Here is a 112,223-nt window from a genome sequence, read left to right as displayed (position 1 = left end):
TTCCCTTGGGTTTGTAGCAGAAGAGTGAAAACACTATGGCTGTATGAAAATACACTGAAAGTACCAAAAGGTGGGACATGGAGCTCGCGGGCTTGTGTGGGGCACTGCTGCAGAGCCGAGCAACCCGCCCCATGTAAAACGGGCGGTGATGGAGCTGGTGGCAGACGGGTGAAATGTGCCAAACTGGAGCCTCCTGTGGCACCTGCAGCAGAGGACGAGTTTCTACTCCAGCATCACATCTCGGTAACATATCAGTTATTAGAGAACAGAGTAGCCAGTGTTGGCAAAACCACTGAGACAGCCTGGGGAGGGAGGATCCCTTCAGTACCTCCAGGCTCATGAGTGCATCCACTTGGTTCAGCCTCTACTGTGCCCTTTCCTTGATGCATTTTGGATCAATGGGGCAGGAGTTTCGTCATGAACAAGGCACCAAACAGCAACTGGGAGGAGTCGGCGCGATGCAGTGCCACAGAGAGAAGGTCCAAGCTGTCCACAGGTGAGGTGCTGGCTGCTCCGTGCTCCCACACATCTCTCACACCTTGCATTTGGACAAACGTGTGCCCTCTTTGCTTGGAGGAGCAAACACGCAGGTGAGGAGTGAACGAGGCAGCGGTGTCTGTGACTCATTTCAGAAAACACTGCTGAGGGTTTGATTCTGTGCATCTGGGGAATTTTTTTTTTCTTTTTGAACTTCTGCGTAAGTCATAGCAAGGAACTGTGGGGCTTTTAACTTTAAAAAGAACCCTGGCTGTCTTTCCAGGGTTCTTTTCTGGGTATGCTCCTCAGGGCATACCAAGCCGCATTCACTGGGAGGGAAGGGGGCAGAAGGCAAACGGACTGTTGCAGCTGCTGTACGTAACGCAGTTCCTGGAAAAAAGATTAAAAGTCAGCCTTCTCCTTTGAGACCTGTTTCCATTCAGTTTCCTCTGTACCCACCCAAGAGTAATTTAATGCTTTTGCATTTGAGGACACTGACTGTCCTGAGTTAGTCCACATAGAAGCTGAGAATGGACTTGGTGACATAGGAAATCTTGCATTTGTATGTTTTTTGGGTAAAACTGGTTGCAGCAAGGAGCACAGCTGTGCAAACGGCCCTTCCTCCTCCTGAAACGGTGCCACTGCAGTCAGCGGGGACGGCGTGGTTCAGCTTGCTGGCTTTGGAAACAGCAGCTGTAGGTAGAAATCCACCTGGGCACAGTATTTTGAAAATATTTCTCTCCACTTGCACTTCCATGAGTGAGTGTGGTCTGAAGCCAATGGCCTGCTCCAAACCCCCTGGGGATGGGCAGTCCCGGCAGCAGATGTAAATGTGCTTCTAATGCCATTAGCACTGGGCAGAGTGTTTTTGCTCCGTCTTTGGATGTGCAGATAACATGGGGCTTGTTTAACAGGGATGGCAGAAGGATGCGCTTAACATCTGATCCTCTCTTGGACATGCTCCCCGGAGCTGATGTTTGCTGACATGAGCCTTGATGTCTTCTTTTGGTCCAGAGAGATGGGTTTGTTAATGGCTTGATGGCAGAAACGGTACTGAGAGTGCAGGAAACGTCTCTCTGACGCGCTAAAAGCATTTCAGCTCCTGCTCATGGCCCCATCTGTACATCTTGTCCATTGCAGGAGGCACAGAACCAGGGCTGGGCACTGCAGGCAGAATCAGAGGAGGGGCACAGAGGCTTTTCAGCCCTGCCAGATGGTTTCCAGCTCTTCCCTGCGGGGACTTTTAACGGCAGGCTTCCTGCCACCACTCGGCCTTCCTGAGCCGCGCTACGAGGCCGGCAGGTCCTCCTGGCTCTTAAGGACTCGGTGAATCTAAACGTGCCTCTAAACAGCCAGAAAGGCCGCTTTTTGGTTCGTGCTTCTTAAATTGGCAGGGCCCAGAGGTTTTCTTCGGGTGCTCCTGAGGGGCAGTGCTTCTTACTCGGAGGGTCGGTGGGGCGCTGACACCCCAGGAGATGGCGGCTGGGCTATCCTCCGCCGAGGGCCCTGCCGGGAGGGCAGCGCTATTTAGCTGCCGCTGCCCATAAACCCTCAGCCCCGGGGCCTCGGCACTGTCCGTAGCGGCCTCGGCTGGGGGCGGGGGGCTGGGACCGACGCTGGCAGCACCCGGCCCCGGGGCCGCCGCGGGCCCTGTGGAGGCGGCCCCGCGGGACTTCGGCCCGGGCGCGTGCCCGGCCCCGCCGCGCGTGCCCGCTGCCGCCCCCCCCCCTCCGCAGAGGCGGGGCGGGGCCTCCGCCGCCGCAGCGCCCCCTGCCGGCCGCGCGCCCTGCCGCCGGGTGACGTCATCGCCGGCCGCGCAAGCCCCAGCCCGAGTCGGCGGGGCCCCGCCTCCCCGGCTCGCTGCGTGGTGACGTCAGCGGCGGCGTGCCCCTGTGCCTGAGCCGAGGAGACCCCGCAGCGAGCTGCCAACGCCCGGCGGAGACGCGGAGGTGAGCGGGGCGCCGGCACGGGCCGGGCCCCTCCGCCCCTCTCAGCCCCCGGCCGGGGGGCGCCGCGCCGCGAGGGGGGAAGGAGGAGGGCAGCGCTCGGGGCCGGCCGGGCGGGAGCCGCCCTCCCGGGGCCGCGCTGTGCGTGTGGGGCCTTCTCAGCCGGGGCTCTTCCCGTAGGGGTGCGCCGAGGGGGGGGGGCCCTGCGGCGGTGCCCGGGGCGGCGGCGGCCGGGACGGTGGCGGCGCCCGCCCGCCGCTTCCGCCTCCTCCGCCCGTTCCGGCGGGGCCTCGGCGCTGGGGAGCGGCGGCAGGAAGTGCCGGGCCCAGCGGCCCTCTCGGGCCCGAGCGGGGCGGGGGGGGGGGGGCCCGGTGCCTCGGCACCCGGCGGGGAGCGGCGGCCGGGCTGCGGGGGGGCCCCGGGGGTCGATGCTGGCGGGGCTCCGGCCTCCCGCTTCTTCCGAGCGCTGCGCGGGGCCCCACTGCGGGCCCCTGGGTCGGAGGGGGGGGGGGGGGCGCTCCGTGCCGCTGCCCTGCCCCGGGGCCTGCTCCCGGTGCGGTGCTGCCTGGTGTCGGCGAGCGCAGGAGACGGTGGCGGTGCTCCGAGGGCTGCCGCCGCCGCCACGCGTTTTTCCCTTTCGCTTTTGGAGCAGCGCTTGTAGTAAGGCGAAGGGGCCGTGGAGCTGCCTCGGTGAGGGGCGTGAAGGCGGTGGGAGCTGGCGGCAGCGGTGGGGTGCCCTCTGCAGCCAGGTGGCTGCGGGCAGAGCCTCTGGGGTTGTGAAAGCCGCCCTTAAGGAAGAGTTGCAAAATGGGGCTGTTCGCCCTGTCCATGCGGGTACTGCAAGCCCCAGAGCCGCTCTGCTGCCATCCTTTGACAAAGCGCCGTGAAGGCGAGGCCTTAACGAGGAGACCGGTGACGACCGCGTAGTCAAAAGTAGTTCAGTCTGACCATCTGCGGTCGTCTTTGTCTCCTGTTCGTCTGTCTATGTTTCTTCTCCCCTAGAAAAAGAGGTGCTAACTGTCCTTGTTCAAAGCGTTAAACAGAAATGCCCCAAATTTCCTTTCTTTAGAAGAGTATTTAAAGCCTGCGTCAAACTTGCGCTAAGTATTACTGATTGGAATAGTTCAGTAAAGCGCTTAAGAATTGTCTCTTCTGGTTAGCAAAAGGTTCAATTGCAAAAGCAACTCTAGATAGAAAGTCTTCATATTTGGATAACTATACGTGGAAAATCTGTTGTTCTTCTTTGCAAACTGCTCCTGGTTAGTGTAAGCATTATGGGGAAGGCAATTACATGCCTGAAACAGGTCACACGGATGACCATAAGGCTTGAATCAATATATTGTTAATTGTGAAATCATTCTTTGTTCAAAGTGTTTACTCCTTATGTGCCTCAGTAATTAGGAGGAAAAGCATTTTTAAGTCTTGGCAAGGAATAAAAACTACTGTAATGCAAGATGAAACTTGCTTGCAATTTGCTAACATGTTTCAGGCAGAAATTTTAATCATTAGATTTGCGTACTTTGAACTTAGTTATTCATGACCTGTACCTGATGCTTTTGATTCATTACATATGCTGGTTTGGGTTATTTGCTTACCTAAAACTGATGGCCAGTTTTGGAACGTTTGTTTTTGTTGTTAAATAGATGGGTTGTGAAATCCCTGGAGTATCTAAAATAAAACTGTAGGTCTTCTACTAAAAGATTACTTGTAAAGAGAAATGGAGCCATCTGAAACTTGTAGGGATTTCCCTGGTGAGTGTGCCTCTATCTTTTTCTTACTTTCCCAGGAAACATGTAAAAGGCTGGTGCTGAGTGCAGTGTGAAGCTGGCTGCTAATCCTGATATAACAGCTCCTTCCAGTTAAAATGGAATTCTTGTACTGAAGTAAATTTCCAAGTCTTATGAGCATAGACAGCTGGGACATCTTAATTAAAATCTTTTCATCAGTTATCTGTTGCCCTACAGGCTTCAAAGCTAATACAACGTATTGGTATAGTAGGTTCCAGCTCTGCTTCAGGCTTCTGAGAACCTGTACGATGTACTGAACACACATCACTGCAGTTTCGGTAATCTGCTTTATACCACTGTGAGTGCTTGCAGCTTTCAGTCGTCTGTGGTCCTGCACCCTTCAGTCCTGCTAGTCCATCTGCCTGCCTTCAGGGGTTGGCCCAGCTTTCGCTTTGCCTTTAGGCTCAATCATACGAATTTCAGCCATCCCAGCTTCTACAGTGATACCCTGTAAAGAGGGGTTGTAGGGGGATGTAGTTATCCTCAGGCTTGAGGCTTGGTTTCTGAGGAAAGAACGCCTCTTTTTCTGGAAGATGAGGGCGCTGTCAAAGTAAATGGAAGTGAAATTGTTTTTTAGTACTCTATCTAGCAAGCAGCTCTCTTTATCCACTTAGTGTATTTTAGGCTTCTGCCATGGCTCCTGTCACCCCGTTATGCTAAATGCATATGAAAAACTATTTTTAGTATTTAATATACAACAAATAAAATGACATAATGACTAGATAAGCTTTTATACTGAAACTTTTAAAGGAACGTAAAGCAGCTATACTTCTGCATCCTATCGTCAGTTAATTAGCTGGCTTCCTTCAAAGCCATGTTTAAAATAGCTTATACCATACGTGCTAAGGGTATCCGTCAGAAGGGATAACCCCTAGAAGTGGTGGGTAAGACTTTTGCCAGGGTACTTCCTAGGGCCTAAACCTTCTTGAGTATCTGCGGACACCCTGTTGCAGCAGCTGCCTTGGGAAGTTCTTGCAACCCCTTCTGTACCTTTCTGATGGTACCTGGGTTACTGGCCAAAATCAGTGGCCAGAAAGCAAAAAAGTGACAGAATGTGCATTAAGGCGAGGTATTCCCAGGTTCTGCTGGTGGGTCCTTTAGATGGATGTTGGATGGAAGAATTGAGTTTGTTTACTTAGTCCTGGGTACGCAATAAACTTAAAATAATGAATGTGAGAAGCAGAGTTTCAACTGTGTTGTCATGTAATTGACCTTTGTGCTCTTCCTTTTGAGTTTCAGGTTATGATTTCTGCTTTAAAGAAGTTGTTAAAAGCTCCAAAATACCATTTAACCCGTTTCCTCATCAGTAAAGTGACTTTGTTTTTCATGAGGCGTCACTGACTCTTCTAAAAAAAAAAAATGGCTTTATAAAGAGAAAATGAGCTAGATGTGCAAAAGCTTTTCAGAAGCATTGTTCTATTTTTAAGCTGTTGTGTTGCTAATTTACCCCCATTTCTTTTGAATGGTAAGGCATAATTCCCAGCATAAGTTATTCTGAACTCTGTTCTCGTCTCATGAAAAAAGACAAATGCTTTTTTGTGCATTTTCTGCGCGCACAGGGCCTTCCCTTGAGCCTTTCTCTTTGGAAGCAGTGTGCAGATACCACGTTCGTCTGTATTGAGTCTTCTGTGCCCGTGGTCAGATTGCAGGTTTCGAAGTGTAGACCAAACTGTGGCTGGGTGGAGGCTTTCACTGGGCTGAATCAGGGTCAGGGCCAAGCTCCAGCGGTGGTGGTGTGGGCCTGGTGGAGGCTCGGAGGCAGTCGGCCGTGGTTCCTCGTGGTGCGGCACTGGCTGCGGGTGCCACAACGGGCACCTCCTGTAATGGGCTGTCTTGAACCGCTCGGATCGTGGGCTGAAAGGTGCCGCGGCTTTGTCCAACGATGTGTTCCGTTTTGGAGGAAAACGACGGAACTGCTCTTGCAGTTTTTGGATGTAAGGGAGGAAGGCACCCACCACTTCGTGGTGTCGTGGAGCTTGTGTAGCTCTTTGCAGTAGACCTGCTGCAGCTGGTGAACGGCAAACACCAAGGGGAGAAGCCTGGCTGTGGCGGTGCTGGGCTTTGTCACGCCAGCGGGCATCCTCTGGCTGTGGTTCGCTCCCGTGCGTTCGGTCAGTCGGCTCAAGTTCAGTGACTTCACTGCTTGTGTTGTTCAGCCTAGGCTCTGAGTATCTGCAGAGGGGCTCTCGGGGATCCTCTTCTTCCATGCCCTGGAGCAGGAGGTGCTGTGTCTGCGTGTGCCAGCTGTTGAGGGCTGTCGTGCTGGGAGGCAGGGCTGGTGCCAGCCACACTGCTTCCTCCCGCGGCTGCCGGGTGCCAGGCACCCTCCGCTGCTCTGGCTTTGGCTGTTCTCTAGTTCTCCAGCTGCTTCGTTAGCTTTAATAGAAATGCCGAGGTGGGTTGATGAAAAGTCTCTTCTGGAATGCTGTTGAAGCTTCATCTCTTCAGGCCTTGGCAGTGTTGCTGATAGGCCTGAGCTGCCCCCCGGTGCGCTGCTTCCTCCAGACACCGGGCGGTTTGTGTGTGCGGAGCCCCAGCAGCTGCACCGCTCCCCGGACGTAACAGCAATGCTGATGTGCACGCAGGGTGCCTGCCACTGGGAACAAGTGGGCATCAAAATAGCAGCTCTGCCAATGTCAGCTCGTCCACTGGCAGGGAAACATCGAGGTGAGCGTGCATCGTGATCAGTCAGTAGTGCAGACAGCAGCACAGGGCTGCTCTGCATCATCTTTGTCACTTAGCGGCATGAACCCGAGGGCATTCAGCTAGGGCTGCTTCACGCAGAACGAGGATACCGCACAGGATTTTGTTACACGGTAGAGTAAAACAGCTTCCTGTGGGGAAGTTAGCGAAGAGTAAAATCTCGAGATGTCCTTGACAAAAATAAGAACTTAATGCAAGCATGTGTGCTTCTTGGTGCTTAATAAGGGCGGGGTTTTCCCAGCGCTGCCGGCTGGTTTTGGCGGTGCAGCCATCTCGCGCTCTTGCCTTTTCCTGTTGAGTTGATGTTAAGGGGAAGGTTACTGTTGTCAACTTAGCATCTGCTCTAAGCCACTCGGAGGTACGAAGCGGGACGAACTGGCAGTGAAGCACGTGAGCTGATGTCAGCCCTGCAGCACGGGATCACTGCGACTGCTGTGGCAGCACAGGGCCCATGGAGTCACGGTCACTGTTTGACCGGGCTTCACGGGTAGCTCTTCTGTGGAACATCAGACTGAAATGCAATGGTGTGGCTATCAACTGCCTTTTTTTTTTAATTGTGGAACTTGAAAGACGGTATAATGCTGCTAGTAGTTCAGGTTCGGGTTTTTAAAATTCCCCCAGCCAGCTGCCTTTAATTCCTGTCCTGTGCACATCTCTGCTCGTCTGGTTTGTTGTGAGGAGCCTTTGAGAAGTAGCTCACAGTAGCTGTCACTCAGTGCTTAACCAGGAAAGTTGCGTTAAGTGTATAAAAGCAGCTCATCTCGGGCACTTGTCTTTTAAGAACACCTTGGACTTCTCCTTTGGTAACTCATAGTAACTTGTCCAGAAAAAAAAGTTGCTTGAAAACCACATAGATGCCGGGATAGTCAAGTTTTGTCAAGTGGCAGGCTTTGACTATGTGCCTGGGAACTTGGCGCGCCCCTATGTTGAGCTGGTGCCCCTGTACTGAGGGCAGCCTTTGTGGTCCCGAGACCAACATCAGACTGCGGTGTGTCACGGAGCCCGTCCTGCCCTCGTGGTGGCAGGGACCGTGGGTCCCTGCTGCTGTCAGTTTTTTCTGCTGCACACCGAGACCGGGGCTGTGGGTGATGGCAAAGGCTGGGTCTTCACCAGAAGTCTTGTGGTTGTCTCGAGAGCACCTTGTAGCACCAGCTTTTTGGCTGTATGTCTCAGGATTAGATAACTTGTCTATAAACCGAACGGCAGCACCTCTTTGGAGATGTCCCTATGTTGCAGAGTGTACATTTTGAGGTAGGATTTAAAGGAACGTCTGAATTTTTATTGGCAGGTCAAAAAATCCTCAAAAAGAAGGATCTTTTTTCAGGACCCTTAATTGATTTGGTACCAGATTGTTTAAGCAAGTCTCCTGCTCTTTGCAGATTTTGCCTTAGACTTCATCCTTTGCTTTGCTCTGAGGGAGTGCTGCTGCCGTGCTGTTTGTAGCTTGACAACGTTTTTTTTTTGGCTCTCTTTAAGAAATTGAACCCCCAGGCCGTCAGCCTGACTTGAGCCTGTGTGCGTGCAGCAGTCGGTGCTACAGACGAGTGGGCAGGTACTGTCGGGCACCGAGTGGTTTGTGTGTTCTACATTTTATGTTGCACATCTGCTGCTTCTGTGCTGGCATACTTGTGGGGTGAGGTCTCCTCCACGAAGAAGACGACTCCTAGCAAGCTGAAAGGTGGGCCTGAGAAGTGTTGGGTAACTTCTGGAAACGGCTGTTGTATGCTTGCAGAGGGAAGTACTGCCCGTGGTAACACTGCTCCTCAAACCAGATTTGACTTCGGTTTCTGTTTGCTGTTCTTCCTGGAGTCCATCTCAGAGAGCTGCTTCTGTTGGTGTTTTGTGCCATGTGTGGCAACGGAGGGGTCACCAAGAGGTCCAGCCTCGTGCTGACAGCTGAACTTGTGTGCTTTGGGGTCTTAGGAGAGCTGGTTGTGTGCAGGGATCTCGGAGCCGCGGCGTCTGCCGCTCTGCTGGCTTTGCAGTGCAGGCATGCAACTTTCTCTGTATGATATTGGTAGGTGTCTCTGGTGGGGCACACCTGGCTGCTTGGGTGCTACTAACTGATGATAGCACTGCGGTGCACACGGTGTGGGAGACTTCTCAGTTTGAAAAGCAAAAGTGGTGCTCTCTGGTGGGGGCCGAGGAGGTGGTGCAGGGGAGGAGCAGCGCTTTGGGGTGCGGTGCCTTGAAATGGGTGGGATTTTGTCCGAGAACGTGCTCCTGGATCAGTCACATGCTTTAGAAATGTTTCTTTTATAAGATATGAAATGAAAGGTAGTGTGGAAGGATGAAAGTGTTTAACAGATCGGCGTGGATAAAATCCTCTGGATAGCGTTGTTCTGACTGCTTTGACCCCAGAGGAGTTAGATGAATGCCCTGTTTACTGTAAAGCCATTGTTTGGAAAAAAGTCTTCGTGGTCTTTTCAGTCTCCAGAAATGGCTGTGCTTGTTTTGTTGCAGTGCGGAGCAGGCTCTGAAGCTGTGACAGGCTGCTCAAGCTTCGGCTTGCGCGTTAATGTTGTGCGTGCTGAAGAGCGTCGTGAAATGGTTCTCGATCGCCAGCTTGCAGCGAGCGGGGCTCAGCCACCGTGTGCTGAAATGGCAGCAGCCGCAGCACTGCGTGAAGGGGAAGTCACGGTGCTGCCGTGGCTCGGCAGGAAGCTAGTACAGGATGTGTGGACAGATTTGACAGCTTGGTTTCCTTTGGCTAGAGGAAGGTACACATTTTTAACATGAAAACAGAAATTAGTAGCTCAAAAATGAACAGAATCTTAAGCTTGAAGCGGTTGAGCTGCTCGTGTGGCAGGAGTGATGGTGGGATTGCGGAGGTTTGTGCTCCGTGCTGTAGTAGAGAGCACTCAGGTATGAAGATGGACACCATTTCACTAACCCTTCAGTTAGTACTTCATATTGCTACTGGAATATATCGTAACTACCGTGAAGTACGTGCTGTTTTTCAAACCTAAGCAGCTCCTGTAGCAACGCCGCGCTTTGTGTGTTTGCCTTTGTGATGGGAAGATGGCTTGCGTGAGGGGGGCTGCGGCTCTTCGGGCAAGCGTTTCTCCCAGTTGCGCTGGGAAGCGGTAGCCCGCCGTGGGCTGCTTCAGGTTTTTGTGGTCTGGCGACGTCGTCTGGAGTGTGTTCAGGCCTGTGCTGGGAAGGGGTGCAATTCCAAGCTTTCCTTGGTGCAGATGTGTGGTGTGACGCCTCTTAGTGCAATACTGCGTGGGGCACTTCGGTTAAGTGTCCGGCCGAACGCTTGGATTTGTCGGTTGCAACTTTCGAGGATTAATCCTAAAGGTAGAAATCCTGAAGGTGAGAAGCATAACCAAGCTTTAAAGCAAAATTCTGAAAAATGGACCTGCTGGTCCTGGAATAGGAGGACCATGGGATGAATTTGTAGGCTACCAGGCACTGTAACCCACAGGTTCCAGAAAGCTAGATCCTGTTTTTCTGGGGTGCTTCTGAGTTCTGTGAAATCACACGCTGAACAGGTGAAAATTTAACAAATGTTAGAAGTATGATCAGTTAACATTTTTTACTGAAGCACTGTTTTCTTTTTTTTTCATGATTATAATACAAAGAGGTTTGGAAAATTAAATGAATTTAGGTTTAAAAAAAGCCTTGTTGAGCAGAACTAAGTTAAATTGCGTTACATTCAGCCTTCATCAGCCTTCTTCTCTGGGCTTGACCGAAAGGCTCACAGCTACATGGCTCAGTCTACTTCCTGCACTCACACTGGGTGCTTTCCAGTCTATCTCAAGTCTCTCAGACATTTAAAAGAAACAAAATTGAGTGCTTTCTGGTCCTCCTGGGTGTCCTCTAAGTAGACTTGCTTCTGTTAGGCGCTTTGTGGGGAGGAGACAAAAACTTGAAACTCTTTCTCCCTTCCCCAGCATTCGCTTTGGGGATGAATTAGCCTCCAGTTGTATCTCGTATTGGACTATTCATGTCACAACTTGATATATGTGTCTCTAAATGTTTTTTTTTTCCCCCTATGGAGGAATAGGTGCTCAGATAGTACATGTAAGCTCCCTAACAATTTGTTTTCAGCTGTGTTTTGTGGACCTGCTAGAAGTGGAGAACATCAGGTAGCTCATCCAGGAAATATGGAAAGCCTTCTAATCCAAGTAAAATAACTTATTCAACAACTCTGCTTTCCCACCAGTAAAACTTCGGAGGCCTATGCTTAACAGTCTAAATCTGCTTAAAACTTAGGTCGCCTTATTTCAGTGTTTAGAGGTGAACTTATGTATCTGTTTATCAAAATGTGGGGAGGATCCCTTTACGTAGCGGATGTGCTCGAATGCAGTTTGGCCCTTTAACGCAGCAATCCTAAAGAGCAGAATGGCTTTCACTTGGACGTGGGGTGAATTAAATCTCTGTGGAGGAGCAGCAGTCAGCCCGCTAGAATTTCAGTGTTTCGTGGTCAATCTTTTTTTTTCTTTTCTTCCTTTAAGAAAACCCACCCTGACTTCTCCGGACCCCTGCTGTGCAGTTCAGGTCCTGCTTTGTGCTGCAGCGTTTGCAGCCTGGTCTGACCTGCTGGCAGGAGGTGCGTGGTGAGGGCGAGCAGCGCTTCTGTATGAGATCCTCTGGGACTGCTGGTGGTGCCCTGTGGTGCACGGGCTATGTTGATGCACGAGCCTGACCTGACGGCTTCAGGCATATTGCTGCCGGCATGCATGGTGCATGCCCAGCTTGTCTTTTCGGTCACAGGGGAAGGAAGGGTCTGAGCTGAGCCCCGGTAAGAGCAGAGCATCGTCTCACCTGGAGCCGCTGTGGGGACCTGGCTGTGGCCAAGGGCAGACAAATGCGGGGTTTGCGGTGCAGTTGTGATCTGATGCGCCTTGTAATGCTGGTGTCGCTTCATTACTGCTTGGCTGAGGTCCTCTGGAGCAATGAGGCTTAGTGAATAACATCAGTTACACCCTTTTTTATGAAGGCATACGTGAGCTTTTCCTGTACGAGTGCACACGCAGCACTTTGTAGTTAATTGGGTTGGGATGTTGCAATGCACAGGATGTGCTTCAGAGTGCTGGGTTCTTCCGTTAGGTAGCGTGCTGTGGGCTTATGGAAAGGCTACCTTGGAGATGTACCTGCAGATTACAGGGGGAGTAGAAGAGGAGGAGGATTGGGAAGGAGGGAGGAGGGCAGGACAGAGGGGTGGGTGTCTGCCAGAGGGGTGGCAAGTGAGCTGGGCTCCCTCCGAAGGGGTGGCAGCAGCTGGCAGTGTAACCCGGAGGTGGGTGCGCTCCTCTGCTTGTCCCAGTGCCTGGGATGAGCGAGGCCAGCTGGAGCAGAGATTTCTTGAATTTGGGTGAGCAGCGTAATGGATTCCACTTGGAACTGAAAAAGCAAGCAAGAAATGGCTGGAAAACCCCATTTGGGGTGTTTCTTTGTACTTGATCTACTAGTGCTGAAAAGAACTCAAAGGTTGCTACCTGGGCCGTGCAGTGGCACCGCTGAATGGTTGTCTTCGGGCAGCTTTTGAGATTGTTCATTTGAAGATAGCTGGCTCTGTCTGAATCTTGGAGCATCCCTGCAGCATGTGAAGAAAAGCTGCTGATGCTGTTTGTCCTGAGTCCTTAGCAATTACCTTCCCATGGAAGCTGTGCTGTATCCAGTTGTATTGCTTACTGTGACCAGAGCGCTCAAAATCTGGAACTGTGTCTTTCTTTCTCCTAGATCATCCAGAAAAGGGAGATCCCCAGGAAGGTCCCGGTGGCACGGTTCTGTAGGGATCAGCTCGATTTTTTTTTTTTTATGCAGTTACCCAGAAATGAGAGCCACGGTGACATCCTTGCTAGCCTAAAGCATTGCCACCATTTTGGGGGGCAACTTGTAGTGGGTATCTTGTCCTGTCCTCTCCCCATGCACCCTAGCTGAGGATAATTCAGTTAGCAAATCTTTGCTGCTGTAGATTCCGGAATACGGAAATGTTTGAAACTTGGTGGCAACTTTGACACTTAGGCTTGCTGGAGTCAGGATTTCATACCTGTATGTGGAAAAGAAATGACTGAAGGCCTTGTATTTTTCTAATTAAAATGACATTGTAATGAAGGGCGGCTGTGTCTGGCACTGGAGGAAGCAAGCTAAGGTTTAGAAGTATTGATAGGCCAATATTGATTGAGGTGGCAAGGTAAATATTGATTTAGTTCCAATACTAAATCCTGTAGTGGGGCGGCACTGCAGCAGCTGGCTGCTTCCAGATCTTGTGTCTGGGGAGTAATGAGATTGTTTGGGGTCTGGTGCTGCCGAGTTCCTCAGCTTGGTCGCCACTTCCAAGCGGGGATCAAAGTACTTGCGAAGTAGCAACTGTAACCCAGGGATTTTAGAACTGTACTTAAACCTTCAAAAAAAAAAAAGGGGGGGGGGTGGGGGGGAGGATTAATCCTGTCATGTTTACTTCTGTCTATACCTGCTTATTTTTACACCATAAATTAGTTTCAAAACTCATACTGCTGTATTTTCTTGGGAGATGTGTTTTACTTAGCAGCTATTGAGACCCAAGCTCACACTTCTACCTTTCAGTGCATCTAAGGCTGGAGATTTTTATGCGTTAGAAACGCTCTGGGAAGGCAAAGATTGTTTTTCCTCCCAGCTCTAGGTAACTAAGCAAAAACCACCCTGTGTCCAGGAGTGATGTAATTTACCTGGTTCTTCTGCCCAGCATGAAAAGTGACTGTGCCAAATAGAATCTTGGCAGGTATTTGGCAGTTGTATGCAGTGGGGAGGCTGGCTATATGGAGGAATTTGCGTATATGGAAATCCTCTGGGGTGTGTGTGTGGTGGAGAGACTGTATCACTCCACCATCTAGGAATGTCTTGTGTTCAGATCCCATGTGGCCTGTTAGGGGGCTTGGGCTCCGGCTGAAGCTTACTAGTGACAACCTGCTATCCAGTGAGAATGAAAACCTCTAAATACTTCTCTTGTTTTCTTTCAGGTTCACATTGGAGTTGATACTATAGCAGACGTCAGCTATGCAGACGATTAAGTGTGTAGTCGTGGGCGATGGCGCTGTTGGTAAAACCTGTCTCTTAATTTCCTACACAACAAATAAATTCCCATCGGAATATGTACCAACGGTGAGTGCTGAGAACGGCTCCAGTTGTCCTTTGGGCCTGATGGGGTTGGGCAGCATGAGTTTCCTTCCTAACTAACCATCATGGCATGAACGCCTTAACGCTTGTTCTTACAGCATGTTGGAGACTAACACATCATGGAAAAGTAACGATCAGCTTGGTACGCCGCTGCTACTGAGCTTTGCTGTTACCTGGTAGTGCTGGGATTCTTCTTGTGCATGTAGTCTGTATGCTGTTTGACTGCTTTGTAGAATCTGGGTTCTGTTTGGTGGCCATCAGCTGGGTTCTGTGAATAAGATCACTTGCAGTTGCTGGAACTGGTAAGTGGAGAGTGAGCAGCAGGAACTGCTGTCCAGCTTGCTGAGCTCAGTTGTAGCTGCACCTTCACCTTTAGGCCTTCACTTCTAGGGAAACTAGTGCTTCATGCTGCTAGAACAGCCAGTGACCACAGTTACTGTTTCTGATGCTGATTTTTTTGCTTTGCAACTCCAAGAGGTCCATAGGTCTTGCGGTGAACTGTGGAGCATGTCTAGTTATTTCTGTCGTGTTTGGCTGAAGTCATGTTTGCATCTAGACGGCACAATCTCTTTCCGGTTGTACATCCGGATACTTAACTTTGTGTAGTCCTTTGCTATTTCTGTCTCCATGAAACACTCTTCAGTAACCTCTGAGTATTACAAGGTCAGATTTCTGAGATACTGAATCCTTTGGCTTATCTAAAAATCAAGTTTAGAGCAGTTTGGCTGAGGCACATGTGTTATTTTTCTAGTAGGGAAGTGTCGCTGCTGTTAATATTGGATATGCAAGATTGGTGTGCTGACAGTGAGATAGTTCAGTTTGGTTTTGGGGTCAATGATCTTTTCTGCTATTGTAAAGCAACTTAAAAGAGCAGATAACTCCTCTTGAGTTACTGGGTAGCTCCTTCCTGATGCCTCTTTCAAAATAGCAGCTAGTTTAAAAAAAAATCCTGCCTTTGTGGAAGAGAAGTTGCAGTGAGCTTCCATGCCTCTTTTTTTAACTGTTGTCTTTCTATACTCCCTAAAGATCTTCAGCTCGCTAAATTTGAGGTTTCCTAGGAATCGGATGGACTTCCATGGGTTTGATATTTCTTTTGTTTTAGTTATAGATCTGGAGCTGAAGAGGAAGCTGATAAAAGTACCCTCAAACCTGAGCGTATTCAGCTTGGATGCAGTGACCAACCTGAGGGTTGTGTTGTGGGCACGGAGACCTAAGTTCAGCTTGTCATGGAGATCCTCTTGTTATGAGCTAGTGGGGGCACTTCACCATTCTCAAGCTTTTCAGAGTGGTACTGAGTATCTTGCTGTGGTCCTTCTAGGACAGGCATGTTGCATACCGAGCCTATGGAATTCTGCTTGCCCTATTTAAGCTAGTCTTTATGGTCATAGCAAAATGAAAGTGATCAGTGAGGTTGGGCAGGCAGCCAGCAGCTTCTATACTTATCCCTAGTGAAATTACCCTTAATTACGTTGAAAAGTTTTAATCTTAAACTCAAGAGGCTTCAAAATATACTCTTTGAATTTGCTGTCCTGCAGATGGTAGCACTGTCTATAAATCCCTGGTAAGAAACGATGTGGAAAAGCTACTCCAAGAAATTAAGTTACTTGCCAGAGAAGTGTTTTCAAGGTGTGCCGAGGCTTAATTCTGGTGCCTTTTAAAACTGTCTAATGCTTCTGAAATAGTATTTACCTCTGAACCTCATGGCTCAAGAAACACGTTGTTCTGGGAATATCACAGGTTTATTTCTAACCCTGCTTATTTCAAACTCTGGAAACTGGTAAGTAACCTCTGATATTCAGGCTAATGCTTCTAGTAATAAACAGGAAAAGAAATGTAACGGCATTGTTCCCAAATGAAAGCAAGCGGAGAGTCAGCAAACCTGAATGTCCGTGAAATGTTTGTGGCTGAAGAAGGAGACAATGTAAGAAGGTCCCTAGAATAAAGTCAGACTGCGCAACAGAAATGGTTAAGCAGGAAAACCTGGAGATAAAGTTCTGCTCTGGAGCATGGTAAATACGGGTGGCAGCTCAAGGCCAGTGAGCCAGCCAGCACTGGGAGTCCTGCTGTAGCTACGCTGCTGATCTAACAGCAGATCCTGCTGCATGCTACTGTGAGGTGTCTGAGAGAGGAAGATGGCAGGCACCCTTCGTCGAGTGCGTCCCGTGGTACGTGGAGTGCTGCAGTGAAGAAATCAGCCTGCTTTTGGCTGAGTCCTTCCGTGTATGCAATACTGAAGGTGCTGAGATAAAGCACATGTGGTCGTTGCACTTAGCAGTACTTGTGAACAAGAATAGGAGCAAAACGCTGATGTTTGCAGCAGTTCAGACTGCTAGATAAGTTTTACTTGTTTTGCGGTTCTTTCTCTTTCTTGGGGGTGTTTCCTGGTGGGAGATGAATTTCATGCTGGTACTGAGTTAGTCCATGCATGGTTTTCATTCCCATTTTCAGAAAAGGTAGCAAGGAACTTGTCTGGGGAATGGTAGGGCAGGTGTGAGCCCTGTACCACGAAAGCTCAGGCTTCCTGCTGTAAAGGGCTGTCTGGTACTGGCAGGAATTGAAACTTTTTGTCTGGCTAATGGCTGCTCTGGGTTTTAGCCTGTTTGGCTCAACTGAAAATAAAATTATGGGTTGTGCTGGGTCTGTAGCTTCCAGGTTTGTCTGAAGGCCAGTCTCGTAACCTTGGCCTCTCCTTAGTGCTGAACCCCAGACCTTTTCAATAGTGGCTGTACCTTTAAAAACAAACAAACCCCAAACAGATAGGGAACATAAAAACAAAACAAATATGTTAATGCTCCTAAAAATGGGCAGCTCCAAATAGTATTTTCAACTTGCTGTTCGCTGGGCAAAATAAAAGGGGATAGTAGAGGGCCAGAGTCGAGCAGGAGTGCTGGTTGAGTGTCTTTGGGGGATTAAACTTCTCACCGCCTGCTGAGGTCTCAAAGAAGAAATGTTCTGACCTTCGGTGGGGGCATACCAGTCTCCTGGTCTGTACCTAGCAGGGGAGTTCTCATCCTGAGCTGTACTTTGCAGTCTTGGAGCAGCGGTCGTCATACGTTGAATATGCCCAGTGAAATGCCCGCTGCCCTCCTCCAGGCTGAAGGTCTTGTTTGTAACTGGATGCTTTCTGGGCTGTTAGTGTGGGAGGGATTGGGCTGCAGATAATGGACCTGCATGTCGAAATCTAGTACAGTACTGAACATCTTGAAGGCTAATCCAAAGAAGTCTGGAAAGTGGACTTCCAGCTGGGGATGTGCAGCTTCCTGCATACAGCTTCTCAGTCACAGTAGGTTGTGCCAAGTTGAAAAAAATGTGTGGTGTCGGGTATTGCTTTAACCAGGACAGTTGCCTGGAAAGGAGACTGATCTGATGAGCTCTTGAAAGTTCAGATTCGAAGCGCTGTCTTGCTGGTCTTAGCTTCAAACTTCAGTGGGATTTTTTCAAGGACCTGGGCTCTTAATGAAGCCCTTATTATAAGTGCATGTGACAGCTCATTTCTCCATGTTCCTCCTTCTCTCACTTCCATGAAAAGCTTTCAAGTTGAGTGTGACCTGCTTTAATGCTGCAGTTAATGTCAGTTGTGAGAGCTGCTGAGCCTTCAGGTTTGTGCTGAAGTGTAGCCTGCTGCTGATCCTTACTTGGATCTCAACCGTCTCTGAGTAATTTTGCAGTGCAGAATGCGGAGACAGCTTTTGTTTCAGTGGGAATGGCTCTCGGTGGTGGTAACTTCTGAAAGAGTCTGTCGTGGTTCTGAAGATGCAGTGGTCTTTGAAATTATGGATGCTGACCTCAGACAGCAAACTCCTTAATGAGCATGCAGGTTTTGAACGAAAAGGCTTTGGTTAAAAAAAAGCTTTGGAAAAAGCTTTGATAGGTCCTCGTGATCAGCTGTGTTGTAAACAAGTTACTGCATCAACCATTTCTGGTGCAGGGCTAGCTTTTGACCCGTGTAGCATGGCTCCTCTTGTGGACAGGACTGTTGTGCTGGCTGCTGCACAGAGACACCATGAGTTGATCTTCCAGAGCTGGATTCACCATTTAGATTGAGCATGTAAATTTGGCACATACTGATTTTGACTGGCTGCATTGCTGGGGATGCTTTCCTCCAAAGTTGGAGGATAATTTCCTGCTGAAAAGGTGGGGTCTGTATTGTGTTCCCTTGCTGTTCAGAAAGATGAACTTCAGAGGACTGCAGTCCTATGAGTAGTAACCTCATAGCTCTGTCCTGAAGGATGTAAGTAAGGCAAGGCTGAAGTTCATCACTTCTGTCTTAGTGAGGACATGTGTTATTGGGTGTAAGTGCGAAGGCTGAAATTTCTGTGGCAATGTGGGAAACCTCAATTACAGGCAAGAGCTGTTAGAGGTGTTTTGTTCAGTGGGTTTTACCCAGTTGCATGCAGTGGTGTATCTGGTGTGCTTTTGCTTTAGATACCTCATGGAAACAACTCTTGCATCCCTGTTCCAAATTGAATTGTCCTGTTAATAGCAGCATAGTAAGCCTGATGGATTCTGTTGTCCTGCTTAGATGACTGTTATACAAACTGGAGGTGCTCTGGCAAGGTGAGTAGGATGATGGCTTATTCACATCCTCTTGATATGCTTTCTTAACAGGTTTTCGATAACTATGCTGTAACAGTGATGATTGGAGGAGAGCCTTACACCCTAGGCCTCTTTGATACTGCAGGTGAGAAATCAAGTGCTTGCATCATTGTAACACCCCAACTTTTAGTTATGATGTTGAACTTGAAGACATACAGTTGTTTTTTTATAAAAGGGAAAAATCTTTATTCCACTTTCCTGAGCTTTTGGGAGTTGCTAAATTGAGTTCATTAAACAAACCACCCAACCTTCTTGTAGAGCTGTTCTATTTTGTGACACTACGTAACAAGTTTCAAACTTGTACTTCTAAATTAGGGATTACCTGGTGGATAAGAGATTTCTCTTATTTAAACAAAAGTAAAGGAGAAAACTGAAGAAAATACATGGGCTGTGTGTGATTTTTTTTTTTGTTTAGTAAATAGCCTATTATTTTTTGCCAAATGTCAATAGAGGATGACAAGCATTGGAACCTCTTAGATGCCCATGTGGCTTGTCTTTGCTGCCATAAGGTGGATGAAATCTGGAGGTTGTATGGAATTTCGTAAGCCCTCTGCTTTTTAAAATTGAGAATCTGCACAATTCTTCATATTTACTAGACTGTATTTCAGTTTCGGAATGGAGAAATGTACAGTGATTAAACTATGTTTATTACAGAGCATGGAAAACTTAATGGGAAAGGGTAGAAACTGGTTCAAATGTTAATTACCCAGTCCCCAGCCCATAATAACACCAGAGCAGTACAGCAGCATCTGATATTGTGAATTAGTCTTCAATGTATGGTCCTTCAGGAGACCTTAGTAACACGTTACCTAAAATTGACTTGGTAGAACTTAACGTGACTCTTTCCAGCTGTTTTTACCGTGGTGTACTGTATTCTTACAGTACGCAAGGGTCCTGCTTGGCTTTGGAGCTGTTCACTGGTACCAGTAAGAGCTGTGTTTTGGTCCTGCTGCCTGTTGTCCTGCTGAGGTTCTCATGGCGCAGGCCTTTGGAAACCAGAGCTTGTGCAGAAGTGCACATTCATGCTGTCAGCCCCTGAGCGCAGTAACCCATCTAGTAGTCCTGCAGGATTACCAAATGGCTGAGTGCATATGGGTGACTTGACGAGCTTGTGAATATAAAGGCTTCCCTTCTGGAGCCAGGCTTCTGGAATGGAAGGCTTGGCACTTCAAGAGTCACCCAGCTGTTTGATAAACAGTAGCTATCACAAGTTACAGAACTTAAATAAATAAATAATAAAAAAGTGGATAAAACCCATGTTAACGACTTTTATTATAAAAGATTTGTTTTTCTACTGTGAAGACAGCTTTTTGGAGTACACTGCTAATTGCAGCAAGGTATTTTGGTCAGTGCTTAGTTCATCTGTGTCCAGCCAAGCACCATAGCTTTAACAAGCTTTTTTTAGGCATTTTTTACGTTTTTTTTTACGGTTTGAAGACCGTAGGTCATCTTGCACTGAGATGTCCCAGGTGTTGAGTCAGCTACTTCAAAGTCTCGGAGGTCTTTGTCCTCCATGGCCAAGAGACCACTAGTTGAAATCTGAGGTCTTTTGAACAAGTTTCTTAACTGGTTGTCAGTTCATACAGCAGCTCCTTAAGTGTGAGGCTTGCTTTGTTTTCTAAAAAGAAAGCTGAATTGGACAGGTATAAAAACAAGCTTGCCCAGAGGTAAAGCTAGTGAGTCACTGCTAATGGTGCACTCTAACGACTGCCTGCTGTCTGACACAAAAGAAAGCCTGGCTTCCTTTGAAACACAGCCTGCACTGGGACTTCGGTGTGTTCTTGGGGGAATGCTGCTGGACAGCCTGATTATTCCCATAACAGCAGCATTCTTTTACTGCTCAAAGGATGCTTCACTAGATGTTTGCAAGTATCGGTTGGGACCTAGTGAACAAAACTGTGTTTGTGCATGTTAATGAAATTTGATGGCAAAATACCTTGCAAAATCCATTTAATAGATAGAGCAGGTGCAGAAGACTTCTATAAATGTCTTTGTTGTAATTGAGGAAAGTGTTCTGCAGTCTGTGGCTGCTGGATCTAAATTTGTTAGAGCATACTCCTGACTTCCATGCTCTCCTGTGACTTTAAGCAGCTTGTTACATAGCAACTGACTGAATTCTGTATTTGGAAACTAGGCTCCTTAATGTTTGGATTCAGGGCATGTGTATTTGCTTAAGAGTTAGGATTACTCACAATAATGCTTTTGTGCTGCAATATGTATTCTAGCAACCTGTAAAGGGTGGCATTTTGCTGTCTGCCTCTAATGCTGTTAATTTTCTCCTCTTCTAGGTCAGGAAGATTATGATAGATTACGACCTCTCAGCTATCCACAGACAGATGTATTTCTGGTCTGTTTTTCAGTGGTGTCTCCTTCTTCATTTGAAAATGTGAAAGAAAAGGTTTGTTTAACTGTCTAGAAAGGGAGGAGTTGGTGCAGTGATTTTAGGAATAACTAAGGGAGTTAATCTAGGTGATCAGTAACAAATGCTGTATCTTCTCTCCTTAGTGGGTACCTGAAATTACTCACCATTGTCCAAAGACTCCTTTCCTGCTTGTTGGGACCCAAATTGATCTAAGAGATGATCCCTCAACAATTGAGAAACTTGCCAAGAACAAGCAGAAGCCCATAACTCCAGAGACGGCTGAAAAACTGGCCCGGGACCTGAAGGCTGTTAAATACGTGGAATGCTCTGCACTTACGCAGGTAAGAGTTGGTCTTTGACTGTTTCTGCTTGCTTGTATTCCATACTTTTTTTTTTCAGTTACAGGGGAAGAACAGTTCAGTATGAATGTGAAAGGTTGTGAGCTCTTTCTGCTGTTGGCACGGTAGCTTTCTCTGTCCTGTTGTTCTCAGGCACGAGGAGCTGGCAGTGGTACAAAGCAAATCAGCCTGTAAAGATTAGGCAAAGTGTAGCGGGGAGACGGAGGAGGGTTTGCTTGCTTAGTTTGCTTTTGTGTTGGAGCAAAATAGCTGTCAAAAACTTACAGGGCTTGTTATGGACAACGAGTGGGTTAGAACACAGAATGCAGTTCACTACTGAAGAGAGCAGGCAAAACAAAATAATAATAACACCTCTCAGATGAGTGGTTTATATCTCAGCAAAGTTAGTTCTCTTCTAAGAATAGAAGCCTTCCTAGCTGTGAAATCTTCTTTCTCTTCCTGTGAGAGCTTCCTTTTTCTTCTCGCCACCTAGTCTGTGGTGATGTACATTTCCTTTATCTGCCTTAAGATGGAAGTTCTGTTGAAACAGAAAATAACCATCAAATAGTTCTTAAGATGTCAACATGGTGGTGCTGTGAACTAACTTGTGAAAACGAGTCTAAAAACAACTAAAACTGCTGACTTGAGGCCAGGAAACCTAACAGTTCTTTCCCTTTAAGTCAGGAATACTGGGGTGGGGTGGGAAGTAACCATTGACTGGCTAGCTGGAATGCTGTCTTTGGATGCCTCCGAAACTTAATCTTGTGTGCCTACTTTTGCAGAATTTATTTCAACTCTTATTTAATGCTCTGTGAAGAATTTGTCCCTACCTGATGTGCATGGAACTAAAGGTGCACAGTATCAAGTCTTGCTCTTTTCAGTTTTTTTGTGCGTTGATCTATAGTATCTTGAGCACAAAGCTTTATTGCTGAACTTTGTGAAGCGTTTCTTGCACCTTTTGCCCAGGTTGCATGGTGGCTCTTCTGTTTGGGTTCCTGAGACTTTTTGTAACAAAGCTTTGCCTGAGTGATTGCTGAGAAGAGGCTTTTGAGGGAATTTAGCAGGACACTGGTACTGGAGGTGTTGTGGTAAGGCATACTGTAGTTCATCCTGGGAATCCCTAAGCAAAAGGTGGCCTTGGCTGTTCCTCCTTAGTGCCCACGTGCAAAAGGAGGGCTGTTGGTGCTTGAACTGTAATTCTCCTATAGCTGTTTAGTCATCAAATACCGTTTTAGCTGGTGTCTGTTGCACAACTTGAATGCTGCTGCTGACTAGGCTGTAGAACCTACTCACTGGTTAAATGGATACTAGGATTTTTGTCTTAAGTTGGTGAGGGAGACGCACTCTTCTGTAGCTTTAGGCTGGCCTTCTTTAATCTGCTCAAATGGCATGGAAGCCATTTTGTTCTTTTATTTCCAGATAAGCTAACTGTATCAGTTGCAGGGAACAGCTTTATATGCTGGGAAGTTCAGCCTGAATTTCTTGCAGAGTACTAGCAACTGTACACCCGATAGTGGTTTCAGAAACAGAGAATAACCTGGTAGGATGGTTCAGAAGCATTCTCACCTGAGAGACTAGTCAGTCTGCTTCTGCTCTGTTCTCTTTTACTTCGTTTGTTATTGACCTTCACCACAAAACATCTCTTCCTCAGTCTGTTGGCGATAGCTGCTGAGCAGAAACAGAAGTTCTCTGCAAAGGGATGTTGGAAGTTTCCAGCAGTGATCTAGCTGGCAGCTTGCTGAACACAGAAGGTGGCTGGCCGTTCTGGCCAGGAGGGTTGTTTTCCTACCTGCAAGGCAGTGTTGTAGCAGTTGGTTTCAACTGAAGCTAGACTCAGCTGGGTAGTTCCAGTCTCTTTCCCTTACCATCCATCTACACAGTTCACCTCAGCAGCCTAGGGTGTCTTCTGCCGTCCCACTAACTTGCAGATGACTTTGGCACTGCAGTAGCAAATAATCATAACATTGCGGAGCTGGAGTACGTATTTTTCTGGAAGGAAAGTTTTGCTTGCCTGTGGGTCATTTCTGAAAGTAGTAGGTGAGCTGTAAGAGGCTGAGTTTGAGCGTTTTTTATAAAGACGGTACCTTTACCTTCTTGAGTTTGAATGTGTAATGGTGATGAGTGAGTTTTATTCCCCTCTTCTCTTTTAGGTATAGAATCCCTTTTTGTGATGAACGCAGTGAAGTAGATCTGTTTCAGTTTCTTCAATTCTATCTACAAAATAATACCCAAATACCACTGTAAAAGCAGATAATGTTCTGTTTTAGGGAAGGATGACTGACAAACAGCTTACAAATAAAATGACCGATTGTTGCTTGGTATATTTGATACAAGTCTGAGTAACTTTCTGTAGCTCAGTGCCAGTACCTGACACAAGGAAACATTTTGAATTTGGTTCTTTTTTTTCCTGATGTTGGACTTGAACATAGTTGATTATTTTGACACAGCCAGATTTATAAAGTGTCTTAAACCCCCTGTGAATAAGGGGAGCCTGAGCTTAGCTGGCTCCCCAGTGCAGCCCAGAACAGTGTTACTTGAACCAGAGCACCAAGGCCGTGTGCTGTGGTGTCAGACGCTGCTCCCTTCATGGGGTTATTCTTCTGTCATCCGGACTTCTGACTCTAGTCTTACTTTCACAACAACTTTGCCCCTGGTTTTTCTCCTCTTCGTTGATCCCCATTTTTGTGGGCTAGGAAAATGAAGGAACCCCTGAGTAGTAGAGTTCAGGAAGCCTATTTTCGTGACTATTCCTCTGTTTGAGTTCTTTAACATCTTACAGTTGAGTCTATACGACAGCCTTAATCTCATGGAGAAAGGAAGTGTACTTCGTACTCAGACTGCATTTAGGCATTATTTATTTGAAGTCTATAGGTTTTTATCAGTATGGGTTGCAGTGCTTTTAAAAAAAATGCTGGAGAGAATGTATGGAATTATTGTACGTGGTAACTTCCTTAGACAGTTTATGTACTTTCAAATATAATACTGCATGTAATTTGAAGGACTTAAATGCTTCCAGATAGAATTGTCTTAGATCTCCCATTATGTGCTTCAGTAAAAGACTTGCTAAAAGATGTATCTAGTTTAACCTGTGAGGGAGAAATCTGTTACATTTGAATGATCTTTCTTTTAAAAAAGAAATCTTAATTTTGCAGAGATGAACTTACTTGCAGAAAGCAACTTAAACTTTTCTGTTCTCTGGCTGGTATAAAGCAGTTCTGAATTTATGAAGGTTGCGCTCATGACAGTAGATTTAGGCGAGTCCAGTTAGCCCAAAGTGAGCCAGGTTTCACTTCCGGTGTTCACCTGTAGCTTGGCAGAGCTGTGCGGGGGTGGCCGTGTGCTTTGGTGTTTCCGTTGTGCTTCCAGCAAATGGCAAGGCGTGCTTTGTGCTCCGGTGTAATCCCCGCAGGCTTCCGGCAGCTCTGTGACTTCTGGTGTGGTGTTGGATCTCTGTTATTCCAGTCCTAACGCCGTGTCTGTCTTCCTGGACTTGAGTGGTTATACTTGCCGTGGTAACTAACTGAATAACTGAAACGCGTTGTTCCTGTGGCTGGCTCCTAGTGTCAGCACAGCAGCGCTAGGTAAGGTACTGCATCACTTCTTACATGACCAGTAGCCAGTGTCTGAAGGTGACGATGGCTTATTAGAGAGGTGCTGCTTCAGTCCCAGACTGTGTTTTCCCAGCTCTCCGGAAATCTTCAGTTATTCAGGGACTGAATTCACAGAGCAGAATTATTTGGAGCCTTTGCTCTGGACTGGCTGCTGCCCTAGTAGATGGGAGCAGCGAGTCCCTGCATCTCATGTGCTTGCCTACTACCCACAGTGGGTGACTACAAAAGGAGGTGTTTGGGCAACCCTTTGGGCCCCTGTGGTGGGGCAAGCTGCTCTCCAACATGTTTGTTCCCCTCTAATCTCACTAAGTGTACGTTCAGTACAGTGTACTGTACGTTCAGTGAAGGGGTAGCCACTGCTTTTTGTGCAGCTCCTTCCCTATTTGTCTCTGCAAGTTGCTGCTATGTTTGTGCCTCTGCCCTTTTGGGTGTTCATTTTGTCGAACTTGATGGCCTGCCACATGTTTTGTCTATCTCTGACTTTGACTTCTGGGTCATCTAAACGAGATTTCTGCCTGAGATCTACTTTGTTTTTTGCCAAGTGAATCTTTTTACTGCCTCTGTGAATTCAGTCTGCTCTGTCCTGAATGCTCTTTGTATCTGCTTGTTTTTCTCTAATCCTCTAACCTGGCTGCTGTTTTTTCTCCTCCCCTCTGTCTTGTAGAGAGGTCTGAAGAATGTGTTTGATGAGGCTATCCTAGCTGCCCTCGAGCCTCCGGAAACTCAGCCCAAAAGGAAGTGCTGTATATTCTAAGCTTTCTCCTTCCCCTCTTGCTGCTGCTTCCTCTGTCCCACTACTGTAGAAACCTGGTTAAAAATGAATAAAACCACCTTTATTGAAAGCCGTTGTGTCTGCTTACCATTTTAGAGCAACCTCTGTATTAGCTCTTGGACTGAAAACCATACTTAAGATCTTTAGTAAAACATTGTGACTGTGGAACGTGAACTGGACTCGCTTAACTCTCTGCTGCTTGGGTTGCCAGATGTGGGTAGCTTTATAATTCAGGCTGTTGGGGGAAAGGATCTGATTACATCATTATTTTAAAGAGAGATTGGCAGAATAAGACATGATGTCTGATCTTCCTGAATCCAGCTGGAAGAAGCGATGCGTATTTTCAATTTCTACTTGTGACTCTTGTTAAATGTATTTGCATGACAAAAGTACATGAAACGGTGATCTGCAAGTTATGCTGTAATGTGAAGGATTTTCTGGTTCTCCTTTGTGCAGTGAGATGTTTTTCTGTTGCTATTGCTTTGGCTGTCTGTGCTGTAGTGGAGTACTTGTAAGTCCTTGGGAAGGAAATATCAATGTATTTGCTACTGCTTGATGAACTGTTAAACTTCTTGCTTTCACTAATATGGTAGAACATTTCAGTAATAGATCCTTAAAGCCTGTTATTGTAAGATGTAAAGCTGCTTCTTACTCTTACGCTTCTGATTTTTATTGTTTTAAGGAGAAAACGTCAATTGTAGTTTCTTTAAATTTTGAAATTAAAAATTGCGGTTGTTTGTATAAAGGACTGATGAAGCTTTATTCTGATTTGCACTTCCTGGCTTCAGTTTAACCCTTACGCCATGTACCTGCTTTGTACTCCTCCCATCTTGACTCCTCCGATACCATGCACAGCTTCTCGGCTCCACCTGGCTGCTTCTTAACCATGGGGTGCGTGGGGCCAGAGGCCTGACCGCAGCGTGTCCCAGAGCAATTGATCGTTGCATGCTTGCCTTGTCTCTTCTTCTCCCCCCTGACACACGGGTGTCTGCACCGCTGTGCTCGGCGTGCTCCGCACCGAGCTCTTCATTCGAATGCAACACTTTCTGCTTTGTCGTTAGCATGTGAAATGTGTTACTAGCCAACTAACCATAAAATCTGCATTGGGTAAATGACTTCAGTACCCGTGTTCGCTTCTTGTGGAGTATACTGGTCCGTTCTCAAAGGACTCTGTTCCTGCTCAGCAAAGCAGATGCTCTGCTGAGGGCCTGCTAACTGCAGCAGCGCAGCTCGGGCAGCCCCGGGCTGAGCAGAGGAGGCTCTGGGAGGTCTGGATGGCAAACCTCGACCCCTCACTAGCACGGTCTGTCTGCCACCTGGCTCTCTCTGGTTTTGTTTATGTGAACTCAAAAATGAGACTGCCCCTTTCTCTCTTTGCCCCTTTTCAGAAAGGCCTAAAGAATGTATTTGATGAGGCGATATTGGCTGCCCTGGAGCCTCCGGAGCCGAAGAAGACTCGCAGGTGTGTGCTGCTATGAACGTCCCTCCACAGCCCCTTCTGCAAAGCTGGTGTTTGATGTCATACTAAAAGCAATGTTTAAATCAAACTAAAGATAAAAATTTTAAAATTTGTTTTTGCAATAATGACAAATGCCCTGCACTCCCATCTCCCCCACACGATCCCTGTGTGAGATGAGAATGTTAGTGTTTATTCCCCAGTGTCCCCTCAATTCAGTTAAACTAGTTAATTTTGAGTAATTATGTAGTATCGGAAAACACTGATCAATACTAGTTTTTTATTTTGTTTACTTGTTTCTAATTTTTTTGTTTAAAATCCAGCCATGCTTGTGATGACTTTTTTCTGTAACAGACTAATTCTAGGCTGTTTTATTGAAGCCTTGTCCCTTATATCAGTCTGGCAAGACCTGGTTCTGGTTTCAAGAACTCCTAGGGCTGTTCTGCAGTCAGCCAGCAGCCTGTGTGTCAGCAGACTTTCGTACTACAGACAAATACAGGAAAGTAAGATGTCCCAAGCTGGTGCTTATCTAAGGAGGAGTGCAGAAAATGCACCTGCATCTCCTCTGAATTTGCCTTGTATCTCTCCTCCTGGCTTTCTACTGTGCAGGTCGTAAATTTCTACCCTGTCCTCTAAGTTATAAAGTCTTAGGAACAGAAGAATCCTTTTCTCTGGATGCACCATCAGACTTGAAATTAGCTTGCCAGTCTCTTCGTAAACTTTTTGTCACAAGATGAAGAAATAACAGCACGTTTTTAAATATGCCACACTAACTCAGTTGGCTTTTAACAAGTCCATCTTCTGCCAGTCCTTAATTATTTGAGAAATGCTTAAAATGACCAGCGTATACACCGCTGTTCAGACATTGAAAGGACCCAGTGTGCATTAAAACGAGTTTTGGAGCTGGTCTTGGTGGTGCATCTTGTGCTGGGTGGGCCAGCATCCTTCAAGGAGGGGTGGAAATACAGACCTGTGTCAGTAGGAAGGAACTGCAAGGAGGGCTCTTGGAGGGTTTTCTAGTGTTTAGTGTGGCACCATGTAGGGACCAGTTAAGGGAATCCCCTTTTTCTGCATTTTGTTTGTAAGCAACATTTAACCTGCAAGATGGGCTACAGTCCTATAAGGATTGTGTGCAGGATCTTTATGTAGACTGCAGTGTTATTAAGGATTTTACCAAAAAACACATTTTGGCTTGCATTTTTTTTCTTAGGGAATCTTCTCAACCTTCCCAAACTCCAATTTCTTGTCAACTCATTAGTATTGAACCATTGCTTTTTCATGTCTAAGTTCTTTGTATATGCATTCTTTTCAGATGTATTAAACATAAAATATCTTCACGAGCCTGCCTGAGGGTAGTTATTTCCTTTGTCTTTGAGCATGAGGGGCTTGTAAATACATGGCTTTTGTCCTTCGTGAGCCCCTCTCTGGTCCTTACAAGTTAGCCTGGGCTTTCCTTAATACCTAACGCTCTCAGTTCACACCTTCCTTCCTGTGTGCTGCTGGCCTCAGTTCTGTTAAGATGGATGGGATCTGTGGCAGACACTGCTGTCATACCCAAATCTGAAGGGTGGGTGGGGCACAGTGGTCCTTTAATAAGGGAGCACTTGTTGCGCTTGATTCCACATTGTAAAAGTAGGCTCTGGGGAGTTACTGGGCTCTTGCACCTCTTCTGTCTGGAAGGTGGTCTCTGAAGTTTCCTGTTGCTTGCCATTCATGGGCAGATAGCAAAAATCCAGAAAGGAGCAAACGATGTGATACTTACCTCCTATCTAAAAGTGCACAGACTTACTGCACCGTTTGGTATATTCTGCGAAGGAAGGAAGGTCTCGCACTGTTAATGTATAACATGCATTAATTCCTAAAAACATACTCCGAAGAGCTTCATTAAAGGTAACTTGTATTTTAAGAAGCTGACTTTTGGGTACTGTAATCCAAAAGCTCAGCGTAAAACATGAGCATTTCACATTTTAGCAATTAGTGCTGCTGTTCAGCTTTGCAGCTTAGTTTTTAGTTGCTGTCTTCTGTGGGGAGACTTGGCTGTAGCTCTCTGGCTCGCAGCTGAAGGTACTGCTCTGTGTGCTCTGCTTACAGCAGGCCTGGATGGGCTCCTCCAGTTGCTAAACCGAATTAATGTCTAAAGTCGGCAGCCAGACCAGTGGCCAAAGGATTGCCTGCATGAAATCAGGCAGGAAATTCCCTCTGAAATGCAAGGAGAATCCTTTAGGACTTTTGCTTTCAAGTAGCAGGTTTACCCTGCCAAGCTTTTTTGGTCGTGGATACATCCTTCAATGATACATCCTTCAGCAGGAGTTGCCTATAGCTGATCTTCCTGCATGTATTTTCTGGCAGAGACCTGTGCCAGTCCTTTCCTCCAGGTCATTTTGGCTAACCAAACAGGCTGTGCTTGTCATTTGGGTGCCAAGTGGCTAAACTTGTCTCTGGGGGGAATCCTTAAGGCACTAGATGATGGGAAAAACCTCTCCAGAGAGCGCTGCTGCTTCCTTCCTCTCAGTGTTGCATTAGCTTTGTGGAGGTTTGGCTGATAGCTTATGTTTGTATATAGCTGTACCAGTCCTGAGAGAGGACAAGGTGCTAGAATTGGCTGAACAAGCTCAAACAGTTTAGCTTGGGGGCACTTTCACACCACGTCCTTTCTGTTCAGCTCAGCGGTGAGGTCCTTCCCAAGCCGGGGCTGGGAGGTGTGCTCTGTGTCGCTGGGTTTGGTAAAAGTGGTGGCGGTGGAGAAACCTCTCTTATCCCCTTTTGGGTTTGCCATTTTTGGCTAGAGGATTTGAAAGCAAAGGTTTTAGATGCAGTGGGGAAGACGTAGGCGCTTCCATTGATACTGGTGTGGCAAGCTAGTGCGTGGCCTGAGCTGCAATTGCCTCGTGTTACTGCTTTTATAGCAGAGTCCTTGCCTATCCCAAGCTGCACCCACAGCCCCGTGCTGTCAGCTTTCTTGCCTGGGAAGACTCGAGGTACCCGCAGTAGCTAACTACTAGTGCGAGTAGTACGTGGTCTGAGCTGGCTTTTGAACCAAGCGCTCCCTCTGTTAGCAGTGGCTCTTGTAAAGGGCCAAAAGTCTGATGGGAAGGCATCTGAGAATCGTATTAAAACTTCTCAAAGGACTGAAGGCTGTATGGAAACCCCAGAGCAGGTTCTTGTTTTAATGGCTCAGTTCCAGTGGCTGGGATGCCCAGCGCTCTCCTACTGAGACCTGTTGGTCAGCCATGGAGCTGTTCTGCTTCCTCCTGCACAAAAATACAGGTTAGTGAGTTCTGTTTTTTCAGCTAGGCTCCCATGTGAATCCTTGAGTTCCTAATGTTAAATCAGTTTGCTTAAAAGCAGGTTGTGAGTGGAGCTCTTGTGTCTGTTGGTTGCTTCAAGCAAGTGGCTTTTTGTATCCTGAGCAGCTGCTTGGTGTCTCTGGAGCAGTGACCGTCCCTGCCTCAGCTGCCTGCCCACACAGTCCTTTGCACGAGCTCTGTTTGGCTGTACTAGGAGATGATTACATTCACTAATTGCACGGAAAAACACCTTGCAGGATACTCTTCCTGCTGAACTAGTGGACTCTACTGCTTATTTTTGTGGTCAGGCTGGTGCCAAAACCACTGCAAGGCAGGAGGTAAGAGGAGAGCCAGAGTGGAGGCGTAGGGAGGAGGTGGGAGCGAACACACGGTCTGACCAGTTCGGCTGTATCATGTAAATGTGTGTGCCGTGGTGACAAATGGCATGAATCAGTTTGGTTTCCCACTGTGTTGTTGTCAGAGTTGAAATATGGAAGTTGAAGACTATCAACTAATAGGCAAGTACTTAGTATAAGTCCTGCCTTTCTTTTAAGGGACATGCTTGCATCAGAAATCCAAAACAAGAGGTTGGAATCCAGGGGTGATGACAGGGAGATGATTTTGGCACACCCTTGTGCTCTGTCCCTTTTGCTGATTCAGTTAATGTGTGGAAATTCCCTACCACGTATAAGCTGATTTACCTAGCCCTGCTGTTTCTGTAGCTCTTGGTGCAGGCATCGCCTCTGGGTGCTATAACTCAAACTGATGCTAAGATCGTGTCGCACTGATGGCTGTTTCTTCTCCTGCCAGCATCCCCGTGATGTGCCATCAGGAACATTACGGAACCATCAGGAACGTTACGGAAGTGAGGAGCCCTCTCTCTGTCCCTTGCCCGTTTCCCTGTGGGTCCACAGGAAGCTGTGCACGCTGTGGAAGCAGTGGTGCTGCTGAGCAGGGCAGGGAGAGGCTCGATGTGAAGCTGTTCACAGGACAGCACAGGAGGGGACACTTCCCTCCTGTCCTCCTGGCCCAGGGGCTACTATGTTTGCTCTGTCAAGTCCAGCGGTTTTAGGAAGCTGTTTCATAGTTAAGGGCACGTTTGCTGTGGGGTTTGCTGCTCTATTTGCAGCTGGGGTCCTGTTTTCTTAAGCCTCTGGGAGCTGGATAGGGAGACAGAGTTCTGCAGCTTTCCCAGGAAGGTGTTAATCTGTTCAGTCACTCTTTAATCCTGTCCTCCCTTTCCTTCCTAGTAATGTGCTCATTCTTGCTGTCAGTGGTGTGCCTTACACTTAAGCGCATTGTGCAAGGAAAGATGAGCACGCTTGATAAGACCCCTGAGGTGCAACTGCATCTTTACCAGCGCCTTTGGAGCATGTTTTATGGCATGGGTCAAATGGCAGTGCACCGCTTAGCAAACGCTACCTGTTGTCTGAAATGCTTTCCGAGCAGTGTGCTGCCTCATCTGACCTGGGATGGCTGTCTTCCTTGTTTGCACTCCGCTTGAATTGTGTCTGTCTGCAATTCTTTCCTTAGCAGGCTCCCGGGGGGAGATGTGATGAGGTGCAGCCACCTCTGCCAGTTAAGTTGGGTCAGTGTGCTTTCGAAGCCAGTCTCCAAGCTGTCCGTAAGCCATGCGTTCTAGTTCACATCCCAGAGCGCGCTAGCTGGAGTTGTATTAGGGTTACACTGCAAACATGGCAGCCCCTGGGCTGGGAGGACAGGAGGGAAGTGTCCCCTCCTGTGCTGTCCTGCAAGCAGCCTCGCATCGAGCCTCTCCCTGCCCTTGTGCAGCTGCTCAGCATCACCACTGCTTCCTCGGTGTGCACAACTTCCTGGGGCCCCACGGGGAAATGGGCGAGAGCAAGCAAGCCCATGTCTCTAGCATGTTTGAACTGGATATTGTGCTCCAGCAGCTAACTGGGTTTGTGTCTGGGGGACCTGGCTAGAGCGAGTTTGAAGGCCACCCGAAAAACGCGCGGTTACTGCTGGGTATGGTTTCACTTGGCGAACGCGTTCCTGTTGTCTCTGCCATTTGCTGCTGTAGACGCAGCTAAAAACAGACTGATGGTTTTGGCACGTTCCCAAGAGACGGCAATGTCCTCTGCTACTTGGCCACCATCTAGGCCTTGCTTTGCAGCTGGTAGCAGCTGCCTCCTTTTCAAAACAGACTGAGTGGGACTGAGAGCGTTGTTGTCAGCACTGCCCCGACCCAGCCTTCCTGTCGCCTTAACTCATGCTCACTAGCTTCTCTTCCTGCATGGCTATTTTACCTGGGGTCCTTCTGGGGTCCTGTGCTGGGGAGGTGCACTGCTTTGTTTCCCCCTGCCACCTACATTTGTCTTCCTCCAAGAAACATTCCTTCCTGTTGCTCCTCTTCCTCCCCTGGTCCATCTGAAGCCTGCAAGTCACTGCTTGAGTGCCTGGGCACCTTCTTGTTAGGGACTTAACGTTTCATGGAGAGGATCAAGCACGTAAGAGGAAAGTACTGCTTCCGAAACTGTAAAAAAGAATCATAAATGGTTAGACTAAGAATAAATCTCTTTTGGCTGGCAAAAGGAGCAGGGCTTTTTTCCTGGTGGTGTATTTCTGCTGGCTTTGTTCCCTTAGTTCCCGTTGTGAGCTGTCCTTTTCGTGAGCTGAATCAGTTCCTGAAACCCCGCCTGGGGAGAAGCCTGATCACAGGAGCTCCAACCAACAACTCTGTGAACTCCTGCCCTAAATGACATGTCCAGGATTGTGCAAGAAACTGGTAACAGGGCACAGGCTCAAGCTCAACAGCCAGGTTATCTTAGCGAGAGATCCTGCTGCCCTGCCATAAACACACCAGCGAGCCCAGGACCTCCTCCCTTTTCTTCCTTGGCAAGCTGATGCTAACAGGCCAGCTCCTGCTCGCTGTAGTGAGGTGAAATCAAGAAGAACATTTGGCATCTGCCCGGACCTGGATAAATAGCCTGGTGTGGGGGGAAGCCCTTAGCCCAGACAGAGGACATCTGGATGGTTGCAGGTGAAATGAAACTCCCCATGCTGCAGCAGGACTTCTGTCTGATACTGGTAACTCTTGGGTATAGATTTGTGTGTTTTTAGGTCCGGCCTGATGCGGGTGCCCTCTGCCTGCTTCTCAGCTTTGTTGGAGGTTGCCAGTAACAAAGGCAGCGTGTTTGTCGGATCACCCCTTATCCAGTGATCCCTGGAAGCTAGTGAAGTATTTTCCTTTCCCCAAGGTTTTCTTTGGCCTGGATTGTCAAGGTAAGCTTTGATAGGGAGCATCGCTGCTAAGGACCAAAAAGACCTAGAGGTCCCTAGAACTGCTTTGCAGCCAGGTAGGGGCCTTCCCTGAGCTGTTAACGCTCAGCTCACTGCACCTGAAGGCAGGCAGTGTGTGGTGGGCTGCGTTTAACCTAATGTGCCGTACCTGGGCAAGCAGCTTTGGGTGCTCAGAAACGAAGTATTTCTTGTGGGCAGCCCTTGAATGGTTCCGTTTCAAGCTGCCCTCTGGTGGTTTCAGACTGGATGGCTGAAATGAAAAATCAGCCCGTTTTACTGACGTCAGCCTCCCGCGAGGGCTGCTGCAGGATGTGGGACCAGCGCTCCCTGCACCCGGCGGGCTTCTGGAGGTGAGCAGTGCTCGCAGCGGCGTGGGACACTGGGGGCTTGACTCCAGCAGCCCTCGGGGCCTTTGGGACAGCCGGCAGGGCTGCCTGGGTCGTGTTGGCAGCTCGCAAAGCTGGATGAGAGCTGAATGAATCATCTGGAAGAGCCCCAGAGTTTGGTGCCCTGCGTCGGGGGTGACTGGCTGGGTGTTTCAGGGCGAGGTGTAGGGATACAGAAATGGGCAGGTGCAGGTCGGAGGCCTTAAAACACTTCCTCCTGGGCTCTGATAAGAGATGGGCTTGAGCTGTGTAGTGCAGATTTACTGTCATCTTTAATGATGCTCTTGCCAGCAGTATTTGTGCTGGGATAGGCTATATAAGCAGTGTAAATACCTGCTTCAATTTTACATCTCAAGTTCCTGACTTTAGGATTTATGCTTCTGTGAAAATACTTCCTCTTATTACTTTTGCGTTTCTAGCTTTTCCTTGGTTTTGAGAAAATGAAGATACTGCTACGGGTTGTGTTAGCACAGCATGGGGTTAACCACCTGCACGTGTGAGGTGTGCGTTCATCTGCTTGATCCTTCTGTGCATCCACGTGCGGCGTTTCTCAGGCTGGAGAAGCAGTTTTGTAAAAGAGCTGTAGCTGTAAACATGCAAGCAGAAAGCCTATAAGCCCCTAAGTGTACAGTGAGTGTACTGTCCCCATCTATACTTCTGCTGGTGGCTGGTCAGAGTCGGACTAACGTTGTGCAGGTTTGTTTAGCGTACTCCTGCCGGGCTGACCCCAGATATTCCCACCCATTGCCTGGTGGGGTGGTATTTCCCCAGCAGTAGTTAGAGGGGATGAGCTGTATAAAAACGTGGGACCTCTGGAGGCGCCCTGCGGATGTCCCAGCAGTGAAGGAATCCCAAATGTTGCTGCTGAAATAGCTGTTGAAACTGGTTGATCAAAACTGGCTCCTTTCCTGGGTAAGTGTTTCTGTATAGGTCCAGGACACCGAGATGCCAATGTTCAACCTATTGGAGGGTATCAGCAGCTCTTACTTTGGGGTGGTGATGCTCACCAAAGCACACATGGGGAAAGAGGGGAGAATAGAAGTTCTTTGCAGTCCTGTGCTGGCTGTGCCTGAGCAGTGTGGCTGCGGAGGAAGAGCCAGGGGGCTTCCCAAAACGCAGGTGCAGGAAGAGGCAGAAGGGCTGGTGGGCAGGTACAGTTGTGTGGTCACTGCCCTCGTCCCACGTCCTTTGGGAGGGGGGGGCGTGCAGCTCTGGAAACCTCCATCCTGCATGGTGGCAGTGTCTCACACCGGATGGCAGGGTGCAGGCAGATCATCTGCTTTGTCCTCTGGAGCCTCTGTTCCCTCCATTCGGTGTAACTCAGAGTAATTGCAGATTCCTAGCAGCTGAAGATCTGGCTCTGAAGCATAAGAAGAAAGCCATTTCTGTAACGCTGCCTTTCTCTGCATCAGGAGCAGGGCTCTGGGGTTAAGCCAGGCAGGGATCGCTTGCCGTAGGCATGGTTTTTACGGGGCTGGGGAGCACTGGAAGTGTTTTTGAGGGCAAAAAACATCTTCTGAGGATGGTAAAGCTAAACCGCCTCTGCTGTGATAGGCATTAGCAGGATTTTTGCAGGAACGCGGTTGCTGGAGGAGCTGGGACTGGTGGTAAAGCACGATTCATCTCCAGAGCCAAAGGTGACCTGAAGCGAGAGGTGCGTGCCGCGATGCCTCGGCACCTCTGCGGGGACTCGTTCAGGATGTGGCCCTTCAGGTGGTGTTCCTGTAAGAGAAACAGCCTCATCTTGTGGTGGCATGCAGACGTCCTGCCCGTTATTCAGGCTTACTGCAGCGTTTCCCTTCGATCACTGGAATTGTGGAGGCTCCCTCACAAGAGGGAGAGCTGGTTCGTGCCACTCTCCGAGGTGATCCCCCCGAATTTAGCTGAGGTAGCTCAGTGTGCTGCAGGGGCTTGTGTCTCTTCCTAAGGCTGGGGTAAAGCTGGTGTTGCTTAGCACAGCACTTGTCCTCCCGTGGGGCTGGCATCGTTGCTGATGCACTGGAGGCAGCAGGCTTTTTTGTTTGAGTTATAGAAAAAAGAGGGGAGAAGATTTAAAAAAAAAAAAAAAAAAAAAGGAAAGAAAAATAAGTCTCTTATAGCAAACCAGGGCCAACTGTCCCAAGAGGTGCTTATGAACCTGGCACTGACTGATTTTTAAAGCTCTGTTAAAATAAACCTTGTAATGTTTTGCACAATATATTTTTCTTCCCTCATCTGACAAATGCCGATCCCCCTGATTTGGTATGCGCTCAAATAACAAAGACGGTAATTTGTCACCTCCTTCACAGCGGGGGGACGCGTGGGGACAGTCGGCTGCAAGACGCAATCTGGAGTTTGTCACTGCTGCTCGGCCCAGGGGTCATCGGGGCCCCTGCCACCAACCTCACCGCAGCATCAGCCGCGATGCTGTCCCTGCCTCTGTGCTTATGGCAGCTTTTCCTGGGACCCGATCCAGTGCCTGGGACAGAGGCTCTCTGTTCTCCTCCTGTTTGTTGAACGCAGGGTGGCTGCGGCGCTGTCCCTGGGGCTGTGAGTGAGGCTGGAAGGGACCAGAGGCAGCGAGGTCTGAGGGAGGCGGTGCGAGCCTGGCCTCCGGGGTGAGCAGGGCCTGCCGGGGCTGGCGAGTGAGCGGAAGGGAGCAGGTTGGGGCCAGCCCGGTGTTCCCGAAGAGGCTGCCGCTGCTCCGATAAATCCCAGGCAATCCCCGCACTGTCACAAATCGTCCCTGGGAGGCTGGAGGAGGCATTTGGAGGTTCCTGCTACTTCCCCTCTGCCTTTCCTTCCCCATGTCTTAGTTCCCTCTTTGCCTTCCCCATATCCTCTGACCCTGTTCCTCTGCTCTTGTACCTAAAGGTTCCCCTTCCTTCCACCTGTCTTGTGTCCTCCGTAATTTCTGTCTGCCCCCACTCACTAGCTTTCTTATGTCCTCCCCCATGCCCTGGTTCTGCCCGTAGTCTTTTTGAGCTGCCTCTTAGGTCCTTGTTCCCTGGAGCAGGACCTGCAGGCGCCCTCCGTAGGGAGCGGTGCGGGGCGAGGGATGCCAGCAGCGATGCGGGCAGTGGGACACAGCTGGGCAGCAGATCCCCTGTGCTCAGGGTGCCCTGCAGATGCCTGGGGCGCCGTGGGATCTGCCAGCGGTTGTGCCTTACCAAGGCACCTGCCATGGTCACGAAGCTTTTGCTGCCCTGCCCTTCCCGTGGGGTGGTGTACGGACGGGTTGAAACCTTTTGGAGGCTGCGAATGTGCTGGTGGGGCTGGGCAGACCTCGCTGCAACCTCCCGAGCAGGTGGGGGAGAGCTGGGCTGGCTGCCTGCCCCAGGACACAGGCTTTTAAAGCACCCTCCGGGGGGGGGGAGGGGGGGGTGAAACAGCACCAGCTCCTCAGAGCTTTCCGAATGGCTCAGAGTTGGTACTGTTTTTTTTCTTTTAAGGCTCTAACACTCTTCTAGAGCCTTTTCCAAGAGGTGAAGCAAAAGCGATTAGTGTTGTGTTTGCTCAACCTTAACTACAGCTGAACAAACTTTGTTTTTCTTCCTTCGGAATTATTACTTGGGTAAAAATTAGAACAGTTTACTTGTTAGTGCCATTACATAGTAGAGTGTGTTTTTCTTTCTTCCCTTTTTATGTCCCCTTTTCTTTACGATCCTAAAGACATTCGAGTGGGCTCTGGGGCTGCAGCCTTCATTAGGTATACACAGCCCAAATGATCTTTAATTGAGCCAGCAGCCAAGCTGGCTGGGAACATCCTGGAAATGTGAAGCTCCTTTCCCTTGAAATGGCTGATTTAAAAAAAAAAAAAAGAAAAGAAAAAGAAAATATTCCCAAAAATCGTATGCGGTCCCTTCTGCAAACAGACAAAGCAGATGCCATGCAGGTGGCATCCTTGCTTTCCTGAGATTTGTCCGCCTCAACTGTCCTGCGCTGGATTTGCAGGCTCCCAGCACGTAGGTACAGCCCCTGCCCTGATGGAGGTTGCCTTGCCCCACGATGTTATCTCAGGAGCTGGAATTGCAGCAGCAGGATGCTCTGCAGGGTCTGGGTCTGACCCCCTTGCCTCGCTTCATTGCAGAGCATCAGTGGGATGAGCAGTGACCGAGCTGGCCTGCCTTTGCTAAATCACAGAGACTTGGTGCCAATCCTGTGTCCGCTGGGGCTTTGTACCCCAGGGCAGCGCCTCTGTGCAGGCTTTCCCAAGCCCGCTAGATGGCAAACATGTAAAAGGTTTGCTCCCTGCTCCTGGCTGCAGTCAGGCCCGCTTCACAGTGCCAAGAAGCGGGCTGGAGGTTTTTTTTTTTTTTTTTTTTTTTTGCCAGGGGCCGTCTGTGCACCAGCAGCCACCGGCTGTAGGTCTAGCGCAATCATTTACATTTCCAACTCCTTTGTATAACATCGATACTGGGGAGTGTACAAACTGCTGAGCTGTTTACAACTACGCCGGGGCTCCGCCATCAACAGAGAGCGCCTGAATTAGCAGTGTCCAGCTGGGCGCCCGCTGCTGCCGGGCTCAGGGAGCAGCCTCGGCTCTGTTGCTTTTGGCTTCCTCCCATTGAACCTGGCCCTGGTTTAGAGAGGATCAGGAGGAAGAGGAGAGAAGTGAGGGGGGTTGAGCAGGAGTTTGCTTGCCCCGATGTGCTGTGCTGAGCCACCTGGGTCTCCCTGCATTTCCCCAGCTGCTGGAAGGGCTCATCTGCCTGCTTCCCTAGTGCCTGCTTGCCCCGGGGCTGTGTCCCCGTGGGGTAGTTCCTGCACTGGGGACAGGAGGGCAGGCAGAAGGTGCTGAGTCCCTCTCAGGTGCCCCTTATTCCTGCTGTGATGCTGCCCATGCACCTCCCCACCTCCTTCCTTGCAGCAAGCCTCTGATGTGTTCAGTGCTGCTCTGCCCTTGTCTCTGCTTTGCTGCTTCCCCCGGTGAGCCTGCAGTGGTTCAGCCTCTTCGGTAAATGAAATTTTGGAGGTAGATGGGACAGACTTGTCCCAGCAAGGGCACTGCCACCAGACTGATCCCTCTTCCAGCTTTGGTTCCTGGACCTTTTCATGATCCTGCGCAAAGAGAAGATGCTGCTCAGGCCTGCGAGCTGGGACTTCTGAGGGTTCAGCAAAACAGCGGGAGCATCTTCCTTCTCCTGAGAGTGAGGAAGCTTGAATGTGCCAGGCTGATGTGTCCTGCGTGATGTGGAAGAGCCGCAACCAGCTCCAAATGACTGTTCCTGGGCAGCACTTGTCCAGGGAACCTGGGAATGTCGCTGCTTCTGCAGCACAGCATGAGACTTCTGCAAAATGCCAAAGTAATTTAAGATCTTGATGGATGCAGATGCTTAGGTGCCCAAAGAGCTGCCTCTGAAAATCCCTCTGGACTTGAATCTGTCTTGAAGAACTGCAGTATCTTCGAAAATGTGGCTTTAGTGTCTGGCTAGAGCTCAGCTGCTGTGCGTATAAAGCTGTATTGCTTTTAAAAACGGGACTCTGTTGCTCACGGGGGCTCATGGACTTGTGAGCTTTGATCCTGTGCCTTGATCAAGCCCATCCTGCTCCCAACCCCTGTCTGGAGGATGGTTTGCTCTGGGGCTGCCTGTCTGGTGCTGGCTGTGGTGCTGCAGAGAGTCCCAGCTCTGGCTGAGGCTAATGCTTGCCTCACCCTGCGGGGGGCAGTGGGGAAGGATCTGGACCACTGGATGTGTCCACAGCGCGGGGCAACAAATCCAGTGCTTGTGTGCCAGCACTGATGTGCTTGCTTTGAAGATTAGCCTGGCTGTGAATGCAGGAAAGCTTTGGAGTGGTGCTGTGGGGATCCGCTTTCTGCCCAGGTCCTTCCTCAGACCTCTGCAGCAGGGTACCTGCCCTGCTGCCTGAAGCAGGCTTGGGGTCTGCAGAAGAGCCCCTGGGCTTTGATTCCTGCTTTAATCTCACTCGTCTCAAGTGTCTCTTGGTCCATATTCTGCTCCCTTCTGATTTCATTCTGCTGTGGTTCTGGCATGGGTTAATGTGTCACGCTGTTGTTAACCAGCCCACCCAGACAATGAACCATCGCAGATCTCTGGCCCCTCTCCCGTCTCGTGACCAGTGGCAATTTGGGTGTGAGAACAACAGTTCTTGTCTAACAGACCTGGTGTCATGGAGCGCTGTCCATCTCTGTCCTGTGGAGAGTCAAGGTAAGGGCAGCCTTGAAATTGCTTTGAATGACTTCTTGCTGTGGCCGGAGGTGACAGTCACCACCGCCTGTCCCAGCTCTCTGCAGAAGGAGGCACGTGTGGAGGTGTATTGCAGATGTGGTAGTGCTCAGGGGTGGCCAGAGTCCTGCGGCACCCAGGCTTGTTGGAGGCTCAGGTAAGCCTGGCAGGGGTCAGAGTGCTACCCGAGAGCTGGGGACTTACCCCAGCCTTGCTCAGTGCAGGCATCTGAGTGAAGCCACGTTTCTGGCTCCTTCCTTGCTTGTCCCATGCCTTTAGGGAGGAGAATGAATTGGTGGAAGTCTGCACCACGTGTGGTGATGCACACCGGCTCAGACCTGGCCAGCCTGGAGCTTGTGGGGCCAGCTCTGCTTGTGGCTTTTGGAGGTTTGTTCCTCCAATAAGGAGCCCTGTCTTTTCCCTTTTCCATGAAAGCTTTGTGTGAGGCTTGGAAGGTAGGGTGCAGATCAGGTGGGCAGATGTCCTAGGGGTTCTCCTGCCTCCATGACACTTCTGAAATGAGCCAGTGCTGGTGTGGTGTCTGTACAGCGAGTCTCAGAGCAAGTTTCATACTTTATGGCTTCCTATTTTCTCCTCTTGCCCATTCTGCTGAAGATGAGACCCTGGGGATGTAGCAACAGCTGAACCCCAGCCACTGGATGTGCTGGAGAAGTGGAAAACACGTGGCTCCCCTTCCTGAGGAGACACTAAGCACTGGGTCCAGCCCTGTTCCCTGGGGTAAGTACTCAAGTACAGCCTGGTCCTGCCAGATGTGGCCCATTGAGGCCAAAACGTGTGTCCATCCACCTCATCTGCAAGCCTCTGCCCTTGCCTCCTCATGTCCTCTGACTTTGCAAATGCTTTCCGAGAAGAAGTAGGGCCTGAAAGCTGCAGGCATGGTGGCAAGTAGCCAAGGTCTGGGCACAGACAGAAGAGGGGCTGCTTTGTGCCCCAGGCCTTCCCAGCCCACTGGCAGCCCCCCAGGCTCTCCGTCTTCTGCAGCTTCACCAGCCCTTGGCTCCTTGGCATCATTTGGCAGCACTGGAGCTCCTCAGTGTGCAGCATCGTTCGCTGCGAGTCCCTCTCCCTCCCCACCAGGCTCCCCCGTAGGGATGCCTGCCCAAGATCACAGAACAGCTTAAGGGTTTTATCAGATAGGAGGCTTAATAGCTTGACCCCAGGACCTCTTTATCACCTGCATGGTGCAGCAGCTGGGGGCTTTTGTAGAGACACATGGCTTGGTTTTGCAGCATTTGTGAGAGTGAGTCTGGAACCAGGCATTGCTCTGCCAAGGTCTCTGGCTGTGCGTCCCGACAGGGACCAGGCACAGCTCTGCTTGCAGAGGACTATGCATCCTGAGGCCGAAGGCTCATCTGTGCCCGTGGCACTTGGAGATGCCTGTCCCCTTGTCTGGACAGGCTGCGTGAGCCCAGTTTCTGCAGGGTAGGTGTGGATCCCCCTCTGCTATGCCAAGGGGCTGTTGGGGAAGTACGGGCAGGATGGGCAAGCAACCCTCTGCCTGCCTGAGAGCATTTGAAGGCAGACGTTTGTCCCTGGCCACACATGTGAGATGGGGATTTGGGCCTACTGCTAGGCTGATGCTTGGTGAAGCAACTCTCATCTCTCTTGTAGTGGGTGCCCCCAGCACAGTCCTGCCTATGTGCTGGCCTGGGTGCTGGGTGGGAGAGCTATGGCCCAAGCTATAGGAGCAGTGAGCAGCTGCTGCACCAGGGTTGCAGCCTTTCTGAGGCCAGGTAGGATGCCCAGCATACAGTGATCCCAGGTGAGACCTGATGCTCAGCACTGCTGTGACCCTGTGAGGTGCTGTCCTGCAGCTGCTCTTGGCTCCTCTCCTTGTGCACCGGCTCAGGTGGGTGCTGGGCTGCTGCCCTCTCACTGCGCAGGGCGGGCGGCCCCGACCTGCTCGGTGCGATGTGAGCTGGTAGCGTGCTCCCAGTGTCAGGGGGCTCCAGTCAGAGCTGGCCCCAAGCGGGCTGTGGTGCTAGGGGCAGGATTTGATGCCATCTCCACTCCAATCTTCAGCCATCAGTGAGTTTGTCTTCTCGACTCCCTGGGTCCCTTTATTGTCACAGGACATGTCCTGCGTTCTCTCCTAGGAGCCAGAGTACATCTTGCCCTGAAGGCAGTCTCCTGCCCTGCCATGGCCCTATATCTCTGGCACATGTGGGCAAGTGTTGTCTGTGAGCGGCCGTGCTGCAGGACGAGAGCCCCCTTTCCCTGATCCTGCTGTTTGCAGCAGCTGCTGAGGACAGATTTGCCATGAGGCATCTCAGGAGTACGTGGCTCTGGGCTGGGTTTAGATGCACCTCCGGGGCTGTCATACCTTGGTGCAGGGGGACACTATAAAACAGGGTCAGGGACGTCTAAACTGCGGTGGTGCCAGCGTGAGCTCCACAGGGCACAGAGGGGGCAGTCTCAACTCTGAACTTTTTGCACTGAAAAATCGCAACGCGCCTCAGAAGGAGCTGGCAGCCCCGCTTGTGCTGCAGCACCGCGAAGTTCAAACGGGAGCAGGAGCTCTTGGGCGAGTCCCAAAACCCTGCTGGGGCCTGTCACCAGACCCAGGAGCGTCCGTGACTCCAGGTAGGATTGAGTGAGCCTTGGTTCACCACGATGGTTCCCCAGCCTACAACCCAGCAGTGCCTAAGCCTGGCAGCAGGGACCAACGCTGAGGCAGGGGGGCCCGGCAGCGTTCCCCCCTGCTTGTTATTTCAGCTGCTGGAGCCTTGGCTGTGCCTGCGCGGGACGGACAAACACCCTGCAGGTGCTGTTTGCAAGTGCCTTCTCCCCTCCGCCCCAGCGGCACCCAAAGCACTGCTCCGTGGGGGCCACGATGAGGGGACTCCCTCGCTGCTGCCTCCTTCATGCCTGGCCTCGGGGACAGGCCCCGAATACTCAAGCCCTTGTTGCCTGCCTCCGCCGTGACCCGGACTGCTAACAGAGGCTGTCTTTCTGCTGGCTGCGGAGCCTGCGCGCGGCCTGGCCACCAAACTCCAGGCCTCCAGGGCTGCCTCTTAACCTGGAGAAGCGGCGGGTTATTTGTGTTGCTCTTGGCAGGGGTGCCCTGGCCCTCCGAAACACAGAGGTGAATGTGCGCGGAGGTGTGGGGCGCAGGCCAGCGCGCGCTGTTTGTGTTGGACCCGCCATGCGGGGAATTAGTTCAACTCTGCTGCTAATTGCTCCTGAAGTGCAGGGCTCTGTCGAATGGATGTGAACACGCGATGGGGACAGCAAGCACAGCTGGGGGGGAGGGGGGGGCTGGCCCCATTCTGCTCTGCTCTGAGACCTCGGCGCCTCCTGGCTGTGTCAGCTCCACGTAACCTGCAGGGAGCGGTGGCTTCTCAGCCATACCTCAGCTGCTCAGAAGCCCCGGGACTGATGTAATTTTCGTGGAGAAGGAGCAACACCCTCCCCCCCCCCCCCCCCCCCCCCCCCTTCCTGCCCTATGCCATCTCTTTTGGGCTAGAGAGAGGGGGATTTGGCAGGGGAGAGGCAGGAAAGCAGTAACAGGATGCTAGCACCTGCCCTGCGTCCCCCTCCATGGGCATCTGTCTGTTGGGTCCATTAACCCAGTAGCCCACTGACCCCAGGATTTGCTGCTCCTCCTGCTGCAAGGCTTTCCCCACTGCCTGCCCCCAGTCCTCATGCTGAGCCCTGTTGGCTCTCCCTGCCCCATCCCAGGTTTGCTCTCACGCTGGCCTGTAAACCCCCGGAGCTCCGACTCGTGGTGCTAGGGGCTGGGAAGGATGAGCGGTGGGAGAGAAGGGTTTTGCCCTGCAGGAGGGTTTCTGCTCACCCATGCTGGACTGCCCTGCCCCTGTGCCTGCCACCTCATGGTACCCAGTCCTGCAAAGGCTTCGGGCCTGGGGTAGTGGTGTTAAAGGGTCTGATTCCCATCCTCCATGTGAGTCCAGCTGAGCATGGCCAGGAGAGGAAGGGCCTTGAAGGCACTGTCCCCATGCGTTGTACAGAGCATTTCAGAGACCTCCAGCCATGCCAGCACAGGAGCCCTGGGTGCATATTGTAGGGTGCTGAGTACTGCCCTTTGGCTGGACAGAGAATTGTTCTGCATCATGGCCAGTCATGGAAGACAAACACTGCTGCTCCCTGTAACATCAGCTCTCTGTGCTTGGGATGGAAGGGGGCTGATGAAGACCTGTGCTTTCCCAGAGCAGGATGGGACGTACGGTGGGAAGAGGAGCTGCCATGTGCTGTCCTGGCCTTCGGAACGTGGTCTGGGAAGGGGCCACCAACCACCCCACTGTCTCTCTTGCAGCCAGGGCCATGCTGTTGACCTACAGCAACCACCCCGTCGGGTGCTGTGCATGGGGAGGTCAAGGACAGAAAGCCCCAGGCAGGCATAGGCCCCTGCAGGACGTTAAATCTTGGTCCTCATCCCACTGGAATTTAGCATTGACTTGCTCTGAGCCTCTCTAGCTCCTGCATCCCTGCTGGGTGCTGAGCATTGCCTGGCTCACTGCTCTGCTGACCTCCATCCTCTGCTGGCCTGTGGCCTCTCCTGCCCTGCCTCCCCTCCCTCCCCCTGCTTTTGGTTAGAAATTGTCATTTGCAGCCCAAACGTCCATTGTCCAAACTCGGATTAAGCACCATCTGTGCAAACTTTGAGGCCATTTCAGTGACTGTGAGGAAGTGGATGACTCAGAGCGACGTTGCGACACGGATCGGCTGTGACCCCGGGTGAGGTGGGTGGATCTCAGTGCAGAGCGTCCCTGTTAGCTTGGCCACCTCCTGGCAGCCTCCTGAGGCACCTGGCGAGGGAGACAGCTTTTGGAGGGCTGTGTGGTGCTCCCGGGCTGTGGGGTGCCCCCAGGCCATGGGGTGTTTCCGACTGGCTGCTCCTCATGGCAGTACTTGGGTCCCATGGGTGGCTTCTGGGGCCTGCGTTTGGGCTTTCACTGGGAAGGGGTTGCGGTGTGGAGGCCCACGGTGAGGCCAGGAGTCTCTGTTAGTGTGAGACCTCCCAAGAGCCTTGTGTTGTGGCCATTCTTCCCCAAAACAATGTCTGATGGTGAAGATGGCCCTGAAGAATGGTGCCAGAAAGTGCTGCATCCTCTGGTAAATAGCAGGAGATGCCTTCGTGCGGGAGTGACAAAGCTGTACTCTGAGCAGCTTCTTTCTGCACCGCCTCGCCTGCCCCCTACATGACACATTCCCTCGGGACTGGGATGGTACCAGACAGGTCATGTTGGTGCTGTTAGGGGAGGCGGAGGACCAGGCTGCTGGTGGTGGCAGCTGGACAGGTGCTGTGCCCTGCAGCAGCTGGCATTGCCTAGCACTGTGGGTGCCTGCCCGCTACCCACACACATGCCCAGGGTCTCTTCATCTTCATCATCCTCTGGGACATCGTGGTGCTCCCAGCAGGGAGGAGCAGTTGGCCAAAGTGGGATTTTCAGCAGGACTCACTCAGTGTTGGTCTGGTTATTGTGGGATAGAGAGGGTGATGTTCACTGCTGGTCTCCTTGCAGCACACCTGAATGGGTATTGTCAGTTCTGGGCCCTTGCAGAGACTGTGCAAGGTGGCTGATTTCCCTGCAAAAGCCCTACCTTAGCAAACTGACCCCAAATCCCTTTGGTCTAGTGTCCTGAAGGAGGCAAATCTGGGGAAAGAACAGTTTTTTACGTGGTTCAGGCTGGGAAGACGGGATCAGCTGTTCTGAAGGACGGTGATTTGGCTGATCCTGTGATTGCAGGAGGTGGATCTGGGTCCTGAGCAGGGCGGGCACGGCTATGTCCAAGGAGCAGAGCAGGGATCCCTGAGTGAGAGATGTGAAAATGGTGAGTGAAGTGCTCCTGATTTTTGTTTGTAGGGGGGAAAGGGATTTCTAGCTTGCAACTTTTTCCCTCTGTGCCATGTTTTCGTTGCTCCCCAACTCCACCACAGGTTGTTTCTGGTTCGCCTGGACACTGCTGATGTGCAATGGGTGATGCTAGAGCAGCTTTGAGCTCAGATCTGACAACGAGGACAGGGTTGGACTTTGCATTCTGGCAGAGATATGAAAGGAGCACCAGATGCTCCTCATTTGGGATCATTTTGCTCAGTTCCTGATCTTGGTGCTGTCCTTGCCCACTGCATTTGGATGGAAAATGGGTGAGATGTATGCCTGCATCGTAATCTGGGATCCTGTGGGCAGATTAGGTCTTTGGGTGCTGAAGGCCAGTCCTGAGAGGTGATAGTTGGGGCAGGAAGCATTACAGAAATAAGTAACCCTCAACAAGATGCTGTGATTAAGACAGCTTTACACCACACGTCTAGCCTGAACAGTTACAATAACCCTAGAAGTTGGTGAAATTATTAGACAGAGCTTAAATAAAATGATATGAAGGCAATGCTCAAGCAGGTGAGATTTCTCTTGGCTTAATGCATGAAGCACAGAAGAAGAGGGGAGGAAAGAGTTTCCCTTGTGAAAGTCTTCTGGTTCCATTTCCAGTGACAGTCAAAGAGTTAAAGTGATATGTTGGGAGTTACGAGTGTTTATCTAAAAGAAAAGTGGCAGGTGAAAGGGATAAAATAACAGTTCTTAAAGCAATGCAATATGTTTGAATTATCTGAGGATCAGAGCTGGAATTTGGAAGGTAATATTGGATAGAAGGAAATGGGAGATAGAGACAGAAATAGGATGGGGAAAAACGGCTCGAGGTGGCTTCGTCATTGGTTGCTACAAAGGAAAACCAAAGAGGTTGGCATTGTTAGGATCATTGTGAATTTGTTTATTGGAGGGGATTTTTGTTGCACTTTCAGAATTAATCTCAGGGCCCTGCTATGTCAGGGTGCAAAACAGGCACTCCCAAGTTGAGTTGGGCTAGAAAAACATCAGCAGAGCCTGTTCCTGTACCTGAGAACACCCCTAGAAATGGCTGTTGTGCTCAGATGACCATGAAATGCCCAGTGCCATCTCTGGCCGAGCACCAAGGTCCTTCTCTTTCTCCTTCAGCTTGCTGGGTTGAGGGTGCTTGGCACCTGGCAGAACTGGGCTCCCCCGAATCTCCAACGTGCCAAGTGCTTGCCAGCAGCAGCAAAACAGCCGCTCTCCACCTACCCCAACGAGCATCTACTTCTACTCTCACCTCCATGGAGCTGAGGGATCTCCATGGGGACACACATGGGCTGGGAAGATGCAGGCAATGCGGCCAGAAACTGCTTTGCGAGGGGAGCGGGGCGCCTGGGCAGCGAGGTGAGCACCTCCAAAGGGCTGCTCTCAAAACCCCGGCACACAAAAATTTCAGGTAAATTTTTCCCACCGCCCTCACTCTTAACTGGCTCTTACAACCTCTGCTTCATCTGCTCTTCAGGCATTGTCCTTGCTAGTCCAGAGCTCAGCTTTTCCTGGGCTGTCTGCCCAGAGGTTTCTAGCTCATGCTGGCTGAGAAACTCATCGAGGGCTTGGGTAAGTCACAGAACTGCCACCGCTGCCTCTGCCCTAAACCTTCTGCCTGGACGGGCACCCCAGCTCCAGAATTTTCTTGTTTCCTTTTGCCTCTTCAGCCACATCTTGGTCCGGATCCCTACTCCCCCACGTGGTGTGTTGTAGCTTCCACCTTCATCACCTGCTAGAGCCTTTAGATGGCAGCTCTCACAGCTCTCCTGGTATCGAGGATCCCCTCCCATTACATGGCTGTCCGCTCTTATCAGGGTTCCTGAGTGAGCGATTGCTGCCTCCAGCTCTGGCCAAGGAGCCCAGGGTTGTGTTCTCACCTCCGTATGGTTTGCAGGTACAGCGATACACACCAACTTTTTAATGAGAAAAAACAGAAGTCAGCAGAGCGTAACTGATGCATTGCCTTCCTGAGTCCGCAGGCAGCCCAGAGCAGGGACACCCACGTCTACAAGCATCCTGGCAAGCTTTCTTATCATCCTGACTCTTCCTAGCTGCAGCAGGTGGGAAATTGAGATGGCAAAGTGACTCTATTGAGAAAAAAAGACACAGAGGACTGATTTATTTTGCATCTAATTCAGCTCTGACGCCCTCCCGGATGTTCTGGGTTTCCTGGTGGAAATAAAACGGCTGCAGGTTTTCCATCTGGCCACAGAAAGTGGAGCGCTTCCACCAGGCCAAGTCCCAAATGAGCTATCTGCATGGCTGCCACTGCTGCTCTTTCACTGTGGCTGTTCTACCTTTCCCCACGTTCATCTCAAATCTCATTTTTAAGAGCATCCTGGGGGCCTGTCTGTCCTGCCTCCCCCTTTGTGGTCCCACTTCACTTGAGAGTGTGCATCTTCCTGTTGTGTAGTGGGCTGTGCATTTTCTTCCTTCTTTTGCCCTGTTGGTTACTTGTTCACCCTGTTTCCCACCCAGACCCAGTGTCTTTCTTCTCTCAGCTTTGATGAAACAGCAGATACATGGTACCACCACAACAGCTTCTCTGTATACAGGACACAGCCCTGCAGCTGCAAGACCTCCACTTCATTCCCCACTTGTCTTTATTACCGTAGACCAAGGAGGGTCTTGAAACAAATATGCCTTTTGCTTCTTGAAACAAATATGCCTTTTGCTTCAAAGCAAAGCAAACCAGGTGGAGGGAAGCATGGCTTGTTGCTCATGAAGCAAAAGATGAAGTATTTGCCTCTGCCTCTGACTTTCCAGAGCTCGCTCGCTCTTTCCGGAGGTCTAGAATAGAAAGTTGCACTGTGACGCCTCTGAGATGCATTTTTTCAGGCTCCCATGAGCCTGGAGAGTGTTGTTACTGTGCAAACCAGAAATACACTGCTGCAGGTGGAGACTCAGAACACCTTCAGAGTGTCCTTGCAAGGTGACGGTCCCCCTCTGGTTGGTCTTAGCTTGTCTGTGCGACAATTTCCCCTGGTAATTCCACAAGGCAATATGAATGCTGATGTTCTTTTTTATGCAGAATTCCAGATTTTTTCACTCTTCCAACTGAGCTGCACGTAAACCACAGTGCCTTGACCTCTGGCACTGCTCTGAACATGTTTTATATTTCTGTGGTGGTCTTTGGACATCTCTTGTTTTATAGCCAAGTTTCACATTTGAGGACATCTATAATCCTGCCACATTTAATTTTCTGCACATCTTCCTTCTAAGACGGTAGCTCAGCAAGCAACTTTTTGCAGTGCAACAGGGTTCCTGAGCTGTCTTTTTCAGAAGCAGCCTGAAAACTCCCTTTTAAATTTTTAAATTTTTAAATTCTCGGGTTCAGGAAGCGTTCACTGATAAACTTCCACGCACCAACTTTCTCTCCTTCAGAGAAGTTGAGTTTTATAGGCTGTAAAGTGCATGCACGGGAAGGTGCCCAGTCTTCTGGTTTTCTTTGGTGGAAGCCATAGATGAGAAGGAAAATGCTGTTGCACTTTTGGTGCTTTCCTGGTCACAGCACTTCTCCTGTCATTTCCTTGACTTGTGGTGAGAGCAGGTTGTATTTCCTTTGGTTCTGGACTCCAAGGCAATGTTTGTACCTACAAGTAGCTGAAGTCATCTTGCAGGCCAAAGGATGGGAACTGGAGAAGCTGATGGTCTCTTGGTTGTGGTGTGGGGAAGAAGTCACAGAACCATTGAACTCCTGCCTGGCGAGCAGTGGTGCTGTTCTGGCAGAGTGCAGGTACCTCTATGAGACCATCTTCTGGTCACCTGGGGGGGTGAGACAGGTGACAAGCCACCCTGGTTTTGTTTCCTGCTCTGTACACCAGCAGTCATATAAGAAGGTCAGCCTTCTTTCAGAAAGGGCTGGAGGCTGTGATGAGACCTTCCGTAGAGTTTGGCTGCCACCCAGCTCAAGGAGACTGGGACAGCTGAAGACACCGGATTTTCCAAACCCTTCCTTATTAGACCCTGCTATAATAGCTCTCACTTACCTAGTAAAGACATAGTAGAGAAAGGAGCAAAGGCTCAGATGTCTGAACAAGCAAGGACCAATGTCCCAGGATCTCTCCAGATCACCAAAATGAACTGTCTTGCCTGCAGTCTCACCATGCACTGGACTATTTCCAGCGAGTGTTAATTGTCACAGTGTCCCTGTCCTGAGGGTGATTTAACCCAAATGTTCCCCCATGTTGCCAGGGATCTCTGGTTTTGTTTAGCCTCCTTCACCTCTTGAGGCTGAACCGTGGGATGTTCCTCCTGGCTGCAGAGAGGAGATGGCACTGCAGCCCTTCCTCTGCTTTGAGCATGCAGTCCCGCTTCAGCCCTCCCATTGAAGTGCCTGTTTCTCAGTTTCCATGAAGCAGACACCCCCTGCTAGCAAACTCCTCCTTGTTCAGGTAGTGGCATCTGAGAAACGACCCAGGAGATACCAGGGAGAAAGGGAATTTCCCTACAGCAGCCTGGACAGAGCCATGAAAACAAATTCAGAACCTCTTGCTCTTGAGGAATTCCTCTTGAGGAATATCTTGCTGGGTCAGACCGGTGGGGACCATGGTAGGAGGGCTCCCCCCTTCCTGGGGTGCAGTTGGTGGGGACCGGCACCTTGGGGGTCCTGGGCACTGGACAAACACTGAGCTCTGTTGCTCCTGGCTGGCAGCGAGGTAAGGACTGGGGGTGTTCGGCTCCATCCAGGCCCCCAAGCTGCCCCTTTGATGTGATGAAGGACAGTCTGCGTTGAACCCGTGGCTCCTGAGGTCCACGTGCAGACATGAGGACGGGGCTTGTGTTTGGCCACATCTCCAGGACCCCCGAGGAGGGCCCTGTAGGGGTGAAACATCCCGGGCACACCTGTGAGAGAGGAGGAGGGCAGGACGTGTTGTCGGTGCTGGTGAAATGCCAGCTATGAGCAGAGTCCAGACTAAATGCTGCGATGCGGGCCTGATCCTCAGCCCAGCTCCTGCCCCTTCCTCCTGCTGTGCCTTCACGGGGTGTTACGATCCAGTCTGAGGCAGGTTGCACAATTTATTTTCCTGTACTTAAAGCAGGATTTTGGCAGTCAGGGTTGGGAGGCCTCTCGGAGGCGTGCTGGCTGGGCGCCCTCCCGCTGTCCTGGGATCGCTGCTGTCAGAGGCTCAGCTCTGCTCTGCTCTGCTGGGCGTCCTGCAGCGCTGTGCTGCTGCGGCTTTGAGGCTGCTGGGGGGAGCACCCTGGGGCCGAGACACTGCTGGCATCTTTGGTGAGCACAAGTTGGAGCAGCCCGGTGTGGGCGCTGAGGTGGGACCCATCCTTTCTGATTCCCGTGATGTAAGGAGGCCTCATCCTCTTCTGCTGTCTGCCCAAGCAGGGAGAAAAGCACCTGTCCTGCCTGGTCCTAGGCTCTTGCATCCTGCCACCTTCATCGCCTGGCTTCCCTACGGCCAGCTGACTTCAGTAAATTCGTGTGGATAGAGGGAGAGCAGGAGATACAGGAAAACTGCTGTGCTCACCACTGCCAGGGTGCAGAGTGCTGCCATTGCTAGGAGAGAGCCCAAGACCCGTGCAAGAGGAAATATGCAGAGGGATTTGCTGCTACGTTCTTGTATGGCATAGGGGAGGGAAAGGATGCAAGTGCTAATTTGTGTTCCGCAATCCGGTACCCACGGTGACTTCACTGCTTTGCAAGGAGAGCGACAGGGTGGCTGAGCATGCCTGGGGAGGGAGGATGAGATAGTTGGGAGTGATGGAAGTGTTCACAGCCAGCAAAGGGCATGAGCTTGGTGTGGCCAAGACAGCTGGAGGGAAAGAGGAGATCTGCCCATGCACTTGGCCATGTCCTGCTCAGACTGGAGGGCAAAGATGTGGCAAATGTGAAGTGCAGAGAAGCACGGAGCAGCCAAGGTTGAGCATATGTTGACACATGGGGAGGGATTCCCAGGAGAAGAGGGAAGGAGCAGAAGATGGTGCTGAAGTTGGGAGTTTGGGGAATAGGAAGAAAAATCTTGGAGTTACCCATCCGCTGAAGAAGGGTGGGGAGGACTTGGAGGGGACGTCCTGTTTTTGCCACGATGATCTTGAGTTGGCAGTGGGACACCCAGGAAGGTTTACGAGAGGGAGAGGCGGGGTGGAGGCATTGGGCTGCGAGTCCTTGGAGGGGAGATGAGCTCAGCAGGCAGAGCAGAGGATGTCCGAGGGGCTGGGGACTGCGGCTGTGGGGTTGGCACAGGGAGGATTGCGTAGAGGGATGGGCTCTTGGCCCAAATGCAGTGGGTCAGTGAGGCTGGTGGCATGGGACGGGCAGCAGCAGTGAGCAGAGACTTAGGGGGACATTCAGGGTTGCATGGGGGATGTCAGGGATGGCTGAGTGGGCGAGAGAGATGTTACAGGCCTGCGGGACACTGGAGGAGGGGGGACAGGAGTGTCCTTCTCCTCTAGGGTTGCAGAGGAGCTGGCAGCTCCCTGTGCCAGCAAGGGCAAGAAGGAGGTCCTTTTTTTACCCCTGTACTGGGAGGCGTCGGGGGCAAATGGACACAGTCCCTCACCTGGGGCTGAAGCTGGCTTGGGGAGGGGAAGAGAGAGAGCTGGGAGGTTGTGGGACAGGATCCATAAGGAAGAGAGGAGCCATTTGAAAGTGGCGGAAAGGAAAGGTATTTGAGAGGCCCAGGGCTCGTTTTATCCCATCCTACCATCCTATTCCTGCAACAACAGTTAAAATATAAAATGATAATAAGAAAAAAGCCTTAACCCCTGCCACCCACAGAGGCCAAAGTGAGAGAAGCCATCAGTTCTACAGTGAATGCTGCTCACAGGAGGGCTGAGCTGCCATGGGAGTACTAACGCCCTTGGAGAGCACAAAAACAGAGCGCTACAACTACCAAAAGGGTCAGGGCAGGGTGCAGGCAGGCCCAGCAGCACCCCAAGGTGCTGCAGCAGGCAGCTCCAGTACTCAGGGCTGGCATCCTGGCGGTACCTGGCGGTGCGTGGGACAGCGTGGGGCTGAGAGGTGATACTCTTCCTGTGGAGTGACCGAATGCCGTCCGTCCCCTTGGCTGCAATGAGTAGGGTGTGATGGTGCTTTCTGACTGCCTTCAGCCCTGCTCCTTGGCTTGAGCCTGGCAGCTGAGTGGCCCGGGCTTGCGGAGGGACAAGGGACGAGTGGAATGTGCTGATGGGATCAGTGTGGAGTGGATCAGGCATCTGGCATCGCAGCCCCTCCAAATCCAGCATCCCACAGTGCAGGGGTGGAGACAAGAGGTGACAGGTACCTGGCTCTACGTCTGTGGGCAGTTCTTGCCCCCCAGCCCAAACGCACCTCGGGAACTGGCAGGATGTTTCCAGCACCATAGCCGGCCCCGCACAGTGGCTCTGGCCCCTTGGCTGCAGGCAGGGGAGGAAAGCACTGCTTTAAGGAGATAAATATCAGCACCCTGCCTATAGGAGGAAGTTGGACATACTGAAATCTAAGATAAGTGGCCTCTTAAGCCAGCAGTGTGTCAAGTGGTTGAGGCAGAAGATGAGGGAGCAAACTCCTATGCAGGCTTGGTTGCACGAGCTGGGGCAATCTGCTGCCCTCAGCACTGTTGGGTCCCCTTCTCCCCTGCCCTGGCACAGGGCTGCAGCCTCTCAGAAGAGCAAAAACAGGACCTACCTGAGCAATGATCACAGTGACTGATGGTTGCACGCTCACCAGGAGCCCAACGAGGGGAAACACTGCTGAAAAAGCAGAGATGCAGCTCGTGGCCCAAACGCCAGCATCGCCTGAGGTCGGGAGGTTCCTCAGGAGGGACAAGGACAGCCCAGGCTGGGCCTCAGCATCCGCTTTGCGCTGCGCCATGTGGGCACCTCTCCTCCTGGGTGAGGCCTCGCAGGAGAAGCCCAACGACCATCTCCTGTTTGCAGCATGCTGGGTTCATGCAGCCCAGCGGAGCCTGATTGCTAGGAAAGGAAAACCCCGTGGCTAATTCAGCACAAACTCATTACTTAATAGACAAAGTAAATATGAAAAAAAAAAAAGGCATTCCCACCCCTAACCAACTGCTGAAATTTACAGTTATGAGAAGAGCCAGAGAGCTGCAGAGCCAGGCTATCTCTGGGTGACATTTACAGGGCTCAGCTTTCATCGCAGCTTGAAAAAAAAAATCCCATGTGCAGAGATTATCTACACACTGATCTGGATTGTCTTGTTCAGCTTTGGCCGTCGTCCTAGATGGACAACGAGCAGAACACTTGGCTAGTGGCCTGAGGTCTGTGGCCTCCTCTGCATGAGCTGGGAAGAGGAGGAGCAGTCTCCAAGGTACTTGAGAGCTTGCAGCCTTGGGACCTGGAGAGCCGGAGGGTGGGGGAACGGAGCCCAGATCCCCAGCAGATCCCAAGCGAGGCAGCCCCTGCTCCGTGCTGCCCTGCTCAAACATCTCCAGCTTGCATCAAAATGCCTCAACCTGTGGTGGCTCCACCTTGGGGTTCCTGCTGGGTGCCAGCCCCCCACTGCCCCCTGCTGAAGGTATGGGGAGCCGGGCAGCTGGGGGACAGGCGGGTCCCTTGGTGCAAGCCTTCCCTTCGCCGTGGTGTGGAGGAAGCGAGCAGGGGCCTGCTCCAGGCACACAGCTTGGCCCCGGGAGCCGCAGCGCTGCTGCATCAAGTCAGCTGTCAGAAGCCTTCCAGCCGGACGGTGTCTGGAGACCTTCCAGCGACCACAGCCTCTCCCCCAGCCCATCACTGCCACAGCACAGACGGGATTTAATGTATGTCTGCGTGTTCCCCTAACCTTTCCCCTCTCGAGACAAAGCAGGGAAGAAAAATAAGGCTGCAGGTTTGCAAGGACCCCCAGTCCAGATGGTGATGGTCATGGCTCTGGGCTTTTCTGGACCGAGGTGGGCAGAGGGGAATGGGCTGGCTGCACGTGGGCACTCCCTGCTCACACAGCAAATGCAATGCCACCCCCCAGCGGCTCCTGGCACCCTGGGCAGATGTTCCTCTTGGCTTGAGGTACCATTTGGGGCTTTTTCTTTGCTCCCTTTGCCTCACAACTTGCAGAAAACTGGTTTGCTTTCCACCTCCCCTCGCAGTGCCCCACTGCTTATTAGTTCTCCAAATATTTCGTCCTGCAGCCCAGCAGCAAGGACACTGCACTAAGCCGATCCCAGGCGGTGGGGAGGTGGGAGCGGGCAGGACAGCACTTTGTCCCCGCGGCGCTGCTGCGGGCACAGGGCAGCTGGGGCTCTGCTGCACTAAATCCCTGCACATGGGGCACACGCAGCAGCATCCCTTGGGCTCAGCCTTCCTCCCACACTGCCCGAGGATGAGGCAGCAGTAGCAGCAGAGCATGAGCATCGCATGTCCCCCTGCAGCGTCTTCCCCTCGCCCCAGCAATTGCTTCACTTTAAACTTCTGCTTTTCTCGGTAAAAACCAGGCTGGGGACTGGCCATGTGCAGCCTTGTCCCCAGGAGCCCTCACTGGCTGTGGAGAATGCCCTGGGGAAAGCACGCGGAGGAAGAGGAGGAAACCTGGTGGTGGGATGCTGGTGAGCGAGGTAGAGGCAGTTATAGAAAAGAGGGAAAGAAATCCCTGGGGATTTCCTGCCACCAGCTCCCAGCTCTTCCTTGAATTGCAGGCACCACGGCCTCCCTGCACCCTCTCCACAGGCTCCAGCACAGCGAGGTGCTGGAGCAGTGAGGGGGTAAGTGGGTTTGCAAGGGGAAGGGGAGTCGAGTGGGGATGTTGTGTCCTTTGACAGCCCGGGCAGCTGCAGAGGAGCTTCTGTAAATCAGAGCGGCTGCCAGAGCTGCTCCAAAAGCTAGCTGCTGCCCAGGAGGCCTTTCAGCATCCCACAACAAGGGCATGCAGGAGTGTGCCACGTCCCCTCTGTATTCTCATAGCTCTAAATGGGCTCTCTGTGTTGCCATTAAGACCCAGGGACAGTGCCACCCTGTTGCCATCTCCCCATCCCCTGCCATGCCCCCAGATGCACATACTGGCTGCACTCCATCGCCTCTCAAGGCTCAGCTGAGCCAAGCAGTGCTCTGGGCTGCTTAGCGCATGCCTTAAACAAATACAAATCATTGTGATAGAAGATACTGAGTGCCTAACGCCAGCCTTGGCTTAGCCATCGCCCGTTTGCAGCGCTCCAGAGGCAGCGGGAACTCATCCGATGAGAGCAGGCATCGTGCAGGTCCCCGGCCAGCTGCTGAGATCAGGCACGTCCCTGCTGGCTCAGGAGGCCACTGCGGGGCTTTGGCTTCAGCAATAAATAAAGCAAACAAACAAAACAAAAATACAACAATTGCTTTTTTTTTTTTTTAACTTTAAATATTTTTTTTCTTTAAAATCTGTTTTCCTCTGGGGCTCTGTCTCTGTAAGGAGCTGCAATCTCCTTGCAGCGTCTGGGCCACTTCCTCAGTCCTGGCCCTGGGGCAAGAGAGAAGCAGGGTCACTTAGAGAGGGGAACGGACGGGAGCTCCCCTCTGTGCATCACCGGCACGTATGGATTTCCACCACCCGATGGCAGGGTTTGCACTTGACGGAGCAGCACCAGTGGAATTTGCAACTGCACCTTTCCACAACCTCCACTTCGTCCGTATGAAAGCCCCGACCACAGCACATGAGCTCACAGCCATCGATGGCCTTGGAGGTCTTGTTGCACTGCCGGCCACTGGTGCCTAGCACCCCGTTCTTGAGGTCGTGGTCACAGAAGTCAGGGCTGGAGTCCAGGTAGACAAGGTCCTCGTCCGTGTGCGGTTTGAACTGGGAGTTTTTTGGCACCAGCACTTTGGTGGAGCCGATCTCACTCTGCTCGACCTCCGTGGCGCCGTCGAATTTCTCCTTCAGCACGTTGCCCACTTTGCGGAAGGGGGGCATGGCTTTCCAGCACGTCTTGAATTCGCACGAGCCCGACACGCCATGACACTTGCACTCCACCCGCATGTTGTTGAGGATCGCCTGGAGGAGCACACATGAGAAAGGAGACAGGATGGTCAGCACGGGATGGACGCAGCAGGAAGGTGAGACAGAAGGGGACAGGGCTCTGCGGGACGCAGGGTGTTTAAAAGTGAAGCCAAAGGGACTCGAGCAGTGGCTGCAGACCCCGCTGGGCTGCCTGGGTGCCCCCTCACCATTACCTTCCTCCCTGCCTCGTTGTTGTGGAGGTTCATTAGCGCTCTGTTGGAAGAGGCCCCTTTGCTCCTCTCACGGACGTCGACGAAGGACTGTGAGAAGGCCACACCGTAGGCAATGTTGTCGGAGCAGCCGGACCACTGGAAGCCTAAGGCACAGAGCATGGGTGAGACAGATGATGTCAGCCTGCCTTGCTCATCCCTTTCAACCCTGCTCTTGCTAAAATACTGCTCATCTGCCCCCTTCTGTCTTGCTCTCCACCAGGCTGGGCTGCCCGTGTGAGTCACCAGACTGGGGAAGCCGGAGAAGGGCAGCCCGGGGTGGGGTGGGGTGGGGGAACAAGATCCTTTGGGCTATGCTCCTAGGTGCCTTTCTTTTTTTTTAATTTTTTTTTTTTAAATTTCTCTTAAGGGTGCCCCCCCCCCGCCCAAGAGTGGGCATTGCCATGCTCGGTCGCTTTGCATCCCCGCGCAGCTCCCAGCTCCCGCGCTGTGCGTGCTCACCCTGCGGGCTGCCCCCCTGCACCGTGCGGTCGCAGCCACACTTGTCCAGCTCGCCGCTGCTGCAGGCGCGGGTCACTGCAAAGGCCACCCCTGCCGAAGAGATGGCATAGACGAACGCTGCCTCCCGCGTCCCTGCAACGGCACAAACAATGGTGGAAAAACGTGGCAGGAAGGCCGAGGCACGCAGGAGGGCTCTCCGAAGCTGTGCACCCAGGTGGCCAAGGCTGGGCTGGGCCGCTGCATGCGCCTCTTCTCCCCATTCCTCCCTGCCCTGGTGTTGCACATAACGCCCCTTGAAAATATGGTCTGAAAATGGACTCTTAGCAAAACATGCAGAGTTAGCAAATCGAGCCCTTTGCTCTGTCTCCCTTTCCCCAGAGATGCGGCACCACATGCAGGACTCATCCTCCCCACTCCCAGGCATGACGTTTGCTTGATCCCAAGCCCACACCAGTCCCAGCAGAGGAACCCATGCTGCTTGCAGCAGCAAAAGCCCTGTCTTGCAATGGCCAAGAAGCTGGGAACTGCCCTGCAAGGTTAAAACCTGAATGTGATGGGTAAGATTTTAACCTGGCAGTGAGAGAGATGCAAAGGCTGCATTGCCAACGTGGGGAGAGCTCTCCTGAGCCTACATGGGGTGACTGTCCTGCCTGGTGCTCGCAGGGCACCCCTTCATGAGAGCCCTCTGGCATCCCAAACAGTTATACTTCTGCACTTCTCCTGATATCCAGGACTGCCCCCTGCAGCTGCAGACCCTTGTCGTTGGCACACAGCATCCCGGAGCTGCAGACACCTCCAAAACCAGCCTGCAAAGCTCCACTATCACAGCCCAGTCCTGAGGAGCAGTCCCTTGCCTGCACTTTTTTGCACTCACCGTGTGGTGGTACCCAGGGAGAAAGAGCTCATTTGAGCCGTCTGCATGGGGAGACCTCTGGACACAAATCCCCAGGGTGGCACAGCCTGGGATTGTGGCTGTCGGCTCTTGCAAAACCCAAACACCCACCAGCCTCTGAGGCCGAGGGTGGCTGAGGACACAGCTCCTCTCCAAAGAGGGAGGATGGCGTGTTGGGTAGCCGTGTGTTAGAGCTGTGTGAAGGCAGAGGGGGGGTGGGGGGGGTGGCAGAAATCTCCATGGCTCGCCGGTCGGACAGAGGGCAGCTACTTTGGTGGTCGCAGCCCAGGCTTTGGTGGCCAAGCAGCAGTGGCTGGGGAGGGCCCAGCCAGCGGTGGGACTGAACTGCCTCCAAGTTAATCGAGGTTAATGGTAGGATCGTGTTGGTCGGTTTGTGCTGTGGCTGACTAAAAAGAGGCGACTTTTAGTTTCTGGTATTTCTGGTATTTCCAGTCCTGAACCTTCACAAGAAGAGATCTTCACCCCTGCATCTAGGGGAGGAAAGTCAAACAAGGAGCTGGGGACAGCTTTGGCCAACGTTTCCCTGAATGGGAAGGTGCTGGGTGCATCAGAGGTTGGGTGGCACCCGAGGGGATGCAAGGGCCCCCCTGGAGATCTCTGGGGGTGCTGGAGCGCCCTTCCCCTCTGGCTCCTCACTCTGAGACTCTGGGGCCTCGCTTGGTTTGGTCACAGCCCTGTGCCCCCAGGATGCCTGTGTGCAGCTGGGATCGCAGGGGCCAGGGGCTGTCCTGGCCATAAATCCTCCCTGAAGGCTGGCAGCGTGGTGGTGGCAGGCGATGCTGCTCCAAAGAGGGTCCAGCCGCGGCGTGTTTTACTCTCGCTGGGCGGCAGAGGGCTGTCCTCCCAAGGCCTCGCACGCAGACGGCTCCGAGAGCAGCGCTGTTTGGCAGCAGTCACGCTGTGGTGCTCCCCAGAGAAGAGACCGAATACACCCAGCATCTTGCTGCAGCTGTGGCTTTGCAGAGCAAAGCTCCTTGGCTCAGCAGGATGGAGACGAGGCCACTGAGCGACCTTACGGTCCTGCTCGAACTCGGCACGTCCTTGTAAAAGCTCCAGGCTGGATGCCTGGGGCTGATGCCTCCTCGGTGCCTACGTATGATGGGCACTCACTGGGTGTGAAAAAGATTCAGCAGAGCAACCATCCAGCAAATGAGGAACCACAAGGGCCTCGATATGCTGCTGCCAGCACAGTCCAAAGAGCCTTGCTGCAACGCCCAGGGAAGGGCTGTGAGCCCCAGGCCCCAGCGCAGGGCTGTTCCCTACTCTCCGCAGCTGCTGGCTCAGGGGCAAACGAAACCCCCCTGCAGCCCAAAGGACACGGCTGGGCTGTTGGAGCTTCTCCCCCGTGCTGCAGCACCCCATGCGTGTCTGCCTGGCTCACCTTGTGTTACCACCTTGCCGAAGACAGGCAGCGTGTCCAGCGTGGAGCAGTTCCAGCGGCGGTTGCGGAACTGGTACTGGCACTCCTCAATGGCCAGCTGGGCTCCACGCCGCACCGAGTCCATCACCTCCAGGTTCCTCTTGCACATCTGCACCTGGCGCTGGATCAGGCCCTTCAGCTTCTCACAGGTCTCCTCCTCAGAGATGCTCCCCACCGAAGACAGCTTTGCCAGGTACCTGCCGCAACAGCCAGTGCAACGGGTTAGGAGGCAGGGACTGGGGGAGCACACACACATGTTCAGCAGGAGGTGAGGAGACCCAAGCCTGTCATCCCCTCACCTGGGTCACCTTAAAAGTGCCACTGCAGTGGCTCCACAGGATGCATTTCTGCATGGCAGAGAGCAAGGCCAAGCAAAACAACCATCCCGCGGCAGCCTGGTCCCTTGTCTCTTAGGGAGCCCAGCTGCTGACTCCCCTTTGCCTCTATTGCCTGCATGGAGGATATTTTCGGTGTTGTCTGAATGTGCCCGGTCAGGTCTCCTGAGTACCGGCACATCCAAGCGCTACTAGGAAAAGCCAGAGGTCTCTGAAGTCAGCCAAAACAAGCAGGACAGTCACTTGGCTGCCAGCTCCAGCTGCCACACGGCTCCCGCAGCATGGCAGTGTGCTCATCACCGACAAACATCTCCCTCCAAACCACTTCCCTCCTGGAGCCTGCTTTTAGCTCCTCCAGCACCTGAGGATGGCCTCTGGGAGCCGCCAGGTTTCCTGTCACTTGGGGTTCAAGCAGGGCTTGAACTGGGGAGGATGGAGCCAGGAGCCCACTGGGGACAAAACTGCACGTGCTGAGCATGTCCTGCACCGATCCAGCTCCCAAACGTGGCCGCCAGGGATTTGGTGACTTCGAAGAACTGGCCACATGCTCAGTTTTCCATGGCCCCATCCTCAGCAGGACTTACAGAGTTGCTCTCCAGTGGTGGCATTAGGGGAAGGGAGAGCTGCCCCTTTTTGGGTGAGCATCCCGCAAGCTCCGGGCAGCTCCCCACCAAGCAGCTGAGTGCACTGCAAACCGCAGTAACCCAACCCACCACACCCTGCATCCATCTCCATGTGCGCCAGTTTCCCAGGCTCAGCCTCCTGCCCCAGCCTGATCCCAGATGGGTTATAAGATAGACCCCCACAACTCATCCAGGCTGTAGGATAAACCCTGATTTTCTAAGACTATCCAGGCTAGTGCAGGTGCAGGCACGTGCCCAGACACCTCCCTCCTTCCTGTGGCTGCTGGCACCTGCTTCGAGTACCACTGCCACTGGTGGCACCCTGTGCTGCCACGGGGCAGTGATCCCTGGGCAGGTACAGCTCATGCTCGCACCCTCCGACCACACCGAGCTCTAACATCCTCAGGAATCACCAGCACCAAAATGCTCGCATTGCTACCTCACCCGTGCTGAGTGATGCGAGTACCGAGCAAAGGCCTTTTGGAAAGCTCATTCCTTGACTCTGCATTTCTCAGTCCTACAGAGCTTGTGGGTTTTTTGTTTGCTTGTTTTTTTTTCTCTTCCTCCAAAGTTACAACATCCTGCTAAGGATTTTGCCTTTGAAGCACTGCTTGCCTCTGAGAAGTGACTATTCAAAAGTGGCTCCTGCTTCCTGCCTGTTCCCATGTGTCCCAGGAGCCAGATCTGCTGACTTCAGCCACAAGATCAAGCTGTCACAGCCTCTTCCTCCCATTAGCCATGCCAGCCTGCCCCAGGAGGAGGGAGCAGGATTTTCTCTTCCGTGCATCAGCAGAATTATTCACCAGCTTGGTTTCATGCTTACAACTGGGGGCCGTGGGAGATGGTGAGAAAGCCGGGTTGGCTTGCAGCGTCCGTGGGGAGTCTGCATGGCTAGCCGTCAAAAGCATTCAGCTTTCCTCATGCGTGGAGGTCACTTGATGCAATGCCTCTCGGACAGTGGGAAGTGGCAGGCTGCTGTGCTTTCAGAGCCAAGCTCTTTTCTAGCCTTTATACCAGCTAAGCAGCTCTGCCCGAGGGTTTCTGCTCCTGTAAGGGCCCAGTCTTTGCAGAGGACCAGCTGCACGACTGCCTAATGCATACAGCTGACTTGAAAACCCTACCACGAGTGAGCAAACCCATGGTTCGTCACCTTTCTGCCAGCCCCACAATGCGAGCAGTGCCGCTGGTGCCATGCTGTGGCCCTGGACACCGGGAGCAATGTTTGCTGCTTCTGCACCCTGCATGCGGCTGGGCCAAGACGAATGCAGCAAATGTCCCTTGGGATCATTCAGGACACTTGATGCTGAGCCCATGACAGCCCTGTTCGCTCCCCCACCCAGCTGTCATTTCGGGAAGTCACAGGGAAGCCAGTGCACAGGAACGCAATCAGATTTATCCCGAGACACCGCGAGTCGGGTGATCGGCTTTGAGCCTGGAAGATGAGAAAACCAGATTCTGCCTCCAGCACCATCCCCTTGTGCTAATCTGCCTATTTTTGCCCCTCTCCGCCCCCCCCACCCCCCCCACCCCATGACTTAAGCAGTGTTTATGGCAGCAGGGAACCAGCTCCTGGAAAGCAGCATGGCTGGTCCTGCTGGTGAGCCAGTGCCCAGCCCCGCTGCGGGCACCTAACATCAGCTCTGCTTAGGAGCAAAGGAGATAGGGGCATCATCTCCTTTTCTAATATATTTCCCAGCTGAATGGGATTCTCCAGGCAATGTAGAGCTATAAATTCAAAGTACACATGAAGAGAAGGATGACAAGAGCCTTTCAAGCCTTTCCAAGTAGATGTGCCTGATAAGACACCTCCCCAACAGGCATTTAATGGTATTTGGGATGATAAAATGAAGGACAAAGATGCTTCAAAGATGGATACAGTTCTCCAAGAGCATGTCTGGTAATTTGTTTTGCAAGGCAGGCAAATGAGGTGAAGCTATCCAGAACGATGCTGTGGCCTCTCTCCCCCATCATTCTTCCTCGGCCCCTGCCCCCTCTGCGGATGAAGGCAGCTGTGCCTGAAATGCCACAGCCCCAGGAGACTCCCAGCTTACCTCCAGCCTCCCACACCCTCTGGTACCGTCCCTGCTTTCTTTTTGGTGGGGTGAGAGGGGAAGGCTCCAACCCTAGTCTCTAGGTCAAGTCAAGGATGCAAGGAAGGATCTTTGTCAAGTATGGGACTGCTTCGAGTCTTTCAGGTGGCACCTGTCCGTGTCACACTCAGGGGCACTACGCAGGAACATCTCACTGCCCTTCCCTTCTCTGTGGCAGCTGTGGGGCAAGATAAGAGCTGGGAAAGGTGCTCTGCCCACACCAGCACTCAAAGATGCTCCCACCCTGCAATGCACAGAGTGTTCCTCAGGGCTGCGGAGCACGAGCGAGGCACCAAACCCATCTGCGACGCTCCTTGGTCAGCACACAAGCCCTGTTCCAGCACTTTGCCTGGTCCTTAATGAGGACATTGCTCCAATTTTTTTTTTCCTGAATTGAGGTGGTAGAAGCCACAGACAAAGCCTTCTCTGCCTTCCTGCACAGGCAGCAGGACCAGCACACCAGGAGTGAACCAAAGCAAAGCTGTCCTCTGCAAGGTCTCAGTGCAATCTCCATCTCAATATCACATCTTGATTTCTCTGTAGCTGAGCAGGGCTCTAGACTATGATTTAAGTCTCACAGGCAGCCTCAGAACAGCCCTGCTTGTGGAAAAAAAACCCAAATAATAGCATAATTTCTTCCCTTACCAAGACTGGGCATGGAATGTTTCAAGGGGTAGCTCCTGCCCAAGTCATTTGTTCAAGTCTTGTCTTCTTGCTTCATCATCAGATTTGTATTTCTTTTCTCCTGCCTTTACATCCAGACAAGTCACTCACAGAACAAGCTCCCTTTTATTAAAAATCACTGACTTAACACAAAACCGACAGAAAGCCGTTCCTTTTTTTCCATCCACAGCATACAGATCAAGGTTGAAGTCCCATAATTTTAAGTATTCGCAGTTGATCCACTCTGCGAGATGGCAAACAGGGAAACCTCAAAGCCAGGGAGATTTGAAAAGGAAAAAAAGAAAGCCCTACTTAAATAAAAGTGACGATGATAATTTCTGCCGCAGAGGCTGGCAGGTAGAGCCAGAAGGAGAGGGGAAGGGATCGCCTGCCACGGAAAGGTGTGGAAATGTGAGTCATGGATGGATTCTCAGTAGAGGCGTTTTGGGGAAGATGCAGCAGATGTCCTGGAGTGAGCAGAAATCTTGGTTTTTAAACAACACACACACAAAAACAAACAAACAAAAAAACACCACCCGAAACTGAGTTTCAGGTGTGAAAATTCCTCATGTCGTCTCATGTGGAGAACATTTTCCTAAAGATGGTGACAGCCAGGCCTGTGGTCCCCTATCAGAGATGCTGAGCAGTCAGATGAGTCAGAAGCTTCGCCCTGCTCGGCAAACACCCAGCCCTCCTGGGCCACCTGCCTGGCTAAGGCCATAAGGGGGTTGTTCCAGCCAAAACAAGTGAGAGGAGAAAAGAGGGGAGAAAAAAAAAAAAAACAGAGAAGAAAAGAAAAGAGGAGAGAAGAAAAATGCTTCAGCATCTCCGTGCTGCTGGAGCAGGGAAGGCAGCCACCAGCCTCCACCTGTGACCACGGCGGGTGCTGCTGGAGACCTGCAAGGCTGCCCCGGTGCAGCTGGTGGCCCTGCAGCAGGACATGTGTCGTCCCCCCCCGCCCCCCCCACCCCGGGATTAGATGTCCTTCCTTTCCGTCACTTGTAAATGTAAACCATGATTTACAATGTCGTCATCCGAAAGCCTGTCTGGTTTCTTCCCTGGAAGAAAAGCAGCTCTCTGGCTCCGTCCGTCCTGCCAGTTACTGCACTTTTCATCTCTTGACTGAAACCATGTTTTTTGCACCCGAATCTCCACCTCCAATTAACGGCCGCCAAAGCAGTCCCCCAGGGCCGCCGCGCTCACCATGACCTGACCAGGGCTGGCGGGGAGCGAACCCCACGGGGCTCCAGCCCGGCTAGGGGCTCTCCACTGACTGCCCCCCAGCTTCTAGGACGTAGTTTCTCCCCTAGCAAGCTGCCACAGGCGATGGTGGCCCCCCCAGCCCCTGGGGACAGCCGGGGGCCTGGTTGTGGGTCCCAGACCAGCCTGGTGCCCTGGCTCAGCACCTGCACTTTGTGATGGGGAGGAGCAGGATGGCAAGCTGAGCCAACCCCGAGGGCAGCATCCACTTTGGGAATCTACTTGAGCTGTGCAGGAAGCATCCTTTACAGCATCTCCCTTTATAAGCCAACAGGATCTACTCCTGTGCTTGAGCACAGCAGCAAGGACTGGCTGCAAGAGGAAGCAAGTGTGGGCCGCATGTCTGAGCCATGTGGGAATTCCCCTCGTGCAGCGCTTCAGGCTAGACCTGGTTGGAGAAATTCTGACAAGTTTTTCATTTCAATCCAAATTTGCAAACACATGGCGAGAGGAGCCCTTTTTTCACGATTAGTTTGATCTCACCCAACTTCCAACAAACCCCAGGCTCGTTTCCATTGGCCAAGATGCTCAATTAATTTTTTCCCTGAGTAATTTAATGAAAGCACAATACTGGCTCCAGTTCTGCTGAGGCAGCCAGATGCTGCACGGCACCTTCCCAGCTGCAAACCGCAGCAGCCGCTCCTGGGGAGCCTGGAGGATGCGGCTGGGGGTCACCCACAGGAACAGGGGGCACACACCCCACACCTGGAGACAATCAGAGGTGGCCTGCACTTTGTAGCCAGAGCAGGGCCTGCCATTCAAGCAGCCTTGGATAATTGAGATTTCTGTGGATTCGCAAGGCTTTCAGCTTAAAATTTTTTAAAAATAAAGAAAATCGAGTATTGTAAGAGCCTGTGGTGTTGCACTTGTAAGGAAATATGGAAGAACCTCCTGGAAACGGCTAACCTCCAAGGTTGCTCAACAGTTTCACATTTTAAGCAAGCCCAAACAAATGGCTGTAATGTATTTCCCTCCATCTACAAGGAAGGATTAATTGAGAGGACAACAGCTCTCAGCAGAGTCGCATAAGCATTTTTTTGCTGCAATACAAAAGCCTGGTTCTGACTCATGGATCCACCACAAACCATTGCAAAGAAGAAATCTGCTTCTTGGCATTGCTTGCACGTGGAGCTGACCAGATCCTGTCTTTGCACACCACAGGGTACAGGGTAGCTTTATCTCACCCATGTCCCTCCTCCCTAGAATAAGGCTCTGCTCCTGAAGATTAGGGTATAGTTTTATTTGAGCTGTCCTTAGGGAAAGAACAATGCCCATCCTCACTGAGGAGTGGGAGAGCATCAATCCCTCCTCCATCCTGGCAGAGCTCAAAGATGAGCCAAACTGGGAGTTCAGTGACGAGATTTGCAAAGGTCTCTCGCCTCTGCAGGATGCAACCCTTAAGGGCAGTCTGTTTTCATAGCTGAGCTAAAATTAGCTGCTTTTGTCAAAAGTGGCAGGATTTATTTTTTTTTTAAGTATTGAAAAAAAGAATCATTCAATTCAATTGAGGCTGCCGGTTTAGGTCTGCCTCCCCAAATCCCTTGGGAATAAGCATGCAGGGCCCCAGCACCCCCTGTGGTAATTCACCACGCAGTGCACGGGCAGGGGAGCCCTAAGTGCTGTGCCTGCAGCACCAGCAGGATTCCCAGAACAATGTGAAGGAGCTCTGGGCACCCCTGCAGCAGAGAACCCTTCATCCAGCCCCCCAGCAGCCCATGAAGCAAGGAAATTCTCCATCAGACCCACTTTGTGCAATCCACTGCCCTAGCTGTCAGAGCAGACGTGACTGGGGAACCTTCCCAACACCGTCCTCGCACCGAAAAGCGCATGGGGAGGGGAGCAGGGCTTGGCAGGAGCAGATCTGCCCTGGAGCTACCTGCACCTGCTGAATCAGGGCCGCAGCAGCGTGGCATCCACTGGGAAAATGCTGGGCCGGTTCCTCGTTGGGTGGAAAATGGGAGGGTCACAAAGACAATGCAAAGAATCTCACGCAAAATGGAATCCAACCAGGCTCGAGGTGAAGCAAACTCTCTGCTAGCAAAGCTGGGGAGATTCCCCTTAAAAATCGAGTCTGGTTTAAGAACAGAGGGGTGCAAGTGGAGGACCTAGGCCTGCTTCTTCTACATCCCCTACGTTGCAGAGGGACCCAGAACCGGCACAAAATTAGTGTATAGGGCTACCCAGGCTGCTCCTGCAATATCCCCTCTGCAAAGCTAGCAGGGGTGAGCAGAGAGCATCGGGCCCTGTGTTTGTCAAGCACCTTGTGATGTTCAATGAAAGGGGGGCTACAGAAACGCCAAATCTTTTTATCCCTCTCTCTCCAGCCCTCAAAAGTCGTTGCTATTAGCTGCTTAGCCAGGCTTGTTAGGACGCTTGCAAGGTCTTCAAGCTTTCCCAAGAATAGGCAGTTTCATTATTTAAAGGCTTTTAAAAGCCCAGCTGTGCTCCTGGCCCTTTAAGCCAAGTCTCAAGCCCAATCGGAAGCTTTAAACCCCTGTAAATACGGGGTAGACGGAGCTGCTGGTGGCACACCCTGCTCTGCAGCAGCATAACCACATCTCATACTATTCAGAGTGCATGGAGAGCCTCCTCCAAAGCCAGTTCTGGATGTGTAACAGCAGGAAGAGGGAGAGAGGCTGCAATGACTCCAGAGAGCTAGATAACCAGGGCCCTGCCCGTAAGGGACCGCTGCCCTGTTGCCTCTGGAAGCTTTTCAGGCAGGGGAATTGACTCTCAGGGCTACAACTGCTCCAACAACCCAAATAGCTACAGGTGACAGCAGCCCCAGTGCCATACGCAGTTAACAGAAACCTGCATTTACCCTCACTTCGCGTATTTTCTAGTTCACCTCTTCAGGTGGGCTTCTGCTCCCCGCCAGCCGCCAAAGAGGTAAATAAATCACCCCTTACCTCCTGCCGAAATGGGGGCCCTGCTCTCCCTGGGCCACTTCCAAGAGGCGCTCAGCCCGCACAGTGCAGGGCGCTTGGCTGAACCCTCTGAGAACACCCCCAGCACCAGGATGTTGCTGCACCTCTGTCCGAACATGCTTTCAAATTCAGTCACGTTCCTGCACGCGTAGGTTCAAGAGCTGAACTGAGGCCGTGAAATGCAAGTTGCTTTGTATTGCAGCTCGTCCCATGGGTAAAGCAAGTCCCTGGACTCCTCCAGAGGAAACAGAAGGGAGAGGGACCTGCCCTTTATGCACAAGGGCAACCAGCTACAGCCCTTTACTTCACTTTACAATTCTGTGCCTGCTTTAAGGAAAAGGCTTAAAGCTCTCTGAGCCTCAAAAGGCAGGAGGAAAAGCAAGTCTGAGGCTTTCATTGGAAGGGGGAACAGAGCATCTCTTCAAATTTGGATGTCAGAGCTTTTCTGGATAGGCAGTGAGCCAAACAGCAACTCCCCGAGCTCAGACGCTGAGAAAACACACCTGAGGTTTACTTCCTAGCCAGATAGAAAGTATCTCGGCCCGTTTAATGAAAAGATTTGGCAAAGTCCCTTCCAGCTCAAAACGTGCGGCAGCAGAGAGATGCCTGGCAGAGACGCTGACACCGTCCTCTTCCAGGTGGGACGGGGCTCAGAGGGCACTGTGTGCGGGGTCCTGATGAGCCCTACCCCACTGAGCTGGACTCACCGAAAACCTTCAGCTCAAGTGTTGCAAGTGGCGTCTCCGAAGCGCTCGGGGAATGCGAGTCCCGACAGGTCAAAAGACGCTTTAGAAAAAGCCTCGTCTTGTGAAAGGCACACTGAGCTTAATCACTAATCCAGCAGGTTTCTGGAAAAGCAAACTTCACCGTGCGCTGCCACCCAGCACACACACCTACGTGCAGAAGTATGCACCTGGCCAGGCGCGCACCCAGCACCGTGCGCCAGCTGGATCCGGCCTCCAGATGCTGGGCGCGGGCGGGCAGCACCCAGGCAGTGCTGCGATAAAGCAGAGCACGCCGGAGCCCACACGCATGAGACGCGCAGCTTTGCAAAGACATACGAGGCATATTCATTCCTTGAATATCTGATAACTCCTGGGATCCTTCTAACTCTGTTTATTGCCTCCGGCAGCCTTTGTTTCTGATGTGAGAAGATAAACAATGGGAATTGTCTTAATCCTAAAGGCAAAGAATAAAAAGCACTGAGCGGGGGATGATCCTTTTATCACAATACATTTGTAACATCAAAAAAACTTGACCCTTTCTTTCGAACGCACTGAGATGTATCTGCTTTTCCTCCCCTGTTGGCAGGAATGAGCCCTCTGCTCTCCCGTGGATGAACCCCCCCACGCCCACCCCTCGCGCTGTGCTCCCGTCGCGCTGCGAGCATGGCCGGCTGCACACAGCGCTCCTGCTCGTCGCGGCGAGCCACCCCCCTGCCTGCCTTGTCTTCCCACTTCTCCCCACCAGCCCCAGCCCTGCAGCCGTGTGCTGGGACCCCCGCTCCGCACACCCGTGCGGAGCTGACCCTGCCGCTGCGGTTTAACACCGAACCCCTCCTTCGCCAGGTGCTTCGCCGTGCCCATCCTGGGCGAGCAGGGGCTGCTCCTCCCCAGGGACCTGCCATCATCCCGCAGGGCTTCCTCGGGACTTTCTCCCTGCGGGAAAAACGCTCCCACTCTTTCCGATGTACCTTCACCAGACGCGTGACAGCTTAAAGACCACCTTGATAGCTGCTGTGATCCACCCACCTCTTTGCTAGAGACGAGCGGAGTGCAAGTTGCTCCATCTGGCAAAGCGGGGGGAGGAGGGCTGAGTGCTAACGCATCCCAGCCAGCTACCTGAGGGTGAGCACCTTTTCCCATCGGCGGGACACCGGGAGAATGCTGCTGACCTGGTGCCAGCTTTCCCCAGCTGTAGGGAGCATCCTCCAAAACCAATCCACCTCCTGCAGCCTCCAGCAAGCCAAACCTAAAGGCAGGAGAGATGGGAATCACAGAGAGCACTCCTTGCGCAGCATAGGGGACATGCTTCTGGGTCCATGCCTGCCTGGGTGTGAGTGTCGGGAGAGGTGCAAGCCACCAGGAAGCTTTTGTGTTGGCAGCCCCAGCCTCCAGCCCTAGGGACTCCCCAGGGGTCTGCAGTGTGCCTGCCCTTGCCGATGGAGGCCTGGGGAAGCAAGTTGGATGCGGCCCACGCGCCCAGCCTGACAGCAGGTCCGCTCGGTGCGAGCACCGGGGTCTGAGTTCAGGCTGCCAGCACAGCGGCCGGGACGCTGGGAGCGGGGGAAATAACATCTCCCAAAAGACAAGATTAATTAAGAGGAAGCAGTGCCTCCATTCAGAGCTTTGAGGGAAGGCGCTGTCACACCCCGTCCCCTCTGCCCTGGGGGTCTCCCCAGAAGACAGCCCCTCAGCCTTGGCAAATGTGCAGGAATTTTCCAGAACGATTTCCGCCCCTGTTTACCTTACACATTATTTCAGTGTTTGCTCAGCGGGTAACCAATGTCACCGGGCTCCTCCGCGGCACGCAGCAGCCCCCCACGGCCCCTTGACCGTGCTCGGGGGGCAGCGGGGGCCAAGACACGCGCAGCCTGGCCTGCGACCGGTCCCCGGGGCCAGCGCGCGAGCGAGCCCAGCTCGGCCGCAGCAGCCGCCCTGGCCCTGCCAAGTCCTTCCCTGGACCGCTGGCCCTTGCGGGGCGCCTCGCCAAGCCCCAGGCCCTGCTCTGACCCGGGGGCCCGACCTCGGCTCCCCGGTGCAGCCCAACCGAGTGACTGAAGAACAAAAGGAGAAGGGGGTGGGGGGAGCTTTCATGCCCCTCAAGCGAGCCGGCGAGCGGCCTCGACGAGGTGCGGGAGCCGAGCAGCCGGGCAGGGTCCGCATCCCCGCTGCCCACCTGCCGGGGCCGCCGGGCCGCCAGACCCTGCCCCGCCGGCTCAGAGGGGGGCGAGAGCCCGGAGCCCCCCGCGGGCTGCCCCGGGGCCGGGAGCCCGAGCTCCGCCGGCGCCCCGCTCCGAAGCTGGGCAGCGACGGGGCGCGACCCCCGCGGGGGGGGGATGCTGCCGGGCCCCGCGGCACCTGCTCGGCCGCCCCCGGGGGGAAGCAACAAGTGGCGGCGGCGGCTCCCCCTCGCCCGCGGCTACTCACAGCCAGTTGCTGGCGTTGGCCGAGAAGGTGGCGAGGATGATGAGCAGCAAGGAGCGCAGGAAATACTCCGGGCTCATCCTGGAGGGCAGGCAGGCAGGGAAGGAAGGAGCGGAGCGGAGCGGAGCGGAGCGGAGCGCGGCGCGGCGCGGCGGCGGCAGCGGCGGCGACGGCGGCGGCAGCGACGGCGGCGGCAGCGGCGGCGACGGCGGCGACAACGACGGCGGCGGCGGCGGCGGCGGCGGCGGCGGCGGCGCCCCCCCCTCCCGCCCGGCCCACGGCCCCCAGGCAGCCGCCGCCGCAGGTGGGCGCCGGGCAGGAGCGGCGGCGGCGGCGGCGGCTGGCGGCGGGCGCTACCCGGTGGATGCGCCCGCGGCGGCCGCCGAGCCCGACTGTCAGCTCGGCCGGCCCATCCCGGGATGGAGCGGCGGGCCGGGGGCGGGCCGGAGGCGGGGGCAGCCCCGGGGGCGGCCCCAGACTGCGGCTCCCGGGGCGGCTCCCGCCGCTGGGGACACCCCCGGGGCGGCACCGGTGCCGTCCCCTCGCCGCGCTGAGCTCCCCGCCCGCGATTCTCCCCCGGTGCCGCTCCGTCGCCGGCAGCGGGCCGCGGGGCTCGGGATGGAGCACGGTGATGCCTCGGTTTTCCGTAGCGCTGGGAGTAACCTGGGCATCCCATGAACTGCCTCCACTTGTGTTGGAAGGAGTCTCCCAAGGAGAGGTTTCTGAGGGTTCGCCACAAATAGGCAGCTCTTGACTTCGGCATCTAAAAAGTGAAAAGAGGGGGATCCCGGGGGATAACCCTCTGCAGGGAATAGCAGCCGGAGCTGGCATCGGGACAGGACCACAGACCCTCTTTGTGTCACCACAGGTCTGTCCCTGCAGTGCCTAGTGCTGGGCTCTGAGCATGTGGAGGAGGATGCTCGAACAAGCAACAAGGATTAAATCCACACCTGAAGTTGTCTAGAAAGGTCAACTGCTGGGAATCCCAGCAGCCTGGTTTGCTGGCCCCGGAGGCCAGGAGATGCAGTGGGAATCCCCATCTCTTCCCTCATCTGCCATGTCTCCATCTATCCCCCACAGACCGCATGGGCACAAATGACTCAATTTAAAGCCAGGAGCAACAAGAGATGTCACGAGATGGCTGCTTGGAGTGAAACCCAAGATCCCAAGCAGCAAACAACTGTGCACCAAATCTCATCCTGTCAATGCTATTAGTTAGGTCCATTACTAAAACCTCTTGCTACCATCTCTAAAATCTTGCCAAGCTGGTTTGGAGCTATTCAAAATTCCCTTTGTCTTTTCAACCCCATTTTCCTGCTCACAGCATAGCTGGAGCACACTTATTCAAAGCACGGCAACTTGCACTGTGCTGCACACATGCCTGTCTAAGTGTATTACACCTACTTTAAAATCTCTGCATTAGTTCCCTGTCAAAGTGAGGATTTAATTTCAAAGTGCTTTGACGTATTTTCTAGCTCCTGACAGGCTGCAGCCCACCCTCACCTAGTCATTCATCTAGCTTTGTGTTCTCGCTGATGATCTTGGCTGAAAGCGGGACACTGGCTGGTGGGCTGGTGAATTGGAGGCTGTCGCTGTGAGCCCCGACTAGGTAATTCAGTGCAACTGGAGCTGATTAATCTGGCTCATCATGCAAGACAAAACTGTGGCCTTCCTCTTGCTTCTAATCCCTTTGAGTGTTGAGTGAAGTCATCAGGAAGGCAAGACCTGGCTGAAAGGCTAATGGGTAAGAGAGGTTAGAGGTACCTGGCTGGCCTGCCAGAGCCATGTGAGTGCACACAAATAGTGTATGTTTGGACCTCATGTGCATTACTGCCCCACAAAAGCCAACACCAAAGAGTCCAACAGAATTCAGAGGGGTGAGCATGGCTCTGGATTTCTGCAGGGGTCCCAGGGGCACCACGCATACCTGCGGCCCAAGGAGCATCCCTGGCTGAGGTGCTAAAGCTGGCAGTACTGCCGGCAGGCTCAGGGAACACTGTGGCTCTCCCCAGGGCAGCCGTGATGGCAGGATGGCACAGCAGGTGCCTGGCCTGGGCTGGAAGACCGTGATATGCTGTGGTTTGATTTCCCAGGGTCTGGGCTCCCTCACCTTCATTAGAGCCCCATGTGCTGAGGGTCATGCAAGATGCTCTTCTGCCCCATGAAGCCCCCTCCCAGCACCTGGCTCTGAGTTAAGGGCTGGTTAGATGGGCCAGGGAGATGTAGCAGATCGCGCGGTCTTCACCTGGTTCTTCTCTCTGCTAGCGGCAGCAGAAGTTGCAGCCACTTGGCCCTCGCACCCTTGGAGATTTGTGTTCTCTGCTTCTTCTCCGGATCTGCTCTCTCCTCCCTTTACTTTCCACCTTCTGCCTGTGACATGTCTGCCTTGGTACCTTCCCTTGGCCCAGGAGCTGCGGGATGTCCTCCTGCTGCTGCAGCGGGTTCAAGCCACCTGTTTCCAGGAGAGCAGGTAGAGCAGAGGGAACACCCCAGCTTACCCCGCAGGAAGGAAGTGTCCACACATGGCAGATGCGGATTTGTGCATGACCATGAGGTTGTTTGCAGCAGTCACTGCACGAGATCATCTTCATGGGATGCGTCGGGGTTAGGGCGTCCACAGTGGGACGGATGGGAGCCCTGTGCCTGAGGGGGGGCAGATGCAGCACATGTGGAGTTAGTCACCCCGAAGGCAAGTGCCAGGTGAGCTGTCTGCAGAGCTGATAACAGGGTGGTGGAGCAGGAGGGGTGTTTATTTTACATCCTCCGTGGTGGAGGAGGTGATGAGTGTGAACGGACAGAATTTGGAAATGGCCACTCATCAGGAGCAAGGGGAATCCCTTGGCCCTTTCAGAGATGCCTGTGAAACACTGCTCAGTGATTACCTGCAAACAAGACACTTTTGGCCTCGTGTTCAGAAGATGCCAGGTTGCTGTAGTGAAGACTTTGAAGCACAGCTTGTTTGGAGTTGAGAAAGGGGAAGGTAAAGGAAAGTGTTTAAAGAGGAACAAGGTTTCCTGGTCTTGTGAACTGGTGTAGAGTGGTCACAGCAGGGCCACTCCTTTGCCACCCACGCAGGACAGCATCCATGGGGTAACGAACCCTTGTCACCCCCACTGTGTCTTGGGGCTCAGCACCTGCTGTTGTCCCCCAGTGCTGCAGGGTGTTGCTGTTTGTTACAGTTAATGTCTTGCTTTAATGAACATCAAAACCCCGTTAGATAAGAATGCTTCTTTTGATGTGTACCTATTTCAGTGGATGGGAAGATGAATAGCATGCACCTAAGAGGTATTTCATAGGCCTGCCCAGGTGCTTCTGGATTCAAAGGCTGCAGAGAATTACCGTTGCCATATCTCAGGCAAGGAAAAATTCCCATCTGTGGTAGCAGGATGAGGGTTTCCAACTCTGAGACCTAATCTGTGACCAGTGTGAGAGTGCAGAGCTTGCAAAGGACTGTGCAAAGGATTTAAATGATTTAAGTACAGCTACCCTGAAGCATAAGTGCAGGCAGGTAGCACTGTGGCTCAGTTCCTGGATCTGACCAGTGCTATTAATCACAGAGGTTGCAGGTGGTCTCTCACAGGTTCTTTTTGACTTTCTGATGCCCGTGGGGCTTTTCGAATGGGATTGAAAGTGGGGTAGCATGCAGCATGGACAGTGGTCTTAGCCATGTGATGGGGAGAAGAGCTGTGAGAAAGACTAAGGCAAAACTCATGAGTGAACCTGAGGCTGCAGGGGTTTACACTGAATAGAAATAAATTCTGTTTTGAGCTTAATGGAACATAAATATCGGACACTTAGCAACAGTACATGTATTAATCCTGTCCTGGAGAAAGGAGGAGCTGTTCTGAGAGCTTCCAAACCAGAAAACACAGGACAATTGTGCTCCTTTATAGAAACTTGTGGTTTTTCTGATGAAATTTATTTCAAACTATCCAAACATTTCAGAGCTGCTCTGATGACTGCTCAGAGAAGGTGCTGTATACGAGTGCAGTTCACAAACAGAAGCAGCCTTGGAAAATCAAAATTACTCTGACAAAAGAACTGTGTCCAGTGCATTATAAACGGAAAGCGAGTGGTTGCTGTAACCCGTGCTCAGCTGGTCGACAGGGCTGTACCAAATACAGGATGATGGTCACAAGAAAATCATGACTTGTGAAGATGGTTTTCCTTCAGCTGCATCAGGAAGCTGTGTGGGTTGCAGAGCACTTCAGCATGCATGCTTGGGGGTGTGCATTTATTTGTGTGAGTTTTCAGAAACCACAGATGCAGACATTCAGTCCTAACAAATCTGCCATGCCGTCACCCAAAATCCAGTGCCAAGGCTGGAAAATGCACTCCTCTGAGTTTATTGTCAAGTATGGCATTGCAAAAAGCAGAATGGCTTGGGATTTAAGGTCTTTCCTTTTGGATGTGAGCACACCATGAACATTTCTCTGGGAAAAGGCACGTGAGTACCTATGGTTAATCCATGAGAGCTGTCTGTACAGGAATTTAAGAGCATCCCTGAATGTGGTGAATGCCTTCAAACCAACCCATTACAGAAGAGCCAAGTTTTCCACCAGCCAAATATATCATTTTTCACAGGGCTGTGAATGAATTGTCCCCTGGCTTGTACTATCTTCAGAGGAGGTTGTTTCACGACTCCAGACTCTAGAGTTTAAAATATATCACAATTGGCTTCACCACTCACCTGGGCACCATCCAAACCAAGCAGACTGTATGTAGTGCTGCTGAAACAAATCTCGATCCAGGTGCTGGATGACTGGAGCACACATTGGTGCACATGCAGTGAGCCAGAGTGACAGCCAGCTACTGCAACCTTTGCCCTACTCACCCAGCACAGGGAGAAAATGAGATTGCAGGCTGGTCGGATACATAACACCATGACTGGCTCCTCTTTGGTGCTTATTATACACCCAGGCACTCAGGAGCACCAAGACTTCATCCCCCTTTGTGGGAGCTGGGGGGAAGCCACACTCAGCTGAGCAGGGTGGGAGTAGGGGACACAGTCCCCAGGATCGCACAGGGTCTTGCAGGCTGGTGATGGCCAGGCAAGCAGCTGGCAGGGGCAAAAACTTCTGCTCATCTGTGACTTGTGGTGGAGTTGGAGACGCTCAGCACGTTGCAGTCCTGGTCCTCCTTCAGGTTTTGTGAGCAATGTTGAGGAGCTCAGCTTGAGTGGCATCCTCATTCCTCTCCTTGTGTATGACCATTCTCAAGCAGGCTGTGGGGATGTGTCTCGTTCCAGCTCCCTCCTGGCACCACTCGACCCATTTGTGCTCTCGCTGCCATGGTTTTGGCCCAGACAACTTGCACAACACCAGGCAGTGGCCAGAGTTTGAGGGAGGTCTGGTCTCAAGGAACAGGGTGGACAGGGCAGCTTTGTTTTAGGATAGTATGAGCTATATGGTCTCTAGCAGGTATGTAACACTTGCCCCTTTGTGCCATCATTCCCTGTCCCCCTTTGCTTCAAGGAGACAGCCTTTTGGGGACAGAAACCTTGATGTGGGAAGCAACAGAAAAAAATCGAGGAAAGGACAAGTGCTGATTGGGATATTGTGTCTATTGATGGTGAATAAAATGCTGCAAGAGAAAATCCTCTAAATCTCAAGGTCTGAGAGAAAATGTGCACTAGAGCCTGGAAAAAAGCCTCCAAGATTCTTCCTAGGATGAGGGCAGACAGAGGAAAGTGAGATTGTCTGTGCCCATGGAGAAGTCCAGGATCAAAGTCCTCTGCTGCATCTCATCCACATTGTCTGTCTTCCCCGCGCATGAATTCCCCATTTCTCCTTCTGCAGAGAGACTGTGGAAAAGCCATGGAAAGCTCTTTGAAGGCCCTATAGAGCATCAATAAGAACAAGAGTTTCTTCTGTCTTTGGCTGTCAGACATATGCCAAAACACTGGTCTTAAGGCAAAGCATGTCTGCATTTGTAGGACATCAGCCTGCCTTCCCTGTTCCTGAGTAGGGAATGTTTCACTTGACATCATTTCCCCTCCACATCCACATCCAGAAGGTCCAAAGGTTTGTGCCGAACCATTTCTTTTATTGGCGTAATATACAATCTGCATCCACAAGGAGGAGGAAACAGGAACCTGATATGAACAATCTTCAAGTGTCTCCTGGAGAGCTGGTCCTTTGTTTAATTGGGTTCCTCAGATGCCCATGGAGCAAAGCTGTGGTTTTACAACTTCTTCTGCTGGCTGACAAAGGCACTTGAACAGGGCACTGTCTTCTGACTGGGAGGAAGATTCAGGGCTGGGCTTCGAGAGATAACCAAGGTTCCTGCACTCACATCAGCTTTGACTATCACTTCACTGAAATGCAATCGATAATTGAATCTGTTTTCCTATCCAAATCTTTGTTTTGCTTGAAACATGTCAGGACTGAAGCTTGCATGACAGTGTTTTGCTGTCCAGGCTCTTGGACTTCATTTTTTCTTGTGAGCAGGAAATTTCTTATGTTAAGTAATGTTCTTTTTAAAAAATGACTAATTAAACAACAGAACAGGAAATGTTAGAGACAGTAAAATCCCCTCAGCTGTCCAGCACATTTCTACGTAAATATGGTGGTAAAATGATGAAAACAAAACCTTTCAGAGACAAAGGAGAGCGAGAGACCTGGTGACGCAGCAGTGAAAAATCTATACTTTGTTATAATAAAGTGAAACCACTGTGTTTATCCTGTGTCTTGGAGGATCTGGTGCAATTATTCTTAGGAGGGGAGGGAAGCCACATAGAAATCAGAATAGTCCAGATTTTTGCTAAAATATTTGTACAAATCAGGTTATTCAACTGCAGCAAAGGACTTCATTTGAAGCTATTGCTTCTGAAATTATCCTGCAAAACTGGAAGGACCGTAAATGCTTGGCTTTAATAGCTAGCTGCATACAATGCAAACTTAATCAGTGAAGCTTGAAAGGTCTGTGGCGGGGAAGAAAGGCAGAGTTTTATGGCTCTTTCTCATGGAGGTGAACAGAAGACTGGACAATAAAGCCACCTAATGCACATGGAGGGTGGCAGCTGCTGATCTCCTGCCTGCTAAAGTCACTTTGTGGGTAGACACAAGAGGGTGAATTTTTCCTCGCTGATGTTCAGCTGCCCCTTGCCTGTGTTGTGAAGGCTGGGAGGGGCTGTGGCACAGGACCCCCTTGCACCCACCCTCCCCGGCTGTGTTCGGGTGGCCTCCTTGCCTCTGCCTCTCACCCAGTCTGCGTGGCTGTGGGGCAGGGACCCAGCAGAAACAATCCCAGCAATCTGGGAAGAATTAGGGTAGCACTGTCTAACTTTTGGTTTTGCCTGCAGCAAAAGCTAGAAATGTTCCACATCACTTAGAGGTGTCAGGTTATTTAGCCGTAGGCTGGGAACGGCCCTCAGAACATCTCAGTTACATGTTACCCTGAATATCTCAGCAAATTACTTGCATCTAATTGAAATAAAGGGAGTGCAGTGGTTTCGTTTACCTCGTGGACTGTATATAGCAACGCATCCACTGCATTTTGCATTGATCATAAATGGAGATTTATTATCCCACCTGGCAAATATTGACTTCATTTCTTTTCTTGGTCAGGACTTCCTTCTCCGGTCAACATCCCAACTAAAGTCAATAGTTTCTTATTAACATTTCAGCTCTAGAAGTGCAGAGTGTCTGAATCATCTTAGATGTGCTCCAGAATCCCCAACCTCTGGTCAGTGGCTGTCAACCCATTTTGGTTTGCAGACTCTGAAAATGTTTCCTGAGGCAATGTAGGCCCTTGCAAAGCAATTTAACTGTACTGCTAGCAGACTCCGGGTTGATGAGTTACTTTTTGTAGATCTCGCCTAAGTAGGGATTTACAGATCAGAGGTTCAAAAGTGCAGATCCGAGAGATCCATGAGAGAGAGCCTCTTGAATCATTTAGCATATTGAATTTAGCTGGGTTCCTGAGTCATGGGACAGATGTACTGCAGAAAACCTCTTAACAGATGTCACCAAGAATGGGACGGTAGAGGGGAGCAATGCCTGTGGGTATGGGAATATGTTTTGCCTATGAATGCAAATGTTTTGATCCTGAAGTCAGGAAAATGCCTCATAGGTCAGAGGATGGGAAGTCTGTCCCACACTGGCAGTGCTGCATCCATTGCCTGTGCCCCATTTGCAGCACTGGGATTTTCCAGAGCAGAACAAAGAGATAGGTCTTAAACAACACAGAGCCAGGGAGACGTGGGAAATGCCGAGTGGCTCAGACACAGGAAATCTGGGGAGAAGACGGGAACAGAAAGGCACACGTTCACATATATTAGTGGAAAAGAATTAAATGGCTGAAGGAAAGAGAAGGGAAACTCTACACATTTGAAGGACAAGTCATGGGCAAGCAGCAGGAGTCAGGCCTCCTTGAGGAAGGAGATTGTGTCCTTGGGGAAGGAGAATGTTCCTTGTACTCAATAAGCAGGTGGTGATCTATACTGAAGCAACATCTTATCCCCCTGATAAAGGGAAATGCACCTCCAGAGTAACTCCTGGGGGGATTTCTGGGCAAAGGTCAGTGAAGGGATGGCTGGTGAGAACTAAGCGGGAGCTGAGCTCTGTTTGTGGGGCTTTGAGACCCACTGCCCTCTCCCATGAAAGGGACAGAACCTGGGCTTTGTGCTCTGGATGCATGAAGAGCACTGTGGGCTACCAGGATCACAAGAGCATTCAGCCACAGGGTGGACAACTGAGTGCTGAGACACAGGAGTCCTACCAGGCTGGCAGACACTGAAGTATGGTGCTTGGGGACTACCTACCAGGAGCATACTAACAGAGGCACCCTTGAGTCCTGCAGAAGTCAAGAGCAGGAAGGCAGAGTACAGAAACACAGCAGTGGAGACAGGCTGTAGGCGCGTGCATCACCACTCCGTCTGGGTAAGCAGCAGCTCAGGGAATAGGGACATTAAGGGTGCAGCAGCACCAGCTCATGCATGGCAGTCTATCACAGCACTGCAGGTCTGCACAGAAGGTTGAACACGTCTCCCTTAACTTTAGCCACCTGAAAAAAACTGGGTCTCAGCTTATCAAAGATAATTGTCCAGAGTCCCTTCCTAATCCATGGAGGAACGATGGCCTCTCCAGTGGGCATTCACCCTGTCTTTCCTAGGGGATCATTCTTGCAGAATGCTTGGCAAAGCTGTAGAGGAGCCCATGTAACTTCTCAGTACTGGACTTCTTTGGGTGAGTGCAGTTGGGTGAGAGGAATTCATCCCTGGCAGTCCGTGTGAGGAGGACTCAAAATGAAATTTGTGAGCTGCTTGCTGATTTGAGGCATTTTCTCTGGGTGTCTCTGAAGGGGAAATGACAGCAGAAAATCAGGCTACCCAGGGCCACAGAGCTGCTGTCACAAATGCAATTCATAAGTGCAGTTGTGGGTGACTTGAGGGGTTCAAAGGAGTCCCAGCTGTAAATGCTGACATTGATATATGGGTCATCTTCCATCCTAGAAATGTTGTATGAGGTGACAGTCTTCATAAAGCCCCAAAATGTTGCATGATTCAGGAAATACCTTGGTGCATTTCTGGTGTTAGGGAAAAGCCAAAGGGAAGAAGTTAAACCATCTCGCTGGACTTCTACCAAGCTGAGATGACCAGTACAGAGTTGCCAGTGTGCATGGATTCAGGCCTGCTAAAATAACTAGAAAGAGCCAAAAGTTTTCATTTCTATTTTTTTCCCTCCTAAAATGCTTTTTTTTTTTTTTCAAGAAAATTGAAAAATATTTAGAGCTCTGATTTCCAAGCAGTGCCTCTCCAGGGGTGCAGGAGAGAAATGAAGCCTCACATGAACGCTAGTAGAGCCTGCAGCACTCACAGCACCTTTTTGGTGGACTCCGATGCTAGATGCACAAGGACATCTAGTTTGGGTTCCCCCAGTTTAGAAGGAAGTGTTGGAGAAAATAATTTATCTCCTACTGCTCTTCCAGGCATCTCTCAGCACCTGCAGTTAAATCCAGACAAATGCTCTTTAATGTGCTCCTCGGTACTTGCTGCACGTAGTTCTCGGGAAATGTATGCAGCTCATTGAGTTTTGTCTTGAGGTGTTTTTATGAATTAAGTCAAATGCTCTCTCAACCAGCTAGCCTACAGCAACTTCTATTATCTGATAAAGGTCTGACTACACTTTTTCTTTCAGTACAGATGGGATGTCACATATGGAAGGGGCCACAGTGCTCAGTATGCATATCCAAATTTTATTACATGTTGAAAATTAGTTTGGTGAGATAAATTTCTAAGAATACGGCTCAATCCTTGTGGATTCCCAGGGTATCCCAGCACCTCAGAGCTCTTATGGTTACCGCTGCTTCAAAATCAAGAGTGGGTCCTTCCTCACAACAAATGAAATGCTGCACTGATTCAACATGGTTCTGCTCTCTTGAATGAACCAGTGCTGTCTGCATTGCATACTCTATGAGTATATACGGAAACAGAGAGAATCAGTGAGCAAAACAAACATAAAATGTTTAGGACAACAGGAACACAAATTGCCCCATCACACACACAAGCACACATCTAACAGGGAGCCTGACCTGCTGTGTTTCACTAATAAACACCATCTTCTGCTACAAATGAAGCCAAGGAAACAGGTTTTGATCCTGCCCTGGGGTGATGATCTGGACTGCAGGGACATGAAACCAGGACTGTTAAGGAAGCCCAAGGCAGTGGTGATGCAGAGAGCAAGATGCCGGCTGTGATGTGGAGGCACCATGCTAGCCACAGAGCCCAGACGGCTACTCATCTCCTCGTCTGCTGGCAGCAGCTGCCTGAACTGAATTCCATTTAATCCTCCCAGCCCTTTCTCTCCCTCTCTCTCTCTCAAAAAGGCAACCCTTAATATGAGAAAGGGGAGATGTTACACCCCCTGCTACCTATGACTGAATGTGGCATTGTCCTGCCAATTGGCCGAGCCATCCTCCAGGCCCTCCTAGTCTGGCTGCTTGGGAAGGTTGGGGCCTGGAAAGGCCCTGCTTGCCTTTATGGACCAGCCCTTCCCTACAGGAAAAACTTGCCCTGCTGGGGCCAAAGGAGGCTGGCATGTGATACAGGGCAGCAGCACTGCTTCTTCTTGAAGGGCTGCTTTGTGCATCACAGCCCCGACTGCTTCCATCCATCGTGGGACCACCGATGGGTGGTCAATGCCTGAATTCCTGGCGACCATGTCAAGGGCAAGCACGTCCTGCCTGCTTGGTGGTGGCCGGGTGTGTGTTGGCTGGGACACGCCACTAGAGGGGGCCACAGCCATGTGTAACGGGACGTGGCCACCGGCCACGAGCGTGGGCCTGTGAGGTAGTCATGGTGGCCCACAGGGTGCGGGGCCGGCGTGAGCCATCGTGGGCCCAGCCCCTCTAGGCCCCGTGGTGCTGTGAGGCAGCTCCTACCCAGCCACAGGAAGGTGATGTGCATACAACACACTCTGTTGATGGTGAAGCCTTTTGTTGATGGTGAAGCCAATGGATGTGGAATGGGATGGAGCTGGGCCTCACGCTTCAGTCTTCCCACTCATCACTGATACTGCTCTGGAGGTGGCCTGGCATTTTCCAGGTCTCTAGATCAGTCCTTCCTTGGGTCTGCTCAGTGCATGGAGTGGGCATATGATGGCATGGTGGGATGTAGCCTGTGGGGAAGACCAGGGTTTTAGTCAGCATTGATGTGCCGAATTCAGCAAGTACTTTCATTGGGTTTTGGCCTCAATGACCTCTGGGGCAGTGTGTTGATGTGAACGAACCATCTTTCTCCCCTGAGCATCATGAAGAAGGGATGAGGGTGGGAGACACTCTGGATGCCTATTGGGGCACTTCCTACTTGTTGGAGGCTGCAAGGACAGTTCTTTAGGCAAAATCCTTACTTATATATCAGGCGTAGCTGGGAACCATCTGAAGCCTTCGATGGAGAGGAGGGAGTAAGACTATGACACAGGGAAAGCTTAGGCTAGCAGTTTGTGAGAAAAGTGCTCTGTACCATGTGTGGTGAACATTGGAAACTGCTCTCTGAAAAGATGAAGTGTTGCTTGCACGCTTCAGCCCCAAGAAACGTGTCTGGCCTGTTTGTGGCATCCCAAGCCACATTATTGTCTCTGTCCTTCTTGATTCCCCATAACAGTAAACATTCAGAGCCTGAAGTCTCCTTTCTTACCATTTTTGGCTTGGGATGATCAGAAATGGCTCAAATCAGAGAAACAGTTTCAAATCAGAGATGTAGTTTCAAAAGATTTCCACTTATATTTCCCTTTACTGTAGCATCTCTTGAAAAGGAGATCACTAATTCAGGATAACCAGGCTGTTTGCATGTTTGGGGTTACGACCTGCAGCCTCCTGCTCCTTTTTCCTTACAGCTCTGCCAAACCAGCCTTTTTCTTCGGAACTCTTATCTGTAGTGGCTTCTGATGGTACATCTGATTTGATCTTGGATTTATACTTCTGTATAGCCCTGAAGAGGGTTTCAGAGGAACCTAAAGAAGAATGGAACACGATTCCTGCAGACTTGTGATGGGACCAATGCTTAGGTTTTCAGATGACTTTCAAAACTAGTGTTGTGGATCAGATTCCCCAAACAAGGACAACACCTGGGCATGAATGATGCTGCTGATCCAATCTGGAATTAATGTAGCTGTTTGCGTGGCTGTAGGATCCATCTGCTGAATGGAGACAGAGATGGGATGCCCGGCTATAGACACACAGTGGAGAGAAGACCAAGGCCTTTGGAGAAGGGTGTAGGGCTCAACCATAGCATTTGGTGCCCTGGGGGTGTTTCACATACTTATTCAACATGGGTGATCTGTGAAGATGTTGGGCAGACATGTAAAAGTGCACACCACAACACAGCTCCTGCTGCATCTGAGCTGAACTGGGAATGTCAGTTTGTCCACATTGACACAGAATGAAACCCTGTATGTGCATGGGACGAGGAGGAGTGTCCCTCCTGGCTGCTTGCAGGGAGGCCCATACGGCTTTTGAGACCTCGCACTGCACACCTGCAGTACAGGCATAGGTGGTCTGGGTGAGTGGGGGACCTGCAGGCCAGTGTGTGTGCACTTGTGTGTGTTTGTATGGAATCAGCTCACTCTATGGCATTTCTCTAGTGGTGGCTTTTCATGTGGCCCATGCACCACCTATCTCATCCTCAGCAGACCACACAAAAGGTGGGAGGAAGGTGCCTGATATGGAATTGATCAACTTTCTCCATGTGAGGGGCGATAGCAGGGGATCCTGATGGCATGTGCAAATATACAGAAACTCAGCAGAGACTTCTAGGAAGGGCCAAAATCTCCAAATCAAAATCTTTCCTGGATGTTTTTCTCTTGACAAAACTGCGGCAGTGTGAATAAGAAGCAGTGTTCAATGTGGTTTGATTGACAGCGCTTGATTTTGTTGAAAGCCTGTGGTGGTACAAACTTCCTCCCATTTCATTGCTGAATAAAGATCTGTACTGAAAGAAAACCCATTGCATGCAAAACCTCACATAAACGACTTAAAATTCAAACTAGAGTAAATGAATTTAAACTGGTGGCTTTCAATTCCCAGCAGATAATAAGTGAATTTACTTTGCAATGTGTTAGCTAATCTGCTGAATTTTACAGTCATTTCTCTTACTCAGATGGTAGGCACTTTATTTGCTAGATTTATTGCTAAATGAAACTCTCCATAGCAGTGAAATTACTTGGGATTTCTTTAGTATAAATAATTATGATTTTCTGCAATTGATTGCACAATGAATAGCTCTTACTATCACTCCAGAGAAATGTAAGGATGAGATTTCGTGCCATTCATTTTTATGGGAGTTCAGCGTGAGGGCTCCTCAGGGACCTTTGAAAGTCTCGGCCCTTAATTTTTAATTTTCAGTCCTTATAAACAATGCTATTTATTTGGGTGTGCCTGTAAGCTGAGGGCTGGTTAAGCATCAGTTTGTCGTAGGCCCTGCCAAATGCTAGATCTTTCTAAGATTATTACTTTAATCTGTATTTACAGAGGTAGAGCTAGGCCCTGATGCACAGAGCATTCCAGCACTGTCCTTTCCCTGGTCCCTCACCCCGCTTGGCTCCATCTGCTGCATTTGGTCATTGACCCATGCCTGGACCTATAAAAGAGCTCAGAGGTGTGACATGTAAGAGTCAAATGGGTAGTCTTGGGAGGGGATTTTTTTGCTGCTGAGCCAGGCCTGGGCACCTCTGTCCCCTACAGCAACTGCAGGGGCTTGGAGGAGTCAGAGTAGGCTTTAGAGGAGTCAGGGAAGAGAAATGCCAGGAGGGGTCTATGGTGACTGCGATCTCCAGGAGTATCCAAGCTCACAAGCTGCTCAGCAGATCCCCAGGATGTGGGAGCAGCTAAGAAAATCAGTGGGAAGCATCTCTCTGGCTGTCCCAGAGAGGGGGTAGGAGGCAGGCGAAGCTGGGGAAAGTTTAGCTGCAGTTTTTGGTCTGGTGGAGATGATGTGGCCTTAGTCTTTGACCTGAATCATCTGCAGCCAAGACCAGAGCAGGCATCCCATACCCAAAGAATAACTGTGGCTTTGGAAATGGGAATCCGCACCAGGATCTTCACCTTTCTCAAGAGAAATGGTGTTAAATCCCATGTTTCCCTTCAGGGGACAGGCATCCACCCAGAAGCATCTTGAGTGGCTCCCACAGCAATGACCTTATTGCCCTGACTCACATCTTCCTGGCCCAGCTTTGCCTCTCACTCCCTGCCTGCACTGCCCGCCTGCGGGCAGGGTGCTGGAGGCCCCGCAGCTCCCGGCACCTCCCTCTGCAGTCCCTGGTGATGTGACCCATTACACAGCCTGGCGCCACCTCTGCCACGCTGCCATCCATCAGCCGAGGAGCAAATCTGCCTCACGCTGTTGTTTGTGACCACTTCAGCAGCTCTCACCCTCTGCAGGAGCTCTGTGGCTCTAGACAAACCCAAAGGTGTTTGTATCCAGACTGAATACTGGCCGCAAGTTAAATTTGATCAAGATGGTTGGGGAAGATCATGAAAAAAGTGGGAAAAACAACAAAACAAAACAAACAAAAACCATAATCAGCCCATGCCCAACAAAAGCAAAGCCCAGGGATGCAGGCTATCTCCTCTCCCTTGTCTGCAGCCTGTGCTTCACCCCTTCATCTACTGTGCCAAGGGAACAAGCTGAAGTACCCCTGGTTTGGGGTGGGAAGGGGTTAATGAAGTTCCTTGTCCCACTCATAGCCAGCTCTGGGTGATGGGTGGAACTGGGGACTGATGGGGAGAGGCTGGAAGTTTCCAGCCTCTGAGGCTGGGAGGCTGGTAGGATGCCAGGATGTGGAAGCTTGGCCAGTCCTTTCTCCCTCTGGCAAGGGGCAGGTTGTTCTGCGACTTGGGGTGGCTCTGAGGGACCGGAACTCTGGGGGACTCTGACTTCCTTGCAGCAACGTGGAACAGCAAGAAAGAGCTGGCAAACAAGGGGAGAGACCACCATCGAAAAGGGAAGATTGCTTGGCAAGGAAGCAGTTGGGCTCGGGATGCAGCTGCCTTGCTGTCACTGATGGCCCATCAGCTCGTACCTGGCCACAGTGTGCAGCGCTAGGGTCTGCTGCCTTTGGCTGATCAGGCCCAGGAACCGAGGAAGGCTTTGAAGACCCGGGAGCCCTCGGGTCTCCAGGCAGCACGTTAGCCCTTGTGTTCAGCGGTCTCAGGTGGGAGACTCCTCGGTGACCCCTTGCTGCCAGGTGAACCCTTGTTTGTGCAGTTGCCCGGTGTATGAGATGTATTTATAGCTGTTGTTAAATCATAACCATGCAGCTGAGGGACTGGGCCGGTTCCAAGGACTGCTCATGCCGATCTGGCAGGGGATGGAGGCAGGTTACATATTTACACATTAGTTTAAAATGTGGATTCTTTCCCCTGGGGCCCAGAATGGCTCATAGGCAGCTGCTCCAGCCATAAGCTCAGCTTGTATTTATTTGTGTTTTTCAAACATTTAGTCAGTATTTACACAATACACGCAATATTAGTAATATCTGCAATAATTTATATGATACCAAATGGGATTCCTCACGGCCAATGGGCTGCCTAGGGACTTGGCCCCTGCTCCCTGTTAAAAGCTTGAAAAAGTACAAATTAACAAGCCATAAAATAATGTCTTCATAAAAGAACGGGGGAAAAAAGGCCAGATCCTGGGAGGTGCTGAGTGATTGTGACAGCCCTAAGGGCCGCCAGGGATGGAGGGTGCTCAACACCTGTGCAAATCAGAGCTCAGCTGTCCTGCAAGGAGGAGGAAGGGCCCTACACAGATCTCCTGGCCCAGACGTTGGCATTCCTCTGTGCTGGACATTGTGGGAGAAAGAGCGAGCCTAAGACGGGCTGTGATGGGTGCTGGTGGCAGCAGGGGAAGCCCCTTTGCTCTCCAGGCAGCACCAAGCCCCCATGCACTCTGGAATTGGAAAGCTCCAGGCTTCCCCATCTCCTGTCTCTGAGACACTTCTGCAGGTGCTCACAGTGAGAGAAGACAGGAGCTAAGTGTTGGGGCAGAGATGGATGGGGGCACCAACATTTCATCTGTGTCATCTGCAACCATCCTGACCTTTGCAATCTGCCCCATGAACAGTGCCTGGGGCTGGTCTGAGGGGTTGCTGTCCTCCTGCTCCTGCCTTCTGGCCAGGGGCAGTAGCTGCCTGGCGGTGGCAGTGGCATAGGCCAGGGTGATGGGGGCCTGAGACAACAGCATGTGGAGCTAGTGGAAAAACCCTAGGGACACAGGGTGGGGGTCTTGCAACATAATGGGGAACATGGTCCGGGGGGCTAGAGCACGAGGAAGTGTGTGCTGTATTTCAAGCAGCTCCACACTGTCTCTGCCTCTGCAGCCACTTGCCATATTCAAACCAGATGCAATATCCGCTTGTCAGCAACGTAGCATGCATGGGGGGAATTCGTTCACATGCTTTGGATCTATCCCAAGCCAAACAAATGATGGAAAGGCGCAATTAACCCAATCTCAAATCTAATCCACTCTGAGTGCCTCTCTGTCTTGGTCTCTGCCGGCTCCATGTGGCAGTGACTTGCCTCCAGACACGTGTGAGGAGACATTGGACACTTGGTCCATAGAACAAGAGGCAGGAGTCGGAAGTGGGGATCTGGCAATGGTGCCAGGTTCCAGCTGAGCATGAAGTGAAGCTCACATGCTTGGGTGGCAACTACCTTGTACTAACATGTCTGGGGATAGCCTGACATGAGGCTGAGCTCATGAGTGGAAGAGTACTGGGTGACACACGTGGTGGTAGCTGTGGTACCTGACAGTAGGGACAGGTAGGTCGTGGACAGGGGGAGGCCCAAGGCCTTTGGTGGGATGTGACAGGTCTGAGATGATCACAAGGACATCTGGATGGTCTTGTGTGGATCCCCTGGCCCTGTTCATTACGTATGTTGCCAAGACCAAAGCGGAGGAGAAACCTGCCTGTTAGTTCAGCGCTGACTCCACAGAGCCATCAAAGGTCCTCAAGACTGTGCTGTCCCTCTGAACATTTCCTGGCCTGGCCACACCAGTTCCATTTTTTCACGTCTCTCTTGCTGCAAGCTAGTTAGGTCTTCTACTTCTGTCAGCTCCCTCAGGAGCACCCTTCTGAAAAGGGCTTTTGGTAGATCGTGGCCTATAGGCTTTGCTTTCTTTTCAGCATAACGCTTTGCAGACAAAGGAAAGGTTTTTGGATTTTTGTGAATGAAAAAGTGATTTTTTTTTCAAGCACAAACCTCATCCGTGGCCCCTGACAACGGATGTCTTTCAAATGCTAAATCCGTTCTCTTATTCATTCTTTTTGTTTAGGGTTATCTGAGACATCATCTACTGTACAGGGCCTTGAACTCTGGGTCTCACTGGGATTCCTAGGGGCAGCTCAGAGCCTGCTGGGGAGAGCAGCACCGTGCAGAAATGTTCTGTGAACGTATTATGCTGTATGGGGAGAGCAGTAGAAATGTCCCCAGGAACACCACTGGCTTCCCTAAAATTTCAGAGGTTCTTTGTCCAGCTTGGGTGGACTCCAGGCCTTGAAGCAACGCTGTCTCTGCTCACGTCACAGGGAAGGTACCTGGATTTGGGATTTGGCAGGTGGGAAGGGGGATTTGGCATTCTGCTGAGTTGGGTCTGCCAGCTCTGAAACAGCTCAGATCTAACAGCACAGAGTTTCTAAGTTGCTGTCAGAGCTCAGAGGACATCCTGACCTCATAGATACCCTTTAGCCATGCCCTAGGTTGTGAGAGGGGTCTTTCTACACTTGCAATGACAAATCTCCATCTTTCCCTGCAGGCCATCTTCAGCCAGCTCCAGCCCATGTGCCCCTTCTCTCTTGCCTCCCTTGCCCAGCACTGGTTAATCTAGCTCCCATATCCCACCCCTCAAGCTGCCGTTGCCCCACTTTCTGTCTCTCCCATCTGCAAAGGATTGGTTGTGCCCTGCAGCTGTGAGCTCTGTGCTCCTCTGTCAGCTTCATGCAAAGCTGGTGGCTTCAGGGAAGACCAGGACAGCCCCTTTAGATCATCTCAGCCATGCTTTCTACAAGGACTGCCTGGCAGCTTAGCAAGCCATTTGGGCTGGATTTCTTTGTCTGTGTCTCCTTACAGCTCATTTCACTATAGCTGTTCAGATATCTGGTGACCAAACAGACACTGTGGTCCCTTTTATGGCAACAAGCAAGACCACATGTCCCTCTGAGTTTCCTATGGCTATTTTCTTGGGTTTCTGCCCCATCACATATGCTCTTTGCCTGAGCTGTCCCACACAGGGATGGCTTGGACTGGTGCCTGGGACATGTCTGGCCTTGTCAAAAGCCCTAGTGATGTTAAAGATACTTTTTTCCTTCTTCTTCTTTTTTCTTTTCTTTTCTTTCTTTTTTTTTTCCTTTTTCTTTTTAACTTTCTTTGGATTTGGCCATCCAAATGCAGATCAGAAAAGTGAGGGGCTAACTCCTAGCCCCTCCATCATCCTGTCCATAAACCCTCTCCCTTGGTAGAAGCTGGGCTCTAGTGGACAAAAACCTTCATGAGACCTTTAGCAAAGACTGGATGATTAGCTGATCCCACGTGTCATCTTCCCTTCTCATAGGACCCCTAACACTTAGAGCTGCTCTCCAGGACTCTCTCTGGGTCCAGTACCCCCTGAGGTGAAGCCTCAACATGCAAGAATGAACATTCAGAAATATATTGCCCAAGTCCACTGTGGATCTGATAACCACAGTGAAGAACTGGCTTGGTGTCCAGGTGAAGACCAGTGAATAGTGGTGTCCCCTCAGGGGTGAATATTGGGACTGGCACTATTTAACAACTTTGTTGGTGACACACACACAGTGGGATTGAGTGCACCCTCAGCAAGTTTTCAGATGAGATCAAGCTAAGTGGTGCAGTTAACATGCTGAAGGGAAGGGATGCCATCCAGAGGGACCTGGACAGGCTTGAGAGGTGGGCCTGTGCAATCCTCATGAGGTTCAACGAGGCCAAGTGCAAGGTCCTGCATCTGGGCTGGGCCATGCCAAACATGAATACAGGCTGGATGATGAGGTGGATCGAGAGCAGCCCTGCAAAGAAGGACTTGGGGGTATTGGTAGACAAAATTGAACATGACCTGGTAGTATGTGCTTGCAATCCAGAAAGCCAACTGTATGCTGGGCTGCACCAAAAGAAGTGTGGCCAGCAAGTCAAGGGAGGGGATTGACCCCCGCTGGTTTGCTCTCATGAGACCCCACCTGGAGTATTTGCTCAGCACCCAAGCACAAGAAGGACACTGAAGTATTAGAACGAGTCCAGAGGAGGGCCACAAAGATGATCATGGGGCTGGAGCACCTCTCCTACAGAGACAGGCTGAGGGAGTTGGGGTTGTTCAGCCTGGAGAAAAGAAGGCTCTGGGAAGACCTTCCAAGTGTCTTACCAGTACCTTAAAGAGGCCCGCAGAAAAGCTGGGGAGGGACTCTGTGTTAGGGGGTGTGGTGATAGGACAAGGAGTAATGGCTTTAAACTAGAAGAGGGTAGATTCAGATTAGCTATAAGAAATTATTCATTCAGAAGGTGGTGAGGCACTGGAACTGCCTGCCCAGAGTAGCTGTTGCTGCTCCATCCTTGTAAGTGTTCAAGGCCAGGTTGGAAGGGGCTTGGAGCAACCTGGTCTGGTGGGAGGTGTCCCTGCCCATGGAATTAAATGAACTTTAAGCTCCCTCCAACCTGGAACCTGAAAGTTTGTCAGGTATACCCTCCCTGAGTTGTAAGTCCTTTCACTTCGTTATGCCAGTTCCCAGCCCTGTGCAGAAACTCTTCAACCTGTGCCTGGTGCATGTGGCCACGTCTGACTGAGCCAGTTCACCTGTCACTTCTTCCCTGCCTCCAAATCCAGGGAGCCACGTGGAGCCCTGAAGAACCCTTCAGAACCAATGCCATGGCCAGGCATCCCGACAAGGGCAGGGTGTCTGCTAGATCAGGTGAGCAAGGCTCTGTTAAGGCAGCTTCCCTTTGCCAAGCAGAGCAGGTTGGCCAGGACCTGTGTGGGGAGGGGGCCAAAGGCAATGGGCAGTTTGCGGTGAGGAAAGTGGCTCTCACAAGTGCTTTCAAGTGTTCACGCATCGAGACCTGGCAAGTCACAAGTCTAGCTTTAAAAACTAGATGAAATCAAAGCATATACTCTGCACACTCCTTAGATGCCATCTGCAAGCCGCACATTATGAGAAAGTCTTTACAACCCCATGGGTCAGCCAGGGATAAAGCAGAAGGATGCAGCCTTTCTTCACTAATCCCCTGACTCCAGCAGCTGGATCTTGAAGGAAACAGCAAATCCTGCAAAATGTATGCTGAAAGTTGGCCAAACCACAGTGTCCTTGGAAGCCTGGCCTCTTGCTGCACTGCTGGGCATTGTCTGGCCCACCCAGACTAGGATCTCTGGGCATGGCCGTGGCTTCTGGGTCCCTTCATACCCTCAGGGCAATGGTCTGATGTTGGAGCTTCCTCCTGTGTTTATGCTGGTGGGAAGGCACCACGCAATATTTGTGTGCTAGGAAAGGTGTTGGGTACTTTAGGGCTAGCAGCACATGGTGTGGCATGCGTGCATGAGGATGGGATGAATTCTACCATTCTGGGGCTTGGACCTCAGGAAAACTCATCTCCCAGCAGAGTCATAGTCCAACTCCGCTGGAGACCACCTTGGCAGCTGGACAGGGACGTGGGGCTGTCTCACTGTTTAACTCCATCTAGTGGCACGTCTGGACCTTGGTGCAGCCAGACCATCTCCATCCTGGCCACCCCACACCTGCTGGACCAACCAGCTGGCCCTGTCCTTAGCTGCAGGAACTGAAACATGAGCACTTTGCTCCCTGCTCCTTTTGCCTGCCCTCCCGGTGTCTTGATGTGCAAGGGGCAGTTCGGGAAGAGTGTTTTGTAGCAGTGATGTGTTTACGGACAAGGTGAACAGCTGACATGGTGGAGGTATTTGCAGCAGAGTCTTTGCTTCATCATCCAGTAGGGAGAGCCAGCTAAAAAGCAAGTTGGGATTTGGCCATTTCGATGGGACAGTCCAGCTGGCAAGTTGTGTGTGTTTGTCGCTTCCAGGGGTTACAGATGTGTGCTGGACACTGTGGGAATGGGATTTTATAACAGTAATTAGTTTATTCCTGAGGTAAGCAGTATAAATAGGAGAAAAATTTGTTTCCTGTTCCAATGCAAATAAGTAACTGGCAGCCAGTTGGATAAGGGCCATTGAATATCAAAAGCCTAACAGGGAACTGTGTCAGCTCTATATCCCCTTCTGGCTTATTTGCATGCTGGTTGGTAGAGGAATGTTTCTCTTTAGGTTACTAAATTTACTAGCTTACTGTATTTTTTTAGCTTGGGTCTGGTTATTTGAGTGGCCATTGGCCAGCTGGCTGCCTACTGTTTATTTGAATGGCTGGTGGCCAGCATTTGTCACTGGTCCTCTGAGCAATCAAAACCCAATCGACGTTATTGACCCAGGGAGAACGGGCTTCTTCTCAGCTGTGCTGACCCCATGTCAGCAGCAGAGCTCTGCATCATGTCCTGACAGGCTTCTCCTCCTTCAGCCATGAGCCCCTTACTGTTTTTGCTCTTGGAAAAAACATATGTTTTCTTTCTGCCTGTCTTGCTACCTTTTAGTTTTTCCTACAGTGGCGTAAGTCACAGGTACAAAGAGCTCCTGCTCCATGGAGAGACTGTTCTCCACTGGGCAATGCTTTCTAATAATGCCTTGGCCCATCTCTGCTGTCTCTGCATCAGGGATGTGAAGTCCTCTTCCAGCTCCAATAAACATTTTATTTGTGTTTTCCCCAGGCTTCCTTTGTGTCCAGTCCCAGACCTCTGCAGCCAGACAGGTACAGGTCCACACTCTCTGTATAGCATGGTTAGAGCAGAGCAGCACCCTGGTTGTGTTTGGGTGCGCTCTGTCTCGCCATGACATGCAGCTGGGATGAAGCTTCGCTCCTCTTATGAAAGAGAAGCAGCTGGTTGCTGTACCAGAGAAGTCCATCCAAACTAGAGCAACTTGGTCTGGCTATATATGTTAGATCGGTCCATACTCCACTCCCTTTTCACCAAGACCTTCATCCAAGAAAGACTTTATTTTCCTTCTTATTTCACATGGGAGGATACTGAAAGATATCGGGGAGCCTTGGCAATGACTTTCCCCAGGCCCCTGGCATCTCCCTCCACTCACCCCTTCACTGCACCTCCTTGTCTGCTGCCGTACATTCACTCACTATCCTGACAGCTTCCTTTATCAGCTTTACAAGGACAAGCAACTTTTTGCAGTGGGGCAAAATACCAGCCCACCCTCCTCATCCTCCCTCCATAGTCACAGTCTTGTGTGCTTGGTGTCTTGTTCTGCTCCATCCCTACCTCTCCCTGCTACATCTGTCCAGCTGGGACTCATCTGATGATAGCAAATTGGCAGGACCAATTATCATCTTGTTCATGTGGGATCACTACTGTACCAGACCCCTGCTTGATGCAGAGCCTTGGCCCATGAGGCTATGTCCTTCTTGTGGCTAGTGACAAAGACATTTCAAGGACACTCTCCCCCAGCCTGTGGGTCCTTGCGCACCCTGAGTCTGCCTGGAGAAGCTTCACCCACTACATGTAGGTGCCCAGTGGTTCCCACAATGAAAGAACCACCACTGTGTGCTTCACAACTCGGCCAGCTTCCATAGATGAAGTTGGAGTTGTGCCCCGGGCTGGTGTTTGGGGTTTATTTTGCTAGGAAAAGTGGGAAATTTGTTAAAAATGAGCTCTTAAAATAAGGCCAGGAGGAGGCGACTGCATGGCATAGGCTAGGAAAAAGTTCCTACAGGCTTGGTGCCTGTGGGTGTGGAAAGTTTGATGGAGGAACAGTCTGGCATTGGGAAGCTCTCCTTCGTCGTTCTCTTGAACATCTCCCGTGGCTGGCCAAGGGCCATAATTTCCGTTGGTCTTGCCCTGGAGACCGATATGGCGTGTGAGACGTGACCTCAGCCCCTTGACTGGACAGCAATTCCCCAGGGAGCTGGCAGGGGACAGGATAGCTGTGGTTCAACATGAGTGGTTCTCCATGTCCTAGAGGCACTGAGGTTAGTGCAGGGCACTGCACAGACACCATCAGTTCTTATTTACCCGGTTGAAATCCGTGGGGTCTTGAGAGGGCTTAACAGAAATCCCACTGACTTGCATGGGGAGCTTTATAAAATGTGGGCAAACGTAAGGCCCTCACACACGTATAGAAGAGCTGCGTGTTCCTAAATGTAGCGTCCCTCTTCCTGCCTTGCATAGGCATGGTGAGCTGCAGCTGCTCACATGATGGCTGATGGCACTGAAGCTGCAAAGGGTGATCCCCATGTCTCTGAGCTCCCTGCAGACGTAGCATGGAAGTTGCTCCAGTTACATCAGATGCCAAGGCCCAGATGTCAAGAGGGTATTCAGATGTGTTGTGCCATATAAGTCCACTTGGGAGCCTGAGTCCACTTCTACAACTGCTCTGGAGGGAAATGAAGAGATACCTTCATGCTGACACCTTGGGAGAGGCACTTTTAGTCTTAGAAGAGCTTTTCCTTACAGCAGTGGCCAGTCGCTCTCCTTGCAGGGTTTCTGTCCCAGCGTGACAGGCAGGAGCTGTGGGCTGCAGCCCCATCACAGCTCTGGGCAGCGAGGCTGCAGAGGGCTGCAGAGCCCTATGGGGAGCAGATCCCTGACAGCACAACCCATAGCAGAGCACTTTACTCTTTTCCTTGCTCTCTTGTTTTTACATGCACTTCTGGTGCTGGGTGGCTCCACACAGACCCTTTCCTGCTCCAGCATCTCTCAGCAGATGCTGGTGAGTCAGCAGGGCTCCAGGGAGGGGATGAAGGCAGAGCCCCTGTGTCTGTCTGTACCCCACCATCACCACACAACTCTCATGATAGATGGCTCCCTGCCCGGCCCTCCCAGCCCTCTCCTCGGACAGGGGCCATGGCATCGCTGTTTTCCTGAGCTTTGCAAGCTGGAGACTCCCCCAGGGACTGGGAGGAAATTTTGCACCAGCCTATCTGGGATGGGAGGTGGAAACCCAGCTGCGAGGTGCTTGCGTGGGCCCAGAGTGTCTGTGGTGTTGCGGGCTGAGCTGCAGGTGCCTGGAGAGCTACAGTCCCTTGGCCCTGGTGGCAGAGGTGGTCTGGGCTTGGCATGGGCTAGCAGGTCCTTTTTACGTCCAGCCACTGCCACTGGCGTTAGCTCAATGAAATGCCTTCTCGCCATGCTCCCATTGAGGAGAGCCCCCCACTGAGCTGCCTTGTGAATGAAGAGCTGCCGTTACCAGCACAGTGGTTGCAGGAGACAAAGTTTCATCTCCTCATCCTTAATTCCTCCAGCCGCTCTGCCAAATCCAGCCTCCATCCCGCCTGCTGCTGGCTGGCTCTCTGGCGTATTCACAGCCCGCCATGCAAACTCACTTGGGATTGTTTTGAATTTAAAATCCTATTAGTCTTAAATTAATTGCCTTTTCTTGCAGAGCAGCGGGTTGGAACTGGCAGTCCTGGCCTGTAATTATTAACTGGGGAAAGGCTTGCACAGAGAAAAGCCGCTTCTCTCCTGCTGTGCTGTGCTGTATAGGAACAGTCCTTCTGTCCTGCTTTCTTCTTCGGCTTTTATTAACCAGCTCATCCCCTTTCGCTGATCACCCTTTTATCTAGGAAGGGATCGGGAAGCTTTGAACCTTGGAATTAAATTCTCCTCGGAGCCATGACGAAGGGGCAAGTTTTGGTTCATTTCACTCTTGTGGAAAAGTGGGGAAGCCCTAATGGGAACCAAAATGTGTTTGTGGGAATGTCAAAGGGTTAATGCAGGAGGAGGTGACTGCAGCACCTGGGCAGACGATCTGTGCTCATGCCAGCTCACCGTGCTGCTGCACTGAGCCTCTGTTCCCCCTCTAATGCACCGGGGCTGGCACGAGCTGGGAGCTTCGTGCAGGAGAGCTTTCCCCAGCGCCGGATCCTTCCCTCTCCCTGGCATTATGACCCTGGGATCAGACAGAAGCCAGGAGGAATCCCCAAGGACATGCTCGGGCTGTGACTGCAAACAGCTTGGAAACGATGGCAAGCAACACTTTTTTTTTTTTTAAAGATGAGATTAGATTTTAGGAAATTTAGGAAAACACAAAGCCGTGGTGTTTTGACAGAATCAGTGCATACATGGGATCAGGATAAAGAGGGCTTGGAGACCTGGGTCAAGGATGCGTGAAGTTGTAGAAGGTCTCCAGACCCATGCTGTAATGATGGAATGCTGGCTGGCCCTAGGATGCTGGGCAGGAGGACCAGGGCTGTGTCTCTGAGTGCTCTCCCCTTTGCAAGTGGGACAGGGCTGGTCCCAAAGCACCTCTTTGCAGCCCAGTGGGTGCCCAGTGCACTGGGGGATGTGCTGCCCCCAGAGGGGCCCTTACCCTGGGTTTCTGGGTGCAGAACAGGCTACACCAGCCATGGACACCTCCGGCCCAGGGCAGCAGTGGTACTGGGCACATTAACAAACTATTTTGGCTTTTTTCCCTTTTGGGTGGAGTTGAGGGCAGCCCAGCAGAACTGCCCATGTGGGCCTGTGCTGGAGAAAAGAGCAGGAAGGCTGGGGATGTCCGGGCCCTGCTCCTGCTGTGGATGTGCTCCATGTATCCTGATGCCTCCTGTGCCAGAGCTTTCCCACGTCACTCCCACCTGGAGTCAGGAGAAAGCAGAATCTGATGGGATTTTGCTGTTTCCCCGAGGAAGCTGGGGCTGTCTCAGTAGCCATCAGGGACCACAGCAGCCCCAGATGCCCTCCCCAGACAGACAGTGTGGCTGGGGGAGAGCAGTCCGGTGAGCAGGGCAGCAGCAGACTGGACTTTTCCAGGATTTTTGATTCCTGGCAACAGATCTCTTTTCAAGTCTGTGCATGACTGAAATTCATCTTGGCTCATGGGACCTCAGCGAGCCCAGCCAGGGAGGAAGGGAGGGGAGGCCGGGCAGTGGGCAGCAGCTCAGCTCGCCCAGCCTGCCTGCCAGATTAGGCAGAAACAGCTCTTGTGACGATGGCTTACAGGCAGGGTGAAACAGGAACTCCGGCTTCACAGACAAAAGTTATTTTGGTAGCTGTGCGCAAACCCCCCATTGGAAAATGTGACACGCTTCTTATCCCCTTGAATTTGCTCACAAAACACTAATTAAGGCATGTAATGAAGACAGCAGCATCCATTAATAAAGAATCATTATGGGGCCGGATTAGCGAGCTTATCGGAAACAGGTGGAAGTGAGCTGGGAGTCTGCTGCAGGCGGCATGTGTGAGCGGAGGCTTTCCCAGCCCTCCAGGACAGCGTGCCGTGAGCCTCTGAGTGATGCACCCTGCAGCCCCTGCTGCAGGGAGGCTGGGGACAAGCTGTGCATGAAGGGAGCTCCCCCACCCCGGCTTTGTTTTGGGACATCTCCGAAGTGCCCGGCTGCCTGGGATGCTGGCGGTGCTGCGGATGTGCAGGGCAGGCACGGGTCCCTCAGTCCCCATGGGAGGCCACATCCATCCGGTGCAGCAGTCCTGGGGACAGTGGGACCTGTGCAGCCGCCTGGGGAGGAGGGAGGTGGGGAACGGTTGGGGCACGGGAAATGTTCACTCCTTGAAGGAAAAATAACTTCTCAGGCCAGGGGAGTGCGGTGTCTGTTGTGCCCTTGTTAGCCCCCAACACCTGCCTGGCTCCTGCCCCGCTATAAATACAGAGCTGACTCATGGTCTCTGCAGCCCTTCTGGGCAGGGTTTAGGCTTCAAAGAGGCTCAGCCTGCTTATTTGAAGGTGAGTTACGGCTAGTTTGGAACAGCTTGACTGAGGCAGTGTTGAAGAAAGGAAGCTTGGCTCTCCCTGGCCTTGTGACCTTTGCTCAGAAGACACTCCAGTGTCTGCACCGATGCTTGTAAGGTTGGGGGTCTCCAGCCCTCATGTGACTGGGGGACGGGGCAGCACCACTTCCAGCCACAGATGCCACCGTGACATCCTGTCACCCCCTCTGCCACCAGCTCCCAACATGTTCACACAGGGAACCCTGCTGTCACCTCTAGTTCTTCGCCCGCCGGAGACTCCCACCCTCCCTCTCAGTCTCCTGCTGGGGGTCCCAGTCCACCCACACAAGTTTCCCACTATCCCCAGTTATCTGGACAGGTCCATCCAACCCAGCATCCCTCCACTGATACCTTTCCACATCCTCTCCGTTACTAATTGGCCTCCATTTCCCACAGGATTCAAACCCACCTGCGATGGTCCTGGCTGTGTGATCCAATCTCCTGGGCCACGGATGGCTACATCCAGGCTGGAGGTCAAGTAAACCTTTGGGAAAAGGGCGATGAGTCCTCACTGATGGGCTGCATGTGCCTGGGAAAGCTGCATCTTTCTAGCCTCTTCAGAGGGCATGCAAAATTGCCTCTGCTCTCACAAGCATCCTCCCCATGCTGCTGCTTGGGCTCTCCTTCAGCCCGGACTGGTGGAGCTTCTTAAGCATTGCTGGGGCTGCAGGGGGACCTGGGGGGCTGGGTCTGTGGTCCCTCGTGGGGGTCTTAGGATGGAAGTGAAGCAGCAGGTGGCTTTTCTCGCTCAGGGCATGATGCCCCATGAAGAGCAGAGGAAGGTGTGAACCAGCAGTTTGGCCTCATGGAAACGGAAACCGGAGAGGGGAGATTTATCCACGGGCATTATGTGTGGTCTCTACAGAAAGCTGGTAATTCAGAGAGGTCATGCATTTAGCAGGAGGGATGTTTGGCTGGTGGCTGGAGAATATTCTGTATATTCTGTTTTTTGTATACCTGTTAGCACAGCACAGGAACTGGGCCTGGCCAGCCCTCCTGCACCCCTGGTGTTGGACCCCAGAAGAGCATCACGTACTCCCAGGTAGGCCACCCATTGCTTTGAGAGGGGGATGGGGAATGTCCTGACTTTGTCTGGAGCACCTGGGACATAGCATTTGAATGGAGGGACAGTCCATACTGACACATACTTGGACAGGACTGTGCATTCCATGGTGGGGCCAGACCCTGCCTGGTTTTCAAGGGTGAGAGGAGGTTTTGTCACCAGTGCTGAGCCTCCTGCTCCCGGTGTCTGGGCTGCACCTGGAGGGGGGACACCAGGGCAGGTTCTCAGGTGGCCAGAAGTCCAAGTGACTTTACAAGTTTGTACTTGTCACCTTTTGGTTTCAGGTTTGTACCTAAAAGCCTAATCCTAACCTATCAGTAACATTGTTTGGTGCTGGAGAAGGGTGAACCGTGATGGGTCTCACTTAGGTGTTGCTGTCAGGGTATTGCACTGTGCTGGCAGCACAGAGACCCGTGCACCAGGGAAAGAGCTAAGGGAACCCAAAGTCAGTGGACAGCAACTGCTCTTGTGGGGGCTTTTGTGCCTGGTGTTCCTCTTTTTTGGAAGGGGTCCTTCTCCAGTGAGCAACACCCAACCTCCACCCTACAAGGACCTGCCGAAGCTTATGTGCTCAAATGGGCCTTGGAGGGCTGGGGCAGGAGTGCAAAGGGCAAAGATATTATTCAGATTGAATTTACTTCCACATCCCAAACAAAAAGCAAGATCTTCTTTTGTTTTGGTGGATGTTTACTCCTGCCAGGAAAGCCGTGGCTGGTTGGCAGAACGTTCCCGGGAACCGATTTCACGGCAGATCTCATAGCAGTGGCTATCTCCCAGCTCGGCCTCTCCGGGTACGTGTTCCCACCGGCCGTGCCGTGGCAAGGATGTTCAAAGGAGCCTGTACTCCCACTGCATTCTTGTGCCTGCACTCATTTGAGAATCTGCTCTGGCAGACCAACGTGGGACTGTGTGGTCTGTCAGGAGGCACTGTCAGGAAATGAGGAAACGCCTGCTGCTTTCTTACTCCAGACCATCTGCACATCTTCATCCCATTGCTCTCTGAATAGTTTTTCCTGGATGAGAAGGGTTGTCTTCACTCAGCTCGGATCACAGCATCCTCTCTTGTTCCTTTCTGGGGGAACTGGGCTTTGCAGTGGGACTGGTGGATGGTCTCCACCAGTATGGCTATTTCCAAAGTGCGAGGTCTAGAAAGCCAAGACCTTTGCTTTCCTGGAGTTGGAGGGAGCTGCAGGGCCAGGTGCTGAAGTGCAAATCTTGGCAACTGATGCCCTGACTGCTTGGGCCCAGCAGGTGAATCTCCAGCCACTTCTCCATGTGCCTTGGCAGAGGTGCAGAGGTGTCTGACAGACATCTAGCTGCTCGGTGAGGCTTCTGCCTGGGCTTTACACTCCTGGTTTCTAAGTGCCTCCTTGCCAAGATCCTGGCCGAACTTTTCCAGGCAGGGAAGACAAGGGGAGAGTCATGAGAAGAGCAGGAGCCCCTGTGATTTACTGTCTTGCTTTCATCTCTCCTGGTGGATTTTCCTTTCTCCCTTTCACTTGTTGTTTACCTCCTCTCCTGTGTGCTCGCGGTTTGTGGTTTCCCCCTGGCGAAACCTGAGTAGATTATGTGTTTATCTGTGATTAAGTGACACGTTTTTGCTGCCTAGTGTGTTTCTGAGGTTATTCGTGGAGCCTTAGCCCTGGCTGGCCCCAGGCTGATTGAGATTCCCCCCTGCATGATGCCCTGGTGTGACACAAAAGGGTTGCAGCACCTCATGTTGCTCTGCACAGCTTGTCCTCTCCCAGGCATCTGTGGGAAGGGATCCTGTCATTGCCCAGGCTGGTAGAAAAGAGCCCAGATTCCCTGTGTATTTCAAGGCATCCCTCATCACACCATGCAGGTTCTTCCTCCCTGTGTAACCTCCTTCTCCATCAGACTCTGCCCTTTCCTGCTCGGTCCCCAAACGGACTATTGTCCTCCTCCCACCCTCCAGCCCTTGATCTTCCTGCCAGCGAGGCTGTCCAGCCCACCCTGCCGGGCAGCTGCCTGACAGCTCTCAGCTGTGGGCTGCCCGGCTGTCGGGGTCCGCCACCCTGCTGCGTGCACCCTGCTTGCGGTGCCGGCAGCTCAGGCGCCTGCCTTCACTTGCCCTGGCCCCGCAAGGGAGAGCTGGGAGCTGCCTCCTGCTGCTGCCTTGTCCCCGAGGTGCCTGCCTTTGGGCAGGGGGAGGTAGGAGCTCTCCGAGAGGCACAGACTTTCTTTGTGGACTTCTCTGCACCTTACGGGGCTTCCCCTCTTGGCTGTGCATGGCCAGCTTGTCTCTGTTGCACTTAAGGACCTCTATTGTCCAACAGTAATGGAGAAGAAGATAAGAAAGGCTGTGCTGTTCACCTCAACATGCTTTTACCTGGAAAAAGACACCAAAGGAACTGCAGCCCAGCAGCTTCTTGGACTCAGGGGTGAAGTTGAGCTTGTCAAGAAGCACATGGCCCAGCTCTCCTGCTAAGGTCACTGTGGTCTGAAGACCACCCTGGAGACCTAGGTCACAGCAAGCTCTTGCTCTTCTGCTTCTACTCCTGCTAAACATTTTCCCCATAATCTCACCCTCCAGTATCCCTCACTGCAATTTATATCCCACATTGTACCCCGATGAAGGATTTATCTGCCTTTTAAGGGCTTGTGGACAGTCCTCGTATCAGGCCTGCCCCAAGTACTGGCCCCAGCTCGGGTCTCAGACCTGAACTATGGGGCTGAAGTATTGCTACAGCTGCCAGGCAGAGGAGCGGCTTCAAGCTCTGCATGCCACTTGGAGAGGTTTCACCCCATGGTTTGTAGTGTGAGGGGCTGTAGGCAGGGCATACAGCTAAACAGTTTATTGGGGAGGAAGCAGGTTCTGGACCTGTGCCCATGACATGCTGCATTTGGCTGCTCTGCTGGTTCCGTCTTGCCTCTTTGGCTGCAGCTTCTTTTGTAACCCAGCCTGAGAGGTCTACTTGGAAAGAAAGCTTTAGCTTATGCAGAAGGATAAGTGATGGTCAACAAAGACAAAATGCTGACAGAAGAGTTCAGAGCTTCAAAACAAGCAGAAATTCACCACCTGGGATTCAGGCTGCATTTCCTACCAGGAGCACAGAGCACTCAGCCACTTCACCCAGGAGCAGGCTGGCTCACTGCTCTCTGAAACCATCCCAACCCTTCTCTCCAAAGACATGCTGGGTGATGCACTGACCAATACAATACCTGCCCAAAATCACAGGTCTTTTCTCTTTGGAAATGTCTAGTTTTTCCGTTTAGGAGGATGAAGTGAAGACTCCCTGTGTTGCTGTGACCTAAATGAGAGGAGGGAATGTAACCACAGCAAGACTGTGAGTGACACCAAATTGAGGGAAGTGGTCAATATGTTGGAGGCCAGAGCTGCTATTCAGAGGAACCTCGACATGACTGAGAAATAGACAGGAAGAAAGTCATGAGGGTCAGGACAAATGCAAATTTTGGTACTTGGGGTGGATTGACCTCACACAACAATACACTGGGAAGGAGAAATCTGGATATTGTGTCCTCTTTTGGGCTACTCCGCAAAGAAAGTTTGCTGAACACTGGAATGGGTGCAACTGAGGGCCTCAGAGGTGGTTAGGGGCTGGAACGTGTGATGACTGAGGAGAAGTGGAAGGAACCAGGCTTGCTGGACATGGAGAAGAGGAGCTTGAGGGGCATGTAACTGCCTGTTCCAATACCTAAAGAGGACTGCACAGAAGAAAAAGACAACTCAGGTACACAGATTTGCACATAGACAAGACAGGTGCACACAGCAGCGATGAGAGCATGTTGCGCCATGAGAAATTCTGATGAGACATAAGGAAAAATGTATCAATCCTGAAAGCAGTCAAGCAGTGGAACAGGGGCCCCAAGAGGCCCCAAGATTTTCAACCTCAGAGATTTTCACCCCTCAACTATACAAGGCCCAAACAATCTGATCTAAATTCAAATTTTGCGTTGAGCAGGGGGTTGTTCAAGAGAACTCCAGAGGCCCTATCTGACCTATATTTTTGTTCAGTTATATAGTCATCATGGGAAATGATTGTCAAATTACTTCTTCCAAGTCTTCTTTACTTCTACACATTCTGCCTTGCAAATCATGAGCAGTGCAGCTAGAGGTGTAACCTGCAGGTTTGCTCAGAACATCTATAATTACTCAGTACTATTCCAAAGTGTGCATTAAATGAAAGATAGCAGGAGAGAAAAAATGATCTGGAGCAAAGGTATTAGGCAGGAGTGCCCTGAATTAATTCAGTTCCTGAATTTGTCATTTGTTCCCTGAAGGATTCTGGATAAATTTCTACATAATACTACTTTCTACCCTAGACTGTTTGTAAGTGCATTTCCAGCACCTAGCAAAATGAGGCCTGGATATTTTTTTAGCACAGTAGGGATTGGAGAAAGTACTGTGGGAGCATCGTGAGACACAAATCTTCCTACTCTTTCCAACACAGAGAGAAGGTTGTACATACACAGTGCTGCGCTTTGCATGGGTGAGATCCCCCAGCAGCTGTGAACACAAACAGGGGGACAGCAAGCAAAACTATGCCTTGTCTTTATATAACACAGATCTTACAGATTCTATAACTTTCCTGTGACAACCATAGAATTAATGAACCTGGGCTGTTTCACTGCCTTTCAGCTTATGCCATGACAGGCAGTTTGCATATGTGGACATTTTTCCCCCAGTCTGTACAAGTTATGATTGGCTTTTCAGGTGTACCGGCCATACTTCCACCTCTGCAAATGTGGATTTGTCACTTGGGAAGGCATCTGACTGTCTCTCCTGCACTTCAACATGTCTATTATTTGCCTTCAGGTTCCAGCCTAACCCCCCACCTCACTGGCCAGGGTGCTGGGTGAGATGCTACTGCTCTCTCCCGGATGGAAAGACAGATGTTGGATGGTGCATCCTGGCTTTGGAGGACATATGCAAGGATGAGAGTGAAATCCCCTGAAATCTGTAACGTCTTCTCCATTTCCTCAGAGGTCTGCTTGCTTTTGGCTCTCACATATCTATACTACAAGCAAAATAGGGACCGAGGCACATCTTCTCCATCCTTAAGTGCAAATGCCTTTCATGCTTTGATCCCCTCCTCCTGTCTCTGCCCTCTGTGCTCCCACATGTTGTGCTTTTATTTCCAGCTGTTGTCTCCAAAGGCCATAAATCCAGAGTGATGTCCTCAATTTTGACGTCTTCCTGGGTTGTCCATCACATCTGGCCTCTCATGCTCTTTGGGAACAATAGCCCATTCCTCTCCTTTTGCTCCTAAGATGCAAGGCTGCAAAGGGCTCTGCCTCTGAGCTATGGTGAGCAGCAGTTATCTCCATGTCTGGCAGTGCCAGCAGGCTCAAACTAGGCAGTTCTCCCTGGGGCATCAGTGTTTTTAAAGCTGGGCCTGAGACATGCTGCAAGTCCTGGCACCAGGGAGAGTACTCCATGGCCCCACTGCTGCAGTTGCATAGCAGAAGGTGGGGTGAACTGGGAGAAAGCCCTAAACCCTCCCCAGAGACCTATGTGCCATTTGCCATTTAGTACCTGTATAATAAGACTTGCAGATGCTCCCTGTTGGAGTCACACACCTTCTGGCACTGCCTCATCCCTGTGGACACAGGAACGAGGGCACAGGGTGCAGGGTCATACACCTGAGCCTTAGCAGAGATGAAATATTTTCATAAAAATCAGCTCTGGGCTGGGATAAAGAAACTGATGTTTTCAGTCATGAAAAGGGTAATTAATTGCACAGTCCTGTTTATATGCTCCTGGAGTCTTTGTTCTCTTCTTAATAAATATATTATTGGCTCTTCCACTTAGTCAGCTCACGGGATGGGTGCAAGAATGGGTTGGGTGAAATCTCTAGGCAAAGACCAGATCACTTCTCCTGAGGTGTTTGGAGCCACTTCCTTTGCCCCTGCAGGGCTTTTGGCCTCTCAGAGCTCATCTGTGACTGAAAGCAGACACAGAGCTGGTCTGTGGCAATTCCAAGACTAATTTCTTGATTACAAATTACAGCAGAGGTTGCAATATGAGCACAGAAAGGCTGCTCACTTACATGGGCTGAATACTCCATACCAGTCCCACCTTGTGACACATTCATTATTAAGTGTTGCCAGACAAGGAAGATGGGAAACAGGGAGGAGGAGGCAGGGTAAGGCTCATTCCGTGCCATTTTCTCCCTTTGGTAAAGTTGCCACATAACCCCCCTGTGGGCAGATCATTGGGCAGAGTAGAAATTCGGCAATTTAGAGGCTGTCTCCTCAGGCTTGTCTTTCAGGGGATGGGACTGGAGCAGCCCAGATCTGCATGCAAACCATCCAGACAGCCTCATCTTCACAAACCTGCTGTCTCTGTAGGAATTGCTAACGCACCAATCTCAACACCACTGGAAGATATTCTGAAGTCATGAGCCAACAGAAAGACAGGGGTACTGCATGTCGTTGCAGTCTGTGGGGCTGGCATCTGTTCAGCAGCAGTTTGTGTTTGATCAGGACAGTTCCTCCTAGGGGAGGTAAGGGACAGGAGCTCAGCCATCCCACGTGGCAGGCAGTACACAGACATATAAACAGAGATGTAGCAGGTACAGAGATGCCCCGGTCTCTTTCTCTCAGGCTGTGTGAGAGAAATTCCTCCACAAAGATCCTGGGGCCTAAAAGGGCCCATCCAGACTGTTATCCTGATGGAAACTGATGTCACTTAAAAATGTAGGTATGGAATGTTAACAGAGGCAATTCCAGAACATCTTATGTGAATGCTTCAAAGACAGAGAAAGAGGAGATGAGTGAGCATTAAAGACGTGGCAGTGTTTGGTGTCTGCATCTCTACAGTTGTGGGGGAACCATGCAAGGGTGGAAAAGGATGGGGGAGATTATGGGAATAGCAACAATGTCTTCCCTTTCCCTAAAGGGCTGCCTTAATCCCTTTGCTAGCCCAGCTGAGATGTACCACTGGGGCTTGAATGAGTGCTGTGGCCTCCAAAGTTGTGTGTCCAAGGGTTCTGTAGTAATGTGAGGTTACAAACACCAGGCATCACATACTGGGCACTCCACCCATATGCTACCTCGGGTAGGGGATGAAGTATTGGTCTGCAAGGCACCCAACCCGACTCAATCCCACTTCTTGACTTGCTCACGAGAGGCATCCAGAATAAATTGTCTCAGCTCTGTGTTAAACAAAACACTGTGGTTGCTGTCAAAACCCATACAGGGGTTGTAAAAAGCAATCATACTGTATTAAAATTGTCATAAGTTGTTCCCAATGAAAGGTGCTGGGCTAATTCAATTAACGGCCTAGTGAAAATAGATTTAGGAGCTTGAGTGGAGGATAAAAGAAATCAGAGAAAGAAGGAGAGATCCCTGTGGAGGCAGGGAATGGTGTTCCCTGGGCCCTAAGTCCGTTACCTAATTGCCCTCTGCTTTGAATCAAAGGGACAAAGGCTGCCCCCTGCCTCCTGCCCCCAACATGGCCTTTTGCAGGGGAGAGATTCGGGGGTGCCCCCTCTGTGTGTGTGAGGAGAGAACTGCTTAACTCCCTTTTGGTCTGAAAGGATTTCCCCTAATCCTGACCTCTCTCAGCATTGCTCAGACGCTGCGGCTGAAAGTGCAGCGTTAGGGCCCGCTCTAATCCCACCCCACTGCTCTCCCCTCCACAGGGGCACTCGCCCCTTTACAGCCTCTGTGTTTGGGATTGAAAGGCTTGCAAAAGCCTTTGGAGTTCAGTCAGGAGCCACATTCCTCAGGACACAGCCAGCTCCCCAGGAGGCCAGATTGCAATGGTGAAGCTGGAGCTCTCCTAGAAACCCTGCTCTGCTTCCTCAGCTCTGCCCCAGCAGGCCAGACACAGGCCTGGGTGCCACCACCACCCTGCCTGGCTTGCAGGCCTCAGCTCCATGGGCAAGGCACCTGGCAGCAGCCGGGAGGGCCTGCACGGCCTTGTCTGTCACCAGGAAGGTTATTGTGTGCTGCTTCATGTTGCCCATCATCCCCAGGCTCTGCCCGATGAGCATCTAGAATAGTAGCAGGATTTGGGCTTGCTGGTAGTGGAGCTGAGTCACCTCCTTTCTGCACAGGACACAGCAGATAAAATGCTTCCATCTTCCTTACGTGGCATTTGTCCCAGGAGCAGCACGCAGACCCTGGCAGGATGGTGGGCTCTGGCAGCTGTGGCAAGCCATATCTCCTGTGTGGGCTGGCCATAGAATCACAGAATTACAGAATTGTAGGGGTTGGAAGGGACCTCAAGATATCATCGGGTCCAACCCCCCTGCCAAAACAGGTTTCCTAGAGCAGGTTGCCCAGGTAGGTGTCCAGACGGGCCTTGAATATCTCCAGAGAAGGAGATTACACAACCTCCCTGGGCAGCCTGTTCCAGTGCTCCATCACCCTCTCTGTGAAGAAATTCTTTCTCAGATTGGTGCAGAACTTCCTATGATCCATTTTGTGGCCATTGCCCTTTGTCCTGTACCCACAAACCACTGAAAAGAGCTTGGCCATATCTCTCTGTCTCCCACACTTAAGGTATCTGTAAACGTTAATGAGATCCCCTTCTTTTCTCAAGGCTGAACAGACCCAGGTCTCTCAGCCTTTCCTCATAGGGGAGATGCTCCAGGCCCCGTATCATCTTTGTGGCCCTCCACTGGACTCTTTCCAGGAGATCCTTGTCTTTTTTGTACCAGGGAGCCCAGAACTGGACACAGTACTCCAGGTGAGGCCTGACCAGGGCAGAGTAGAGGAGAGAAGTGCAGGGAGGAGTGCACACCATGAACTGGGGTAGCTCAGAAACATTCTCTGGCCCTCACAGGTTTGCACTTGTCAAGCCCAAGTTTGGACACCAGTCCTGCATGAAAGCTCTTTTCATGTGAATACAAGAGAATCACAGAATCACAGTGCTGTTTAACTAGTGTAACTGCATCTGCTGATCTCCAAAGCTCACAGCAGGGTGATGCACCTCACCTCTGCTAAGTCTGCATAGCTCTGCTGCCATAACCCATGGGATGGCTGGGGAACAGGGTGGTACTTGGAAGCTGCCTGGTTAGCAGCAGAATAGCCTGTGGACAGGGTTCAGCCTGCATGGCCTCCAAGTCCTGCAGGGGTGCCTGAAGGCCTTAAGGCATGTCACTGTGCTCCTTCCAGAAAGCCAGCACTGGCAGTGATGGGGTGAAAACACCGGTCCGTACTGCAGTGCCAGGCTGCAGCATCTTCAGCAGGGTGCTTAGCAGGAAATTCAGTAGCTGCATTCACATGACTTGGGCTGTTTGCTATGTGAATTCACTTTGCTGGTGATCTGTGAGCAAAGGACAATATCTCACCATCAGCCCAGCCCTGGGCACCTCTCGACATGCAAAAAGAAGCATCGGTCCTATTAGGAGAGGAGCAGGCTTGCAACGTGAGGATTCCTCCTCATCTGAGACACTCCTCTAAGAACAGGGACAGCATGGGGACATTTCAGGAGTGCTGCAAGCTGTCAGTGATGCTGGGGAGCTGAGTCAACCCTAAATGAATCTGCAAGGGCAGTGTCAGGTTGTGGTTGGTTTTAAGTAAGGGAGTCACATTCGGCACGTCCGGTGGCCTAGGGTCTCTTTGTCTCTTCTTGTCTGGGCTGTTGGAGGCTGCGGAGATCAAGTTTCCGAGGTGCTCTGGCTGTTCAATAATGGAGACCCATGTGTGAAGCTGCAGGGTAAGTTTCCTGCTGCCAGCCGTGTTTCACCCAAAGACATTAGATCAGGCTCTGAAGGGATGGGGGCATTTTGGACTTGGGCCATACCAGCACATTCAGCTGCAGATGGTTACAGGAACAGATAACTGGTCCTGCAGAAATTCCAGGAAGTCTGATCACCCTGGAACATAGATCCTATTCACATCATCTGTAACCTGAGAGCAGCTCTTCGGAGCCGGGATTAGCAAAAGTATTTGGCTTCACCTGCCCTACTCCCAGGGAGCTGGTGGGCTAGTGCTAAATCCCTGCCGGTGGGGAAGAAACGTTCTGCAGAGGAAGGGCTTTCTTCACTGGTCCTGGCATGGGAGAAACTTGCTACTGCTCTGGCAGTAGGGAGGCAGGAGCAGGGGCTTCACCTGGGAGAGTAACTCCTCACTGGGATCAGTGAGTGGTACAAAATCTTCCCTTCTCTCTTATGATGGGTGACATATGCACCTTGCGCACCCTTGCTTGCCTGCAGGGTCAGACACATACATGGATGTGATCCTGCCTTACCACCTCATTTCCCCTGAAATAATGCAGCCAGCAGAGCTGTGAGAAGCAGGTGTTTGCCTAGTGGGATGGAATAAGCATGGCATGTGAACACGATGCACACACCGCCTCTGAAGCAACTAATGGGAAATGCTGCCTTCCCCAGGTCTCTTCTGTTCCCCTGAGTAAAGCTGCACCTGGCAAATACCCTTTTTCTTTGCTGGGATTTATCCTGCTCCCTAAAACTAGACAGGAGCCTGCTTGCCTGCCCCAGCCTCTGCCCTGTGGGATGGTACCTGCTTCCAGAGCAGAACCAAAGAGTAGCTGGGGCTCCCTGCCCAGGGAAGAGGTAATAGGCAGCCCCAAAGTGATTTGCAATTACTGCATACTGGGCAGGGAGTTGCCCTACAACTGATAGTGGAAGAAGTTAGCACAGCTGTGTGGGAATCCTTCCCTCTCACTGGAGTTTGTAGCACTGCTTCCCTGGAAAGAGCTGAGAAATCACCTAGTGCTAAAGAGTCAAGCTGGAAAGTTGCAAAATGAAGCAATAACCTGGATAGAAACACTCTCCAGGGCATACTGCATTTGCCTGCAGTGGAGTCAGATGCTTTGTGGGCCCTGCTGTCCAAATTTCTGTCGTAGAAGACTGGAAACCAGTAAATATGATACCGATTTTTGAAAGTAAAACCTAGGAAGCTAAAGGTCAGTGAACTGACTTCTGCACCAAGTAGATTGTCAATAGTATGACAAAGGACCAAGCGAGTAGACATGTGAACGTTAACTTGGAAGAAGGTTAGGAAAGCTTATTGCTGTGGAGGTGTTGCATCTCCAGTGCAGCTAGCTGAAGGAAGAAATGTGTGTATAAATCAGGGAGATTCTCTTGAAAAGTGGTCCTTGATACTCAAACACTTCTTGCTTTGTCACAGCTTAAGAGTGAATGTTATTTTCTGAGTTAAGAATGGGTTGAGAAGCAGGCTTTGGGAAGGGGAGATACTAGTAGGTTTAAATCCTGCTAAAGGAAGTATTTTTCTGTTACACAGCTTTTGGGAAGGCCAAGTGCATTAAAGGCTCCAGAAAACAAGCAGATAAAACCGTGGGGGACAGATTCATCCAACAACCTCTGGCTCACAAAGCTCCTCAGCTACTGTCTGTCAGAGGCCGGGTTGTGTCTGAAGCACAGCCAGGACACGTATTTCAGTTCCTGTGATTTGTGCTTCCCCATATCATGTCCTGCTGGCCATTAAGGGGGGTGGGATGAATGAGCTCAATTTTTCTTCATTCCCTTGCAGCAGTTGTTATATTCTGATACTACTAAGGCTTTTCTTGGCATGTCTTTCTCAAAGCCAGATTTTGCTCACACCTAAACCTGTGGCTGGATGCAGAAGCATCTCTGCGCTGCTGTGAGCTGGGTGGCAGTGGCAGAGTGGCCCCACAAGCTGACGGGACAGGGCAGAGGATGCTGGGGCAGGCTGCTGTGGGCCTCACACAACCTTTGGAAGAGTTCAAGCATGGAAATGCGATGGCTTGGCCCCACTGCAGGGCTGGGGGTCCCATGGTGCAAGAAAGGCTGCCCTGGAGGACAGACGCACCTCAAATTCGGGCAGTGCTGCTGCCCCAGCAATTTCTTCCCTGGCAAACCCTGATGGATAACACTGGTCTCTGTGAAACCTGAGGCCATGCCAGGTTGATAACAGTATCGGGGAGATGGCAGCAAGGTCAGAATACCAGCCCCAGCCCCTGCCATACCAGGAGGGCTTCCAGACACCCAAAACCATCCATCAATGACATGCTCAGGCTGTGCAGCTGAGGAGCAGGCACTGGAGAAGACACGCAAGCAGGCCAGGCTCATGTATCCAGGGAGGGACAAGCCTCTGGATCAGTTGCCAGACAAAGGTGGGCAGGTTTGAGTGCTTTACCCTGCTTGCTCCAGCAGAAAAAGCTTGTAGTACAGTTGGCCTGGGGGCAGCAGCTGCATTAATCCTTGCCCCTGCTCTTTATCTAAGGCCCTGTCCAAGAAAAAGAGACAGACCCACACTATGTCTTGTGCACCCTCCTGATCTTTCTGTTCCCCTAAGCTGTGCAAGACAGAGAGCATGGCATGGAGGGACAAGCCCATCCCTCTGGTCTCCCATTCTGACAGGACCTTACTGAAGAGGTGTTTTTCTAGCCCAGATCCATGGCCAAACCTGGAGCAGGGTTTCCAGAAGAGAGATGGCCAGCCCTGGGTCCAGAGAATCAGTGAGCATCCTTGTCCTCAAGTTCGTTGCTCCCATATTTTACGGTTTCCCCTCTGAAAAGTGTGTGTCTGCTGCATTTCACCATTTGGCCTCTGCAGAACTGAGATCTGTCTGCTCTGAGAAACCTCCCTGGGGGCATCCAGGTCAAGCCACACCTTGAGTATCTTGCAGACAACCCAAAGCTGCTGCCATCTTTCACTTGGAGGCAGTAGTTCTCGAGCATTCATTGTTCCTCTGCATCCTTTCTGCATTTCCTCCATGTTGCCAACAACTGCTTTCAAGTGCAGACAGCAGAGCCATGCCCATATTGCTGTGATGGACTTGCTCCCACCACACATGGAGATCGGCTGCTTCCCCTCTATTCATCACTCCTTTGGTAAGCCCACGAGATTG

General features: G+C 51.6%; 2 protein-coding genes and 1 long non-coding RNA gene across 5 annotated transcripts; 1 reads left to right on the top strand and 2 right to left on the bottom strand.

The window, feature by feature from the left end:
- The first annotated feature begins 2,271 nt into the window (after positions 1-2,271).
- CDC42 (cell division cycle 42) lies at positions 2,272-28,495 on the top strand. Of its 3 annotated transcripts, none has more exons than XM_080564278.1 (6): positions 2,272-2,426; positions 13,864-14,005; positions 18,629-18,701; positions 20,905-21,014; positions 21,122-21,319; positions 25,592-26,444. In XM_080564278.1, the coding sequence occupies exons 2-6, from the start codon at positions 13,901-13,903 to the stop codon at positions 25,679-25,681; spliced, it is 576 nt and encodes a 191-aa protein (XP_080420404.1). In that variant the 5' UTR covers positions 2,272-2,426; positions 13,864-13,900; the 3' UTR covers positions 25,682-26,444. The 3 variants fall into 3 exon arrangements, with proteins under 3 accessions (XP_080420404.1, XP_080420405.1, XP_080420403.1); XM_080564279.1 differs by lacking the exon at positions 25,592-26,444 and adding an exon at positions 23,467-24,645; XM_080564277.1 differs by lacking the exon at positions 25,592-26,444 and adding an exon at positions 27,088-28,495 and having other exon boundaries at positions 2,273-2,426.
- LOC308181274 (protein Wnt-4) lies at positions 27,207-71,296 on the bottom strand. The gene is made up of 5 exons (XM_080564276.1): positions 71,084-71,296; positions 59,998-60,233; positions 57,704-57,835; positions 57,206-57,348; positions 27,207-57,026 (listed from the first exon to the last, which is right to left on the bottom strand). The coding sequence occupies exons 1-5, from the start codon at positions 71,158-71,160 to the stop codon at positions 56,559-56,561; spliced, it is 1,056 nt and encodes a 351-aa protein (XP_080420402.1). The 5' UTR covers positions 71,161-71,296; the 3' UTR covers positions 27,207-56,558.
- On the bottom strand, positions 68,749-71,077 carry LOC308181276. Its single transcript, XR_013941389.1, has 2 exons — positions 69,686-71,077; positions 68,749-69,113 (listed from the first exon to the last, which is right to left on the bottom strand). It is a non-coding gene; the product is annotated as an uncharacterized lncRNA (long non-coding RNA).
- Positions 71,297-112,223: the final 40,927 nt, after the last annotated feature.

This window comes from Anser brachyrhynchus (genome assembly GCF_964034855.1).
Source record: "Anser brachyrhynchus genome assembly, chromosome: 21".
Lineage (NCBI taxonomy): Eukaryota > Metazoa > Chordata > Aves > Anseriformes > Anatidae > Anser > Anser brachyrhynchus.
The sequence above is the reverse complement of the archived record's forward strand: the minus strand, read 5'-3'. Positions and strand labels throughout refer to the sequence as shown.

Coding starts and splice junctions, on each gene's coding strand:
- CDC42 (XM_080564277.1), top strand. CDS start 13,901: ATGCAGACGATTAAGTGTGTAGTCGTGGGCGATGGCGCTGTTGGTAAA. Junction 14,006..18,628: donor CATCGGAATATGTACCAACG/GTGAGTGCTGAG, acceptor CTTTCTTAACAG/GTTTTCGATAACTATGCTGT. Junction 21,320..27,087: donor AATGCTCTGCACTTACGCAG/GTAAGAGTTGGT, acceptor GCCCCTTTTCAG/AAAGGCCTAAAGAATGTATT.
- LOC308181274 (XM_080564276.1), bottom strand. CDS start 71,160: ATGAGCCCGGAGTATTTCCTGCGCTCCTTGCTGCTCATCATCCTCGCC. Junction 60,234..71,083: donor GCCAACGCCAGCAACTGGCT/GTGAGTAGCCGC, acceptor CTGTTGCGGCAG/GTACCTGGCAAAGCTGTCTT. Junction 57,836..59,997: donor CGGCAAGGTGGTAACACAAG/GTGAGCCAGGCA, acceptor GTGCCGTTGCAG/GGACGCGGGAGGCAGCGTTC.